Source organism: Ylistrum balloti, unplaced genomic scaffold, assembly GCF_031769215.1.
Source record: "Ylistrum balloti isolate Yb309-2 unplaced genomic scaffold, AGI_CSIRO_Ybal_v1 Utg369636, whole genome shotgun sequence".
Classification (NCBI taxonomy): Eukaryota; Metazoa; Mollusca; class Bivalvia; order Pectinida; family Pectinidae; genus Ylistrum; species Ylistrum balloti.
In genome coordinates, this window is record NW_026781899.1 from 913,673 (window position 1) to 1,057,851 (window position 144,179).

General features: G+C 34.1%; 5 protein-coding genes across 5 annotated transcripts in view; 4 read left to right on the forward strand and 1 right to left on the reverse strand.

The window, feature by feature from the left end:
- LOC132553376 (streptococcal hemagglutinin-like) overlaps positions 1 to 11,011 on the reverse strand; it is a 22,207-nt gene extending 11,196 nt beyond the window's left edge. The window contains exon 1 of the mRNA XM_060217619.1: positions 10,949 to 11,011. Within this exon, the coding sequence (XP_060073602.1) occupies positions 10,949 to 11,011 (63 nt within the window). The remainder of the gene's footprint in view (positions 1 to 10,948) is intronic.
- Positions 11,012 to 22,195: 11,184 nt separating this feature from the next.
- LOC132553385 (sex peptide receptor-like) lies at positions 22,196 to 23,317 on the forward strand. The gene has a single exon (XM_060217631.1). The coding sequence runs from the start codon at positions 22,196 to 22,198 to the stop codon at positions 23,315 to 23,317; it is 1,122 nt and encodes a 373-aa protein (XP_060073614.1).
- A 37,832-nt stretch (positions 23,318 to 61,149) lies between these two features.
- LOC132553393 (prolyl 4-hydroxylase subunit alpha-1-like) lies at positions 61,150 to 74,778 on the forward strand. Its single transcript, XM_060217643.1, has 13 exons — positions 61,150 to 61,328; positions 62,673 to 62,839; positions 64,053 to 64,357; positions 65,295 to 65,346; positions 65,533 to 65,675; positions 66,259 to 66,423; positions 67,195 to 67,262; positions 68,665 to 68,779; positions 68,913 to 68,966; positions 69,483 to 69,554; positions 71,014 to 71,082; positions 71,388 to 71,484; positions 74,699 to 74,778. Exons 1-13 carry the CDS (start codon positions 61,150 to 61,152, stop codon positions 74,776 to 74,778), a joined length of 1,566 nt encoding a protein of 521 aa, XP_060073626.1.
- An 8,382-nt stretch (positions 74,779 to 83,160) lies between these two features.
- On the forward strand, positions 83,161 to 96,379 carry LOC132553404 (prolyl 4-hydroxylase subunit alpha-1-like). Its single transcript, XM_060217654.1, has 13 exons — positions 83,161 to 83,339; positions 84,552 to 84,718; positions 86,580 to 86,884; positions 87,316 to 87,367; positions 88,033 to 88,175; positions 88,771 to 88,935; positions 89,778 to 89,848; positions 90,367 to 90,463; positions 91,344 to 91,397; positions 93,974 to 94,042; positions 94,955 to 95,023; positions 95,686 to 95,782; positions 96,300 to 96,379. The coding sequence occupies exons 1-13, from the start codon at positions 83,161 to 83,163 to the stop codon at positions 96,377 to 96,379; spliced, it is 1,548 nt and encodes a 515-aa protein (XP_060073637.1).
- Positions 96,380 to 103,312: 6,933 nt separating this feature from the next.
- On the forward strand, positions 103,313 to 113,970 carry LOC132553415 (prolyl 4-hydroxylase subunit alpha-1-like). The gene is made up of 11 exons (XM_060217665.1): positions 103,313 to 103,492; positions 104,433 to 104,484; positions 104,911 to 105,053; positions 108,666 to 108,730; positions 109,289 to 109,403; positions 110,885 to 110,929; positions 111,017 to 111,025; positions 111,824 to 111,895; positions 112,293 to 112,361; positions 113,437 to 113,533; positions 113,891 to 113,970. The coding sequence occupies exons 1-11, from the start codon at positions 103,313 to 103,315 to the stop codon at positions 113,968 to 113,970; spliced, it is 927 nt and encodes a 308-aa protein (XP_060073648.1).
- Positions 113,971 to 144,179: the final 30,209 nt, after the last annotated feature.

Below are 144,179 nucleotides of genomic sequence, written 5' to 3' on the forward strand. Positions count from 1 at the left end.
CGGTTGTGAACTGTGATTTCATTTTAAAAGAAATTAGGAACGTAATGAAAAGGTGTGTCAACGTATTTAAAGTTATGCATGTTTTAGAATAAATCCATTGGAGTAGATACGCACTTAACAGCCGTATGTACAGTATCTTACCAAATACAGCTATTAATAATAATAATAATATACAACATTTATATAGCGCACTATCTATTTTGACAAAATACTCTAATGCGCTTCACAATTACATAATAATCTTACTATAAAATTTACAGAACATGTATAACACAGTAATCAACATATGTAACACAGTAACCAAATCAAGTAAGTAGTGGTGAAAGTATGTACATACAGGACGTCTGCGTGAGAGTCTAAAATGCAGACGTAAACAGGTGGGTTTTAATATCCCTCTTGAATTTGGCCAGGGATTTTGACTTTCTAGTAGCAGATGGTAAGCTGTTCCACAAAGTGGCCGCTACCTTTCCAAAGCACCGGTTACCATAAGTCACAGTCCGAGAGTTTGGAATGCACAACAAGGATTCTGTCTCCGATCGTAGTGATCGTGACGGCCGATAAACAGTGACAAGTTCCTGCAAATATTCAGGAGCTGTTCCATTTATTGCCTAGTATGTATACATCAAAATCTTGTACTGTGACCGGAATCGCACGGGCAGCCAATGCAATAAGTAAAGGACTGGTGTAATGTGGTCCCTCTTTCGAGTACGGGTAACTAGGCGTGCTGCGGTGTTCTGTACCCTCTGCAGGCGGCTCATTAGTGTATCAGATACACCAACGAGTAACGCGTTACCATAGTCTAACCTAGAAGTAACAAGAGAATGTACCAATGTCTTGCATGCATCTGTGGTGATGAACTGACGGATGTTGCATCCTATTAATTTAACAAAAAAAAAACTTTTCCTTTATGAACTCGGGCATATACATTTAATTTAATACAATTTTTCGTGCAGTATTCAATACAAACAGACCAAATAGATATTTATACTATAATTTGAATGTAAGGTGTATGGAGGTCCATTATTCCTGACATTTATAATGGATACTTGGTTCCACCAACGCAATTTGCGTCAATCCTTGCTTTGTTTATTTATTTAAGATATCATAGAGTACTCACATCTGTTTGATGAGGAAAACAGAAACGACTTAACTGGTGCCCCCACCCCCACCCCCACCCACAAAAAAGTGATCTCAGCAGATACATCAATGTTACTGAATACCACAGTCGTCTGTTCTGTGAGTTAAGGAAAGCGATTTACATCCCACCAATCAATATCACTCACATGTCTATACACAAAAGAACATGGAAAATCATAAATGATTCTGATGGAACAATGGATGGCAATCTATCAAAGAAGCAAAACTGGAGACATAAATTTGACAGTCGTAACTATTCAAATGATTTATTACAAGAAAAATCACAAGCATAAACCAATTCAATCAACATTAATGTTTTTGTCCATTTTTCTTCCTGCTTTTCGCTCTGAATATAACCACTCACATGCTATAATGCGTCTCGGTAAACGAACTTGATTAAGCGAAATCAAATTTTAACGCTTAATAATCCCCTTTTTTTCAAACAAATTAGCATAAAGATGAAATGGCGTATCCGCAGTGTTTGCATTTACCGTTCAGTCTGAACGAAGAAAATTGGTATGAATTTGTGTTATAGTTAATTGTTTGGGGCTCCATGAATACAGATATTGAGTGGCAAAAAACTGATCATACTTCATGTAACATGATGTAATGAATGTAAATATTATGAAACAAACCAGAAGAATCTAATTTCGTATTGGAAACTTCAAACAATCAGTACAATAGATGTTCTACGAGAGAATTAAGGACATACAAGTAATCCGTGATTTCCAAGGCATCGGCTTCATTGAGCACACGGTGACAGTAGTCAACACACTACTCTATTTCCATAGATTAAACACACCCATTAGAATTAGCATCATGTATGATAAATGACCAGGAAGTGTGTTTAGTTCACGATGCTCACAATGAAAAAAAAATTACTTTTGTTTCCTACAGAGAAACTAAAACGAGATAAGCAAGGCATGAAAAGTTCTCATAACAAAAGGAAATGGTGGAAAATTGATGTGAAACATGTGTTTTATAGGTCCATGGACATTTGAGAATACATCGGGTCTTCTTTGATAAGCTATGTCTACAGCAAAAGGAGACGGGATTCTTCTGTGATGCTAGCAAAATGTCTTTCCCCAAAATTAAGCAAAATTGATTTGAAGCAATAATTTCTGAGAAGTATTTATTTATGCACTTAAAAAATCAATGTCATTGCGCAATCGATAAAACACATGGCACATGGTCGAACCAACAAGGCAATTCTGTTTTGTAAAAATAATGACTATTATTGACTGTATTCCTAAAACAAAACCATACCGCAAAATCAAACTGACAACAGTTTGGATGATTACCAAGACATATACTAAAATGACTATTTACGAAAATCCGCTTTGATAACAACTTCCGCCAATAATATCTGCTTGGCATTGCTCCGGGATCATTGCGTAGAATACACCTTCATTGACACCAAGAACATGTAAACGCTAATCTTCATTTGATGCTGTCCATCTATTTATTGCCTCCGGCTTCCAGTCAGTGATCCTAATAGGGACCGGTCAACGATTTGATGGCCTGATTGGCCAAAGACTGGACACTGATCTGTTGAGGCGCGCGGTGGTTGTGTCTCCTGGGTAACGTTACTTTCGCAGTTGATAAGGTTAGTTATGTATCTCGATAACAAACACCAATCTATAAAATACTGGAATGGGCTTTGGCATAAGTGAGTGAAAGATACTACTGTAAATTGGTATTGAATCATTCAAGAGCACTCGCGAGTTCCTTTACCCTTCTCACGTTTTGTGACAAAGGAACCAATTCTCAACATTTATAATACAATTGCTAAATATGGGAGTGCCGGTAACCTTCTGTATGTCTTTTCGAATGAATAATAAATAAATACAGGACAAGTTAGATATTCTTTTAAATTATCCATATATGAATATTTGTAAGTTCCAAATGGCTAAAATATATTTAAAAGAGTATATGTGTAAAACAAAAACAAATAAAAACAAAAAACAAAAAAAAAAAAACAAAAAAACAAAAAAAAACGAAAAAAAATCACCAAAAAACAAAAAACAAACAAACAAAAAAAAAAAAAAAAAAAGAAAAAAAAACCAAAAAAACAAAAACAAAACAAAACAAGAAAACCCAGAAAATACCATAAAAGGCAACAGAATCATAATCCAAACCCAATGTCAATAAAAGTAAGGCCAAATATGGAAGATTCACACGCAGGCCCCTGAAGGAAATAATGTATAAGGATAACAAGACCAGATGTACTTTGCGATAAGAATGAGGTATGTATGTATCGTTGACTCTAATTGTAAAGCCTTGCAACGTTTTTTTTTTCATTCCAATTCACATGTATGTGTATAATGGTGAGTATTGGAGATTAAACTCCCGGATTTTAAACAGAGATATTGAGACGAAAGCGTTCTAAACTGTGGCTCAGATGTTCCTGTAACCATTCTATACAACGGTAAAGAGGATGTCCATGTAAATCTCCGAGTGATTATTTTTAATTTAACAACAATTTAAATGACACAAAAGTCGACAAGTTTATAGGACGAGATAACAGAGAAGTTTGCTAAGTGTCTTTATCGATTGTGTCTCCATGTTAAATATACCTCGTGGTACCTTAATTTAAAAACATCATCACTGTTCCTTATGTGATACAACTGTTTAGCACTTTTTAACATTATAAGTAGACCGAAGCATATAGAGATTGGCGAAAATGAAATTTTGCAATATGCCATGGGCAAATTCATTCGCTGATAACGTCATTTTATGGCTAATTTGAAAGAAACAAACATCGTTAAAATACGAGGGACATTTGCTTTTATGTAATAATTACAGTTCCATAAACGAAACGTGACCGAGATATGCACTTTACTAGAGCGGCGATGGAGATACCTCTTATGCTTTTTAAGGTTGTTGAAATGTATGTGATTAGAATATCCAAAACGGCTATGATTTATTGATAACGGATATTCAAGTAACGATTTAAAGTTCTCATCCTGCACCAAATCCAACGGTAAGTGAAATTATACACTTTAAAACTTTGACTTACAATAAATCACTGTAGGGAAAAATTGTTTTTTAAACTTTAATCGACATTTTAGCAATTAAATGAATTAAAAGGTAAAAGATATTTAAAAAATGAAATATTTAAACGAAATGAACTGCTATAAAATGCTCAGTTGGATATTTTCATTTCGGCAATACCGGTGCTACCAATGCATACATTCTACTCTTTGTTGTGAATATGCTACTTTCTACATAAAACGTTGCATAACATAAGGAATGTGGTTAGTGTTGTGTAAGGTCTGACCATCTAAGAATGGTTACGTTTCTTTTACTGTTCAACTGTTCAATTTCGCGGAGCTGATATTCCCGCTGTTGTCCCTGTTTTGGCTAGTTCGCGAATATAAAATCCCATTGCAGTCCATGTAAAGAGGCATGAAATATATATTTTGAGATTTTCAGTCACTTAAGAAATATTCTTCGGATATCTTTTTGGTGCTATTTTTAGTGACCGTGAATAGAGCAAAAATTATCTCCTCGCGAATATTTCCAACTACACAGTATCAAAGTCAAATATTCAAACAGAAAATCACCCATTAGCAAATAGCAACTAATCTCTTATTTCGAAAACAAACATTTCAGAGTGCTTGTTGGTCCTTATACTATGGACCCGAAATGTGAGATGTGTTTTGTTCCGCATATTCAATCACAAAACCCATCAATGTCTGTTGTGTCGTTAGAAATGTCTGTATTTGATAAACATACGGAGACGTGGATTATACGTCCAAATCTTAACATCTGCTACATCTGTCAATATACTCCCAGGTTCAATATAATTTAAAGATAACTACTCTGTGTTGAGTCTCAAGTGTGTTTGTCCATGTGTTTTTAGATTTATCATTACAATGATATACCTCTACTGAGCTACTACTTTATTACAATCTGGTCCAATTATCTAACGTAAGAAATCGGACTAGCCTAGAATGGGTATCAGTTACAACACTTCATAGTAAGAAAGTGGTAAACAGCACCGACTACCCTTGTCATGTTTTGAACATCACGCTACTGTAAATACCCATGGATATTCAGATAGCTGTGGGAAGATCTTTGGAGGATTTTATCAATCAGATCAGAAAAACTATTTATCGCTGCCGTGTTGCTTTCATTTTGCAGCTGTATATAATTCAATTGCCATTTTTTTTCTGACGTCTTCCGTCATACCTGAATTCTTCTGAAGTTTTCGTTTGGCAATTATTTCAATTGTTTATGTTGAATAGTAAGCTACCATACGGACAATCTGTTTATCAATGCAACATTTTCTAAACCAGGACTAGAATTTTTAGGATAACGAGATCAACTTTCAGCTAATAAATTGTACCGTTACATCTAATAGATTGAAGCGTACTCGTCAAGCATTTAATTGAGATTTTTATTTCGGCACTTGAAATATTTCGCGACTAAATAAAATTAAAGCTAGTCTCAGTGACGCCTTGAAATACTTTCATTACACTATCCATCCGTTTTTCTGTGTTCTATCTCATTTGTTTGACTTGACAACATCTTTAATTGGCGTATATGTCTTAGTCATGTGACCGTCGAGCTCAGAATCGTGTCTTCAAATGAAACATGTATAGCGAGGAGCGTCTGTCATTATCTGTATTCCATGTACGAGAATACCTTAACACCGTCGTTGATCTTTCAATTAATGTTATGTTGCAGTTAATGTAGGTACTTTTTTGAAAATATACTGAGAAGAAAAGACAATGCCTACATTTTTATTACATATTGTAAAAATATGCAGGAGAACAGATCACCAAGAGATGTTGGATATGACACGATCCCAGAAGACTTCTTTGATAATAATACTGATAAAATTGCGGTTATATACATGCTTTTAAGGTATTGTCCAGTGCTTATTTGACCTACTGAAAACAGGAAAGGTCAAATTTTAACGTTATTATCTACTTTGCAGTAATCTAGGGATACTATATATGCTGTATACCATTAACATTACTTACTTAACAACCAACAAATTCTAAAAGAAGCAGATAAGACAAAGAGCGTAATCTAAAAGACAAGCAATACTTTACAGAAAGTTATCAATACTTTTTAATTCCATATCGCCATCTTCTTCCTATCTTTCAAGAAATAAATTCTTATCGTTGTCATTATCTGGTATCGTTTTTGTGCGTGAAGTCATGTTTATGATCTGTTATGTTTTTGGGAACAGGTCGATATTTCAAAGAAGCATGTCCGTCTCTAAGATAACGAGATCAATGCTCCTGGCGACAAGAACACAAAGGCTGAGATAGCCCAGTCTGCGGAACAGACCTACCTAAGATTATATTACTTTAAAACCAACACGAATGATTTTCCCACAGGCGTCCTGTTGTTTTATGTCACGTTGATGTATATGCATTTTGTAGAAAATATGTCATTACTTAGTGTAAGGCCATGGAAATTGTTCTCCACCATGGAGAAAAATCTTTACAGTTTTCTGAAATAAATTGATGGGGAGCAAGACAAAAAAATAGTCTTGTTTAAAAGTTCTCCGAGGCACACCGCAGTCTCTCAGAAAGATGTACGGACAGGGATGAAATTGAATTTTCCGATAAAGGGTGTGGAAGATAGCACCATGTAGGACATGGACACAATAACCATTTGCTTGTTTAGTGAAGAAAATGTTGTTTAAAGCAAAATAATTATGCAGTCCATTGTGCAATTTGTAAACTGTAACGATATAAGCAAATTTCGCTGAGCACAGACTAATTCAAAAGCTTGAGGAGTAGTCCACGTCTTGTCAACGGTATTGCATGCTTATTCCCCATGGAACCCTCTGATAGTTAGTCAATAGTCGTTGAACAACATCAAATGACACACAGTCTCAAGATCATGGCAATGAAAACGTATTAAAACGGTGTATTAGTCCGGAAACTTTTAGTATTTTGGTTAAAATATCCATGGTACAACCCAATGCAATTATCTTAATGAAAAGAGGACAAGCTAATACATAGGTTAGCATAAAACCAATATATTGAATATCGATTACACTAATTACTCTGTACATCTAACTAATTAAGTTCAACGTTAAAAGATGGTTATGATGTTTATTGCTTCTGAGAGCTTATTATTATTACAAATGATAAAGTTGATGAAAAAAATTCTCTCTACAAATAATAAAGTTGATAATAAGATTTCTCTACAAATGATCAAGTTGATAATAAGATTTCTCTACAAATGATGAAGTTGATGATAAGATACAAATGATAAAGTTGATAATAAGATTTCTCTACAAATGATGAAGTTGATGATAAGATTTCTCTACAAATGATAAATGATACAAGTTGATGATATAAGATTTCTCTACAAATGATCAAGTTGATAATAAGATTTCTCTACAAATGATGAAGTTGATGATAAGATTTCTCTACAAATGATAAAGTTTATGATAAGATTTCTCTACAAATGATGAAGTTGATAATAAGATTTCTCTACAAATGATAAAGTTGATAATAAGATTTCTCTACAAATGATAAAGTTGATGATAAGATTTCTCTACAAATGATAAAGTTGATAATAAGATTTCTCTACAAATGATGAAGTTGATAATAAGATTTCTCTACAAATGATAAAGTTGATAATAAGATTTCTCTACAAATGATGAAGTTGATGATAAGATTTCTCTACAAATGATGAAGTTGATGATAAGATTTCTCTACAAATGATAAAGTTGATAATAAGATTTCTCTACAAATGATGAAGTTGATGATAAGATTTCTCTACAAATGATAAAGTTGATAATGATTTCTCTACAAATGATAAAGATTTCTCTACAAATGATGAAGTTGATGATAAGATTTCTCTACAAATGATAAAGTTGATAATAAGATTTCTCTACAAATGATAAAGTTGATGATAAGATTTCTCTACAAATGATGAAGTTGATGATAAGATTTCTCTACAAATGATGAAGTTGATGATAAGATTTCTCTACAAATGATGAAGTTGATGATAAGATTTCTCTACAAATGATGAAGTTGATGATAAGATTTCTCTACAAATGATGAAGTTGATGATAAGATTTCTCTACAAATGATGAAGTTGATAATAAGATTTCTCTACAAATGATAAAGTTGATTACAAGATTTCTCTCGACAAATAACTCCTCGCAGTTGAGCTCCGAACAAAAATGTCTCCTTTCCGTTATACAAGGAAGCTTTTCCAGTGTTAAATGTCTAGCTCTAAGAAATCATTGAGAATTCACGTATCGTTTGATTTAAGGCAAATGAAAAGGGTTTCAGCGAAATAATAACGGAATATCTATTTGTAGATGTAAATGACACTGGTAAATATGAAATCATCCGGATCACGACTGCAATCAGACAGCCATGAAAAATCGTCTGCTGACGTCTCACCAGTAAAGTGATACAAATACATACACACTATGGCCGTCTTACTCATTGTAGCATTGAACACATTCTAATAAACAACAGCCATCGATATAGATGAAAATAGTATGGCTATCAGACCATTAATTCGTATGAAACAAGGTCGTTGTAGTTGCATAATTGGAAAAATCAGAACATATTACGTCTCCCCACCCCCATCCCAGTTATCCCTCTCTCTCTTGAGAGCATCCAATCTAATATCAACTTTCTCAGACACCTTGAAATGGAAAAATAACCCAATAATTATTTTATTACAATTGGGTTTTATTACTTTTTGGAAATCTTTCGGTTGTGACGTACCATGTACACACTAAGCTGTTTCACGTGTTTAAAATGGTTTCAGAAAATACCGCAAAGATATTTTTTACGTAACTTACGATGAATATCTAAAAAGTAAATCTAAATCTTCAGGTAAGTGGTGTCACGTTCTAAAATGAGAACAATGTATTCGATAACGGAGCCAACAGTCAAAGAAATGAGTATTAAACACGCCCATTTTCACATCACACAAAGAAATATATTTCTCAATAAAATCACTATGGCAACCTTAAAACATTTTCATTCACCTTTATATTTTCAACGCACCGTGGTACAAGTTTGTCGGTCAATTGACGACTTCTTGCACAAAAATCGTGGTAATGGGAACAGGCCGTTGAATATCGGATCAGTTGCGACATGTAAACACCACAGGTTGGGGATGCAGGAATGTTGCTATCCAGAAATGGAAAATTCACAACAGGGAAATTGAAATCATTATGCTTATCATACAGCTTCGTGGAAAACTGTCTATGTGGGTCTATAGTGTCATTGACTTCCAATTCTACTGGGTATATACGATGGACATAGTCCATGATTTCTTGTTATTTAATGACGTCATCAATATATTTGCAAGTGAAATCGAACGACTTTGCAAGGTCTTTATGATCTATATTGATAAACTCTTCCGTAAATTCATCCTCGTATGAAAAAATCAGCCATCTCAGGGGCACAGTTTAATAGCAAATATGTTGTAAACCATGTGTGGTCAGATCATCAAATTTAATCAAAATATACTCAGTTCGGTTGTGGTATAGTCATTAGCATAAAAATAGTATTATATTATATAAAAACTTAGTTAATTGTTCTTATATATCTATGAAAAGAGGGCAAAGAAGAACTAAGAAAATTCTGGCATGTTAGCAGAGTCTTAACTCGACCTCGAATTAGATGAAAATTGATATTAATAAAAAGAAAGATTAACATGGAGTCTCCTGAAAAAGTACAAGGCGGATTGGACCAGGTATTACGAAAGAGAAAGCGTCTTCTGCTTAATCGACAATACCGCCATGTAAATATTAGTCATTCCAACTACGTTCAAAGAAATGCCAACACCCCAGGTGAGACCAAGGTAACAAGGCGGAGCAACCAGGCAAACTTACAAGAAGCAAATATGTCCATTAAAAAAGCAAATAAATAGAACATTCTTCAAAAGGATCTTTAAGACGACCGATACTTTTCCTCTAAATCTTCATCAATCGGCATCTCTGAAAAAGGCGGAAGACTTGTAAAACGTTTACAAAAGCAAACAATCTATTAGGAATGCCGTGAGTTATAATTTCCCAAATCTAAGGAGGTTGAGAGGGTGAGTCGTAAACTATAATTTGATATCAGTGTAAAGTTCATACAAATTAATCTAACATGACAGTGTTGGAAATGTTGACGTCATTCAGAATATTTTTTTTTGTCAAAAATCTGCAATTTCCTGAAATGTCTTACGGTGTGTTTCGACATTTTAAACTTTGATACGATTGCGCGCATTCATGATGTTTCATTCTTTCGTCTCAGCATATAACTAAATGTCACATTCCTATCAAAGCTGATATTTAAAACCTGAGATACGCTTCAACAACAAAAACAAAAAGGATTTTTTTTTTCAACAAATTGCTGTGCATAGCAGTTTGTTTGGCGTGCCGTGACGTCATTGACAGCTAATTCGCGCCACTTCAGTCATTCAAATTTCAATAATGAGTGGGCGCCTCGCTTTCAAGACAGATGAAACAGATAAGGTATCGCTGATGTTGGCTTGATTCTCATCAAATTCGCCATCATTTTGGGCATCAAAGCCAAAGACAACACAAAGATTGAAATCCGTCTTGTGATTGTAAATCGGACACAAAATTTATACGACGTTTTGATCTGGTGGCGAGTAATATTACTTTTAGCTTGAAGAAAATGTGTGAAAATATAGAAAGACAGATTTTCCCTCTTACTTCCGGTATTTATTCGTCTTTTAATTGTTTGTGTACATCGTAAAATATTTGAATATTTTATGGTGTTGTGGTCTGTTTTTATTAACACAATGACAGCGATCTACACACCGTGTGAATCCGTGAGCAGATAAGCTATCTAACCACAAAAGCAGTTCCAATAGATTCTCCGCAAGGTGGCGTGTTGCCATTGATTCCTCCAATCATTTTCAAGTGGACGGAGCTAGAATTTTTTCATCGAGAAATGAAAAGAAAATATCGGCCAATGAGAAAATGCATTTTGCGTACAAACAAAGAAAAAGTCCATAACATCAGGAAACAAGAACGATACATATGTCATTAATTTTGTTTCAAAGCCAACCTCCTTCCCTGTATAGCTGAACGTGATACACAAAGTCAACCTTCTTCCCTGTACAGCTGTACATGGTACACAAAGCCAGCCTCCTTCCCTCTGTAGCTGTACGTGAAACACAAAGCCAACCTCCCTTCCTCTGTAGCTGTACGTGAAACACAAAGTCAACCTCCATCCCCCTACAACTGTACGTGAAACACAAAGCCAACCTCCCTCCTCCGCAGCTGTACGTGAATACAAAGCCAGCCTCCCCCCACCCCCCGCAGCTGTACGTGAAATACAAAGCCAGCCTAATTCCTTCTACAGCTGTACGTGACACATAAAGCCAATCTCCCTCCCTCTGCAGCAGTACGTGAAACACAAAGTCAACCTCCTTCCCACTACATCTGTTCGTGAAACACAAAGCCAACCTCCGTCCCCTACATTTGTCCGTGATACGCAAAGTCAACCTCCTTCTCACTACATCTGTTCGTGAAACACAAAGTCAACCTCCTTCCCACTACATCTGTTCGTGAAACACAGAGCCAACCTCCTTCCCCCTACATCTGTTCGTGATACACAAAGCCAACCTCCCTCCCTCTACAGCTTTACGTGGTACACAATGCCAACCACCCGCTTCAGCTGTACGCGATACACAAAGCCAACCTCCTTTCCACTACATCTGTTCGTGATACACAATGTCAACTTCCTTCCCTCTGCAGCTGTACGTGAAATACAAAGCCAACCTCCCTCCCTCTACAGCTGTACGTGATACACAAAGCCAACCTCCTTTCCTCTACAGCTGTACGTGAAATACAAAGCCAGCCTCCCTCCCTTTACAGCTGTGCGTGATACACAATGCCAACCTCCTGCTTCAGCTGTACGTGATACACAAAGCCAACTTCCTTCCCTCTGCCGCTTTACGTGAAATATAAGCCAACCTCCCGCCCTCTACAGCTGTACGTAATACACAAAGCCAACCTCCTTCCCTCTACAGCTGTACGTGAAATACAAAGCCAGCCTCCCTCCCTTTACAGCTGTACGTGATACACAATGCCAACTTCCTGCTTCAGCTGTATGTGATACACAAAGCCAACTCCCTTCCCTCTGCAGCTGTACGTGAAATACAAAGCCAACCTCCCTCCCTCTACAGCTGTACGTGATACACAAAGCCAACCTCCTTCCCTCTACAGCTGTACGTGATACACAAAGCCAACCTCCCTCCCTCTACAGCTTTACGTGGTACACAATGCCAACCTCCCGATTCAGCTGTACGCGATACACAAAGTCAACCTCCTTCCCTCTACAGCTGTACGTGAAACACAAAGCCAGCCTACCTCCACTACAGCTGTACGTGATACACAAAGCAAACCTCTCCACCCCCTGCAGGTGTACGTGATACACAATGCCAACCTCCCGCTTCAGCTGTACGTGATACACACAGCCAACATCCCTCCCCCTACATCTTCTCTCGTGATACACACAGCAAACAGACCTCCCACTACAGATCTACGTGATACGCAAAGCCAATCATCTTTATTACAACTCATCGGAAATGAATTAAGAATTCAAATTTAAATGAAGGGACGTACTTCTTCTAAAATAGATAACGTAAGCAATCAAATGGACAGCATGTCCTTTGGGTAGGATTTATACTCCATGCTTGGTATGTCTGGTTGACGAATTGGTTCCTATCGAAAATTTGACAGTAATTTGGAAAATTTTCTCTTCCGGTTGTATTTGAACGTCAAATCTGTCAAATCATGCAATAAAATCGATTGCAAATTACTGTTTACATATCCGTTCGTAAATGTAACAAGCACATTAAGTTATCGGTTCATTTTCGTTTAAGTCAATATGTGATTACGTGACCTGGGAAAGAGATTTTAACAGAGACAAAAGCATTGTTCTGCTACCTTTCCTTGATCTTTTGTCTTCGAAATCAAATAATTAATTGTGAACATGTAAACTCTTTATCATGCCCCCAGTTCTACAATAGTAATCCATTAACGTTGCTGATTTGTGAACGAAATTTAGATTTACTTTTTTAGAATATAAATGATAATAATTTTCTATAGTGCCTCGTCAAGTTCGTAACACAATATTATTTTCTAAACCAACTACTTTTTTCTTGGTGTTTCCCTTTGTATGATATATAAAGCGGTGTAAAACTGTAAATTGTTATTCTCAGACGCGCTTGGATGTTATGAAAAAAAAACTGATGTTGGTCTTTGTTTCATTTCTGATATTCTTCAAAGATGTATCTAATCAGATTTTCACCAAACAGATTTGCATCATCGATAAAGATCAATGGTCCTTTAAAAACACGTTTACATATGTCGCTGATTTGTGAAAGCGACTCGCTGTTATGTTACTTTCTTCAGAAACAGTTAAACAGTTTCGAATGACGTCAAACCACTTTCTCAAAGTATGAAGTATTTGATGTATTAACTTAAAAAAAGAAACCAGATGTTAATTTTAAATGAAATTGAAAATGAAACTGATTTCATATTCATTTTGGTTCTATAACTCGTCTGATATATATTAGTGATTTATGTAGATAGCTATATATAGATAGATATCATATATGTGTATGCAATATATGTCTTTACTGTTAATACTGATTGCTTATATTATAGCAAAAGGTGCTCAAATCGTGTCTCCGTTCTTTCATCAGCTTCGAAAATAAGGTCACCTCGAGGTTAACTCAGTGAATCTGGGATATAACTTCCTGAACTACCAACAATGTAATGCCACCTTCCGTGTAACCTTTACAACGGAACACGACATGTCTGGCTTTTACATTAGTAGCGGATTGTCCTGTCCTCAGTAATACAGATCATTACATACTGAATCAGGTTAGCATTGGGAAATTGGTCAACAGGCAGCGCTTATGTTATCGGATTTTTTTTTATGATAGTTCATTTGCGAACATATTCATCATCATTAGCTTATCAAAATATACGGAATATGCATATGTTGATGTCTTGTTGTCATTGTTACGAAAATAATGCGATAAAGCTGCAGTATAAAGGTGAGTGATTGTGAGACTACCGTACTGAATTTAAAGATGAACGATTTTATTAGCAAGTACTAACTTGCTGAAAAATGCGTCATCAGTTCCTACAGTACTGTCTTATATCACTGTACCTCTACAAAAAGTGTTATAATTTTGGATTTCTCAGTGTTGGAATGTAAGAAACAATAACCTCTACACGAAGTGTTAGAATGTAGGAATTCATAACCTCTAAACGAAGTGTTAGAATGTTAGAAATAATAACCTCTAAACGAAGTCTTAGAATGTAGGATTTCATAACCTCTAAATGAAGTGTTAGAATGAAGGATTTTATAACCTCTAAACGAAGTGTAAGAATGAAGGATTTTATAACCTCTAAACGAAATGTTAGAATGAAGAAATGTATAGCCTCTAAGCTAAGTGTTAGAATGTTAGAAATAATAACCTCGAAACGAAGTATTAGAATGTAGGAATTCATAACCTCAGAATGAAGGATTTTATAACCTCTAAACGAAGTCTTAGAATGTAGGATTTCATAACCTCTAAATGAAGTGTTAGAATGAAGGATTTTATAACCTCTAAACGAAGTGTAAGAATGAAGGATTTTATAACCTCTAAACGAAATGTTAGAATGAAGAAATGTATAGCCTCTAAGCTAAGTGTTAGAATGTTAGAAATAATAACCTCGAAACGAAGTATTAGAATGTAGGAATTCATAACCTCAGAATGAAGGATTTTATAACCTCTAAACGAAATGAAAAATGAAAAAATAGAAAATAACCTCTAAACAAAGTGTTAGAATGAAGGATTTTATAACCTCTAAATGAAGTGTAAGAATGAAGGATTTTATAACCTCTAAACGAAATGTTAGAATGTAGGAATTCATAACCTCTAAACAAAGTCTTAGAATGTTAGAAATAATAACCTCTAAACGAAGTCTTAGAATGTAGGATTTCATAACCTCAGAATGAAGGATTTTATAACCTCTAAACGAAATGAAAAATGAAAAAATAGAAAATAGCCTCTAAACGAAGTGTTAGAATGTAGGAATCCATAACCTCTAAATGAAGTGTAAGAATGTAAATTTTGATAACCTCTAAACGAAATTTTACAGTGTAGGATTTTATGATATCTAAACGTAGTGTTACAGTTTAGAATTTTATAACTTCTAAACGAAGTGTTAGAATGTAGGAACTGTAACATACATCTGTTTCGTCCTTCTAGGACTCGTCAGTGATACTGCACCATACAGCTGTTTCATTCTTCGAGGACTCGTCAGTGATACTGTATCATACAGCTGTTTCGTTCTTGTAGGACTCGTCAGTGATACTGCATCAAACAGCTGTTTCTTTCTTACAGCCAGTGATACTGCATCATACAGCTGTTTCGTTCTTCGAGGACTCTTCAGTGACACTGCATCATACAGCTGTTTCGTTCTTCTAGGACTCGTCAATGATGCTAAGGGCCTAAACGTTTTAAACCTTGGAGGCGACAGAGGAAAATCCAAATTGATCGAAACAAAATTCAAATTTCAAGATCTTTGATGTACATTTGACAACTAGATCACGGATTTTTATAATTTACAACCGAGTTTATGAGTTATACTGTTCTCTGACGGAAATCGATTCAAAAAGACAGTACGATATGAATTTTAAATAACCACAGTGTACACAGTAAAGATTGGGTGAAAATCCAATTGTATTAATCTTTACTTCATTTGCCACCGAACACAAAAATCAGCGAATTCCAAAACAATGAATAGAAATTGCAATTCCTGTTGGCCAATTTTACAAACGAACCTCGTTATCTCAAACTTAGCGAGACCATGAGAAAACTTCGGTATTCACCGAGTACCCGATTTAAGTGAATTCGAATGTTTTGTATAAAAATAGACAAGAACCGACGAAATGCTTTGAATTAAACGTGGTCTTAAAATCAAACGAGTTCGAGATAACCAGATTGGACTGTATTAGAAAAGTCGACCTCATCGCTGGTAAAGAAATTATCTGTAATTAGATGCAAGGGATGATAAAAAAACAATATACACTTCAAATATTCTAGACAAAGGAAGTCGGTTAGAGAAAAGATGTAATTTTTTTTTCAAAAAGCAACAACTCGAAATTCTGTTTTTATATGATTCCACGAAAAACAAATGTATAACATCTGCAATGGAAACACACACAATAAGACAAAAGTATAAAGCTGTTTAGTCAAGGGACCAACTACTCAGTAGATTTTACAAAGACTTCAGTGTTAATGGGGAATATATTAAAACTGTTTTGCCGCCATGATCTATTCCAAAAGTTTAGTGTCACAATTAATAGAAAAATGGAAATCATTCCGCTCAAACGTTTATAGGGGGTGAGGGTCATTTTGAAATTGGGCGAATTTTGCAGTATATTTGAATTTTTTGAATATTTGAAATATATATCTAAAATTTAACAAAAATAAATAAATAAAAAAAAAAACAAAAAAACAAACAAACAAACGAAACCCCCCCCCCAAAAAAACCAAACAAACAAAAAAAAAAAAAAAAAAAAAACCAAAAAAACAGAAAAAAAACCAGATTTACCAAATTCATATCTCTGAAGAATTGCCTAACAAGATGAATATCTGATTTTGAACTTAATAACTAACTAAGCAAGCAATGGCGGCCAAACTCTTTTCTGGAGCTCAATCTTTACAAAGGTGCCATTTCAAAAGTCTGTATTTTTCGGCTGGTTGGTAGGATGTTTCAATATTATATTAATTCAAGAGAACCTCATTTAAATGTGCTTAATTTGAATCGTACCTCCATTCATAATGAAGTTAAACGTAGTATGTGGGCTGTTTAATGGCACACACCTTAGCACTAACAATTAGCCTAAAACGGAATCAAATTGCATCATACAGCTGTTTTTTTCTGTGTATCATTACGGAGGCCAGGAGATTAGAATCCTGCAATCTAAAATGCAAAGGAAAATTGTCCTAGATGGTGAATTTGCTGACAGTGTTAATTATATAATATTATTCTAAGACAATTAACGACAATGAATGTTCGATAATCTACATTTCAAACTCCTCATATCTAAAGGAAGGTTGTCTCGCCCAAAAATAAATAAGCAGAATATTGAATCAGCTGCTTTCTTGTCAATGCTGAAGCGTATATTCGTGTCCGAATAACATGTTATGATATGTTTGTCTTCAAGGCCAGCTTGTTACCGTGCTTGAGAAATAATAACCTGCATTTGAAATAAAGTAATAAACACACACATGTCTATAGTAATATATATCAGAAACATCGTTGGCTTACAATCTGAATAAGTTGCACTCCGAAACCCTCCACAAATCTAAATATCCAAACACACGTACATTGTAAAGTCAAGGTCGTCTTACGCAGGAGCTCTCCCTCCTATCCCCCAACTCTCGCACAATTAAAATTACGGAGGATGTGTTTAAGCAATTATATAAGAAATGCTGCTGGTAAGTGTTCTTGCGTGTACTTTTTATTCTATTGCAGGCAGAATATTTTCTTTTCTCGTCGATCTTGTGCAAAATATATTAATGTTCTTTTAAAGATTTAATTTACTTCATTTCATTCCAGAATATAATTACGGTTATCATTTTCCATGCAATTATATAAAAACCTCGGTTTTTGCTAGATAAAATCTTGCTTATAAATTAACGGCTTTCATGTTCTTTACACGTTAATTTCCAAACAAAAATAATCGTTTTTGAAACATTCTGTGTTTACAGTATTAGTCAAATTTCAGATTTATTCACATTCTTTCAATATTCTGAACCTTGTATGCACTTTAAGATTCTTAATATCAAAGACATGCTTAACTAAATCACATTTTTAGCATGCATTGTGTTATATACATGATACCACATAAAGAAATGTTGATGCAATGACGATGCTAACTGGAATTTTTCAAATATTGATTAATCGACTTACCTCTGTAGTCTTCTTACACAAAATTGGAGAGCTTTGTAACATATCTAACTATTTCAAAACCGAGTTGATTAGCCGAATCAATAGAAATTTATAACATTCCATAGTAATCACAAGCTTTCTCCGGTTAATATTCAGATTTCTAAAAATTCCTGTTCCAATTGAAATTAATGTTGGATATAGCAAACTCCCTGGTTCACTGATAAAGTTTACCAATATCGGCATTTAGTGTCCTTAATTAAATACGCATTGAGAAAGATGTTCCATTATCAACTAAATTGGCCATGAAATGGAAGATCTTTCCAAAATTGTTTCCATTTCTATTATTGAATGTCGGAATATGCATTAAGACTATCCGTGTTGACAGAATTATTCGGGGAGCATGTACAACATTGCCACGCCGTTCACAATAAATTTCTAGGATACCGTTGTATCCAGATATCAATTTATTTTATTGGACAAGCACGCGATTAGTCTTTATTAGGGCAACGATTTGTCTCTTTTAATAAACGCAAACTGACCACAACGTCCACTGGTAGGAGATACGATGTAAGGCTTTGGTCAGTATAATGACCGATGCCGCAGTACCAATTACAACGTATTCAAGGAGACGGCTGTTTCCATCCAACAGCTCCCGTTCAAAACCCTACACGACCCCAGGACAATTTACCGTACGGGAAAACCGGGGTTTAGCCGAATTTGTCCGACAAATAGAACATTTTAGCTGACTAGTGTAGTCTGTTCTATGTATCCCATGATCGCTTATATCCTATATGCCAATTGGAGATCGTCTCAGTAACAATGTCTGAAAGGGCGATAAAGTTACCAATGATGTTTTTCCTGAATAGAGTAATTCAACGAAGAAATCAATATGAAAATAACGGGCTAAATTGTGAAAGATCAACTCTTTAAGCGATAATCATTGCATTCTTTCGTGAGTATACAGTATTATCTGTAACTCTGTTGTGATAGGTGTGGAAATTCATTACAGGAATCTGTTTCACATTGGCTCGAAAACACAGTATTCTACTCTCTCATATATATATATATATAATTTATAATTCAACTACACAAGATAAATCATCATGACTTTTCGTCAACGTTTAAATCATTTCTGTGTGAAGCTTATTATAAACAGATCTTTAGCTTAATTGGTTGTGATTTGTCTATCTAATATTTGTTTTCATATTATCAACAAAAACATTATTCCAGTTCAGCCGAACCTTGTTATCAAGAACTCGGATAACTCGTAAAACCCGTTTAATCCGAAGCATTTCGTCGATCGCTAACCAACTTTACAAAAAAAACACACACAAAAAAAAACAACTTTTCTATGGTCCAGCCTAGGTCGAGACAACGACTCTTTATTTTAAATAATGTTAAACTGGTTGTGTTTTTAAAAACCGACGATTCGACAGACTAATGGTGAATGAAAAACCCTGAGCATCATCAGTGTAGAGCTCACAAAATAAGGCTAGATGTTCATCTATACAATTATGGTTTGCCTGAGTAATTTAGCAAATATCTTGACAATTCTAAATATTACGATATTGATTTTTTCGCAAATGCGGTATTATCGAATTTAATCGGTAGAAATTAACAGATAGATAAAAAAAAAAAAAAAAAAAACTGGAAAAAATACCAGTTTAATATCTCTTGCTCTGAATAGCTGACTACATAAATGTATATATAAATTTATATAATGACGTTGTCAGGGTATCCTATTGACGATTTCATTAGCTTAACTGGTTTTATATATAGCAAACAATAAGAATTAACCATTAATGCGAGCCCATTATTGTTTAATCATCATGAAATTCACGTTCAAATACATTTTACGTTCCCTATCCCCTGAAATAGAATCGATGTTGTCATTTCTCTTAATTAAACAGCTGTTCTAAGAAATATCATTATTTTTTTTCATACTGATGATATTTCATGATATGTCGCTTTAGTTATCATCTCGTTAGGCCGAGTCCGTACGATATATCATCACGTAGCTTTAATACAGGAAGTAATCAAGAGAATAACAATTTTCGAAAATAAGATGTATATTCCTTTATTACGTGAATATCGTGTAATTTGGCGAATGAACCCATAAATATGACTTATTGTGACCCCAGGATTAGATCCCAAAATGGCGTAACACATTTGCAGACTTGATTTAGATGTCACAACAGATACATCGAACAGATGACTTTCAGTAATACTTTAAAAAATCAGAAATTTATATCTATTTCACATGGGATTTATGAAAAATTTTAACCGTTTAAGAAATTGACGCCATAGCCTTGTTTCTATATATATTTACGAACATATGAAATGTATGTGAATTTTATATAGTCTTATATATTAAGGTGAAGTTTGTATTAAGTCAATATGAAATGCCCTAACTACGGTTTAAAAGCTTAATTTGAACAAATGCGTCATTCGCAGGTTTTATTTCTTCATATCGGAATTGAAGAATCTTTATACATGCTAAATTACTGATCATGACAGCACGTACACCATCTGTACTATTTCACAAGCTAGAGTGCAGGTGTAAGACAAAACGAAACAATAAGGACTGACCAATGGGATAGGAGAGAAGACACACATCCATGTAGAAATATGTATCGGTCCTTGTTAGATTCCTGATTAGATGTGGTAGATCTCCCAAGCATGCTGTGATACTGACGTGGAGTGTAACATGTCTACGGCAGTAAAAGTACAAGTAGCTGACGAACACAATGATATTCCAGAAATCTTCATGTGTATCAAAGTGGACCCCTCAAAACATTCCTTATTACGTTTGAAATGTCTAAACTTGTCGTAAATATTGTTAAAATTTCATTGGTAGATATTTCACTCTAAAACCCTATTTAAAACCAATTAAGATATTTTACAGATGTATTCCGTATCCACTGGAAAGGCTTTAGAATCGATCACAATCGCCTTCATTACTTGTTCTACCATGTAGTAAATCGACGGCACTTTACTGAAAAAGGTTTTCGATCAATGTATTCTTGCTCTGCCGAAAAGCCATTGCGGGTAATATTGGGGAGACGGATCATCGAATTCGTAACACTATTAAATGCAGATCGATGAATAGTGCTAGACAAAAATGTGATTCCAAAAAAACACTTACTAGGAGATAAATACCCCTCACAATAAACAAAACGTTTGATAGCAATCTCCCAGCAAATGAAACACACGAAGTGTGTTACAGCTTGTGGTGAGCGAAGTAATGCAAGTAAAATATAAGCTTAGAACGGCTCCGCAACCACAGACACATCACCAGTCTGGTTATCACAGGTATCAAAGGGCGCGTGAAATAACTTTCCTAGAAAGAGAGGAGTCTTACATAAGAACGGACAGCTGAGTTTTACGATTTTATTTCATGTTGATATCAAATGTAACAAATCCAGCTGTGATATGGTATAATTACATGCACCGTGTGTGCCACTTTGTTAACAGGATGTGCGCAGGTCATACATTGTAACTTCATATACACATCCAATGCCTGAGGGGAGTTAGGAAGCCTGGCAGAGGTCACGAGGAGGAAGACAAAGGACAAATGTTTTATATGTAAATAGTTATTTGGTTTAATACCTCCGTAATTTCTCAATACTCCTGGACCACCGTTTTAACAGCTATTAAAATATCGTATATTGATTGCACGCACTGGATGTTCTATGAACGCTCCAACCGGCCTGTGATTCCGTTTCGTACGCTAGCGGTGGACTGCCTCACTCGGCGGGTGACCGGGCTACTATCAACAAGGCTTTTCAGCTTCCAGCCAAAATACGGCATCAGATGAAGACGATTTTCGGTTGGATTACATATTGATATAACTTTCAAAAGAAAACGGTTGTCACCTGCGAATAAATGAAAATTTTCTAGTGGATGGACTTTAATGGAAATTGTGGACTAACATAGAGAAGTGATTTTGCGGATTTTGCCAGTATCTTGACAGGTAAATACAGGTGTTCTGTTCTTCAGTATGTTAACAGGCGGCAGTTATAAGTAAACACGGTATTGTCTTTTTGAACAATATCGGAAAAAAAATTTCCCTTTAAATACACAAATTATTGTGAAACTTTGGAAGGAAAAACTTGCATATAATTCAATATGACTGTTGGTGACTATCAGAATTTTCGTACAGACTCTCGAAATATCAGTAGTAATATCACTGTTGATATGAATAGGAATTTCGAAAACGAAACATGTCTTCCCCATGCTTATCCTTTTGCATTTGGTGTGTATGGGGTTCTGTGTCCGATCATATTCGGTGTGACGCTTATCACAAACATCTTGGTCATTGCGGTGTTTGCCCGGAAGAAGATGCGTTCCCCAACGACTATACTTTTGATAGCCTTAGCAATGAGCGATACGCTTTCGGGAGGGGTGATAAGCTACATATATGTGTACATATATGGACTTGGTCACGCGGACACTCCAATGGACTACCCAATGTGCTATTTTTATGACTACCTGTCTCATTTAAGTTCCCTATTCCACACAGCATCTGTTTGGATTACAACATGTTTAGGGATTCAGCGCTATATTGTAATCGCTCATCCGTTCGTGGGGCCAAGACTATGTACGATTCGTGTTTCTCTGTTTAGTGTATTAGGTAGCCTTTTTCTCGCGGCTGCAATGTACACCCCGAGATTTCTCTACACTAACTACGACTTCATTCGGGTTGTTGATGAAAACGGTTTCACACAAGACCTGTGCCTTTGTCACGACAATCCCGACATCTCAGAAAAATACGAGAGACTTGTTAACATCTTTCGTTGTGCTCTTGGTCAACTTGTGCCTTGTACTCTGCTGATAGTGACCACATTTCTCCTGGTCCGGAAGTTGAAGACAGAATCAAAACGGATATTACTTCTTCACGCGCACGAAGAGAACGAACGTGAGCGCCGAGACTTCCGGCAAATCAAAAGGACCTCCCAAATGATAATTATTCTCGTGGTCATGTTTATATTGGTAGAACTTCCGAATGGAATGGTATTCGCCATTTTGTTTTACGATAATACATTGTTTAGTAGTCTAACCACGCTTTACCTTGCCGTTATCCTCAACGTTCTCGTGTACGTGAGTTTCCTAGTAAACTTTTGGATTTATGTATGTCTCAGCGCTCAATTTAGGAAATCTCTCAACGATTTACTGCAGATTCGGAAATGTTTCAAAAAGATTTCAATGAAACGAATGGATAAGACTATCACCTCTTTGGATTTCAACTAAATAATGTGAAAAAAAAAGAACGAAAAACGAAAAAAAAAAAAAAAAAAACCCACCCCAAAACAATAACAACCTTAAAGGTGTCAGCAATGAGACGCTACAAAACTTCATAAGCTTCATATCTCAAAATTTGTGTTGTTTCTCTTTGTTCTTTATGATTTCGGATTACACGGTGACAGAGAGGAGCACAAGTCCGGTGCAACAGGTTGGTAGAACACAATTGTAGAAGTTTGCCGTGAAAAGCGATGAATATGGACATAGAAAAAAAGTCATGTACAATGTACAAATGTTAGAATCATTTTGTCTCTACAGTTAAACTGTTATGCACAACATTTTAAACTATCAGTATTGGCGTTTTAGAATGATATATATATATATATACATAAATAATTCAAATAAAATGTATGTATGTGTGACTTATTTGATTGTCAATAGTATTTTTTCTCACCCGCCCCCTCCCACACCCCGCCCCTTTCCCCGTAAGTCTGCTGTTTGTTTTAAAGCAATTTTTGTATTGTATTACTATTGTGCATGTGTTGAGGGCGTCAGTATAGATTTATTCTCACTGTTGCTAATTAACAGAGTTTCGACTGGAATCTAACATGAACCAGATCGTTAGAGGCAAATAACTATGGAAACGTGTATGTACATACAGATAATTTCAATCTCATCGCTACATGCACAAAACTACCTATTCATTAATATGGCTAATTATTTTGCATAGTTTACTTTATAAAATATAACTACGAAAGATATTGAACTTTCTGACTATTACAGTTACATGTAGCGTTTGGATATTGTAACTTTTTTCTTAAATCAATATTGAAACAGTGTACAATAGTATACAATTCATACCGTCTCTTGTAGACGGTCTACTCTACATTAAACTCTTAAAACTCTTTAATACTTGTTCGATTATTCGAATTATGTAAAGGTTCAAATGAAAAGCTGAGAAAACCCAATAGCAAATAAGAATTCAGATAATGTTTTCTTGTATAACTATCGTGCTATCGTTAAAACACCTCCTGTGGTACCAATTGTATGATGACAATTATACATCTTTGTCATAACGATTAACATCTGGGATTGTCTGAAATCCCCTTCGTCCATTGTGACGTCATAACTTCACGCGTCACACGCGTATGTATTATGGCGTCCTGAAAACGTTTAGAGAGAATGTCGTCAAATTAGATTTTATATCGACGTGATAAATGCTGTTCAAACGAATCCTTGTAAGTTTGTAAGTTATAAGATAAACAGAATCTTGCATTCGTTACCATTTCACATTATGAGACTCGGTATCAATTATTTTCCTGGTGACGAATTTTCTTATGAACGGGATGTTTGTTTTAATTTCAATTTTTGTTCAAGGAAACACGCACAAATACGCCATTGCAAAATTCATTTATCACAAAGCCCCAGTTCATAGCATGCCCCGTGACGAGAAACTATTTCGTGCTCTGAGAGTTAATGTTTCTTACAATTCAACACCCGCTGACTATATTTTGCCAATAACCATGCAGTTCGCTGGAATTTGTTGTCTGGAACAATTGTCAACAAAATTAGGCTCTCAGGTCATCGTAATAGATCGAATCTCCAAACACAAAATCCATTAATACATAACGTGCAGGATATGTTGTGCTTTATCGTGGTAACGGAGACCAGAACTCTCAGTTGTTCTAATAAAACACAAAACTACTGATACATTTTAGCATATAATTGTTTTTACCTGTTATAATAATTGGAAAATAAGTTTTATCAAATTTTTTTTAAAAAAAAGGAAGAAAAAAATACGGCCTCGAAATAACGTTTTGCCTATTGCTTAAACACACCATTAAGCATTACGTAGAAACAGATAATAACTATTTCATTTCCGTAATAAGACAAAAATAGCTCCAACATATGTAAAACTGAAAATGCTACATACATGCAGTTCAAGATTTTCATTTTTATCAAACGAGGAAACGATTTTCTGTCTAACTTTAAATTTTGTAGTTGATTTTCAGCAAATTCACGATCCTGTTTCCAATACAATTTTAACTTTAACAAATATTCTGTACATTCTCAAATGTAACTGAATTTAATCGGTAAATCCTAATGTATATTCTAGCGACTGTCTCATTAATCTTCCTTGTTTCTTAGATGCTAAATATAGAAATGAAAAATCACGATGAGTATGAATGATAGATTTGATTTTTCAGGACGTAGCGGTGTCCGACAATTTGGAATAAATTGTGTCACCGTTCACAACCAGGTGTTACCATTTACCTGTGTATTTGAGCTGTATCTGTTTTAGTGTTTAAATCAAAGCAGGTTTACATACTGCTAATATATGTATGTCCTGTATTTGCCCACTCTAAATGTGTTTGATAAGGACTGATAAAATACAACAAAGGTCACACTCAAGGGAAATAAAAATAAAAAAAATAAAAAAGTAAATTGAATATTTTTACGCAGTTTAACACACTTTCATCGCTGAATATTTCTATGCCAGTTCAGAAAATATATATCAGTGTTGTAACATTATCTGTGCAATAGATCAGAGTGTGTATTGTACAGGTATAGATCAGAGAGTGTATTCTACATGTATAGTGTTTATTCTACATGTATAGATCAGAGTGGGTATTCTGCATGTATAGATCAGAGTGTGTATTCTGCATGTATAGATCAGAGTGTGTATTCTACATGTATAGATCAGAGTGTATATTCTACATGTATAGATCAGAGTGTGTTATTCATTTATCACAGTGTGTGTATGTATTCTACATAGGTTTAGATTAGAACGTGCATGCGATCTTCATGTATCATCCAGAATGTGTGTATTTTACAGTATAGATCAGAGTGTGTATTCTATCGAGTTATTTGTATAGCAAAATATACAGTGTGTGTATTCTACATGTATAGATCAGAATGGGTTATTTATTTATCACGGTGTGTGTATGAATTCTACATAGGTTTAGATTAGAACGTGCATGCGATCTTCATGTATTATCCAGAATGCACGTGTATTCTACAGTCCCAGATTGTATGAATATCGAGTTATTTTTATCACAAAGCAAAATATCAGACACATGTATTGCGTTCAAAGGTGTCTAATTTACACATAAATATTCGTCAACCCATCATTAACCTGATATAACAAAGCTTATAGTAAGGTAGACCACAAACTCCTTAACAGGTCATTTAAGTACACATCATATATATCCACCAGGACAGGACTGGGAAGATCAGAGTGTGTATTCTAAATGTATAGATCAGAGAGTGTATTATAGATGTATAGTGTGTAATCTACATGTATAGATTAGAGTGTGTATTCTACATGTATAGATCAGAGTGTGTATTCTACATGTATAGATCAGAGTGTGTATTCTACATGTATAGATCAGAGTGTGTATTCTACATGTACAGCGTGTATTCTACATGTACAGATCAGAGTGTGTATTCTACATGTATAGATCAGAGCGTGCATGTATAGGAGTGTGTATTCTACATGTATAGATCAGAGTGTGTATTCTACATGTATAGATCAGAGTGTGTATTCTACATGTACAGTGTGTATTCTACATGTACAGATCAGAGTGTGTATTCTACATGTACAGCGTGTATTCTACATGTATAGATCAGAGTATGTATTCTACATGTATAGATCAGTGTGTATTCTACATGTATAGATCAGAGTATATATTCTACATGTACAGATCAGAGTGTGTATTTTACATGTATAGCGTGTATTCTACATGTATAGATCAGAGTATGTATTCTACATGTATAGATCAGAGTATGTGTTCTACATGTATAGATCAGTGTATTCTACATGTATAGATCAAAGTGTGTATTCTACATGTAGAGCGTGTATTCTACATGTATACATCAGAGTGTGTATTCTACATGTATAGATCAGAGTGTGTATTCTACATGTATAGATCAGAGTGTGTATTCTACATGTATAGATCAGAGTGTGTATTCTGAAGGTATAGGTCAGAGTGTGTATTCTACATGTATAGATCAGAATGTGTATTCTATATCTATAGATCAGAGTGTGTATTCTACATGTATACATCAGAGTGTATTCTACATGTACAGATCAGAGTGTGTATTCTACATGTGTAGATCAGAGTGTGTATTCTACATGTATAGATCAGAGTGTGTATTCTACATGTATAGATCAGAGTATGTATTCTACATGTATAGATCAGAGTGTGTATTCTACATGTATAGATCAGAGTATGTATTCTACATGTATAGATCAGAGTGTGTATTCTACATGTATAGATCAGAATGTGTATTCTACATGTATAGATCAGAGTGTGTATTCTACATGTACAGATCAAAGTGTGTATTCTACATGTACAGCGTGTATTCTACATGTATAGATCAGATAGAGTATTCTACATATATAGATCAGTGTGTAAATTCTAAATGTATAGATTAGAGTGTGTATTCTACATGTATAGATCAGAGTGTGTATTCTACATGTATAGATCAGAGTGTGTATTCTACATGTATAGATCAGAGTATGTATTCTACATGTATAGATCAGAGTATGTATTCTACATGTATAGATCAGAGTGTGTATTCTACATGTATAGATCAGAGTATGTATTCTACATGTATAGATCAGAGTGTGTATTCTACATGTACAGCGTATATTCTACATGTATAGATCAGAGTATGTATTCTACATATATAGATCAGAGTATGTATTCTACATGTATAGATCAGAGTATGTATTCTACATGTATAGATCAGAGTGTGTATTCTCATGTATAGATCAGAGTGTGTATTCTACATGTATAGATCAGAGTGTGTATTCTACATGTATAGATCAAAGTGTGTATTCTACATATATAGGTCAGGGTGTGTATTCTATATCTATAGATCAGAGTGTGTATTCTACATGTATACATCAGAGTGTGTATTCTACATGTACAGCGTATATTCTACATGTATAGATCAGTGTATGTATTCTACATATATAGGTCAGGGTGTGTATTCTATATCTATAGATCAGAGTGTGTATTCTACATGTATACATCAGAGTGTGTATTCTCTACAGAATGTGTATTCTACATGTATAGATCAGAGTGTGTATTCTACATGTACAGATCAAAGTGTGTATTCTACATGTACAGCGTGTATTCTACATGTATAGATTAGAGTGTGTATTCTACATGTATACATCAGATGTACAGATCAGAGTGTGTATTCTACATGTACAGCGTATATTCTACATGTATAGATCAGAGTATGTATTCTACATGTATAGATCAGAGTATGTATTCTACATGTATAGATCAGAGTGTGTATTCTACATGTATAGATCAGAGTGTGTATTCTACATGTATAGATCAGAGTGTGTATTCTACATGTATAGATCAGAGTGTGTAATCTACATGTACAGATCAGAGTGTGTATTCATGTATAGATCAATGTATTCTAAATGTAGATTAGAGTGTGTATTCTACATGTATAGATCAGATTGTGTCTTCTACATGTAGAGATTAGAGAGTGTATTATACATGTATAGTGTGTAATCTACATGTATAGATTAGAGTGTGTATTCTACATGTATAGATCAGAGTGTGTATTCTACATGTATAGATTAGAGTGTGTATTCTACATGTATACATCAGAATGTGTATTCTACATGTATAGATCAGAGTGTATATTCTACATGTATACATCAGAATGTGTATTCTACATGTATAGATCAGAGTGTGTATTCTACATGTACAGCGTGTATTCTACATGTATAGTATTCTAAATGTACATATCAGAGTGTGTATTCTACATGTATAGATCAGAATGTGTATTCTACATGTATAGATCAGAGTGTTTATTCTACATGTATAGATCAGAGTGTATATTCTAGATGTATAGATCAGAGTGTGTATTCTACATGTATAGAACAGAGTGTGTATTCTACATGTATAGATCAGAGTGTGTATTCTACATGTATAGATCAGAGTGTGTGTTCTACATGTATAGATCAGAAAGTCTATTATAGATGTATAGTGTGTAATCTACATGTATAGATTAGAGTGTGTATTCTACATATATAGATCAGAGTGTGTATTCTACATGTATAGATCAGAGTGTGTATTCTACATGTATAGATCAGAGTATGTATTCTACATGTATAGATCAGAGTGTGTATTCAACATGTATAGAACAGAGTGTGTATTCTAAATGTATAGATTAGAGTGTGTATTCTAAATGTATACATCAGAGTGTGTATTCTACATGTATAGATCAGAGTGTGTATTCTACATGTATAGATCAGAGGGTGTATTCTAAATGTATAGATTAGAGTGTGTATTCTACATGTATAGATTAGAGTGTGTATTCTACATGTATACATCAGAATGTGTATTCTACATGTATAGATCAGAGTGTGTATTCTACATGTACAGATCAGAGTGTGTATTCTACATGTACAGATCAGACTGTGTATTTTACATGTTTTGATCAGAGCGTGTATTCCCAAGGTATAGATCACATTGTGTATTCTACATGTATAGATCACATTGTGTATTCTACATGTATAGATCATGTATAGAGTGTGTGTATTCTACATGTATAGATTAGAGTGTGTATTCTACATGTATAGATCAGAGTGTGTATTCTAAATGTATAGATTAGAGTGTGTATTCTAAATGTATACATCAAAGTGTGTATTCTACATGTATAGATCAGAATGTGTATTCTATATCTATAGATCAGAGTGTGTATTCTACATGTATACATCAGAGTTTGTATTCTAAATGTACAGATCAGAGTGTGTATTCTACATGTATAGATCAGAGTGTCAGAGTGTGTATTCTACATGTATAGGTCAGAGTGTGTATTCTACATGTATAGATCAGAGTGTGTATTCTACATGTACAGATCAGAGTGTGTATTCTACATGTATAGATCAGAGGGTGTATTCTAAATGTAGAGATTATAGTGTGTATTCTACATGTATAGATCAGAGTATGTATTCTACATGTATAGATCAGAGTATGTATTCTACATGTATAGATCAGAGTATGTATTCTACATGTATAGATCAGAGTATGTATTCTACATGTATAGATCAGAGTATGTATTCTACATGTATAGATTAGAGTGTGTATTCTACATGTATAGATCAGAGTGTGTATTCTACATGTACAGTGTGTATTCTACATGTATAGATCAGAATGTGTATTCTATATCTATAGATCAGAGTGTGTATTCTACATGTATACATCAGAGTTTGTATTCTAAATGTACAGATCAGAGTGTGTATTCTACATGTACAGCGTATATTCTACATGTATAGATCAGAGTATGTATTCTACATATATAGGTCAGGGTGTGTATTCTAAATGTATAGATCAGAGTGTGTATTCTACAGGTATAGATCAGAGAGAGTATTCTACATGTATAGATAGAGCGTGTATTCTAAATGTATAGATCAGAGTGTGTATTCTACATGTATAGATCAGAGTGTGTATTCTACATGTATAGAACAGAGTGTGTATTCTACATGTATAGATCAGAGTGTGTATTCTACATGTATAGATCAGAGTGTGTATTCTACATGTATAGATCAGAGTGTGTATTCTACATGTATAGATCAGAGTATGTATTCTACATGTATTCAGAGTGTGTATTCTACATGTAATGATCAGAGTGTGTATTCAACATGTATAGAACAGAGTGTGTATTCTACATGTATAGATCAGAGTGTGTATTTCTGTACAGCGTATTCTACATCAGAGTGTGTATTCTATATGTATAGATCAGAGTGTGTATTCTACATGTATAGATCAGAGTGTGTAATCTACATGTACAGATCAGAGTGTGTATTCTACATGTATAGATCAGAGGGTGTATTCTAAATGTAGAGATTATAGTGTGTATTCTACATGTATAGATCAGATTGTGTCTTCTACATGTAGAGATCAGAGAGTGTATTATACATGTATAGATCAGAGTGTTTATTCTACATGTACAGATCAGAGTGTTTATTCTACATGTATAGATCAGAGGGTGTATTTTACATGTGTAGATCAGAGTGTTTATTCTACATGTATAGATCAGAGTGTTTATTCTACATGTATAGATCAGAGGGTGTATTTTACATGTATAGATCAGAGTGTGTATTCTTTATGTATAGATCAGAGTGTGTATTTTACATGTATAGATCAGAGTGTTTATTCTACATTTATAGATCAGAGTGTGTATTCTACATTTATAGATCAGAGTGTGTATTCTACATGTATAGATCAGAGTGTGTATTCTACATGTATAGATCAGAGTGTGTATTCTACATGTATAGATCAGAGTGTGTATTCTACATGTACAGCGTATATTCTACATGTATAGATCAGAGTATGTATTCTACATATATAGGTCAGCGTTTGTATTCTAAATGTATAGATAAGATTGTGTCTTCTACAGGTATAGATCAGAGTGTGTATTCTACAGGTATAGATCAGAGTGTGTATTCTACATGTATAGATCAGAGTGTGTATTCTAAATGTATAGATCAGAGTGTGTATTCTACATGTATAGATCAGAGTGTGTATTCTACATGTATAGATCAGAGGGTGTATTCTAAATGTATAGATTAGAGTGTGTATTCTACATGTATAGATCAGTATAGATCAGTGTTGTATAGATCAGAGTGTGTATTCTACATGTATAGATCAGAGTTTGTATTCTAAATGTACAGATCAGAGTGTGTATTCTACATGTATAGATCAGCGTTTGTATTCTAAATGTACAGATCAGAGTGTGTATTCTACATGTATAGATCAGAGTGTGTATTCTACATGTATAGATCAGATTGTGTATTCTACATGTATAGATCAGAGTGTGTATTCTACATGTATAGATCAGAGTGTGTATTTTACATGTATAGCGTGTATTCTACATGTATAGATCAGAGTGTGTATTCTAAATGTATAGACATATATAGAGTGTGTGTGTATTCTACATGTATAGATCAGAGTGTGTATTCTACATTTATAGATCAGAGTGTGTATTCTACATGTATAGAACAGAGATCAGAGTGTATATTCTACATGTATACATCAGAGTATGTATTCTACATGTATAGATCAGAGTATGTATTCTGAAGGTATAGGTCAGAGTGTGTATTCTACATGTATAGATCAGAATGTGTATTCTACATGTACAGCGTGTATTCTACATGTATAGAACAGAGTGTGTATTCTAAATGTATAGATCAGATTGTGTCTTCTACAGGTATAGATCAGAGAGAGTATTCTACATGTATAGATAGAGCGTGTATTCTAAATGTATAGTTCAGAGTGTGTATTCTACATGTATAGATCAGAGTGTGTATTCTACATGTATAGATCAGAGTGTGTATTCTACATGTACAGCGTGTATTCTACATGTATAGATCAGAGTATGTATTCTACATGTATAGATCAGAGTGTGTATTCTACATGTAGATCAGAGTGTGTATTCTAAATGTATAGATCAGAGCGTGTATTCTACATGTATAGAACAGAGTGTGTATTCTAAATGTATAGATCAGAGCGTGTATTCTACATGTATGGAACAGAGTGTGTATTCTAAATGTATAGATCAGAGTGTGTATTCTAAATGTATAGATCAGAGAGTGTATTATAGATGTATAGTTTAGAGTGTGTAGTGTGTAGAGTGTATTCTACATGTATAGATCAGATTGTGTATTCTACATGTATAGATCAGAGGGTGTATTCTAAATGTATAGATTAGAGTGTGTATTCTACATGTATACATCAGAGTGTGTATTCTACATGTATAGGTCAGAGTGTGTATTCTACATGTATAGATCAGAGTGTGTATTCTACATGTATAGATCAGAGTGTGTATTCTACATGTATACATCAGAGTGTGTATTCTACATGTATAGATCAGAGTGTGTATTCTACATGTATAGATCAGAGTGTGTATTCTACATGTATAGATCAGAGTGTGTATTCTACATGTACAGCGTATATTCTACATGTATAGATCAGAGTATGTATTCTACATGTATAGATCAGAGTATGTATTCTACATGTATAGATCAGAGTGTGTATTCTACATGTATAGATCAGAGTATGTATTCTACATGTATAGAACAGAGTGTGTATTCTAAATGTATAGATCAGAGCGTGTATTCTACATGTATGGAACAGAGTGTGTATTCTACATGTATAGATAGAGCGTGTATTCTAAATGTATAGTTGAGAGTGTGTATTCTACATGTATAGATCAGAGTGTGTATTCTACATGTATAGATCAGAGTGTGTATTCTACAGGTATAGATCAGAGTGTGTATTCTACATGTATAGATCAGTGTGTGTATTCTAAATGTATAGATTAGAGTGTGTATTCTACATGTATACATCAGAGTGTGTATTCTACATGTGTAGGTCAGAGTGTGTATTCTACATGTATAGATCAGAGTGTGTATTCTACATGTATAGATCAGAGTGTGTATTCTAAATGTATAGATTAGAGTGTGTATTCTATATGTATAGATCAGAGCGTGTATTCTACATGTATAGATCAGAGTAGGTATTCTACATATATAGGTCAGGGTGTGTATTCTAAATGTATAGATCAGAGCGTGTATTCTACATGTATAGAACAGAGTGTGTATTCTAAATGTATAGATCAGAGCGTGTATTCTAAATGTATAGTTCAGAGTGTGTATTCTACATGTATAGATCAGAGTGTGTATTCTACATGTATAGATCAGAGTGTGTATTCTACATGTATAGATCATAGTGTGTATTCTACATGTATAGATCAGAATGTGTATTCTACATGTACAGCCTGTATTCTACATGTATAGATCAGAGTATGTATTCTACATGTATAGATCAGAGTGTGTATTCTACATGTATAGATCAGAGTGTGTATTCTACATGTATAGATCAGAGTGTGTATTCTACATGTATAGATCAGAGTGTGTATTCTACATGTATAGATCAGAGTGTGTATTCTACATGTATAGATCAGAGTGTGTATTCTACATGTATAGATCAGAGTGTGTATTCTACATGTATAGATCAGAGTGTGTATTCTAAATGTATAGATTAGAGTGTGTATTCTACATGTATAGATCAGAGTATGTATTCTACATGTATAGATCAGAGTGTGTATTCTACATGTATACATCAGAATGTGTATTCTATATCTATAGATTAGAGTGTGTATTCTACATGTATAGATCAAAGTGTGTATTCTACATGTAGAGCGTGTATTCTACATGTATACATCAGAGTGTGTATTCTACATGTATAGATCAGAGTGTGTATTCTACAAGTATAGATCATGATGTGTATTCTACATGTATAGATCAGTGTGTGTATTCTACATGTAGATAATTCTATATGTATAGATCAGAGTGTCTATTCTACATGTACAGATCAGAGTGTGTATTCTACATGTATAGATCAGAGTGTGTATTCTAAATGTATAGATCAGAGTGTGTATTCTACATGTATAGATAAGAGTGTGTATTCTACATGTACAGTGTGTATTCTACATGTACAGATTAGAGTGTGTATTCTACATGTATAGATCAGAGTGTGTATTTTACATGTATAGCGTGTATTCTACATGTATAGATCAGAGTGTGTATTCTAAATGTATAGATCAGAGTGTGTATTCTACATGTATAGATCAAAGTGTGTATTCTACATGTACAGCGTGTATTCTACATGTATAGATCAGAGTAGGTATTCTACATATATAGGTCAGGGTGTGTATTCTAAATGTATAGATCAGAATACCAACGAAACGAAGAAAATAATGAATATCCTAGGAGTCGTTTTGAATTGTGTATAACTGTTTGTTTTTGTTTCATTTTCTTTCCAACGTCACGTTTAAAATGATATGGAATTCAGAACAATTGTTCTTTTTTAGCTAAAATGTTCCCATAACGCCATTTTACATGAACTGGTTTAAAACAGCGGACGAGAATACCGAGATTATATCCTTAAATGGTTTAGCGGTAATCGTTAAAGAAATATTAACGAGGGTCATTACATGCTGACAGCGTTTTGTAGCTCTGATTGGAATATAAAAAAAGGGAAACGGTCTATAACATCTAACTGTACAGACGATAAAAGATAGAATAATAATGTTTACAGGCCTCATTTCTACGCAATACTTTCTTGCACGTGTCGACAATGTCACACAATATTGTGACCTACCCAATATTGTAACCTGCTGACAGATGTGGTTAACGATTAACCCGTTAATGTGGTTAATGAGTACAGCATCACCCGCCAGTGTCACCGGGTTACAATTTTAGATAGGTTAAAATAACGGTTACAATAGTACCCGCTAGTGTCACCGGGTTACATTATCGACAAGGTTACAATGATGGTACGTGACATCTGAACCCTGGTTACATTTTGGGGTAGGTTCCACTAATGTTTACAAATTACCCGCTAGTGTCAGAATCGGGTATATTTGAACCCACTGGTGTCACCGGGTAACAATATTGGGTATATCAAAATAATGGGTACGATTTCACCCACTAGTGTCACCGGGTTACATTATTGGGTATTTCAAAATAATGGGTACATTTGAGCCCACTAGTGTCACCGGGTTACAATATTAAGTCCATGTATTCAGTATGTTGTATGACCTGTTTTAATGAATAAGATTATAAATTTGTGTATTACAGCTGTTCACGACAGTCTGACATTTCAGGAGCAGGTGTGATGTTATAACCCTGCTTTTACGCACCTACATAGATGCAATTATTTAGCTGCAGGGAAAATCCGTGGTAACAGCTGTAGTCTGTGTCATCCTTTGTTCGGAAACCAAACATAACACCGTGCATCGATATCGTATTCCGTATAATACGATGAAAGTAAATGTAATGAAAGTGATGCATCTTATCACCAGGTGATTTCATAACGTTAATATTTTGATAAATATGTTTCACTGGAATTAAACTGCACTGCTTTTAATTACAAACACTTGTTAAAATTGCGTTTTACTCATAACCTGTCATCATCGCTGTACGCCTTTTCCTCTGAACGTACCGCCGGTAAAGTTAGAGAATATTTAGCAATAACAACAAAACCATAATAATAAATTAAAACTGGTATGTTGAGGTTGAAAAATGATTTTTGAATGCATTTTAAACAGTACAGGGAGTATATAAACAAGGTGTTATTGTGTGTGGGTATGTTGAAAGTATGCGTGTGGAACTCTCAACTCTCAATTATCTGTTTCCGACATCATGCTGTACAGTGTAGACTACAGTGTCGTCCGAGACACTTGGTCATGTTTTTATCTGGCCACAATGTCAGTTGTCGGTTGTCAGTGGTTAATGAAAACTGGAAATAAAATCCAAACAATTTGGGAACATTCTTTATCATTTCACAGCTATAGATTTGTAAGGACAAGTCAGATTTTTATATTTTGAATTAGAGTTTTGCTTTTAACATCTTTACTTCTACTGTTGAAACAATATAAAATTTCCGCTAACAATTGGTTAAGTTAAACTAACCTTTGAACAACCTGGGCCTACTGTTGAAACAATATAAAATTTCCGCTAACAATTGGTTAAGTTAAACTAACCTTTGGACAACCTGGACCTACTGTTGAAACAATATAAAATTTCCGCTAACAATTGGTTAAGTTAAACTAACCTTTGAACAACCTGGGCCTGGGCCTACTGTTGAAACAATATAAAATTTCCGCTAACAATTGGTTAAGTTAAACTAACCTTTGAACAACCTGGACCTGGTCCTTAGTTAGTTAGTTAATCAGTTAGTTTAGTTACTTAGTTTGTTGTTAGTTAGTTTAAAAAATTGTCAATTGAAACATTTTATTTATGGCAAAAAATAAATTCAAACCATTTGTAATTATTTTATCGATATCAGATGCAAATTGACATTATTGTGACTTCAATCAGAAATAAAAAGCTTCATAATTCATTTTCTTTGTAAATTGGAGTTTTTATCCGAATTTCAATTACAGCATTCATTCGTGATTGTAGTTACCAAAATGGTATCACAAGGGAGGGAGAGGTTTTCAATTATTGAAAATGAATATGCCAGCTTTTAAATGAAAAATCTAAAAAAAAAAAAATAAATAAATAAAAAAAAAAAGAAAACAAAAGGAATAGCCACAAAGTTGGTTTAACTCCAGATAGTGACATATATGTTTTAATTCGACAGAATTCAATAATTACGTCATTTTATTTTCCCCCCAGAATGAAAATACAATTGATATTGGTGTTCTTCTGCAGGACGTCGAACCGACAATTAAATCAATATCTTAATAGTCAAATCTTGTCAATGTTGACCGCCATTCAGGAGAACTAACATCAACTTATTACGAAAATTTCTTCCATATACACCTGGAGAAATATATCGTAATATCATGCGTTCCACCAATGTTCTTGTAAACATACACTGTAGAAATCCGTACATATTTCATGCCATGGTTTTCAATAGGTAGGACAAAAGACAATACTCTTACATTCACCTTTCAATTCAAAATTACAATTTAAGGTGTAGTTTCTTAATAACACAGTAATAGTATTTAAATTTCATTTACTTTTTTGTGATCCGGATCACAAACATGCAGCCCCCCCCACCCCCACCCCTCAGGAAGTATCAAGTAAGGATTTTTTTTGTAGTGATGTTGTCTACTATAGGCACAAAGCGGTATACATCTAAACTCGCGATGGACAAAATGAAACAACGATTGCCAAATATTTGTTCGATTGTACCACTGATGTGTGCAGTGAATAAATATATATATATAAACATATTTGTTATTACTGAAATCACTATTAAATATTTTATTTATGACATTTTCACGAGCAAAATAGCCGAATTACTGGCATGTTTAGAAGTGATGTAAAAGGAGAATTCTGACTAGGCTTTTCGCGGACACTACTCACTCATTATAACTTCGCAGTACGCGACAAAAGATAGTCCATGAAAAAATCATTAAAACGATGTTAACAAAAAAAAAATAAATAAAACAGAATTCAATGTTGATTATTTTTATATTTACATAGATATTTTCTTATTTATGTCACTAAAAGACAAAACTTGCTATAAAACATTCAGAAAGTTTAACCTGTGGCAAGTTACTACGCGGCTGAAAATATGACGACAACCTACAGCTGTCGCTGTTGATGACACAAATCCTCTTGAAATGTCTAACGTGTTAGCTCCACATTCAGGACGTTTGGTTAGGGATGGGGTTTGATGTCTAAGGTAATTTATGTTGCATTGTTTGCTGACTTCATGAAAATGGAAATTTACCTTGGAATTGAATGTCATGCTACTAGTAAACAACCCCTTCAGGTTTCTGGGGTTTTTTTGTTTGTTTTTTTTTGTACCGGGCTTTATAATTTGTCAATTTTATGAGATAATTTGGGTCCCTAGTGATAAATAAAACCTTTATCAATGAGACGTTTCTCTATATTTCACTGGCAAAAACGTAATCAAGACCTCTGATAATTGGAACCATACTTATGATATAATTTGGAACCAGCTATGTCGTAATATTTCCATTCTACCGCCAGTTTCCCGTTTAGCTCTATGTAAACCAGATGTGAGTATATCAGGCATTGAACGCCGATCTGGTCAAGCGTATACATACATATTCGCTGGTCAAGGCGAGACATCTCAATTTGAAAATTAGAGAAAGAATGTTGCCTTGCCTCTTCAGTTTCCGCTGTCATGAATCTCATTCTTTTCAAATACTTTTTCTTGTTGATGTGTTTTGGTTTAATCACTGTCTTGTTATGAGATTTATGGTCATTATCAAGCATCATATTGCCCTAACGATTGCTTGCAAAACGCTGTCATTTATAATGACTGTAAATGCCACGACAAGACAGTTCAATACATATGTTCTATCGAGATCATTGCTTTATTTCAACTAAGACGAAGAATTAAATACCGGAACTGCCAAATTAACAACTATTCTTTATTAACAACGGGGTCGTGTACTGGATGGCATTTACGGCACTGTACACACGGTTACCTCTTGTTCGCTGCGGAAATCAAGGTATATTTCACTATATAGATTTTATAATTAATAACAAATGTGAACTGCCACCAGATTATCTAGACAAAACTTTACACATGATCTAAGGTCGTTACATGTATCGATAGAAATTAATATACATTAAAATCATTATTAAGTCATATAAATGACATGATTTAACGAAAGCTCGGTTTAATTTGTCTCCAGTACTTGTTATAGCTGACAGCAGCTGTTGACAGCTGTAGGTCCAGGGACACTGCTAGTTAATACAGTGATGTAGAGGACGTCATTCAGGCACGACCGTTGTGTGAACAGTATATATAAACATACATGTGCCAAGCATCAGAACTTGTTCAATTTTCTATAGAGCTGGGACATCTTTACATTTAGTTATAAGGAAGTCCATCAAATAGTATCGTAGGAGACAAAAGTAAGCCAAGATAATTTTATATTTATTACAAATTTGATAAAAAATAAATAAATAAAAAAAACAAAAACAAAACAACATAGTATCGACATTGTTATTTGTAGTTCATTAAATAGAACTGTTTTAAATCTTGTTGGCATTCTATCTCGCTTCCTAAATATATTTCTATTATGTCTTTCACATTTCCCTTCACACATATTTTTTTTTGATAAACAACATTTCATTGGCATCAACACGCAAGAACAGCTCCAAAAAAAGTTTTTTTTCTCAAAATATGGCATATTCAAAATTATAAAAATATTTTTTTTTATAATATTGTCCTCGTATGTTGGCTCAAGTTTTGCCCTTAACTGTAAATTTAATGCGTGCACAACTACTTAACGTGATAGGACAACTTCCTCGTTTACTACACTCCATTACCGAAGATACGCGACATGAACTACAACACACTGCCGACATGAACCTGCGACGCCTGATTAAATTATCTTACGGTAACAAACATCGGTGATGAGACTGGTCTAGTAATATACAAAAAAATATCACGACTACAGTGTACTGTGTGCTGGTACAGACAAAGCATACAGGCATGTCAACTGAATCTTAAATTAAACTCAAATCCCAAGAAACAACATCCAAATGTGAACAACAGGAATATTTACATGGAGACTCCTGGAAATACAACAAAGAGACGAAGATTGGGTTTATACGAATTGCATGCATTTTTCCGATGTCATCCGCCAGACAATTCTTTATAAATAAATAATGTCACGCTTCCGAATAAGAACAACAACCACACACACAAAAGTTCAAGTTCAAGTTTATTCCGGGGGCCTTACAGCCCATAGGTTTACATGAATATTATACATACATACATAAACATGTTATAATTGACATATATTGAGAGTGACCTCCCTTGACGAGTATGCTTAATAATGTATAATAAACATGTACAACTTCACACAAATACATATCCAGAATGTAACCAAATTATAAAGTACATTCATACGCACATACACTCACATGAACGTTCACATACATTGTAAGCACACATGCTTTAGTGAAAACACTCCAGTACTCACTCGCTTACGTGCGAATCCGCGCATACCCTTATCTTTCAGAATTATCAACCAAGTCAATCAATGAAAGTAAGAAATGTTGTGTATGAAAAAGTTAATGTTTTACTAATCAAATCTAATTAATAATGTTTTGCTTATAATACTTCAGATCGCCGTTTAATTACATGATGAATTAATTTTTCCGAGGTTATGTATGTCCTTTACATTGTTTATACTCAGAAGCTGAATTAATTTGAACGCACTAGGTCTGCGAAAATAATATGATTTCAAATATTTAGATCGGAGATCAATATAAAGGGACATTTTGAAATAAGATTAAATTCGTCTTTAATATCTCTATTATTACATAATGTGCAGCCCCTAATTTCTCTGGCTACGTTCCTTTATCTACCACTTTCAATATTGAGCTGATGTGCTGACAAACTTATTTTTGATATACATTTATTGAATCGATAGTTAAATAATACTGCAGCCCAATATTGACTATCAAATGCTGATATAAATAACCTTTCGGAGAATTTCGAATATTGCCCAACAATTCTTGAATATGAATTTCTTGAAACTCACACTCAATTAACTTGTATACTAGTTTTCTGTTAAGACTGCTGTTCCATAAGTACCCTAATCCTAATTTATCTAGTTCTAACTTAATATTTACAATCCACTCATCGTTATCTAATAATCTTTGTTCAGAGCATGCTTTCAACACACAATTATCTGTATCTTTGATTTTAGTCCATTATTTCATTATTTTCAATTTTCTGACAATATACATTGGTAATCTACCTAATTCAAAATAAACTAAATCATGATATGTACTTTTCGCAACACCTTAAATATTTTTACAAAAAATGTGAATGTACTTTTTCAACATCAGTAGCTTTATGGAATCCCCACACTTCACTTGCACATGTTAATACACTACTAACATAAGTATCAAAAACTGAGCATAACGTTTCAACATTAAAGTTATGATTTTTCATTTTGTTTATCAGTCTAAAATACGATTTTCTCCCCTTTTCTGCGGCATGTTGCTGCGCATTGTTAAATTTACCATTAAAATTGAAAAGCATACCCAGATAGTTAAATTTGTTCACAACTTCAATTTCAACATTGTTGTAAAAACATTTTCCATCATCTTTAATGCGCCCACCATTTCGAAAAATTACTATTTTTGTTTTAAGTACATTAAGTTTAAGTTTCCATTTATCATTATAAATAAGCAGTGCATCTAGCGTTGATTGCAACCCGCTTGGTGATTCAGCTATGAGAACCGAGTCATCAGCGTACATCGATAAAAATATAGATATCATACCTAACTCAATAGATAGACAATTTTGGTTAATGAAATTGATTTCACAATCGTTTACATAAAGACTATACAAAATTGGCCATAAAATTTCCCCTTGAAAGAGACCGATTCTGTTAGGATGATATTCTGAAATATGACCTTTATATTTGACACAAGATTTGACATTATCGTACAATGATTTTATGATATTTAATAACTTCCCTTGAATTCCTTGTTTTATTAGCTTATTCCATAGACTACTTCTTTTGATGAGGTCAAAGGCTTTTTTACAGTCTACAAAACAGCCATATAGTCTTCGTTTATTTTTTAAAGTTTTATTGATCAAAAACTGGAGTGCAAATATTGCATCTACAGTTGAACAACCCTCCTTAAAACCAAACACACACACACACACACTCACGCACACACACACACACCATCACACACACACATACACACACACACGCATGTCCTATGATAGAGTATTCATTTCAATTGAGAAAAATATATTACATGACATATAACCGTGTGTTCATTAAATATTTTATTAATTATCAGTACAATGTATATATCTGTATATGGAATTTTATGTTTGTGTTATGTCGTATGCCGATGACAATGCGTATTATACTGTCATCAAATTTGAGAAAATTACATATTATCATCATATAAAATCCATGTACCAGAATTTCTGCAACATCTCAATTAAACACACTTATGATTAGTGAAGTATTGATGACGCAAGTACTTCTAACATGACCCTATAACATGTAAGGATAACGACTGAGTCTTCAGGTACATAAAACCGCTAGCCCTGATCCGTATCTAAACCCTAATTGACATTTTATATCAACCGCATTACTAACCAATGGGAGACACGATTAACATGAAGTCTGCACTGTTTACGTCAAATGACTCGAGGGTGATCCCAAATATACAGACGTAATTATAAAACGATTTTAAAATGCTTTTCCGGAAGACCAGCGTTAGATCCAACGTCATTACCTTGTGACATCACCTTTGCACGTGTTACACAATACAAAATACTGTAATTATATTGTACTCGTTGTCTAAATAAAGTCTTGATTTCTTCTTCATCAGGGAATATAATTTTTTTTTAAATGGACCTTTGTGGCATTTTTAAAAATTGCTTACTACATAGATAAGAGTTTGCAAGCAGATACAACTACGACTTTATATAATACCTGTGCAACATGCATCATTTTCGGTTAACGGACACAGTGTCATTTCCGGTTACGGGATACCGCTTGTGGCTTTTCCTTTGATAGATATTTTCAACAAATTCTCCAACACAATTTATTGTAAGTTTTGAACACAATTCAATCTTAAACATTGCCTTATTTAACCTATGTCACACAGTGTGATAATGATATTTTGTCATGACTCATCGGACTCGTGCATTTAATACGCCAAGCCAATAAAATATGACAAAATCATTAGCGTTGCTGACATAAAAATGATGTGACTTTACGTCTATTTGTTGAATCAGGAGGGATATTTTTTTTTCAAATATGAACATAGAAGAAACGCTATCCGAAGCATTGTGTTGATGTATTCTAAACACTGCCGTTACAATATCTCTTCTCGTTCTAACGAGATTTCAACGTGACTTCCGAGTTATCTGGTATTTTAAACGGTCCCGATCTTATGACTAACATGTATTCTGAGGTTTATAACTTTTAATCCGCGAGGACATCAACCTGTTGCACTTACATGGATTTTAAAATTAGATAGGAACAGATTGAACATATGATTTGAATTCGAAGTGGTCAAAATTAAGACAACCTCAAATTACAGACCCCCTCAAAATAATGTCCATTTCGTGACAGTTTTGAAATTGACGTCTATATATTGCTTGTTTCACTGTAAGAACACATAACCACTGAGACCTATTTTAAAGCGTCCCGTTGACCATTTTTGCACTGAATTTTTTGTCCCACTTTACAGACCACTGACAAACTGGCATGTATTCCACCGTGCACAACAGGCAGGTGTCTGGTGTAAAAATGGCAACTGATGTACAATTTCTATTTGTACAAAGCTTTAAAAACTAAATACCTTAATGACTGAGAAATTGAAGACAAACACGGCCATAAAGAAACTCAGCTATACTTACTATTCATACTACCCGCTCTTAACACTACTTTTGTTCAATCCAAAAGGCGATGCTATTAGACAGGTTTCACGTTCCATTGCATGTACATTTTCTTTAAAAATCTAATTTCCTATTTAAACATAATTTCTTAATTTGTGCTAATCCTCTGTATTGACGTTTCGGAACGTCATCAGTTCTATTTTTCTCCAGCTTTAGATATTCTTCACGAAATTTGTGATATTATGCACAAGCCCTTTACTGCCAATTCAGATGCGAAATGTAGAAGTAATGCGACTACCCAGAAAACTCAAAATGACAAACTAAACACATCTGACGTTTATAGCTTAGAGAAAAGTTGTCCCAGTTATTTGTGTTACAGATTAATTTCATGTCTAGAAAGCAATATCAATTTGATATTTAATCAAATTATGAAATATCTGATAAATATCGTGTCCAGATTTACATCGCAGTTCGAGGTTATCGGAGGCGAGTTACGTCTGCATCAATTACCGAAAATACTGTTTAAAGTTGATTTGCTTTTTATCGTTGTCATAATGGCAGATCATTTGGTCAGCACTTCCTGATTGGTAATACGTGGACTTAATACTTAATGTAAACCGTAAAAGGGAAACGCTTTTTGATTACATATTAAATTTGTTCCATTTTTTTCGCATAAGGTAAAAATTAATCAAATATAGGGTTAATCGTGCATACCGGATTATTGATTATGACGTTTATCGTGCTGTCGGATTATCGATTATGACGTTTATCGTGCTGGTCGGAGTATTGATTATGACGTTTATCGTGCTGTCGGATTATTGATTATGACGTTTATCGTGCTGTCGGATTATCGATTATGACGTTTATCGTGGTGGTCGGATTATCGATTATGACGTTTATCGTGGTGGTCGGATTATTGATTATGACGTTTATCGTGGTGGTCGGATTATTGATTATGACGTTTATCGTGCTGTCGGATTATCGATTATGACGTTTATCGTGGTGGTCGGATTATCGATTATGACGTTTATCGTGGTGGTCGGATTATCGATTATGACGTTTATCGTGGTGGTCGGATTATTGATTATGACGTTTATCGTGCTGTCGGATTATTAACTATGACGTTTATCGTGGTGGTCGGATTATCGATTATGACGTTTATCGTGCTGGTCGGAATATCGATTATGACGTTTATCGTGCTGTCGGATTATTAACTATGACGTTTATCGTGGTGGTCGGATTATCGATTATGACGTTTATCGTGCTGTGATTATTGATTATGACGTTTATCGTGCTGTGATTATTGATTATGACGTTTATCGTGGTGGTCGGATTATCGATTATGACGTTTATCGTGGTGGTCGGATTACCGATTATGACGTTTATCGTAGTGGTCGGATTATCGATTATGACGTTTATCGTGCTGTGATTATTGATTATGACGTTTATCGTAGTGGTCGGATTATCGATTATGACGTTTATCGTGCTGTGATTATTGATTATGACGTTTATCGTGCTGTGATTATCGATTATGACGTTGATCGTGTTTGTCGGAGTATTGATTATGACGTTTATCGTGCTGGTCGGAATATTGATTATGACGTTTATCGTGGTGGTCGGAATATTGATTATGACGTTGATCGTGCTGTGATTATTGATTATGACGTTTATCGTGGTGGTCGGAATATTGATTATGACGTTTATCGTGGTGGTCGGAATATTGATTATGACGTTTATCGTGCTGTGATTATTGATTATGACGTTTATCGTGGTGGTCGGATTATCGATTATGACGTTTATCGTGCTGGTCGGAATATCGATTATGACGTTGATCGTGGTGGTCGGATTATTGATTATGACGTTTATCGTGCTGTGATTATTGATTATGACGTTTATCGTGCTGTGATTATCGATTATGACGTTTATCGTGGTGGTCGGAATATTGATTATGACGTTGATCGTGTTGGTCGGAGTATTGATTATGACGTTTATCGTGCTGTGATTATTGATTATGACGTTTATCGTGGTGGTCGGATTATCGATTATGACGTTTATCGTGCTGTGATTATTGATTATGACGTTTATCGTGGTGGTCGGATTATCGATTATGACGTTGATCGTGCTGGTCGGAAAATTGATTATGACGTTTATCGTGCTGTGATTATTGATTATGACGTTTATCGTGGTGGTCGGATTATCGATTATGACGTTGATCGTGCTGGTCGGAATATTGATTATGACGTTGATCGTGCTGGTCGGAGTATTGATTATGACGTTTATCGTGCTGGTCGGAATATTGATTATGACGTTTATCGTGGTGGTCGGATTATCGATTATGACGTTTATCGTGCTGGTCGGAATATTGATTATGACGTTTATCGTGGTGGTCGGATTATCGATTATGACGTTTATCGTGGTGATCGGATTATCGATTATAGCAGAGAGTCCACAATGACGTTACTTATGAAAATTTTTAGAGACGTTAGTTATACAGCGTAAGATACGGTGATGACAAGTGTTTTAAGTTTAAAAGGTGTGGCATTGTTTATGTACAAAACATCACTCAGACGATTTAAATATGGAAGATGGCTAAAACCACCGCATCTCGGGAAATAAGACGGTAACAAATCATATTTTATTTAACTGTAATTGATGTCGATGTTTATAAAACCTTTGGATGATATTTTGAAATCAGGAAATCTTTTTGTAATACCAAACTGGATAAACAACCCAATAAAATATCACATGAATTTCCTTGTGACGGAAAACGGAAATTCATTGTCTCAATAAGAAAGCTATAAAAGCGATTATTAATAGCATTTGTCGTAATGACGATTGGAATCGTGAGTGTTACATATTATACTGCGTTGCCAACTGAAATAAGGTCGCCGACTTGATGAACAACAAAACCTTCAAGATTGTTGTTGAAAAGAAATAGGTTTTTAAATGCTGAGCTTGGAAAACGCCATATGAAGGGATGTCGTTGCCGGGTGTCTTTGGAGCTGAATATATCCCCAGTAGGAAGCGGAATGACAGATATAATTCAAATTTTAAATCAGTTATTTCATCGTCACCTTAATTAGCTTCATTTTTTCCCCGGCTTAGTCAAACGTGGCTTTTGCTTATTGTTTACATTTAAACATGTTTCCTTCCAATTATTAATAATTGTTTTGTGTTTTGATCAGAGTACATCTTTAGTTTGAAAGGTGACAATACAGCTCAAGCATCATTATGCAGAAAAGACGTCTGTCTATCTCTTACGTAGCGATGGTAATATTTCAATATCACCCACTAGGATACAGACAAAACGTATTCTTGTTGCATAAAACACCAGGTTGAATATGAACAACTACATTGAATTAGAATCAGCATGGAATATTAAAAGTTTCCGAGAGGCATATTTTCATATATGTGTCTTTACAGTTGGTACTGTTACTCAATATATGTCAATTAAATGGCAATGTCTTCCGTCATGTCTGCATTAGCCGTAGACTTATGATAAAATATGGGTGAATCACTACTTTTAACTTAAATTATAATGAAACTGGTTTCTATAAGATATTATACACTACAAATATACGGAGTGTTATTCAACCTTTCAAAATTAAAAGAAAAATATCCGAAACTTGACGAAATAATGTTTTATACGGAAGTCCTGAAGTAAAAAAAATAACTGAAACTTGACGAATTATTGTTTTTTACGGAAGCCCTGAAGAGTCATTCGTGGTACTGCTTATTTGATATCGTTTATTTGTTCCAACCATTTTCTTTTAACATATTTGTTATTTCTTTATTGTTTGTGTTTGTAGAGGTATAAATTTCATGATTTGAAATAATCCTAAATTTGAAACACCAGGAACAGACAGCCAGACAACACCTTCGGTAGATTAGGTCAAGTTTAATGGTTGACATGTTTCGACACACTAGGTGTGTCGTCCTCAGAAGAAGTCCTCGAAACATGTCAACCAAAAAACTTGACCTAATCTACCGAAGGTGTTGTCTGGCTGTCTGTTCCTGGTGTTTCACTACTTACGTTTTTGGAGCCGGACTCGGTATTCCGTGCGGAATCCGCCTTGGGTAGACTACTGAAATTACTGAACCATTATTCCGGATATTGGATCTCTTTTGTTTTGTTTTGTTTTGTTTTGTTTTGTAATCCTAAATTTGTTAATCTTTTTCCCCATCACCATCTTTTGCAGCAACAAATTCCATAGTCGGTTCGATTAAATTTGTTCCTTTTGCATCCTATTTTTGCATTTGGATTTTATCTATATGTTACAGTCGTCCTTGACGCGGACGTAAAATCTCTATATTACCGTTAAAAGTAGACCCTGCGCACGGCTGAAAAAAGTTTTTTTTTCCGACAACATTATCTATAGTTTGACTTACGTGAAGAAACCGTCCCGAAATATCTTTCAAGGACAACCAAGATCGCTTTATGGGAATGGCCAAGCAGGAAATGTCAAACTTCTTGAGAGGGATATTGCCTCAATCAGTATAAAGTGAGACTCATTTAAACTTTCTCGGTCGAAACCTTTCAGAGCAGCGAGACAAAGAGGGCCGTTAAAGCATTTTATTTCGTCACTAATCTAAGCGAACAACGTGAAAACGACATAACGTTAAACCATTCAGCGTGCTGTAAAAACCTCGTCTCTTTTTACAAAAGTGTTCAGGTTTCCTATATCAACATTAATTATGTTTATTACTTTCTAGAGTGGCGTCCATAAATAAATATATACATCGATTTTTATACATCAGCCTAAAAACACTTTAGAAATTACGGTTAAGATTTAGAATATACATATGTACTTGGGGTTCCCTTAGAATTGTCATATATATGTAAATTCATGTACTGTATTATGGGGCTAGTGCACAGCTCTGTGTCGATATGACATTTTTTTCGTACAATTTTGATTATTTTTTGGTCGCATCCAAGGTTTGAAAATCTTCGGCCCTGTGGCTCACGGACGAGACGTGGAAGAACGGAAGTGTTCTGATGCATTTTAATTCAATGTTTGATTCCACCGTATCTATTTATAAATTTTAGAAAAATGTACTATTAACTTTTTTTATATATATAATCTTCCACACTGCAGATTGTTAGACAATACTGATTGGTTTTCAGTCCCTGAGAAGGTATGCAGTAATCTACCTGCCACGGAAAATGTCATGGTCTATACACGTTTTCACGAAGTTCCTTTGAACTTATCAGCTATATGAAATAAATATATATTGAATTATGGGACAAGTGACCTGTTGACATGTTCAGTCTATTTTGAGTTTCCTAAGTCGTCTTCTACTTTTTCAATATTACGGCCCTATTCTGGCAAGTCCCAGAAGGTTGAAAATAGCTACATGGCACTGTTAAATTAATCCCCGGTTACTCCGGTTTCCTCCCACAGTTAGACCCCTCGCGCGCTTACATCCGGACCAACAAGAGTGATTAGTATAAGTTGACATAACATGTTTCGCAATTGTTGTAAAATAAATAAAGTTTATATTAATCTATTATCATTATAATGTGCCATTCAATTAATTTCTGTTAAATATTTGTAATTCGATTACGTATCTATATCGTTGAATATACATATTATTTAAATAAAGGTTCGCCAACAAATGACGATTGTTTATCGTGTTTATTTAACACGAGTCAACCAATTTTTAAAAAAAATGAATTGAAAATTTACTAACGAGTGTTAGATAAACAACCGTCACGTGTTGGCGAACTTGTTTATTCGAAACTTTTGAATATCAAAACGTATCGTATTTTAATTCTCCTGAAGTGGCCATTAAATTCTGTGAACCGTATCTCTACACGATAAAATAACGTTAGTATTAAGGATTGGATGTTAAACATTTTAGACGACATAATAATGTTTGTTGTAATATTTTTGTACATCAAATAACTTATTTATAACTTTATTTTCTAATAAGATATTGTATTAGTATGAAATACATGTTATTTGGGGGTTTTAATAATAGAATACCTACTTAAATCACCCCGCGCAATAGACGATATGAAACTCTGACGTCGAAAGTCGAATCTTTGACACATGAATATGAAACTAATTACTAATTATTAAGTTGTCGGTTAGAAGTAGTAGAGATATAGATAGTGTTGATGGTGATATCAAAAGTACTCTTGAAGATTTTTTCTTTGAAAACACCGATTTTCGAGAAACTGAGCTGGAGTGATGAGCTAAATTTACTGTTATGACGCTGTGCTCTTGACATGGAGATGTCGGGTTGAATTGAAGATAACCGTCGAGATGCATTGAAAGTGTGAACATTTTTACGTCCGGAAATTTACTGCACATAACATTACGAATTTGCCATCAACAGGTGTGCGTCCAACGTGTTATGTACTGTGTGTGGTGTTTACATGAAAACATTTTATCAGGTTATTGACACGAGACAAATGTTACAAAATGGAATGCTATAATTTTGTGCGTGGGATATAAATTTACTATGAAGATAGTACACAATACACTAAACTGAATAACACCATTTAATAATTTATAGTTTGATACGGTAGAGCCAAACAATACATAAGACAGCAGCATACAACTGTTTCGTCCTTCTAGGACTCATCAGTGATGCTAAGGGCCTAAATTTTGAAGCCTAGGAGGCAACTGAGGAAAATCCAAAGTGGTCAAAAGAAAAGTTGAAATTTAGACGGGGAAGTGCAGCAGTCCAGTAATTAAATAAATTTCGTAATTTTCAGATATAAGACAAATTTTAAACAGCGTCAGAATGAGATTTAAAACATGACAGGTTACGGCAAACTTCAGGGATTTGAAGTCCACCAGTAATGTCTACCACCTGCTAATAAAGGCAAGTTTAAATATTTGAAAGCGATTATTTCCATGTTCTGTGGGCGACAATATACTGGCTAATTACTGTCATGCCAGTTTAGGTACAGAAGTGGCGTCTGTATCGGTATCATACGGCATAGATTCTTCACTGGGCTATGATTTGACGCGGTGCCTCACCCAGGCAAGTTTGAAAGACTCTATCTTGGTGTTTGAGACAATACTGTCTTCTAGATCGTTCCAGCCAATGTCCTGAGGGAATGACTTCTGACTTACTATTGCTTCTTACTGATGATATCATAATGTTGGATGACTCACAGTTGCCTTCATTATTTTATTTTTTTAAAAGAAATAACTGTTCAGGTCTCGTCTTCAGCAATTTTGCAGCAAAGTATTAGACGATGGTGTAGTCCTCTTGTTTGGAGTGTTGAGAGGTTTAGTTCTTGTAACATTCTGGGCATGCGTCCTTCCTCTATGAAGTTGTAGTCTTTTGGTTTAAATTGTGCACCCCGTCTTTGTAGGCTTTCTAATTTTGTTGTCTCTTTGGTTTTGTCGGGTCCCAAATGATTGCACCATGTTCCATGATTGATCTAAAGAGAGCTATATATGCTGTTCTCTTGCATTCTTTTAAGCAGTGTTGAAAATTTCTGAGTAGGAATCCAAGTTTGGACCCGGCTTTGTTACAGGTGCTTCGTATAATGAGAATGTCGCATTTGTTTTTTGCGTCGAATTGCATACCCCGATTTCTTGCAAACGTTTCCAGACCCTCAAATCAATTTGAAGCGCTGTATTGCCTTGATTGATGTTTATCTCCTTGTAAAATAAAAATCGTCCGCAAAGAGTCTTACTGAGGCAGGTCATTTATGTGGCAGAGGAATAAGATGGGACCTAGCACTGTACGCTGTGATACTTCAGAGTCCACAGTTTCTTCATCAGGGCATTCCCATGCTAGAGCCACCCTCATTTTCCATTTGTCAGGAATGATGTTGGTCATGCGTTGGAAGGTCCTCTCATCCCGTATTGTTCTAATTTGTAGAGAAGTTTGTCGCGGGGGACAGTGTCAAATGCTTTCGCGAAATCTAGTGCTGCAATCAGTCTGCTTGCCATTATCGAATAACTGCATTACATTGCTAAAGGTGATTGCTTATTGTGTTTCACAAGAGAATCCAGATATGAAAACATGGTTTGATGTCGTCAAAATCATGTATATGATGTGTTCCAACAGCTTGCATGGTACTGATGTTAAGGATACCGGTTGAAAATTTTCTTCTGCATGTCTGTGTCCTTTCTTGAACATGCATGCTACATTTACTGAGCTAATCAACGGCTAGATTGCCATCGTCTATCTATAGAACGTCGGTATATAACTGTAAGATCCGATGCTAGATGGTCAGCACACTGTCTGAGTGCTCTTTTTGGGATGCTATCTGGTCATGTTGTGTTAACGGGTTTATTTTTCTGAATAGCTTGGCTACTCCATCTTCTGTGATTTTGATATGTGGAATTTTATATCAACCTTTAATTTTTGTTTTGTTCGAGCCATCATGCTGGTCTACCTTTGGTGAATACCGGCGAGAATTATTTGATGAAAATTTGTGTCTTTCCTTTATTGTTGATAAAAATGGTCATTTTCTTTAAGTTATACCGATATTGCCTTGTTTCGTGGACTTAATGTATGCTCGGTGTTGTTTTCCTCCATGCCGTCTAATATTGTTGTGTTTATGTGATTTTATCTAACTTTTCTTACTTTTTCTTTGATTCTGTCTTGGTAGTGTTTGAAGTATAAACATTTTTGTGTTCTTTTTACTTAATTGCTTGGGTATACAGGTATTTGTTGAACTATCGCAGTTTGGTGTTTGAGTTAATGTTGATACATGAATTTAGTTGTACATTCTCGACTAAGTACGATATTTTTCTCGCTGACAAGTTAGTCAATGGCTTACCAATTTACCATTTGTTTTTAGATTCGCGTTAAAACATTATCTGAACAATTAGCGTGAATATATTTTAAAAAAAATATCACATGTAAGCAAATCGCATGACTTCAAACAGATCAGGACACGGACAAATAGTAACGATTTCTTTGTACATTCCAACACTACATGAATCTACTTTGTTTGCCAGTGAAGGCGGAGACGCGGACAGTTGGTCAGATTTTGGGTGATTATATATGTTTTCAGGATAGTGAGGGTTTTTTGGGGTCGCTGACAGACGAGAACTAAAAGAACGCACATACCTAGTAGTCAGATGTCAAAGTTCAGTAGTTAACCAATCAGAATTGTTAGAGGTCAAAGACACACAACCGGAGGCTTGGAAAGTGTATACATATAGCGGTGTGTAATAACATACTGCTACGGATTTTATCACGTGGGGTGTTAATTGTGTAACAGACGAAGTTATGGTCATTAAATATATGGCATTTATGTTTTAAAGATCAATGACGAAAGAAACGTTCATTTCAATATGAGTTCATGATGTTCTACAGACTAAATAGCATCAAGGGGTATGGAGAAATCATGGACTGTGGCTTAAAACATAAGCTGTATTATGGCGAGGATGAAGACAGACACAAGTGGAGGGCCACTTTTTCTTTCCCAAGCTAAAACGCAGCTTCAAGACACTGATCGTGGCTGCAATCTTCTTGATGACGTATGTCAAAATAACACAGTTCCAAACTTCAACGAGAATAACAGCGATATTATGAGTTTTCGTTAATAAGCTTGTTAATCACAACATGTAAAATCACTTATTTCAGCCGTTATTTACATCATTAACGGAATCTTAAAGTAAATATAGAGAGTAATTCTGTCGAATTACCGCACGTACTAAAGATACAGCTATTTTCCGTGCAGGTATTAAACAACTGCTGATATCCTATTTCGTTTGCACTGCTTTCCTCCATTTCATATTATCCTTCATAAACAGGAGTTGTTTTTTATGGAATTTGAGTTTGAATTGTGTTTATGTTGCTATGTCTATATTTTTGTATTTTTTTTTTTAATTTCTACATCTTCGGTTCTGTCTAACAAACTCCCAATGTCTTGTAAGAATCTAAAAGATCTTATTCTCCAAAATATTTTTCCACTGGTAGCGATCGGTGTTACCAATAAAAAGTCATAAACAATTTCATATTTACATTCGGACTCAATGTAACTAGCTAACTCCAAACACTTAATTTTTTCTGCAGTCACGTGATTTTATTCGTGTTTAAAAATGTTACATTTGTGCATCGTTGTGTAGAACTGCTTACTGCTGTCCACTATTCATGTGTTAATAGGTAAATTAAGTGATTTATAACAGTATGAACCCAATGCAGTTAGTTTAAGAGCACATGATATGACCAAACACTGACAATTCTGAAAACATCATCACGACAACATGTATCCTGTTGTATTTATTTGCTCGTAAACTTGATGTAGGTTAAACCAGATTCCGCGTGAAATTCTCTGTCAGATAATTTTGTTATTACGATATCGAATATCGCGTGGGAGTGGTCAGATAAAGATGGCATCTCAAAGCTACACGGGTTATTATTTGACAATTTAAACACCAGTCATTCGTGACGTATCGTCGAGAGCTGAGCCTTGCCTAGACTGCATGGCCTTACAATAATATACATGTATATTATATATGTGTGCCTTTTAGGTTGGAGTCCGATTTTGAAATCCTTGTCAAGACTGCATCGGACAGATCTGCACCTCGTGTCACTGTATTCAAATTCTAGAGATGAAAACACTGACCCGGTAAGCCTTTTTATGTACCTAATATCATCATCACCTGCGTGCCTTTACAACCGGATAAAGGAAAGCGTCCCTCGAGTGACAACAATACTGTATATAAAATGGTAATTTTAGGGTTTTTACATACAGATATCAATGTAGAATTGCTACTTATCTGTTTTGCTGGATGAAATAGGTCACTCTGAGGCAAATTTCCCCTGTATGAACTGGATATTACGCGTCAACTCTGTCTCACGCTACCCAGAGAAATCAGAGTGAATTTGTTCTTCCAAAACGCAAAACTACGACAGTACATCGGAGTCCATGATCTCAGCTTCCTCTGAGAGAAAGATGGTGTTTGCACATATTTTACCTAACGATAATGATAGCTGGAAGCAGATTTTAATAATTGCTTTGCAGTTGATAGAGTTTTAATGCTAATATAAAATTGATATTGTACTGTGAATATATTCTAGTGAAAGCGAATTATAAATACTGCCTTATAAATAGTTTATTTCTCAAAGCGCACTGGTAGCAATGTATTTCTAATTGTGTAGTATTGGTACTTTGTTCTTTGGTAATTTGGTCCGAACATTGATATTTTGTAAATAAAAGTTTTCTACAACTTTGTAACAGTGTTGCATCACTGATATTTTGTGAATTAATTTCTTTAAGAAAATTGTGACCCTTCCGTAACCCCTCCACCCCCCCCCCCTTTTTTTTTCTTTTTTTTTTCTTGTTTTTCCAGAAGCCTTGAAACACCACCATCGTTGAATACATGGTTTGGTTTAGTAGTAAAATATCTTATTTTTTTTTTTTTTTGAAGTTTTCATCGTTAAATACATTGCATTCTGGTACCATTGTGATATTTAACAGTATAACATTGAGAATTTTGAAAATTATCAACTTTTTACCTATTGAAAGAAAACGTAAACTTCGAAACGTTCATAAACTTGCGAAATACAGTTTCAGTGTAATATCATTTTGATGACATATTAGCGTAAAGCTATGTCTGCGCATGCGTGGTAATCATCATTTACACAAGAAAAAAAAACTTCAATAAATGTAATCATGATTTAGCACGCACAAAAGGTCAGCGCGGAAAAAAACTGAAATAAAATTACCACTTATAATTCTAGTTTTACAGTATAGCTGATGTTGGATTCGATATATGAAAGAGCGATGACAAATGGGAAGGAAACACATCAGCCTGAAAGATGTAGGTTTCACCTACCACAGCCATCCCTTGAGGATTTACTTCCAAAACAAAATAATCCTAGCGAAATTTGTCACAAGCACGCCATCCCTATTGAAACCTGAGAGCGTGTCCATGATTATAATCCTTTTGGTAATTTAGAAAGTTACACAAGGGATCAAAATGGCCACGGAATTAGCCTGACCGCACCAATCAAGCAGGGATTTGGTACACAACAACATTATATGGGACGTTTGACGACCCTGGAAAACGAAATCAAACATCGGGAAAGAACCGTTTGCTCTCCATCCCTTTAAAGAAATCACGATTCACAACTTTCCTTACCGATGAACGATCTAAAGTCTCGCTATCTGGGAACAAAACACAGAACTCTTACCTGGATGGATGGTTCAAACTTCATACATATAATTGCACAATCCAATAAACGACCCCTCCCCCGCCACCCCCACTCACTTTACTTTCCCCCTATAGATTGGAATGGTCTCCGACTTTAACTTAATTTCATGTAATATCATGATTGCCCAAAGGCACACTTTATTCATACAACAATTAAAACTTATCGATGATATTCAGTAGAAGACCCCAGTCGGCACCCATTCTTTATTTGACTCTTCTGATTCCAGCAAATCTTGCGACAAATAAACAACAAATGTAATTCTTTCGGCCTAACTGCAGGGATTTTTCATATCTGAACGTTGTTGTCTATTTAAACAGGGTGTGTATAGACTGTGTTATTAGTTTTTATCATACGTTTATGTACGGGTGATGTTTTGGGTACAACATACACACGTTCGAATCTACAATGAAATTGACATACAATATACATGACGTACGGCGAGACAGATGGTCTAGTATCACACAGAGTCCGTTTTATGGGCTGGCGTAAGGTAAGCATATCTAATTTATTAAATTATAAAATGTTTTCATGTTAGACCAATTCCGAACACAGATCCGGTAGACATCGCCCTGAGCGTATGGTTATAGGAAAACTGCTGGTGTTAGCAATGGAGACGGAGACCTAATAGGGGCAGGATAGCAAGCCGCCGAACACCTATAGAAGCTAATTACAGTGTGCACGCACAGGCATCACATGGAAATTAGACTGCGTCGTAATAATAAAGAACCCCAGCGTGGACGCGCTTGTGCGTCCGCCTCTGTAATAAAAACAGGCCAATATCACGGGGTGTTTTGGCTACAAAAGTTTCCGCCATTGAATTAAAACTGTTATAGGAAGATACTAGAAATTCAGTGTGTTTTTTATATTGATCTTGTAAAATTTCCTTTCCATGCCATCATTGGGATATGTGCACAAAATACGTTATCAGCGGGTGAACGTGATACAATAGTTTTTTGTTCACTCCTTTAATGTAGAGAGCAATTTTAATAGCTGTTCGTCTTGAACAACTTCTGATGCTATCATAGCTGTTCTACATGAACTATACTTTGCTCTCGGAAATCACACTCACATCGGTGACACCTTGTTTCTTGTGATGTGTCTATATATCTTCGAGATAGAGTTAGTTGTGTGGTTAAGGCGTTTTCACTATCTTCATCACTAGCCCTCCACCTCTAGGTCGTGGGTTGGAGGACTTTGTGGGGCAGTCACCAAGTACTGGCCTGATGTAGGTGGTTTTTTCCTGCACGACCTTAAATGACCCTGGCCGTTAATATAACGTATAGCATAAACAATAGCGTCAGAAGCGTCTAATTAGTTCTGACCAACTACTTCTCATGTACCGTCTCCTTAAGCGTCTTCTTTGATCCGCGACATGTTTTATCTTCTATAGCATGCCGCTTGCTCACTGACACCTTGGCGTCTGAAGCGTCTCCTTTGATCCGTGAAATATAGTACCTTCTATAGCGTCTCGCTTGCTCACTGGCACATTGATTCCTGAAGTGTCTCCTTTAATCCGTGAAATATAGTACCTTCTATAGCGTCTCGCTTGTTCACTGGCACATTGATTCCTGAAGTGTCTCCTTTAATCCGTGAAATATAGTACCTTCTATAGCGTCTCGCTTGTTCACCGGCACATTGATTCCTGAAGTGTCTCCTTTAATCCGTGAAATTTAGTACCTTCTATAGCGTCTCGTTTGCTCCCTGACACCTTGGCGTCTGAAGCGTCTCCTTTTATCCGTGACATATAGTATCTTCTATAGCGTCCCGCTTGCTCACTGACGCATTGGTGTCTGTGGCGTCTCCGTAACTATGACCATGTTTTAAGACACGAATCATTTCTGGAAAGTGAGACAATAAAGTTCCATTTTTCAAAGCCATTGAAAGGCCACAATGGTTGTTTGATCGATGTGATATTGACATTAAATGTTAACAAGCAATTTTAGATTTGCCGAATTTGAAAGAAGCGTTATGACCACGTGTTCATCATTGTGACAAAATGCACTCAAGAGCTGTTGGTTTCAACACAGTGCAGATCCCAAAACAGAGGAGAAAAAAGAAAATGGAAATATTTAAGATTAATTGCTTCGCAACAAGCTCTCGAAGGTCTACGGGAGTGTTAATTCATGCATATAACAAATTGGTCACGCTCTTTCTGTATCGATTGATGAATTCGCCTTTTTTCCTGCGACTAGCCTGGAATGCATTGTTATGCAAAAATTGCAAAGAAACAACAACGAGAAAAAAAATTATGGGTCAACTTTTATGTTTTGAAATCATTTTATACGATAGGTCATATCCATTGTGACAATATGTGATAATGGTAGGTCAGATTTTCCTTCATGAATGAGAGACGTTAAAAATAAACATCCGGTCAAACAATAGGAAATGTTTACGATGTGTAGAGTAGGCGGGATAACTCTTACTGGAATGGAGACAAACACTGATAATAACTTATTTCGTTCATTTTACACAGCATTTCAGAATCATTCTCTGATTGATAAAGGTCTTTGGACGTAAGAGCTCATATTTTTTGTGTCATTGTGTATTTCAAATGTTTGGATGTAGCTGATGTTGCTGAAAACATTCGCGAAATATAATATATACTGTTTAAAACGGGCAAGAAATTACATCCTATAAGTGACGCAAGCAGTGTTTCGTGTCATAAATGGGGATCGCGATGGTGGCGTGTATTAAGGCGTCTGACCGTCTTTTCCACTAACCCTCCACCTGTGGGTCGTGGGTTCGAGACGTACGTGTCGCAGTCGCGAGGGAATAGCCGCAGGTTGGTGGCTTTTCTTCGGGAACTCCAGCTTTCCTGCACCTGGCACCTCCTTAAATGGCTGTTGATAGGTCGTTAGGCTATAAAAGACTAAACTTAACGCAATCATATCCTTCAAACGAATCTCAGTTTTCGAAGAACACTAAAATATACCGACATATCAAACGAGTTTTAGTTTTACTATTAAATCCAGAAGTCTTATGCTTCATCGGTGGTTACAATCCGAGAAAGCGTGATACGCAGTCGTTTAAAAGACTTCTTCTTATGATAAATGAAACCAGACCTAAAATGATAAGTAATAAAAAGGAAACTTTTGATGTAGGAGAAAGTAGACGCTGAAGGTGTTTGATAGTGCAAATTATAGTTTGTGAATTAGATATAGTTTATGTGTAATTAGAAGCAAAGAACTATTTGGCGTATGATCAATTTTGTATGTCAATTAAAAATTAATCAAAAGTAAAATAGAATATTACGAACAAAAATTAGTCCACAAACAAAACTGTAAAAACCAGGCATGGTTTATGATAGTTCGCAATTAGACCTACATGTAAAGCTCAAGATTTCGAGGGATACATGCTGATGCCGACAATGAGGAAATTTAAAGGTTGTCGCAATGAACTCCTTGGGAAATATTCTAAATTTCTGTGTGAGATATGACGTTAAATATGTTTAATGTTCTAGTGTATGCCTTGTAGTTTCGTTGACATTATGTCCATTTTAGAACGTGATACCATTTCCCGGTATTAACCACTATTTATATGGCGGTTATCATCGATGAAGCGGAAGACGTTTCATATTTCCGGAACAAAAAGTCTTACAACCCCTGCACTTTTTCATAGGTCCCTTTGTAAATTTTCGTTTTTTTTTATACTTTACATGTTATCTACTGATTTCTAATGTTGAAGTATCATTATGATAACATTTCGGTAATTTCTTGTTTGTTTTTTTAAACGAAAGTGCCTCTAATTACAATGGTATTTCTAAAATAACGGAGATGCTTTTTATCATTTAGACACCAGTAGCTTGGCTATCACAGTGTCAGCCTGGGGCCAGCTAGAACGGTAGGCAAATCCAACAGTCAGCTTTAAACTCTATAATGTATTTAGAATATTCAAGGGGATGGTTTAGGGACAGATTCCTTACAATCTACAAATTTTTATAGAAATCCTTTTTTTATTTTTTTTTTCATTTTCAGATATAACATATGTCACGGAAACAAACAACAGCACCGACATGTCCTCAAGCTCATAATTTACACGACACATCAGTAATCAAAGGCACCCGAGTTACACATGAGTTAATTTATGCAGCTGAAATTAATTCTGTACCAATATGATGCTCACTGAAGCAGCCACAGCTACTACAATTGTACAAAGGAATCCTACTTCAATTACCCTTGACATTGAACGGGAGACAAATGCAGTATATCTTTAAATCATTTTCAAATCTGTTCTTAAAAAAGCTTTTTTTACTGGATACCTGTTTTGTAGTACGATTTATTAGTTTTGCTTACTGTTGGATTTCCATATATCTGTTTAGATTGTATCTGTATGTCATGCATCGGTATAAAAACATAATACTATGTAGCGCTTATGTCATTAATAATTTCATAATATTAAGGTATTATGACAATATGAAAACATAATTTCTTTAGTTTAAACTCTCTATTGTTCATTTCAACTGATAATACGCTTGAATTAAAGATTTGAAAACAATTATAAAGGGTTTACGTCAACATCGCTTTATTCGTCACCTGGCGGTATGACGTCACTGTCACATACATATATGTAGGCTTAGAATTATATTTTATGTTGATAGAACTCATAACTCTACCTGCCTGTTACGAACATTAACGGCATTTCAAAATAATGATTGATCATCGGAGCGCATTACCATAAATGTTGAAATTGCCCAGGGTGAACATAGATAATGATGTACGACATTCACGTGACCATCTTTGACTGGAAACGCGACTTTGCAAAAATCCAGATATGGGATATACGTGGTGGATTGTAATATTATTTTTGGCACTTGCAGAAGCACAGGTGTCCAAATCTGTGTACAAACTAAGTATTGTTTGTGAAAAGGAAGGGCGTTTAGTGGAGGCCCTGGATAGGTATATCAGGAGTTCCCTGGCGAATAAGTCGCACGTTGATGAACAGATACAAAGGTAAAGCTTTTGGGTGACATTCCACCTTAATGCATTATAAGCTATTTGCTTAGTTACTAACCGTCTCAGGAAAAGTAGAATACAAGTATTAATTATAAGAGTTGAGGCAAATAAGACATTCACATATAAAAGTATATCAATCTGCCTTTGACTGTAGTAGTTTTTCGTATGTAAAATAGTTTCTAGTTGGTTTGTTGTGTGTCAAAGGTCAATAATCAGTTTCTTTGTAAATAAACATGCACTAGATATGATAGAATCATGTGTTTCGTTCAAATTCTAAAAAAGCAAAACAATGCTAAACGTGAATGTAGCCACCACTATATTTAAGTGTGATATACAACGAGATAGTGTTGGTGTGCAAAATAAACCAATACACCCTAAAACATTTTGTTTCAGTTTACAATATATATACAAAACAGTCAAACAGGTATTTTGATCGTGTACAAAATGTCAAGGTAGCCAAAATGCTATTTTGTTCGTGTGCAGGATATCTAGGTAGTAAAAATGCTATTCTGTTCCTATACAAGATATCAAGATAGACACAATGCTATTCTGTTCCTGTACAAGATATCAAGATAGCCAAAAAGCTATTTTGTTCGTGTACAGGATATCAAGGTAGTAAAAATGCTATTCTGTTCATGTTCATTCTGTTCATGTACAAGCTATCAAGATATCCAGACAGTCAAAATGCGATTTTATTCCTGTGCAAGAAAATTTTTTTTGTAATGGTACAAGGTACCAAGGTGATCAAAATAGCAAATAATTTTATTTTCGATATTATACAAAATCGTTTTAATCATAATAAGGTACGAAAGTATGTTGTAACAGACTAAGATAACCACATAGATTACCATTGTGGTAGATAAAAGTAAGGACATAAAAAAATAACCAAGATATTTTATTGGTGTACAAAATGTACTTATGCAATGTATACGCTTACCATGTATCTATATAAATATAATTATTCATTTGTGTCAGATGTGAGTGTTGATTTGTCTGATGCACAACGGATACACAAACACAGATATTTCGTATTGTTTTTATCATTTCAGGTAGAAAAAGTATTATACATATACAAAAAATATACGTAACATTTGTTGTTGACAAACTCCTTTTGGTGGCATTCATGAATTGTTCTCGTTGTAGGGTTGTACATAATACTACGATAATAGTAATGGTATCCACTACAGGTACCCTTTCTATGAACAGATTTCACAACGTGTAAGCCTATGTGTTAGTTGCAAAATACAACAGTATTGTTGACGCATTTACTTGTCTTTCTTGTGAAAAAATAATTTATATCATAATTGTCATTCATATATCGTTTTATTTCTAATTTTCAAGTTTTCATGAAAATACTAAAGAAAAAAGGCCCAGAAATAATGACACAACTGAATGGGTCGGCCATCCAATAAACGCATTCCACTTGGTCGAGCGGGCAGCTAACGGCTGGCAGAAGGTCAAGAAAAGAATCAATTGTAGTGATTGTGATCTGACCACGGCGAATCAGGGTAAGCCAAGAAAAGGTGTCTTAGAAGCAGCAATCAGAATTATACAAATTATTTAACTTTGTTGTCAATATGGATTCCTATAGAGGTGGAATTAAGCAGTATCAAAAACATGTTTTTAATGTGTAAACCTAAACTCACCTGACCAATGCTCGAACACAACATACAAATGTAGTTTTTCTTTGTTGATTTTTGTTTTCGTTTGTTTGGTTTTCGCTGTTTTAATCTGAATACTTGTCAATGATTTTAAATTATTGTTGGCTAAACATAGGTGAGACACAACATGTTCAAGTTTAGCTATGTTAAAATCACATACAGTTGTTAGATTATCAGCAGTTGGTCTAACGACACCAGTGTAATAGTTGGTACCGGCAGAAGTCGGAGCCTATGCTCGAACGTCCCGTTAAAACATTAATTATGTTCAATGTTGTTGTAATGTCGTTATATGGATGATAATATTCAAGCCTCTCTTTCACAAAAAACATAATAGACTATTTTCTAGCATGGGTTTTATGGGAGAGATGTGAATTAATATTTTGGTTTTTACTGAAGTTAAATCCACATTCAAAGCAATTAATTTTCTTTTGAAAAATATTTTTATTACGATTATTTCAGAGAAGACGAAAAATAAAGTACGCAAACTTTAAAGGAACTGCCTTTTGTTTTGACAGTTGTCACGCGCATCAGGATCAGCTGTACAGTCGTTTGCTGCATTCAGATTTCCATCATAGTTCGAGAACTTTTCCTTATTGATGTTTAGAGATCGAAACGTGTCATTGCATCCCATAATTACCATTCATAATATGTGGGAAAACTCGGATGTTTTCTGGAATGAAAACAGAAAATAAAAGTTTTCGTACGCTGTTCGCGTTCGTGCAATGGTCATGTCAGTATTTAAAAATTAATACTGTATGGCAAATGGAAATTAAACACAATCGATAAAAACATTTATTTTACTTACATTTTAAAGCAGTTTTAAAAAGAAAAAAATATATTCTTGTTAAACGTTTTAATTGAGGAAAGTATTTTGAACGAAAGTTACTGAGCTCACTCATGTTAGGAGTAAAAACAAGTAATACATTTGCTCAAGTATTCTTAGACCACAACGGTGTGGAAATGAAATGCTATACATATGTGTATAATTCGTCAAATTTAATCATACGCTGATGACAGAAGAACACATTTTCAGATAGATATTAATTTTCCTTTTTAACAGACTTTCTTTCGATCTGGAATGAAGTTGTCGAGGTAGATGGAATCTGGGCACGTGGTCAAGACGTCAACATATCTGCGTATGCACTATGGAGACTTCATGTAACATACAATCTGGATATAAAAGTTCTCATGTCTGGAACAATTTTGAATAGAACCACATTTCCCCTGTCGGTCACAGATGTCATCAGTATAGGTAATTATCTGGACACTGAAGATCAAATTGAATGGTTTGAAGAATTCCTGGAGCTGGCTGACGTAACTGAGAAGGATTCTATTTCATACAAGCTGGCTATGGCATATTACATGGTAGAGTGCGGATTTATTGAGTTTTAACTTACAAAATAATTTCATTGAATATTCAACAATAACACATATATATATGATGCTTATGGGATGGGAAAACAAGCTTACAGATAACGTTAATTCATTTTCCAAATTGAAGATTTTATACCTTAATATGTCTGTTACATGTTTTGAATTCGATACACAACCAACAAAAAAATATATATGCAAATATCGCCATTCCACAAACTGCACGTTATCAGAACAATATGTATGTATTATACCCATAGATACATAATAAACTTTATTAGATCATATCTTTTGTTACAATGGTACAAAAATCATTCAAGTGAATAGCGCCTTTCAGTGTAAATTTATAATTAGATACATCAAAGAGGCAAACGATGTATTAAACTCGTCATGTCTATTGTTTCTTTGTCCTCCTGGTATTCGTCAATGAAGCAGAGGGGTCCGAATTGTTTGAAGCTAGAAGGCAACTGCGAAAATCCAAAGTGATCGAAATAAATGTCAAAAATCCTGATGTACACCAACCCAAAAACGCAATAAATGTCATACATATAATTGTAACTTTTGAAATATTTTAAAAACATGTAAAGTCAATTTGTAAATTCCGAACTGCACAACCATTCAAATGAATAAAAACTTTGTATACAGATAACGGTAAACCTCGGAGACGGGCACTTTATAATTTGTATAATCTTGGAGACCGACACACTTATCAAATAGAACGAAACAACATATACATTAATTCAATGTTTTAGGGGATGAACATTTGGTATGTTTCTAGTCATTCCGTGAAAAATAAAGATATGTATTCTTTTGAACCAGGAAGGCGTTGTATTAACGATTTAATCGTATAAAGCGCATTATATAAATATATGTATAATTTTGATATAATGTTTTATTTTTCATCATCACTGTGCTACGTCAATGGATACAGGCTGACTTTTCCTGGAAATCATTAGCAATTCTGACAGAATTGCAGAAGACAGGTAAGGACGACTGCATCACTGACAACATTTTCATAAAGTCCGTCAATGTTCTTTTTTGAATAGTCAAGTGCAGTCTCGGGCAAATATACATTTTTCATTAATACTAAAAAAGACTAAAAATAAGAGTTCCAGCATTCACTAACTATTGATAAATAATTATTCCGAGATTGAAATTTATTCACCTAGGTTCCATGCCAGTAGAACGCATGATTAAAGTTGTACGGCAGAAAGCGGAGAAATTTGGGAAAGACAGACCAATGAAGAGGATGAAGAGTCCAAAACTCTACATAGCAAAAGTCGATGAAAAATTGTGTCAGGGGAACATACAGGTACCACGTTTTGAATACTTACTCGCGTTCATGGTGGCAAGTCAGAGAGCGAAAATTATGAAATACATATACCAGGAACTATATATCATAGTTTAAGAGATATAATGCTGACGGTAGTTACATTTATTTCAATCTTAATAACAAATCAAATATGGATTGTGAGTCCCTAATTTGAACTGTTTGAAACGATAAAATAATGTTTTTCAATACATTATAAATTAATTTAAAAAGTATCACTACATTAAAGTATATCTCTATAAATATGTTTTATTTAATGTAAATTATCACCAATATTGAATTTAATTATTTTTGAATATCACTCGTGGTTTTGCTTGTCCAGTAAGAAAAGGTCGTGACGTCATAACTTTCCAACTTTCAAACATACCTCAATCAACGCTTGTTGCTAAAACAGGTCAGTGAGTAGCCAAAGTTTTTGATAAGCGCTTTTTTTCGTATTCCCTCACGATAACAGGATATATTTTCGATAACAATTATGTAAATACCGTTTGTTCCTATAAATCTATTTTTCTTATTTCATATTGTTCTAAATTTGGATATCACTTACCTTATAAAATATTTTCAGTCCGATCCAGCGACCCCTGACCTCCATTGTTACAATAAGAAGACACGGATACCCTACTACACAGTTAAAGAGGAAGTACTGAGTAACGTGCCACGGATATCCAGATTCCATGACGTCATATCAGACACAGAAATTTCGCTCCTTCAGGACATTTCCAAACATAAAGTATAGCTTATTAGTTTATAAGATACCAAGTTATATTTGTTACTCAATTTATGAAGATGTTTCATAGATGTATCAAATTCATTGTGCCATGATCAAGTAGCGTAAAGACATTCCAACTAAACAATTAAATTGATTAGGCGAGTTTTATCATATAAATAGTCAACACCTGAACGACTAGAAACATCGATTGATGAAATGTTAATGCTGTCTTGACAAAATTGATGTAATTTCACGTTATTCAATTACTAAGATACGGATTAATAATTACAAACATTTGTAACACACTTAGAGTAAACCGTGAACGTGTTTTGATTGGCTGACAAGATAATCTAGCAAAACTGAGTTACATTTTTTTATATCGATCCGAATATTTGAAGACAATCAACTTGTTAATTACAAGTTAGGATTTGTACAACAATACAACCTAATGTCTTTTATGGCCTGTTTTACTTGTTAGTTAGAAGTATTTCACTACATGTCCTATTGTTACACACTAACAGATATCGTGAATAATACAAACCTTGCCACAGTCAATAATAGTAGTAACTCATCCTTGTAAGTAGAATTAGGTCCAACTAACTGTCGTATATACAGTGTATTTCAGCTCTTGTTGATTTTCTTAGTTATAAACAAAATTCTCTACAGTTCATGTTTTTGTACCGTTTGAAAAATAACGAACATGGGTTAACAAAAACTGAGCTCAAATGTTTGAAATCCCATTGTGTAACCTACATTCTTTCGTTAATATTTGACGATATTTTTGTTTTTCAGCTAGTACCATCTACTACTATTAGAAAGGATAACAGTAGAGCCCAGCATGATGGGAGAATAAGTGAAAGGTAAGCTTTGTAGATAGCGGGAGAATTATATCTATACTAATCTACTGTAATATTGATGCCACGTCGACAACGACTGTCAGCCATCGTATAATTATCATAATGACGCCAGTATTGTAGAAATAGAAATGGTCACGGTTCATAGTTTCAGTGGTTGTTACGCTTGGATGAATGCGTTTTTGACAAAGAAAAAAAATCATATTCGATTTATTCGTGATATAATTGGCATTAGACATTATCATAGGCAAGAAAAATTTAACATAAGCTTTGAACAAACCTGCCTTGTCATTTATGATTGTGAGAAATGATCTGTAAATAAACGATGATGAATACCGAATAAAGACTTAGGTTGCTGGTTGTTTCTGTAATTGTATACCTTTTTTGAGAACGTGACATTACTAACTTGGATTTAATAGCGGGAGTTTTCTATGAAGCAAAAGACATTTACTCTTCCGGAATACCTGGTCTTATTCTCGTTGTACACTTCCATGAATCTCTATTTAAATCGTTCTTTTGTTCATATTTTGCCCTAGTTTTATGGAAATTGAGTTTGGATTATGATTATGTTGACATGTTGTTATTTTCTTGATATTTTTGTTGCATAAACGTTCTAATATATATATGTAAATGAAGGTTATCACTGAACTGATAATGTGCAAATCACGTTTGAAATATTGACATTGTTCAGAAGGTATCAGAAATGAAAAAAATCAGCGTATTAAATTATGGGATCGCAAAATTTAGATTTTGACATTTTTCCTATCACATTGGATAATCCTTTGCCTGCTAGGTTCTCAAAACTAATGACATTAGAATTACTGAAGAGTCATAGAAAGACGAAATAGCTGTTTAATGCAGCTTAACTCATAACTGGACAATACTGTTTCTAATTCTAAATTGATAAAACATGATGCTACTCAGTTGGGTGTCCTTTGAAAATCATTTCCCAAATTTGTATTTTTGCTTTTCTACAAATATATATCCTGCTCCTCATGTTTTCTCAAAACTCCAGTTTCACGGTAAATTGTGCCTTAATTATTTTATGAACTACATCAAGGAATCGGTTGTTTACAAACGATAATGGCTTCATGATTGAAATGTTGGTTCTAGAACAAATTTTGCTAATGTTTCCCATGACTTTGTCAATATCCAAAAATATTTTTAAACAGTGTGTGTGATATATCACTTGATGACTAATTGTTTTGTGAGAAATTAATCAAATGAATCAATACGATGCAAGCTGTAAGTAAATTTACGTCTCGCAACACATACGATACCACAGGAAGGCAGTAGAGGCACATGTGACATTTTGCAATATTTGGCACCAGCAAAATATGTATCAATTTAACTTACCTTGAGATGAACCCAAGTTTGATTTATATGACTCACTTTACAATGACTGCAGTGCATGGATAAGCCCATCAAAGAACGTTTCAAAAAAGCTTGAGCAGAGAATTGAACTTTTGACAGGACTGGACACAATTTTTCGAGTGACAACTGTAACATCTGAGGATATGCAGGTAAACTTTTACTTTTTTCAAGTTTCACTATTAGACGTAGAGAAGCAATCGGTTATTTTTCTCTCTCTCATTTATGACTAGTAATTGTTAATATTTAGAAGTCATAGTACATTGAACTACTTTATCTTTCCAGGTGGTGAACTATGGACTTGGGGGATTTTATGTTCGTCACTTCGACGCAATTTATGTGAGTACCATTTAAATTTGACAGTCACCTTAAATATCCTATATTTAACAAATCATTTTTAATACAAAGGGTATATAATGCTTATAGCAAATGGCTATAGGAAAATGTCTTGGTAGTAAAGAGACCCGAATAGGTTACAACAGTAAAAATTGCAATTTTCCACTTCAATCGATTTAAGTATAATTTTTAAGGTTAATTCATTTGAAAATGATTTATATCGAATTCGACATCAAAATTGGAATATAGTAAAATTTTGGTGTTCTTTTTATAATATAAAATTACGAAAATGTGGCCAGAAAGCCTTTAAGTCGACTCTTTTTGTTTAGTACGTTTCCGGAATTATCATATTAGGAAACTAATGAGGAACTAGTACTATTTAACGCCTGCCAGCCTTTAAAGAATCAATTTAAATGAGATATGATATTTATATATTTAAAGGTTTCTAAACTATCAGAACTTAATTTGAGTTCATTTTTAAATGATTTATTAGTTTTGTACTCATATTATAACAAAAAGATAGGGAAGCAGGGTAGCAGAGACTCCATGAAAAAAGCTTATGGAGACAGAATAGCCACCTGGATGTTTTATGTAAGTACTGACATAAAGGTATTTAACACCTAGACATTATATAAATGTAGAGGCAGTGGTGTGAGAATATTTAGATATTATCTTGTTCTATGAACGCTTTTTATATAACATATGGTAAAATATCAGAATATTGATCGCCGATTTATCAGATAAGTTTTTACTTCTCCTTGCAGAAACTGATAAAAAATAAAACAATATATTTTTTCCTGTTACATATATTTTTTTATTAAAAAAAGACACAAACATGGATGTCACCTTTCAATACAATTAATTTTGAAGTAGATACAGTGGAGCCAATCAGGAAATAATTTGCTGAAAATAAACTATAACTTTTTTATATTTGTGTTACCACAAAGTGCTCAGTGAATAAAATTTGAAGAGGTAAAGGTATAATAGGAAACCAAATCCTTGTTAAATCTCATAATAGACTTGGTGAAGACATGGTAGTTACCTATTGTGAATCATAAGGTTGAGGAAAACCGATGGTTGTTCCTCGAGCAGGATAAGGTAGGATTCTGCGATGATTTGGGTAAAATGATAGGATATTCATCTGTCTTTTAACATAAATATTAAATTGATCGATGTCTGTATCGTGAAAATCGCAAACATTAGTTTTGAAGCTCTCATGGCCTTAGGACAAAGTGAATTATGCGGAATCCGTTGTCAGTCGTCCGTCTGTAAACTTTCCTAGAAAGTGCTACTAATTATGAACGACTGAACAGCTTAGACTAAAGGTCATAATCATAGGGAAATAAAACTCGATTTTTAATAAATGGTGAGCTTTAACACCTGTGGTGCGAGGTACGGGACCAAAAGGGGAAATTTAGGCTATCCTTTAAAATCATTCATCTCGATTTTTGTCCAAATCTGGTCAGATTCATCCTAGTTTAAAACGAAATAATTTTCATGAACATTGGATCTCAACTCCATGGAAGGAGGGACGGGGCAAGTTAGGCCAATAGAGCAATTCTTAAAAATCAATCTTCTTCTGCAGAAATGAATGTAGTCTGTCCCAATTTGTTCTGAAACATCATTGGGTAAATGAAAATAAATTGTGTCCCAATGGCAGGTCTCGGCCCCAGGTCGGGGCCAAATTGTTGAAATAGAACTAATTCTTCTTCTGTACTTATGATCAATTTTGTATAAACTGTAGGTCTCAACCCCCTGGTACATAAGGGTGGAATTTAAAATTGGAGAAATGGAGCATGATTTAAAAAAATGCTACTTTGTCTGTAGGAATGGTAGGATATTGTCTCAATTTGGTCTGCAGCATAATTGGGTGAAGGAGACTTCTGTTTGACAAAGATACAGTAGGGTTGGGATACCAATGAGGAAAAATTTATATAAACCTTTAAATTCCCCTTTCATTTAGTTAGGATGAATCAATTTCAGCCAAAGCATATGAGCGATACTAGCCCAATGGACATCTTAGTTATGCATTTTGTTTTAATGTTATTAGCTCAGCACGGTAGAGGAAGGAGGCGCAACAATCTTCCCAAAACTCAATCTTAGAGTTGTCCCCCTTAAAGTGAGTATAGAAACCACTCTGCTGACATATCACGTTCAAAGACGGTTGATGTAGATTGTCGTGATAAAAATATTAATCTGACTATTTAAGCCTGTCATTTCAAAGTAGCAATCATTAAGTTATCTATACCAAAGACAGATATACAAAGAAATAAACGGACGGAAACTGTTAAAAGATGAAGTAAATAAATATGTTTCCTTTTGTCAGGAGACGTTTGGATAGTTCAACTTTCATGCATATTCTTTTCAATCTGTGTTTTCTGTTGCGCTTTATCGAAATATGTAGTTTTATGGTCAACATTTTAGGGTTCTGCTATCTTTTGGTACAACCTACTGCCGAATGGTGATCTGGACATCCGATCACAACACGCTTCTTGTCCAGTTTTACTGGGGTCAAAATGGAGTAAGTATAAGGATTTATTACACAAGTACCCGGCTATCAGTTTCTTATCACACATAACATGATATTTTGTTATTGCATACGACAAAAAAGCAGCTTCCATTGTTTGCATTGTTACACCATGGATATAAGAGGTCATATGCATTGTGACGTTCTCAAAAAGAGAGGCAGTGGTGTGAGAATAGTGGTGTTTCACAAGTGTTTTAAATTACCAAAACTTTGTGATAACGATATCTTACGTATGTTTCTAATGAAGATTTTACAGAGAAGTAATGTAGCACCATTCAATAAAATGTAAAATTACATAAGATAGATCCATATCATGGATTAAATTTTGTCATACAGCTGTTACGTCTTTTTTGGATTTGTGTGTAATGCTTCTCGCCCTTTTTAGACCTGTCTATGTTGGTAAAGGCCGAAATTGTTCATTCCTAGGAGGCCTCGGAGGACGTTTTTATTTATTGTTCGACAGAAATGTACTAACCTAAAAAAGTCAATAGGTTTCATAATTTTCAATATTTAATATTTCAAAAGTTCGTCAAGTACATTGTGATATTCGGAAAACATTACATTATCAAAATGAATAAGAACATTGTATACAGCTTAGGCCTCGAAAGCTTAAAGCCCAAATATACGTAAAAATCACTATAAAAAAACAAACTTTATTTTATTTTCCCCGTAATATATGTAACAAAACAGATACTTTCCTTTAATTAAAGAAAATAAAACTGACTGTTTTCAATTTAAATAAAAATTGAAAACATCGGAAAATAAAAAAATGTGGGACCCACTATAATTCATACATTACCGATCGTAGCGATGACATTGCGCATGCGCCAATTCCGCGTGTGTAAACATGGCAGACACAGTACATACGTTCACCAATCGCTTCCTTTTTTTTCCAATCATACATCAGGCCAATTCTAAATTTTTACGTTATAATTGTGCGTCGTATCGTTTCTAAACTAATTATTCCTTCTAATAATTTCCCAAAAACTAAATGTTTATCACAGGAATATCTCAAGTCTTCGCAAACAATGTTTGTAAACAAAAACTTACCGTAGACATATCTGCATGTGCTTCCTCTATAAGTAGAAACCTCAACTCTCGCGAGATCAGGTCATGAACTTTCCGACGTGGTTCGGCAACAATCGTAATTTCGATGGCGGCTTGTTTAAAATTGGGATGTGTTTACAAATAGCGAGTTTCAACTGCTCATATATCAATACTTTATGCACAAAGTCATGGTAACTATTGTTTGAATAACTTAATTTTAACTACATCTTAGAGAATATCTCAATAATTATGTGTGATTCTACACTAAATTTTTGGTGAATGTTACGTATATTGGGGCTTTAAAGTCAACATGAGTTATGTATCACCTATAAATACATTTAGTGAATAACACTTTTCAACACAAATCCAGAATTAGGTGGAGTAAAACTAAATTGCTTATGCTTAGGAGACAAACGAAGAATATAGGAATTCCTCGAATGTAAATGAAATCACTTGGTCCAAAAATCAATAGATTTCGTAACTTTTAAATGTTAGACTCATAATTTAGAAAACCTTGGGTACTATAATATCCATCAAACAGTAAAATATTTCTTCTAAATTAACCAAAGTATTGACGTTCACTGATAAGCATTGTTTAACAAAACAAAAGCCAGTACTTTATGGTATACGATACTTGATCAAAACACAGATAACATCCTGTTTTGATGGAACAAATACATTTTAGTTATAGAGTTGGTGATTCTGGCAATTTATGCATAGTCATTATATGAATAATAATTAATGTCTTGTGGATGATCAAACAATAATGATGTTGCTTAAATGAAATAAACATTGTGTCCATTTATCAATGTTTAGGAGCGGATGCTATTATCTTGATTTTTTTTAAATAAAAATAATATGTATTTAGTATGCTTAGTAATCCTGTTTAGACACTTCATCATTGCAAGATTCATATCACTGAACTGTTATGACTCTATAGAGACTGATAGGTATTGTTATAGCTTCGAAAGACCGGAAACCCCTATCAAATAGTCTGGACAGCGCGAGATGCATTCTCAATAAAGAGTGTATAAAATTGCTTAATTTTCGAAATGCACAATCGCAATAAGTATATAGGGGCTGTTTGTGTTTGCAACTGAAATGTCCATAAGTCGATACCGCTGCGAATAATGAGTGTACGGTATATTGATTTCTTTGAGAACAAATTTTTATATAGTTATTGAATATTGATCTGTCCAAGTCCAAGTGGTTAAGCGCTTTGACCGTCTTTATCACTTGCCCTCCGCTTCTGGGTTGCGCTTTCGAGGTTTTTGGTCAGTTTATATATACGGTATTTTGTTTAAGAACACATCCTTTTTGTACAGGTAGTAAATATTGATATGTCTTCAAATATACATCAAACACCTATATCGCTCTGTTGAAATTATCATTTTTTTTCTTTCTACCCATTCAAAAATTTCATAAACAGAACGATATATTTTACAAACAAGATTTTAATGTATAAAAGACGATCACCAATTATTAACAATACATGTACAATGTTATCATGTTGTCACATATACAAATTACCGTTTGCAATGTTCTACAAGCATTTATTCAAATTTGTAGATTTTAATTTAATCATCATACAAATGAAAACTGTACATAGTTTAGATAGCGTTGAGGTACGACCGCTGTTCACCAACAGATAGCACGTACGTTGTATGTACAACTAATATAGAGCAGATGGGCTACGCAGTTGATAGGTTTCACCTGATAGGGTGCCTGTGTTCTGAATGCCGGGGAGAAAGGGAAATTACCGACTCTATGCAAAAATGGTGTCTAACAGACAGTTATATAATTGCGTATAGGGACATGGCAAATAGCACGATATATGCTTCCTTGTTATGTTCCCGGGGTTCTATAATATAAATCATTTATATATAATACTGTTTAGTGTACTGATTTAGCTAAATTTTTTTTTCATTTAGTGTCGATGACTACTTATCAAGTGCGCCACACGTTTTGTTAACATGCCTGGGGCGGATAAGATAGGTGGCGACCATTATGTACTATCCGTTACCTGTGTAATGATCTCATTGAAAAAGTAATTTTCCCGTCTTAAAATGTAATAATGTATACATTTATATATGTGCTCAGTGTTTTAATTTCACTTTAATATAAGCACTCGATTTATTTAGTTTTTTTTCCATCTTTTTAGTTGCAACGAAGTGGATACTAGAACATAGCCAAGTCTTCCGGAAGCCTTGTAAAATACACTCAATGGAGGAGCATTACTGACTTTCTATGAAGTAATGGCGGAACAAGTTTTGTAGAGAAAATAGCAAGAACAACAATGCCCTTCCGACAAAATAATATCTGGATATCTTTGAAGTTATATAGGCTAGCAAAGTAATGTTAATGAAATTATACATATATATTTTTTTTTGCTTGAAAGTTAAGATATAAGAGGATAAGAGGACACTATTTACAACACAAGCTCAACCAAAAAAACATAAGAAGTTATATTAATCTCCGTAATATGTTCACTTGACTAATACAAATGCTAAATGTTTAAAAAAAATTCACGTGAAAAAAGATCTTTTTTTTAAAAAAAAAAGGTACATATTCTTTGAACACATGGATATAGCATTCAAAATTAAACGCCAGTGAAGACTAGCCTCCCTCCTGTCTGGCCTCCTCTCTTCTCAACTGGCAGACTAAGACAGGTCTATTCATACCAAATGTTTGACACATAAGTAAAACGTGGTATCTAAGGATGTGGTCATTTCTATGTGTATTGCTTAATGAAATTGGTATGTCTGTGTGTAAAATAACCATGCAAAATTGAAGTGGTTCTTTATATGAAAATGAATAATAAAGAAAAAAAACCCTGTTCAAATGGTACACGAATCCAACCTGTATGAATATCAACTTTTTTTTCATAACATAAAATGTGAAATTTCAGTATGCATATAATACTAACTAAATATGGAAATGGCATAAATCGACATTAATCATTACAAGTGTTTTAAGTTTAATTGTATTTTTTAAAGTGTAAGTCAAATACCACTTGTTCATAAGAAAATAAGACCATTTTAAATACTAATAATTTCTTACGAACAAATTAAGATAAGATAAGATAAGAAAATGATAATCAAGTTTGAAGGAAAGCATGAGCATATTAAATTTTATATCGATATTTCAAAATGGTGAAACAAGAGTAAATAGATCACAAACTATATTATTCAATATACACTTAAATTTCAATTTTCTGGAAATGTTCATCATGTGCTTGATCATAACGGGAGTTAAATAATGTGCTTCTTTTTTATGCAAAATCATCTTTTTCACAAGCGATGACGTTTCGTCCAATGAATGGCTGATACTAAGGTGTGAATTACTGAAAAGTCCCAGAAACGTCCCTCTTGTGTTTGTTGATGCGATGTCCAGATGTGGAATAGAAAAGATAATTTTCTTCCCTTCATGAAACTACTTCGGGTATTTCCTAAACTTTGTTTTTCTAACTGATGCAATTATTTCATTGATCGAGACATACATAATATAAATCTGTCAAAACACAGGAGAGCTCTCATACTTAAACACATCCTTCACACTTCTCGCACACAATTCAAGTCTTGCATGTTCCTATTTCTAACCAAATAGTGGATTTCAAGCATTTTCTTGACTAAGACGCAATTACAATATCAGTCATTAGTAATTATAAAATATCCTAGCATAACATAACACTCACCCCTGTAGAATTTCCCATATCCTAATATTAATTACCATAAGTTTATTATCCCTATTCAAATGGCATTCCCTTTGTTATTTTACAAGCAGCTTTATACCTTGCACATACGATACATTACTATTTTTTACACATAGATACACAAAAAACATAGGATCTAAATCTAGCCATTTTTCTATTTCTATTGTCTTACTTTTGTTTACATATATCAATCAAAGTTTGGTATACACTCTTTCATTCGGTAATAGTGAATGTAATGTTTTAACAATAGAATATAATAATTTAAGCAAGGCCCAAACATTGGATTTTCAAACAAAATGTCTACATCTTTAAAGGATATAAAATTGAATTGATTTTTGTATAGTGCATACCAAGCAGTAAATTCTTCAATAAGTAGGACTATGAAATGACACTCAGTGAAAAAGTGTTCCACTGTTTCTGGTTCTCTTTCATAAAAGGTATAAAGCTCACTAGATCTTATGTTCATGTTTTACTAAAATAGAGTTAGTGGAAAGAATTCTGTGACAGATTTTATATTGGAATACTTGAAGTTTGGTTTCATGCTTCCATACAAATATCTTTTTGTTTTCCATTTTTCCTGACACTTTAATTACTTTTTGTAGTTTTCCTTCTTTATACCGTCTTGAGCCATCTTTTAAACTTCTGTCATCTCATTTGAAAAGAGAAGTGCTTTCTTTGTGTACCTTATTCTGTCTCTATGCTTTGTCGCTTCAGCTCATCTATCTCCCACTGTTTCCCTTGTAGATATTCCTCTTATCTATCGTTATTTGATGAACAGTATCCAATTTCTGTCTCATTCTAGTATTCTCTTAGAAATCCTCTGTTCTAAATCTCTCTCTGTAGGTCTTTCCTGAGAGCCGCCACTGTGGTACTCACTATCTCCTGACTTTCCATGGATTTCACCAATCCTACAGCTTATGCTATTAAGTCTGCTTTCTATACCATATTATCTCCTGTGTCTTTATTTCTGCTATATCATCGCTGATATCTTCATCTACTACAACACTCTGCCTTGTTGAAGGACCCACTCCTGGTCTACCAGTTTTGTGTTAGTAGACATGGCTTTATAACACAGACAAATCCATGTAAGAAAGTTAAGTATCTATGCAAGTGTATAGTCATGGTTGGTAATCAAGGTGTACATGTGGCAGAATTGCAGGTGCATACAGTTCACAGTCACCACAGTTCTAAACATTTTTTCCTCCAAAATCATCAAATCCAAAGTTCAGTTTTAGAATCCAATACTATCAGTGTTTTCTAAAAGCTTTTATACACCTGTGTGACAAAACTGTAAATGAAACTCCGCGTGACAAAACTGTAAATGAAACTCCGCGTGACAAAACTGTAAATGAAACTCCGCAAAGAAACATAGATGAATCCTCAAAACATCAGAGCAATCTAAGTGTGTGTTGCCTACTCGGTGGCCATTTTTCTTCCGTTCTTCCGTTTTGTATGTGGTGATCAAGATGTCGTATGAGGAACTGAGATATTCTTTTACTTATATGTAACACACTTAATCTGCCTCTAACAGATAATGGTATAAGTTTTTAATATTTATATCACCGTGTTATATCACGTTGGCAAAACTCTCTATAAGTTATAGATAAACTAATGTATAAATTTGAAAACAAAAAACGTTAAGTATGTCCAGGAACTTTCAAAGTATGATGACAGGTCACATCGCAATTCATGAACAGTTCACAATGAACAATGTTCGAATTGTCATGTCACTGATGATTTAAAGCTAAGATTTTGTAGATTCCTTTTTTTCTTTTATTTATTGCAAAACATATGGGAAAATAGGCAACAAATGAACACAATATTTTTCAGAAGCAATTTTATATATTGAAAGTATTAAACATTCTCTTTTCTTACCAGTTTAAAGTGAATTTATTATCATGTTAAAGAAAGTAAGAGAAATAGAAAACCCAACAAAACAACAAGAAAAAGAAATAAATAAAATCGGGGGAAATGAAATAAACGACAAATTGAAATACAGGAACATGAAGTAGGATATAAAAATTATTATGATATACATATATTTATCAGCATGATATTTAATGTAAAGTGTAAAAAAAATCCACACTTCAGGTATATATGTGTTAGGAGAATACAGATGATAAAATAACGGTATCAATTATATGTGATAGGTAAATATATTTTGTATCTATTCATATATTTGAAATATTGTATACCTTATATCATATTAAATTGAATAGGATCACAAATGTAAAACCATTTCTGGACATATGATTTTACGTTAGTATTTGGTAACTTATTTATAATGATATTAAGTAGTGATCTGTAACATAAGCAAAGCTACGTACACGTAACTACAAGTTATATAAGAACATAGCCATTATATGACATCTACATGGTTCTCTCGATTCTCTGTGAAGAACATGAGTAATTATCTACTCTGCAGGTATGACGTCTTGGAAACATAGCAGCAGGAAGTGCTATAAGTAAAGCTTTTAAAGCTGGACTAAATGAAAAATGCTGTTTATAATAGCTATATTTGTATTGACAACATTTAATGAGAATGTAAAATAAAGTTTAATATTATATACGCATAATTAATAGTTGCTTTTGAAATGAAAAACATATCTTTCCTAATTTTCATATATCTAATATGTATATACTAAACCGTGCCGTTATTCGATGGACTTGAAAGAATTGAAACGTGGCGTGCAGGTTACGGAAAATACATCTAAATCACACAAGCCAATTAAAAGTCTGTGGAGTAAGAATGTTCCAGAAAAGAGCGACGACCAAGAGGAAACTCGAACGAGATCAACAAAAGAAAGAGGAGGGGTGCAAACAGAAAACATGGAGACACAACTCTTTAAAGAATTTCTGATTCATGAGATGAAATGTGTACTAAACAGGAGGAAAAGTCTAACCATACTGGTGGTGCAGCCGATAGTTTTTTTCTTTGTTTCGTTGCACATTTAGCGTATGTTCTCTGTTCATAACTGAACACCGACAAAATAGGGCTTATATACCATTTCAAATAGGTTTGGTGAATCATAACGTCGAACGTGGCCAGGCAGAACGTGCCTAGTTTGTCAAGACCATAAGATAAAATGATTAACATAGGTTACATTTTAGTATAATGGACAAAATTCCCGGAACTACTAGTCTATCTGTTAAATTATCTTATCGAGCCTTTTGGAATGAGAAATTATGGTTCCAGATCCTTTAAATGGGGCATATGCACAGCCAGAGCTTCGTGAAAAACCGGAGGCATAGCTTGATAGAATAGAAGTTATGACGTAGGATTAGAGCGTGACGATGACTACACGGTCACCTTCATCATGACTGATGTCTTATCACTGACATACATGTACGTAGTTTGCGAGTTGGTATGGTATCACTAGCTGTACTATAATTCTGTGAACACTTAGGTCGAAGATAGTGTTACGAAATGGTAAACAGATTACAGACCATGAAATACACAAGATGGTAACAATGTACTGTAGTCAATTCGGCAACGCATTGACACTTGACAATAAATGTGCGAAAGTCTATGGCCCCCATCGTCCCTGTTTAATACTGGTCTGCTGCGGCTTGAGTTTCATTTTTAAAAACAATCGCCAAAAAATACTGCCTGAAGAAAGTGATCAGTGTATTGTATGATGTACAGGTAGCACTTTATTTACTTGTAAAAGAGTTAAAATATCTAGAGTTATTTCCCTTCTCAAAAACCAAGGATTTTCACTTAGGCATTCAGTTTTTTGTAACTGAAAAATTACGAAACTCGTTAGATATTTTATTGCGAGTTTTTTTATCACTAAATGTGATATTGGCGACCGTAACTATGAACCCTGCTAATTTTGTTTATACTTTGCATCATTGTGCTATGTTTCGGTTTTTCTATGCTTACTAACCAATTCCGTGTTATATGCTATATAGCTATTCAGCTTACAATTTGCTTGTAGTCATGCATGATTCGATAAAATTACAATACGTTTATAGCTGCTGACAAATATAACTGTGATTTGTTCTGCTTCTACTAGTTACTATTCTGATATTCCGTTTGTACTCTGGTTAAAACCAATTAATTACATTTACTCGTAAACAAACGACTGTTCAAAATCAACCTTCTTGTATCGTGTACTTCCAATGCCTATTTCTTGTCGTTCCGCTCGGGAAGCACAGAAGAATAGTGTGATGGTCTTTGGCAAATACATACCGGCACAACATGAAAAACATATGTGTTTACAAACGCTTAATAGATATTACAATACATATGTATGGTCAACTTCGTAAAACATTTATATCGGTGATGCTCGTAAATATATCCTTATGGTATTTCTCAAACATTCTATTGGTTAACTATTGAGTCGGAGATGTATGTCACACACGTGTCGAACAACGTTATCTCGACGGGACAATGGAAAAACTTTGAGGTAACTGATTTCGATTTAAAAGAGTTCGAATGTCCTGTGTAAAGTTAGGTAGGGACCCACGAAATGTTTCGAATTAAAAAGGGTCTTTGAGTTATAAGAGTTTGAGATAAAGAGATTCAACTGTATATCTGTGTAGAAGATAATTCATATGTTTTCAACCGCCGTCTACAAATAAGTATTAATATGATATTGCATTTATGCACTTACCAATGCGTAGTTAATGTACCGAGCCTAAATTGAGAGCCCTATTGGCATCATTGATGATCGATGTCTACATAAAACGTGTGCGGTGGTACTCGGGACAATAACGTGTAAGTCATTGGTATCGTTGCATGATAATATATATATATATATATTCTACTTTCCTTCTAGTAAACAAATCAGATCTCTGGCAGATATCTGTAGGATGAAAACCACATATATAAATAAAACTATAAATATAATTTTTTTCTTGATCATGTTTTTATATGACCGTAATGTAACCGTTTCACCCACGAACTTGTAATTTGTGTGTCCCACATATACTCCATGTAATTAAAAGGATAAAAATTTTGAAGGGGACAGTCTCTCCATCGGTTGAACAGGTTAAACCTTTTCAAATTAATAAAGCATCTTATTTATTACTTCAAACATTTTTCTTAGAAGTAAATTCTAATGAGTAAAAGAAGAGGAAGATGGCTTCCTGTCCAATAAGGACCAATAGGACTCCCGCACATTAAATAAGGACCAATAGGACTCCCGCACATTCTACATCCTTTGACCACATTAAGGTATAGGACCAATAGGACCCCCGCACATTGAATAAGGACCAATAGGACTCCCGCACATTGAATAAGGACCAATAGGACTCCCGCACATTCTACATCCTTTGACCTCATTAAGGTATAGGACCAATAGGACCCCCGCACATTGAATAAGGACCAATAGGAATCCCGCACATTGAATAAGGACCATTAGGACCCCCGCACGTTGAATAAGGACCAATAGGACTCCCACACATTGAATAAGGACCAATAGGACTCTCGCACATTCTACATTATTTGACCTCTTATGGAATATGACCAATAGGACTCCCGCACATTAAATTACCGAATATCTGGTAATGTTCAGGGTCAAAATGTTCGCATTGTTTGTTTTTGATCAAATAACATTAACCAATAACAATTTTGCAATCTGATTATTAAAGGAAATATATATATACACGTTTCTTGTACATTAATGTACCGCGAAACAAAAAAGATATAAAAACAAAAACAACAAAAAACCAACAAAAATCTCAATAACAGCTCGAGTTAACATGTTAACATTTTACAATTTGCCTTATTGGTAACATTAGATTTTGTTAGTATGTTTTACAGGTGGTTTGTGCTAATTGGTTGTTTATATAGATAAACTTTCCGTACATAAGTAATTTTTTAGAATTATATTTAAACAACTTTTTCTGACATCGTTTTTTTATTATTTAGATCTGATCTTTTGATTGTGTCTAGAAAAATGAATCGCACTGAGTGTTTGCATTTAAGTAATAAAAAATGAAAGCTAAGACAATCATATACCTGTTTCTTATTGTTTTGTTTTTCTCACAATGTTTACCATTGATTCGTATAAATGATAAAGAACTGTAGCTGGTGTCATACCAAATTATGCCGATAATATGACAAAATTGCTTGGAAATACGATATTAGCACTGCAAACAAGCAAGCACAACATTGTTAATAAGAATCAGTTATCTATGCTGAAGTCTTAAATTAATCCTCAAAAAATGACCTAGAGTTATCCTGATATATTTCGCATTATTCACGTATCTTATAACTTCAAAAGAAAGAAAATTCGGTTTGTTTATCCTGAACCGTGTCCCTACCTGTGTCAACTTTTAAAACCTAAGTAGTTTCTTTCTTATATAAAATATGTCAACTTATGGCCTTAGAATGAACTGAAATCTAACTCAAGTCACTTAAAGATACAACTTAAGATGAATGAAAAGCGTCTGCAAAAGGCTCTATCCGTGTCAAGTATCACAACCTAAGAAGTTTCTTTCTTATATAAAATAAGTCAACGTTTGGCCTTAGAACGAACTGAAATCTAACTCAAGTCACTTAAAGATACAACTTAATATGAATGAAAAGCGTCTGCAAAAGGCTCTATCCGTGTCAAGTATCACAACCTAAGAAGTTTCTTTCTTATATAAAATATATCAACTTTTGGCCTTAGAACGAACTGAAATCTGACCCAAAGTCACTTAAAGATACAACTTAATATGAATGAAAAGCCTCAGCATAAGAAGTTCAAATAAAAACAACGTCTCCACCATTTCCTTTGGTTCATTAGTATACCATCGGTAAATATCGGTAAATATATACCATACAATGTTCTAAGTATCTTTCAGAAGGTGAGTTGAACATATAACCGCAAAATCACAACTTGCTTGGGGTGACAGTTGACAGATGTATCATACACACGTCAACGAATAAAGAACGACGAGTTTACTTAAAACCAGACATGGGACTTCTCTGGTGCAGCGTGATTTTCCTTTGGACAATTGTAGGAGCTGAGGTGTCCACTTCAGGGTACAAGCTAGCAGTTGTTTGTGAAAAAGAAGGACATCTTGTGGAGGTACTTGATCGATACGTCACGATTAGTCTCAATAATGAATCTCACGTTGATGAAACAGTACAAAGGTATGGTTGAAACTTCAACTCTGTTTCTTACATTTGATAAGTGTAGTTACGGTAATCGTCAGAGTCACAGTAGAACGGACAGGATATTTCAAACCACATTTCATTACTGGGGTTATTAGGTTTAATCGATGCAATCATCTGACTAAAATCACGCATTCCTATTGGTTTTGGTTCTGACATGCGCTTTCATTTGAACTCTTGCCATGAGCACTGATACAACCAATGCTTTTTCATGTTTGGAGGGTTGCGGGTGGATGGGGTGGGCATGGTCCGTTAGGGGGATGGTGGTGGAGGTTAAAGTTTTCAGATGCGTCAGAATCAATCATATCTGTCGCAGTTCAAGCAACGAAATTATACAGATTTTTTTTTTGTCCGCAGCTAACTTTGATAATGTAGAACAAAACTGTATTTCTCTACTGATAACTGGTGTTATAAATCGTAATTAACAGTGTTGATCAACAGTTGCTTATGCATGTAAATAATAAATGATTATATCATACCCATATTTTGCTAGAATTATCCATATGTCATGCAAATGCTAGAAAGCAGATGAAACTTCCATCCGTTCTCGATGTTAGCCTTCCACATCGTTCTGTGTAAGTGTGATCCGTCAACCACGAACTTTTTTGCAAGCTTTTTGAACACTTTTCCTCTTTTAAACCCAAAGCTAATCAACGTTTAAGTAGGCCGTTGATTTTTTAGAAAACGTTTAAATGATTGAGAAATGGACAGGGACTTTAAAATGCTGCAAACTGTCTAGTCTCTACATAAGCTTGTCACAAACATTAAGATGACCTTAAGACCTTAAGACAAGAGGCCATTTAACGAATGAACTGGCCATATCTCATTCGGTTCAAGCGCTCACGTTGCACAGCTGCAGTTGGTGTTCACGGGCACCATATTTCATAATTTGTTTATTTGTGTGCAGAAATTATGAAAAACAAAACTGATTCTTAGCAAATTATGAGTAGTATTTATCATAACGTATGGATAGATATGCACTAATACATGAGAAGTAAAACAAATTCAAAATGGTTTACATACAACATGTTATTTATTACAAATATATTTGCAACAGACTACATGTAGTTAATATACATATGAATATCACAAATACGTCACATGTCAAATATTTTTGTGCATTTCAACTTCTTCACCTATTATATAATACTTGTACCCACACTAATGATACTCTTTTTATTTGTTGTTAAGCTTCCTTATACATGTTCGTGAAGAGAGATCTAACGCTAAAAACATAGCTGAATGGATTGGTCATCCAATCAATGCCTACCACCTGGTCAAGAGGACAGCAAAAGACTGGTTAAAGGTCCAGCAGAAAATCAACTGCAATACGTGTTTACCTACCATTGCAGCACAGGGTGAGTTCTTCTAAAACGGCTTTACATGCAAAAGACAATTTTAAGTATGGTAATAAAGTCTTATAATATATTACATACACACACATATTTATATATATTAGAATAACTTAAAGCAACACGTCGAATTAAGCATTAGCACTTTCATTCCTTAATCTTCATGATGCTTATTAATAAATTACCTATATACAATGTCAATCATTTTTCTCCAATTTCATGTAGTATTGATATTTGTACCAAGCTAAAATAGCAAGGATCTTAAGTCTTAAGTGTATGGTATCAGTTATTATCGAATAATTTTGCGCAACTTAAGAAAGTCTGATAGCAGCACTGTTATGTTATTGTTGTTCATTCCTGACACAACTGGTGATACATCTCGTTCGAAGAATCAATTAATCAATCGGATTTTCTAGGAACTGTTTGGGGTTTCTTTTCTAATGCACATTTTTTTCACGTGCTCTGTTACTATTTTTACCAATTTGCTATATTTTTTCTCTCTCATTTCCTTTTCTGAACCATTTTCAATTATGATCGACTCTTGTTTCTCTGTTCTTCTGTTGACGGTATTTATTTTTTTTAACCGTTTGATTGCTGTTGTATTTGTTATTATCATTTATTGAGTTGAATCTGACCTTGCACGAGTTGTACGCCCATTTGATGTCATAACACTGTTAATGTATTGATAATTATTATTGCTAATGCATGAATGTGTAGATAGAACTCGTTTTATATATTTTGGATCATCTTTGTTGTAACACGTACATATGCTATATGGAGTTATTTTCTAGAAAATCTAGAGGCCAAAAGTATAGACGTTGAAGCCTTCTTAAACGCTGTTTTGACATGTAAAGTGGTAATTTTTTCATGGAGCTAATATTTATAAGTATTTCACTTTGTTTGATGAATTCCTGCTATCAAGTCTTTGCCAGTAATTATGAACTTATACTGTGTTTCGCGTAAACTTTGGCAATGAGGATGTTACCTTTTTCAGTACCTGATCAGTCTACTATGTTTAACACGACTCGACTCCTTCCATCTCGGGTCGGTTCAGCCTTCCAAGCTATATAGAGAATGATTTTTTTGTTGTTTGCACATTGTTAAAAGTGTTGATGTATAATACTGTTCAGTTATTGACACTTGCTGTCGACCACATAACACACATCGGATATATATGGATAAGGATGAAATATCCACGTTTATTGCATGCCACCATTTTCATTTTCGAATAAGGAAGGATTTTTTTCAAGATCAAATGATTCTCTGAAATTCCGAAGGGTTTTGAATTGAAAGATTTTAACCATATTTCAACATGTACTTGACGCTATTCTAAAACAAGCTGATATATGAAAATTACGACGAAAGTTAATCACTTATGGGGCTGCTACACCTCCACGTCTAGATGTTTTACTTCAATCACTCTGGATTTTCCTCAGTTGCTCTTAGGCTTCAAACTTTAGGCCCTTTGTATTACTGACGAGACCTAGAAGGATGAAACACCTGTATGATGCAGTTTAATACATTATTTTGGTCAACTTTATCGAACTCTAAATTATTAAAACGCACAATTCACTTGAGTGACTTTATACCATATTCTTACATTCGTAATTATGGCAGCATTCACTGGTAACGGAATAATTAATACCTACAATATATTTCACAAATGCTAAGCACTTATGTAAAGAAAGTCATGTCAAAAACACCATTCAGTGTTTTAGCAGATGTATATAACCAGCAGCAAACTTTATCAAAAAGACATATTATTAAACGTAAATAAAACAAATCCCCCCTTTTCTTTTTTCTTTCTTTCTTTCTTTTGTTTTTGTTTTTATGTTTTTTTGCCAATGGTTTACTCTTCATCTTTCAGAATTCTATTCATCCTGGAATCAGATAATAGATCGACAAGGCATTTGGACGAGTAGCAATGATATCATGATTGCTGAGAAAGGCTTAGCAAGACTTTATGAAACCTACGCCATTGACTATAAAACTCTGATATCAGGGACCATTTTAAACGTTAGCACAACCCCGTTAACGCCTGCAGATGCCATCAGTATAGCATTACATCTGGAGAAAGAGCCAAAAATCACGTGGATCGAAAAGTTACTGGAGACGGAGGAGATTTCCGATAAAGAGTCTCTACTTTACGATCTAGCTATGGCCTACCATATGGTAAGCAGATAGTTGTACTCAAATTCCTGAAAACCTACTCATTAGAGTCCTGCGAAAAATAGACTGAAATAAAAAAAATAATTACGATATTTTAATGTCTGTTGATGATGATCATGGGGAAAATGTACAGTCTTAACATTGATCATACCTTGGCAAATTTGATTTCCTTCAGAATATGAATTTGGTCATGTTTACGTGTTGTTTCTGTTGTTGTTTACATTGATTTTATTTGAAAGAGGACATAACTTACCTTACTTGGAATGATCAATATGTAGGTACATGTCAGATGCCAGACACTTACCCTTCCGGGGCCCCTTGCCTTATTCTCTTATTTTCAATACTTTAATATTTATATGTTTCCATAATTTTCTATTTCTCAGTGACTATATGTTTATATTAGTATGTTTACATGTCAGTATTTAATAAAACAGGTGAAAAAGTCCCAGAAAGCACTGGATATATTGAAAAACCTACAGCAGACAAGTAAGTACCTTAATAACTAATGCTCCCTTAAATTCATATCTTAATTTTCAACTCGAACGCGGCCATATTTTTTTCATAGAATGTGAAATATTCCTATGAAATGAAGAAACCACGACTGAAAGATATGTCATATGACAAGTGAAGCTGCGTTCTTCGACCTTTCAGTTATTCCAAGATATTTGATTTGTGCTAACTTAATAGATTTACATTTATTCTTCATACCGCCGAGTTGATTACGCTATACGTAGTATTATTTGGCTGCTGCACCTTGCAGTCTAGGTTATGACCTTTCTTTCGATCACTTTGGATTTCCTTAGTCGCCTCCTTGGCTTAAAAAAATTGGCCTTTCGCGTCATTGACTAGTTCCAGGAGAACGAAACACCAGTATGAGGCAGTTAAATTCTTTGTTTTGCTCTATTTTATCTAACTTTAAATTTGTACTAAAAGATGAAATTCATTTGTTTCTTATTTTTTTGTATAATGTTATCGTTTACTATAACATACTAAAAGCAACCCTTCCGTTAAATCAAACCAGTGAAAAATTGAAATCTGTTTCTAATTGCCATGTAATACATATGTTTATCCATTTATTTAAGAAAAATGATTTTGAGAAGATTTAAGGAATTTTGCAAGCTAGGAATTCCTTGGTAAACTTTTTGACACAGGTACCCGACCAATGAAAGGCATTATAAGGATTGTCAGACAGGCGGCCAAGAAATCTGTTGATACCGAACCGTATGAGAGTCCTTTCTTCCATCAGGAAAAATTAGCGAAAGCCTACAGAAATCTTTGTCAGGAAAACTCACAGGTATGACATGTAATTTAGTTATTGTAGCTTTTGTGGTCTCTGCTTTCTATGTAACCTGTACACCATACGGATAATTATTGCAATGTTTGTTTGGATCTACTCCATGTTCCTTCTATATAAATCATGGTTTTTTCTCGGTATTTCACGCCCTTACCATCATCACGTGACATATCACTCTGCCATTACACATATCTCATATTGCAATTTTATCTCAAGATGTCATTAGTAAATATCACCTACGCATATTGTAGTTATTTGCCTTCCTGTCTATGAACATTCTAAACCTACTATGTCATGGGTAATATACTATAATACAAAAATACATCAGTATCATGTGTGGGATACTTTGAAAAATTTACTATGTAAATACTTTTTAGAGGTTAACTTGTAATAATGATAACAACGATAATGATGAATTCTTCCTCTTTAGTCAATCTGTAATCGTTGAAATATATGCCAACATCTATGCCATATGCATGTATTTAAACACATTCTTTTTTGCATATAAATTTATTCCTTATTGAAGCGGCATAATAATACTAAGTTCTACTTACTCATTTACATGTTGTCTGACGACAAATCACCTCTCTTGCAGGAAGTGAAGTCTGCACCGGTCCTTCACTGTTACAACAAAGTAACACAGATTCCCTACTACACAGCAAAGGAGGAAGTCATAAACTACGTGCCACGTGTGTCACGGTTTCATGACGTTATATCAGATCAAGAAATTTCACAGCTTATGAATGCAAGCAAGTATCAAGTTAGTACTACAGCAGAGACCAATTCATGTCAGGATTTAAGCTTTGGAGTTGTAATGATAACCTTTATGTTTGAGGATGATTAATCTGCGAACCAGTTATGATAAAACTGTATATTTGCTTTTTTGCTTGCTGGGTGTATCAACCCGTGAACTGCATACGGGAGGTCCGTAGCATGGTGTCCAGAGCATTTAGGGTAAAAAGGACATAACCACGTCAGTAAAACCAAGGCCGTGAAAACCGCACCTTAGATATTTTCTTCAGATTACCTAGACCAACGCTCTCACCGATTGAATTATCTTACCGCAGCTACGATATTACCGATATTTACGTTCAATTACACGTGATTCCAAATACCCCTATATGTGAAATTTTACAGCCTTCATCGATCATTTTTCAACATTTAACAAATCAAATTAGATTAATATTTTTGGGACAAGTGGCCAAAGAAAATTCAGTATTGAAAGGTAGATTATGCCTTCCATTGCCTTTGCCTCCAATATGACAATAAAGACAAAATCAGAAATAAATTGCTTCTCAAAAACAATCTTGACTCTGTTGACAAGCATTTCTTGAAGGAATGGACATGAAATTGTTTTGGTTACGAACTCAAAACAATCATATGTGAGATAATGAATCAAATCGCAGAAAAGCCTTTCAACCTTGTAATAAAATACTTATATGCAAAGATATACTGAAGTAGATATCGTCCAATCATAGTGCTCATTGGAGGCTATTTGCAAATTAGAAATACTTAACAGAGGAGATTGCAACATGACCACTGTATTATCTAGAAGGCAAAGAATCTAGATTATATAGTCTTGTTATGTTTTCATATCTGCAGTTGAAGCCAGCCAGTGTTGTCGGAAAGGATGGTAAATACACTTCTGTTTTTAAAACCAGGACTGGTGAAACGTAAGTATGCTCTCAATCTAGAAAAAAAACCTTGTAAATGAACTGCAAGATCGATATACAAATTCATCTTTATTACATACATTGATTAAGAAATATTTTACTTTGGTTATTGAGAATAAAAACTGCATGCTTTCAGTGGATATTGTATCACATCACCAATGGACAAACTAGAATAAAGCTTGTCACTCTTACAATTTTTAACGCTATTAACAGTGTAGAAAGGTGTTACTCCACAACATTTTTATCTATATAAGGTTTTTACTGACAAGGTAAGCCTTTGTAGCGTCTGCAAGGTAGTAATACTGGCAGGACATTTACACAAGGCTGATTAATCAAACGATGCTTTAACACTTCTTTATACGTTGCAGTGGACAAACTTGAATGGAAAATGATACGATTAATCGTGAAAGAGATCTCGTGTCAACATTGACATTAATATCGTGGTTATATGACGTTTCATTATGTAACAAATACGACAGATTGAAGTATTGCAATGACCATTTAACCTTTTGAAACAGAGCTTGGATACATCCTTCAGAAGAAATCGCAATAAGACTAGACAGAAGAGTCACACTACTGACGGGACTAGATTCATTTTCGGCAGAATATTTCGAGGTATATTTGCTTTTATCATATTGTTCACGTCAAATCAGAAGATCGACAACTTAAGTTGTAAAACCTCATGATATAGGAAAATCTTGAAGAAGTACTAAGCCCAATTTTTGTGTTTTGATTTGGTTTTTTTTTTTTTTTTTTTTGAGGGGGGTGGGGTATGCAATTTATGAACCCAACTAATTAATTTAAGTATTTAAAGAGTGACCTTGGATGTCATTTGTTCATATTGTGTAATCAAAGCCATTTATGTTATTCAGAATGTGGAATGTTTACGTCAATTTTTACAGACAATATCATAACTTGCTTGTAAGGTATTTTCGTTAACTCTCTACCTAACGAGAATAATGTTTAAACAACAAACATCAAACGAAGGAACCCCGCCCCCTCCCATACGTTATTTCTGTAATCTGACAATGATTTAAACATCTCTTTCATATAAGTCTTAGTTTCAGGAAAGTTTGCTATCTTAATATCAATGACCTTCATAATTATAGACATTATTGCAGTTCGGTTATATTTTGTGGCAGTCATGGTAAAAGAAATATACGATGATTGCTGATGTGCAAGATTTTAACGGATTAGTGTTTGGCTTTCCGATAATCATCAACTTTTCATTTACTTTTGTATCCAAGTCTATGACCATGTAACATACGATAGTTTCTTGAATCTGCAAGACATCTTACTAACGGAATTCTTGTCATAATCTAAATGAATGAATTTAAAAATTGATTGAAATTGATATTCAGAGTTTAATCATGAGAATGACTTCATTATATAATGCTTTACCCCTGATATTTATATATATGTATATGTATCAACCTGAAAATGTCTTGTTTATGTTAACAATGGTGATAGCGTAGATTTGTATGTATTTCACCAGGTAGTGAACTACGGACTTGGCGGACATTATCTATGGCATTATGATGCACTAGATGTGAGTATGTATTTATACCATACAAGATTAAATAAAGTCTTCATATCTAGACATATATTTTAAAATCATTAGATAAAAATGGATGCTGAGACATTTAAATATCATCATTAATTATTAACATTACTATTTGAATGAATTAAAACGTGACACACATATTACCGCAAACTTATAAGACTAAATATCCACTAGCAGCCTCTACCACATTAGTGTAATTCAATAGATTGCAGAATTAAAAACAGTAGAACTAAGCAACTAAACTGAAACTGAATTCAAAGTTTGTGAAAGATATATTTTAATTGCACTTTTTCAAGGTCAATACTCAAAATTCGTATACCGGAAGAAAATAAAAACAGGAAAAAATAACAAATTTACAACGATAGAATGGGGAAGTGACAAATCAACAACAGTAAATATATATCTTTCTCTTAATTCGCATTTTATATACCTTATATATTTAGTACGTCATCTGTCTCTTATGTAGAGCAGCCTATGTTTGTCCGTGTTTAATACATAACAAAGTAAGTGTTTTAGCTCTTCTTGCCTTAATGACCAAATGAACCCAGGCTGTGGTTCAGCATCAAGTGTCTATTCGTCGTCCCTTTATCCTTGCTGCTTCAACGTGTTCTTTCAAATAGTTTTTCTAGTGATGTAATTGGCAATATTCTACAAAATGGCAGATAAATACCCGAGATAAGGTATCTCTAACTCTGCGAAAAATGAATTTGACGTATATCGAATGTCAGAAGGGTCAAATTTCTTACACCATTCAAACATAAATTTCTTCATTGAAGGAAACACTTAGAATTCAGTAGTAATGGTGGTTTTCATTATGTTACCTTGGAAAAAAAACCCATTTAATGCCCTAGTATCGTCATGTCCTACCCGTTACAAGCCTAATGCACATTGATATACATGTAGATGGTACATATCGCCCAGCCATCATAGGGACGTTTGCAGTTCTCTTATACATTTTTTTCGAGGTCACATGACAAGGAAACGAAGCAACATTAACATCAATATCGTTGTTTCGCAAACTGCAATCTAAATCACATAAATACGATACCATATCTAAAACAATTTAAAAAGAATAACCATCAAAATAGTTTTCATCCTTTTATCTAAACAGATGTCAATATTGTCCAGCATGAATATAACTCTTATGTGTTATTTAAACATGCATGCATCTATGATAATAAAAATCTTCCGAAATTTGTTTCAAAAGGCATGAAATAGCTGTATTTATCTTAGAAATATGTCATTAATCAATCAAATAAATTCAACTATTCAAAGAAATAACGCCAAACTGCTGTTATCTCAGGATAGCCACTCTCAAAACAGAGCAAACCTGCATCAACAGAGATGAGTCACCGGACTCTCTGAGAAATAATCGTAGTATTGCTCCTGTTAAAAATTAGGTAAATAACAAATGTATGCACTGATGATAAAAGCATTATATTTTTTTCTATTATGTATTGATGACCATAATAACGAAATGATAAGGATTGAGATATGATCATGTAACTCTAGTCAGTCTGTTCATGAAAACTGCCGCATCGTAAACATGGTGGCGACATTGATAAAGGATTTGTTACAAGGCACACTTTACTTGAATATTTACTACGACCATCGTATATCAATGGTTGATATTGGAAATCAAAGACACCAGCTCTTCGACACCAGCAGCTTATCCCGATCTTTCCAGCAACGAAACTGACAGTTTTCCATATGTTGTATGATAAGGGTGATGATTTCATTTTCCTCAATTCTGAATAGAAACCTAGGGTGCTTACATATGGCAGTTGATTCGATATTCAAGGATATACAAGAAGTAGTCAACTGACAGCCAGTGACGTTTCCGGTCATCTGAAATCTATTCCTTGATTGAGAAATGACACTCTATTACACGTTGAAGTGTGCAGTCAAAGTTCGTTAAGACTATTCTGCTTGTTTAACCCTGTAGTACATCAAACGTAATTAATTTCAATGCAGAAAAATATGTTTATGATATTTTGTGTCCAGTATATTTTGTTCTAGTTTTATTGAATATGAGTATAGATTTAAATCATGTTGGTGTTTTCTTAATTGTGTAATGGGTAACGTTTTCGTGATGGTATTTGACTGCTCGATTCCTTGGATGAAGACACACATAGTGTTCCAAAAGGTATATCCCTGACCTATGTTTCTTGTCGAGTGCGCATGTCTAATTGTTATCTCGTTCAGCCATTGATTGTGAGTTTTATATTGAATAAACGTATATGTGTCCGTTTTGTAATGATACAGCTCGTTAGTTTGCCTGTTGGTTCAGTTGTTGATAATTTCTCGCTTTTATCTGAGAACGTGACATCGCTTGCGTGGATTGACCAAGGTTTTCAAGGCTGGTGTCGTCGATAAAGCAGAAGACGCTTACTCTTCAAGAACACATGGTCTTATTATCCTTGTATTTTTTCTGGAGTCTCTTTTTTAATATATTTTGTCCTAGTTTTATGGAATTTGGGTTTGAAGTGTGTTTATGTTGCCATGTTGGTATTTTCTTGATGTTTCTCGTATATTCAGTTTTTAATTGTCATATCTTACAGTTACTAAACAAGAAAAATATTGATCGTGATTACGAACTTGGAGACAGAATAGCTACCTGGATGTTTTACGTAAGTATTATGGATTGATTAATTGATAATTTTTTTTTCGGGTATTCTAATCAATTCCTAAATTGTGTATTGGGCCCTACAATAACGTTTGGGGAAAAAACTCCGTTGGAGCTTGATTGAATGCAAGACCATGTACATTTTTTCTTCACCAGAAATTAAATTCTACCTTATGTAATCACTCTGATTTTAAGGTGAATTAACTACACTCTGTAAGGTCAAAGGAATTATGCCGGCAAACCGACTGAGACTGTTAGAATTATATGTACCATATATAAATATATTTCCTGTCCATAAATGTTGGTGTTGATGTAAATGCAAAAATGCCATGTTCACTAGTATCTGAGTCAGGTGCAATCTTTTGGCAGGGGAGATTTTACAATAGCACTGGACTAGCAACAGAGACGAAAGTTTGTTTTCATAGAGTATTTTCATTACGTTTTCATTGATAATAAAATATAGCAGTTCATTCCACATAGAGGGCCCTGTGATAAACCTAACCAGATGAAGCAGACAATTTTAATGCCACTATCTTTTTGATGATACAGATTTGTTGGATTTGCTCGATAATTTCTACGTATAACGTTCAATATTTCAAAAAGAAAAATACGATTTTGTATCTGTTCGATATTGTTTAGCATCCTAAAATCACATTTAAGACTTTCATTGTATATATTTAAAAGTTTCTTTCACTAAGGCATTATATATTACAATCACATTCTCCAGCTATTTTTCTTCATGAGTGAAAAAAAATCGTCAAGGGATGCAAAGCTGAGTTTTACATTAAACTAAAAAAATATTAAATATAAACAGATCTGTGTTATGAATATCTATATAATATTGCATTCAACTTATTTAACTATGAAAAACATATTGTTCTGACAAACATTTATATGTGATTTGTTTACAATTTAGCTAAGCGATGTACAGGCAGGTGGCGCCACAGTCTTTCCTAGACTGAGTCTAAGGATACCCCCAATAAAAGTGAGTACTCTTACCCAGCCTGAATCTGATGATACTCCCAATAAAATTGAGTACAACCAATAGCGTCAAACGTTTAAAAAAAGCATAGTATTAAAACAGAAAACATGTCAAGCCATAGAAAGTTTAAGAAATATTATTTCATACTAGAAAGTTCATATTCATGTTTTATTTGCTATAATCCCTGGCAGTATTATACAGAATACTAAACTAACTTTGCATCGATCGAACGAACGGAAAATCAAATTACGGGGTAGTATGCTTGCTATATGCATATAAACATGAATGTTGGAATTAGTGTTAAAACGACAAAATTCATGATCTAATCTCTAGTATATGTATAAAAAAAACAACAGAATATCATGAGCCAAAACGTTATATAATTAAGTTTATAATTATAAACCAACAGATATATTATTGGTCGAATCAACAGGATTTCTGACAGCCGGAAAACATCGTTTGTAGAATATCTTTATGAACACATCAATTTTGAAACTGAAAAGTAATTGATTCAAGTATTGTATTTACTTCAACATTTTTAAAAACACATCCAGCATAAGGTTAAACAACAAAGTCATAGAATTATTTGATCTTACCGATCGGAACCGATGAATTCGAGATTCTCTGTATCACATAATTAAGCATCATATCTACTGTAATTTCAGGGGACTGCTGTTTTTTGGTATAACCTTCTACCAAGTGGAGAGCGTGATGATCGGTCACAGCATGGATCCTGTCCTGTCCTTCTCGGTTCCAAATGGAGTAAGTTATCGAAAATGAATAAATAAATAAAATAAAATGAAAAAAAAAAAAACAACAAAAAACAAATAGTAATGTTGTGAACGAACAGCTGATTCTTTACCTAAGTGAAACCCAATGCAGGACTCTGTTTTGTCTAGTTTGATATTAAATAAGGTTATCTTGTTTTTTTATTAGGCTTGCAAACATGGAAACATTATTTGTATGTTAGAAAGAACCTCAAACGACAAAATTATAATATCCTGTGTTGGAATAGACACATGCCTTTCTTAATCAGACTTTTTACGATATCATTCAAGATGATATTATTCAATATCTATAGAGTTAGTCAATGTTCAGTAACCACGTTGGAAATTCTGATTATTTTGATCGTGGTCGTACAACCATTGAAAGTGAAATAACTGCTGACCGTCAAATCTAAATGACAGATCAGTTTGATTTAAGTGTTCTAAGCTGTAAAGCTGTAAAGCAGTAAGATAGATATCCTATGTATACATACTTTCACGTTTTGTTTTTCAAGTTACTACCAAGTGGATACTAGAACACCGCCAGGAATTCCGGAAACCTTGTAGAATAAATCCTATGGATGAACATTTATGATTTTCGTGAGATACAGCGATGACTTGTATTCATACAATAGGATGAAAGTGAATTTTCAATAAATTAATATCCTAACTACCTACTAATTCATGGGTTGTTTTTTAATCTTCCAAAAAAATCGTATATTTGTTTTCATTTTCTAAAATGAATTTTATAGATCATTCTTTACATACTTAATCGTACAATATTGTGAAATATGGTAATTAAACTTGAATTAAATATATCGAAGGATTTTTATGTGTCAAAATGTGTAATGGCTTGTTTGTAGAATGCTTCACATTCTTTTTACAATTGTAACATTTATAACAATTTCTTTAATCCTTCTAGTTGTTGTTAAGGAAGAGTATACAATAGAAACATAGAAAATAACAAATATAGTAAATGACATATCTCAAAACAAATTTGGAATTAAATGAATGAAAGACAATTTTAACGTTGATGAACAAATAAGGATTATGCTTACGCTCCATCATTGTGCATTACTCCCAAAAGTATTTGTAAGAGTGTGCAAAAGATACAGTAGAAATTTCAAACTCTAGATGTGGAGGCGCTCTGCACTCATGTAAGTTAGTTCTTTTAATATATCTGATAATTTCAAGTTAACGTCAACTGCATGTGCATGTGCATGTCCTGAGCCATGTCGCCAATCAAGTTAACGTCAACTGCATGTGCATGTGCATGTCCTGAGCCATGTCGCCATTTAAATGAAGCAAAACGTGACATGCAGTATGTGGTAAACATTTGGAACTAAAAGTCCACCAACAGTGTTGCCACCTGCTACCTCGAAAATTGTACAAAAGACGTACAAGTGAATAACACAATTTAACACCGATCAAACTTTATTCAGATCGAACGACGACCGATAAATATCGTTTGAAATTTTGGTAGCAACACACACATGTACTTAATGTTGTTCCGAAATTATTAGATATCTGAAACGTATTGATCTACGGGGCTAGTGCACCTCCCCATCTGAAGTTTGTGATTTTTTGTAATATTCCTAAATCGTCTCCAAGGGTTAACAATTTACACCTTTCGCATAACTGACCAGTCCTAGATGCACGAAAGAGCCATATGACGAAGTTTATTTCATTTTATTGCTCTACTGAATCTAACTCACGTGACAACACGCAAAACTAGACGAAATATAGGATGACCGGAATTCTGTTTTTTGACGATATCTGCTAAGTAAATGTTTGTCAGTTGAATTGTTACCTTCTGCAAAGAAAATCAGGTTTATTTCAACGAAACCACCATGAATAATTCACGAGTATTTAACTAGAAAACCACACAAGCAAAAGAACCACTTCCTAACACGACTATAATGGTGCAGGCGTTCACCTGTCAACATGTTACAGCTTGGAAAACAGGTTGTGTAACTATTTAGAAAGTGAACCATAATGTTCATTACCTAGCTTTGTTAATTAAGATTCCTGATGGTTACGTTGTATGTAAAGATTGAGGTAGGAGACTGATCATGAAGAATTTGAAATACCCCTGAATTTCAATTCTGGTTGGTATCTGGATATTGTTAATGAAAGTCTTCTTATCTAAATACAAAGGAAAAAATGATCCAGTACATCTCAAAGTAATACTGAAATGCTATAGGCAAGGTATCCATAGATTCAGAGTTGTGTGTAAACAAAAGCTTGCTAACAAAGAAAAGGGTACGTTAGTTAACTAAACTTACCTTATTGACAATTATTCTATAATATCAACCAGTCAATAATGAAATAAAGAATATACACCGAAGTAATAACAAAAAAGGGAGGTAAATCATTGAATGAAATAACAAAAATAAAGGGAGGTAAATCATTGAATGAAATAACAAAAATAAAGGGAGGTAAATCATTGAATGAAATTACAAAAATAAAGGGAGGTAAATCACGGAATAAAAAAAACAAATATAAAGGGAGGAGGTAAATCATATAATGAAATAAAAAAATAAATGGAGATTAATCACGGAATGAAGAAATAAATATAAAGGAAGGTAAATAACGGAATAGAATAACAAAAGTAAAGGAAGGTAAATCATAAAATGAAATAACAAAGTAAAGGGAGGTAAATCATGGAATAAAATAACAAAAATAAAGGCAGGTAAATCACGGAATGAAAAAACAAATGTAAAGGGAGGAGGTAAATCTTGGAATGAAAAAATAAATATAAAGGGAGGTAAACCATGGAATGAATTAACAAAATCAAGGGAGGTAAATCATGGAATGAAATAATAATGGTAAAGGGAGGTAAACCATGAAATGAAATAACAAAAATAAAGGCAGGTAAACCACGGAATGAAATAACAAAAGTAAAGGGAGGTAAATCATGGAATGAAATAACAAAATAAAGGGAGGTAAATCATGGAATGAAATAACAAAATCAAGGGAGGTAAATCATGAAATGAAATAATAATGGTAAAGGGAGGTAAATCATGGAATGAAATAACAAAATCAAGGGAGGTGAATCATGGAATGAAATAATAATGGTAAAGGGAGGTAAACCATGGAATGAAATAACAAAAATAAAGGGAGGTAAACCATGGAATGAAATAACAAAAGTGAAAGGAGGTAAATTATGGAATGACTCCTATACCTCTTACATATATATATATACATACATTCTATAGCATTAAGGACATTCACATAATCGTGATCTGTTATTGACAAAAACGTTGGGATATTATTGCACAGGCAAATAGTACCAACAAGGGATTTTCACTGATTTAGACGTTAGTTTTTTTTTTAATTTAAAGCATGTACATGCATATTTATATTGCACAGGCAAATATTGTGAGAACGAATTGATATTGATGTACATGAATTAGACTTTAGTCATGTTTAAGTAGTATCTCCTATTTGTATGTTTATCATAACGGTAAGAGTAAATGTATAAGGTATGATAAATAAATAAATAAATAAATAAATAAATAAATAAATAAATAAATAAATAAATACTATAAATATGTAAAATGATAGTTTGATAGTTATATCCTTGCATTGTAAGTTAAAAACAAATTAAAATTTTACAAATAAAAGTCATTTTTCACAATAATAATTGTATTTTTTAATGTTTGCTGTGAGCCAATCATAAGCAAGAAGATACTAGAGAAAATGTGTATATCTGTATGATGATCATCATCACTGCGATTAAGAGATAAAGAGAAGATTACACTTGTAATCGTATTAAGGACAAAGTAAAGAGACACTGTTTCGTATTCAGGAGACAATCCATAAATTGAAGATACACTGTTTCGTATTCAGGAGATATTCCATAAAGTGAAGATACACTGTTTCGTATTCAGGAGATATTCCATCAAGTGAAGATACACTGTTTCGTATTCAGGAGATATTCCATAAAGTGAAGATACACTGTTTCGTATTCAGCAGACATTCCGTTACCACTACCAGCATTATATCTGAGAATTACACTATATTTACCATCGTTTTTGTCATTTTATATTTTAGTGGTACAGGAGAGGAAGATTTCTTTAAACAGGCTGCATTAGTATAACCGATTGTGAAGAACATGTTAGGGATGAAGATGTGAATGTAATTATCAGTTGTAAATGGTGTTTTTAAAGCGCCAAGCTTGGCATACTACAAAGGAACAGTTATATAGATATAAGTATTAAAAATATTTAACAGTTAGTTTGATAAAACATGATATAATTGGAACGGTTAGATAATTAAACCCATTCGTATATATATCATGTCCTTGAAAGATAGCTTTAAATTTGAAATGTTTTGAGCTTAAATGAGTTATTTCAACCTGTTGTGTTTTTTTATATATGAGGAAATAAGAGTATTCTATTGACAAAGGTTGGGAGTTTTTTAACCATTAAGATCGGTGGTTTTCTTAGCGATGTGAATTCCATAGATTAACATCACCAAAATTACCGTATTCCATTACTTTTTTCAAAATCGCATCCATTCCATAGCACCCGGAGCTAAGACTTACCACGTCAAGGTAGGGTAATTTCTATTGCATATCTGTTTTGAAATTAACTGTCCCCCATCCATTTTGCATATCTGTTTTGAAATTTACTGCTCTCCCCCCACCCCGCCCCCATTTTGCATATCTGTTTTAAGATCAACTACTCCCCTCCCAATCTGCATATTTGTTTTGAAATTTACTACCCCTGCCCCTCCCCCGCCCCCACCCCCACCCCCGCCCCCATTTGGCATATCTGTTTTAAAATTAACTACACCCCTCCCATTTTGCATATCTCTTTTGAAATAAACTGTCCCCCAATTTTACATATCTCTTTTGAAATTAAATGCCCCCTACCCCTCCTTTTATCTTATAGAAACAGGACGATAGATCATAGTTATGCTACCAAGCTTCCAACAGTCGACTTACAGGAAGTTCATACAACCCCACATCCCCACCAGCAAAACGATCAATCTAATCTTACCACATCCTAATATTGATTTATACATAGTGTACGTCGAACGCGGAAATGATCTATGACACATGCCAAAACTTATTTTGCCATTCATAGCGCTATCCATTTAACATCGCAATATATCATATGAACAAAATCAGGATTATTTGAATTTGAATAGAAGAAATGTCTCTAAATGTCTCTAAGGAAATCTATTCATACAACCGAATGTTATTTATGATCGTGTTTGCCAGTGATACATAAACCATGCAAGCCTCTTTTCTGGAAGGTGACCGAATCCAAGATTCTGTTGACTTCTTACTTAATAAAAATCACTATCTGCCATTCCGCATACCGGTTGTCCAATGAAAAAGATATCATTATTATTTACAAAAATCACGTATTTGATTTTATCAAGGAAATGTAACATACTTTAGTCACAAGGAAACAAAGAATATATGCATTATAAGTGTAGATATATATGTATGAAGACAAACAATGAACCATAATGAAAAAAAAAAAAACTTTCATGTATCATTTTCAAGATTCATTTTTCAAATGTATACCATTAAGTTCGAAAATGAAAAATCATGGTATGGAGATATTTTGATAATTGTTTTTCTACCCAATCTCACCTAATCAATCGCTTCTGCTAGATATATGAAAGTTACTAGTTTAAATAATCAACTATATATACATATTTTACATATATTACAATTGACATTAAATGTAAAGCTGTTTTACTGTCAGCTGCATGCAATAAAAATAGGTTATAAAGTTTACCCTGTGTGGTTATATAAAAACCTCGATATCGTTGAGGTAAACAGGTTTAGTCATATGTAACTCGCTTGCGGACAAACTCGTACTACTCACTGAGACTTGTTTGAACGATACACCAATGTACCGCTAGACATGAATTTAGTATGGCTAAGCTTACTTCTGGTGTTTACAACTGTAAAGGCGGAAGTAGCCACATCCGGGTACAAACTGACCGTCATGTGTGAAAAGGAAGGAAAACTTGTGGAAAAACTGGACCGTTACGTCACAATCTCCCTTGACAACAAATCACACGTTGATGAAACTGTACAAAGGTAATCAAAACAAACTGCATTCTGGGATACTAGATGAAATTTGTAGAAAAGTGTTCATAATTACACATATAACAATGAATATTTTAGTTTACATTATATATACTTTAGTTGGTCAAAAAGGTATAGGGAACAGCAGGTGAAATGAGTGGCAGATATTCAGCGACATGGATCACACGGAGTAGAGCACCTAAACGCGAATTTCTGCAACCGTTTGTCATATTTTCTGGATATTATAGCAAACTCAGTCATTTCTGAAGCAATAAATTTTATTTCAATATGATACTCATTGTTAAATAGCAATAATACATTTATGTGGATAAGCCATCAGGAAAAAATATTTAGGTTAGAAATATATTTCTATTTCCCAGTATTCGATAGAACGCGATTTTCATGCTTTTCAAACTGAAATGTTTATTTTATGTGAACCGCTACTATTCACAAAATCAAGATGATCTGCTTGATACGTTTTGTTCTCTTCTTTTCAATGAAAGGTTTCTCAATCACGTTCATGAAGAGAGATCGATGATTAATAACATTGAGCAGTGGATGGGCCACCCTATCAACGCATTTCACTTGATAGACAGGGCAGTTAATAGCTGGGGTAAAGTCGTTCATAATATCAACTGTAGTACATGTGTACCTACAATGGCAGCACAGGGTAGGTAGAATGATTTCCTCGTAGGAAATACTTTTTTTAATCTATTTATCCTAAGTACGATAACATTCATTATCGATTTAAAGCGACATCACGTTAAAATGACATTTTAATGACATTTTTTATCATTGAATGTATATATGAAATGTTTTTTCTCATGAACAATGAAATATGCAAATAAAGAAGTTAATTAATAATCATAAATAGGAAATCTTTATCTGTTGATAAATAGTCTGGATATGTAAATTTCATATATGATAACGCCTGCGCATAGAACACCTCACCTGTAAGTGAAAATGGCTTCCCGGCTGAATGGGTTGGTGGTTCTTGTTACTTATTTTGTTATTCTGAGTTGACTTTGAGTTATCAAATAAAATTTGTCACACACATAACAAAATCGGGTGCTGAAAAACGGGATTTTACTTACTGTGTCACTACCGTCCGTGTCATTTCTGCCTACCATCATGTGTTCGTGTTTACAAATTGAACCGCCTCGTTTTCAAAACTATCGCGTGACGTTATCACGGCTAAATTTGAAAGGGTTTTCCCCAAACCAAAGAAGTGGTCAAGCTGGATTTTGGAAATAACTGTAAATATCGGGATGGCGTAGAAAGGTAACTGACACAATCAACTTCGTGATTACTGATATCTTGTCCTTTTACATTAACAATTTCATTACAGAATTCCTGTCAGCCTGGAAAAGCATCACTGATGAAGATGGTATATGGACAAGTAATAATGACTTTACTAATGCCGCTTTTGGTTTGACAAGACTTTATGAAACTTACGATTTTGATCTGAAAACTATGGTATCCGGGACCATTTTAAACATTCGTGCCTCGCCACTTACTAGTTCAAATATTGTAAATATAGCACAAGCTCTGGAGACAGAAAAACAAATTGCATGGTATGAAGCTTTCCAGGAAATTGCTGACGTCACGGAGAGAGATTCAATATTGTACAAAACGGCCATTGCTTACCACTTGGTATGTAAACCAGTAGAAACAAATAGATGTTGATATATCAAACAGTCACATAAACCAGTGAAGAAAATGAGTTTTGCTATGGCATATAACATTGTACAGAAGACAAGCAAATGAATAGAGCATTGCCATACAAACTTAATAGTTAGAGACAGCAAAGCCGACAAAAATGAATAAAACTGCATTAGCAGCGAATGATGTTTCTGGTACTTTAAAGGAAAATAACCGAACGGAATGATAATGTTGTCGATTATAAGGCTTCAAACAACATATTTTGATGATTTTCAAAATTTATAATCGACATCTCTAAGACATCGGTCCAACTTTATTCATTACAAAATATACTGTGAATTGAGAACGTTTATCAGAAATGCCTTAGAAAATATATAACGTTATATTATTATTTTTCCAATGTCTGTTTTTACTTTTAACGGTTTTCTTTATTAAACAGTTATACCATATAACCGGTTAGTTTTGCGCGGATAATATTTTCGCTGTTTCGCGGTACATTAAAGTGATCTCAAAAATTAAATCCGTGAAATATTGAGACACGTTTATATAGATGTTCTTTTACATTCGATTTTCTTCGTTAAAATATTATTCGATAGTTTGAAAAGACAATCGCGAAAATTTTGACCCATGAAAATTTCCAGCAATACAGTACATTCCTAATAAAAGAACTGAAAAGACACCTGATATCTATTAGAGTAGCTTAAAAGAAATTGGATAATGAAAGACAAAGTCTTGAAAATAACAAATGAAAGAATAATTATTGCCATGAACAAACGAAAGAACGAACAAGTGACATCATTAATGCTAATAATCATAATGATGTTTTTAACTCCATTGATGCAGTTATTCAATTATGTCTATGAAAGATGATGTATAATATTAGGAATTCATATATCAATGTATTAAAAAGCAATAGTTCTTTTAATCACAGACGGGATTGTCGGTGAAAGCCCTGGATATACTTACCAATCTACAGCAGACAAGTAAGTAGTATATTGTTTTAGATTAGTTGATTTCACTTTCTGTCTTATTAGGATTTTGTATGCATGCAACACCATGAAAAAAGGAAACAAAAACAAAAACAAAAACAAAAGAAAACAAAAAAACAAAAAACAAAAAACAAAAAAAAAAAAAAAAAACAAAAAACAAAAAAAAAACAAAAAACAAAAAACAAAAACAAAAAAAAGAAAAAAAAAAATAGAAAAGAAAACAAACAAAAAACAAAACAAAAACAAAAGAAAAAAAAAATAAAAAAGAAAACAAAATAATAAAAAAACAAAGAAACTAGAAGGCTGCAAGACGAGAAAGGAAATAAACTCCTCAAATATTATTGTAAATCATAAATCCTGTTATTCTAAATGGCTCAATTTGTCTGATGTCCTACCACTGACATAAACCTTTTAATTTAGGTACTCGATCTCTGGAGACCATGACTAAGATAGTAAGATTGAAGGCCGAATCCCAAGAGGAAAACCAACAGGAAGACAAAGAAGTAGGTTCACAAAATCCTTTGGACATCGTTTACAAACAGCTGTGTAAAACACAAACGTCGGTAAGTGTACTAGAAGCAGTGTACGGGAGTTGTTTCAAACATAGTTAGGCAATTACACAAATTACGTCACTGTCACGTGAACAATAGCGTTATTTGTTACCTTCTTTTCGAGATTTTGTATAATATATCATACCAACCTTCTACGAACATCCTTGTCTAAGTTTTGTGTCAGGGCCATAAAGTTCATTATACATATATGCCACTGATAATATAAAAACTGACTGCACAAGACTCTACAAATGACACAAATGCGAATAATGATACAAATTTAGAATAGTATATTAGGAAAACTATACAACCTAATCCAAACTAAGAAAAAAACACACTCAAAACAATTGTAAAAGCATCAAAGAAAAAAGATACTATGTGAAAAGTATTCTCAAATGAGGTCAGGGTTGATAAAAACGTTCCTATGAGACCAGGGTGATGACCATTAAGTTATCCCATAACGTCCATCAATATTCATCTCTCGGATCCAGGAGGTCAGATCGTCGGCCAGCTATCGAAATTATTTGCGAAATTCAAAATATTGGAAACAAGCCGTTGAATAAAGAGTAATTGCGACAAAGATTTATAGAGAGCATCTCAATATGGAATTGGGAAATTCATAAGAGATTTACCGTTTATTGGGAAGGTGGCACTGTTTCATCCTGCTATGGCACCTAATGCTAGGGTTGAAAACGTTGTTGGCTCTCCACTATGTGAGAAAAATAATTGCTAAATTTACCTTGGATATATACAGACACAGTGTACTAATACATATCGTTTTAACAATCAGCAATGTAAGGAAAAAAGCAGCTACTCATAAACACTGTTTACACTATCAGTTATAACAGCAACAGACATTCCTGGACAAACATAGGTACTTACACTGTTTAAACTGTCAGCTTTACCTAGGTCATATACAGGTACTCACAATGTTTTAACTGTCAGCTTTACCTAGGTCATATACAGGTACTCACACTGTTTTAACTGTCAGCTTTACCTAGGTTACATACAGGTACTTACTCACACTGTTTTAACTGTAAGCTTTACCTAGGTCACATACAGGCACTCACTGTTTTAACTGTTAGCTTTACCTAGGTCACATACATGTACTCATACTGTTTTAACTGTCAGCTTTACCTAGGTCACATACAGGTACTTACTCACACTGTTTTAACCGTCAGCTTTACCTAAGTCACATACAGGTACTTACTTACACTTTTTTAACTGTCAGCTTTACCTAGGTCACATACAGGCACTCACTGTTTTAACTGTCAGCTTTACCTAGGTCACATACAGGTACTTACTTACACTTTTTTAACTGTCAGCTTTAACTAGGTCACATACAGGCACTCACTGTTTTAACTGTCAGATTTACCTAGGTCACATACAGGCACTCACTGTTTTAACTGTCAGCTTTACCCAGGTCATATACAGGTACTTACAATGTTTTAACTGTCAGCTTTACCTAGGTCACATACAGGTACTTACTTACACTGTTTTAACTGTCAGCTTTAATTAGGTCACATACAGGCACTCACTGTTTTAACTGTCAGCTTTACCTAAGTCACATACAGGCACTCACTGTTTTAACTGTCAGCTTTACCTAGGTCACATACAGGTACTTACTTACACTGTTTTAACTGTCAGCTTTAATTAGGTCACATACAGGCACTCACTGTTTTAACTGTCAGCTTTACCTAAGTCACATACAGGCACTCACTGTTTTAACTGTCAGCTTTACCCAGGTCACATACAGGTACTCATGCTGTTTTAACTATCAGCTTTACCTAGGTCATATACAGGTACTTACACTGTTTTAACTGTTAGCTTTACCTAGGTCACATACAGGCACTCACACTGTTTTAACTGTTAGCTTTACCTAGGTCATATACAGGTACTCACACTGTTTTAACTGTCAGCTTTACCTAGGTCATATACAGGTACTTACTCACACTGTTTTAACTGTCAGCTTTACCTAGGTCATATACAGGCGGTCACACTGTTTTAACTGTCAGGTATTTGTACCAGAAACGTCATCAGGTACTTGTACCCGGAACATATACAGGTACTTGTATCCGGAACATGTACAGGTACTTGTACCCGTAACATATACATGTGCTTGTAGCCGGAACATATACAGGTACTTGTACCGGGAACATATACAGGTAATTGTACCCGGAACATATACATGCACTTGTACCAGAAACTTATGCAGATATTTGTACCCGGATCATATAAAGGAACTTTTACCGGGAATGTTTACAGGAACTTGTACCCGGAACATATACAGGTACTTGTACCCGGAACATAAACAGGAACTTGTACCGGGAACGCATACAGATTTTTGTACCCGGATCATATACAGGAACTTGTACCAGGAACGTTTACAGGTACTTGTACCCCGAACATATACAGTTACTTGTACCCGGAACGTATATAGGTACTTGTACGGGGAACATATATAGGTACTAGCACCGGGAACATATACAGAAACTTGTACCGGGAGCATATATACAGGTTCTTGTACCCGGAACGTATACGTGGACTTGTACACGGAACATATACATGTACTTGTACACGGAACCTATACAGGAACTTATTACCTTCCGGAATATTTTTTCCAGGAATCTCCGTGTAAATCTTACTATTGTTCATAGTATTCCTTAGTCTTATCAAATTTAAATATCTATACACACTTTATCATTCACAGCTTATTACATCTGACCTCCATTGTTACAATAAGAAAACACGGATCCCCTACTACACAGCTAAAGAGGAAGTACTGAGTAATGTACCACGGATATCCAGATTCCATGACGTCATATCCGACAAAGAAATTTTACATCTACAGGATATAGCGAAACAAAACGTAACTTTCTTTTCTGTGCTATTTATATAAGGAGATAATTTCTGGTATATAGGTTTTGTCAGAACTGTTGAGTATCTGTTTCACGTTACTAAAACTAGTGTCAAAGTTACGAGTTTGCTCAATGCATTATTGAGTACCTTTATCAGTCTGAATACTGTTTTATGGATTATTTTCATCTGTTTTACGTCAATTCTATTCATGTGATATTCCAAAAACATGTCTTTTCATTTGACCAAACCTCTAGCAATGTAGCGTTGTAAAATAAAAAATATTTATGAAAAGCTTCATATGAAAGAGAAAATAGTGCACATATAAACTATTTTTGCAAACAATCTGTGTAAAATACAGTTTAACTGATACAGTATTCAAATTTGTAAAAACTTGAAAAACACTATAACTGTCGTTGGTGACGTCACAATGCATATTATGTCATCAAGCTGTGGCGTCACAATTAACTCTACAGCAAATAAACAAGTGGACTTGGTAACATAACATGTGTGGCATAAAGAATCATTCAATAAGTGTTATTATACTGGCAGCAGGGAATTTATGTGAAAATATATTCATATATATATATATATATATATATATATATATATATATATAAGCATTTGTGTTGCCGAAACGAAATTTCATAATAGGCCGCCTGTTATCACGAAATTACAACAGAAGTGTTTACACGAAAAAGGAAATGTAACTAACTGGGAACCATGCAAGATACAATGTTGATTACATTTAACATATTTTGTTTTTAGTTAACGCGAGCCCGTGTATTCAAAGGCGATGATCAAGAAGTAGATGGATCAAGGACAGGTGACAGGTAAGGAAATTTATCATATGACAGCAATGACAGCAATTTCCAATTATTTTTGTGAATGATGTTATGCATTTTGGTTTCATGGTAATGACTTGATGAGAAAGTTTACAAATGGACAATGTTCATGATATATATAACAATCACAGATGCAGTAGACCAGGGTGTTTGAGAGTTGTTTTAGTGTAACAAATGACACTCACTTAACTGGTATTTTTCTAGGTTAGATATAAAAGGCAATACACCAATACGACATTGACATTGCAAATCTCAGAGGTAAATTTGTGTGGGCCATAGTTTGCTTCGTTTGGCTCTCTGTTGGTAGAGCTGCAATCGGTCTCTCCAAAGCAGTACAGTAGGTTAACATATCTTGCTGTTTGCAGGGTAAATTGGATACTTTGTGTCGCCTAATTCTTCGTAATCGGACGTAACATGCGTTTATATCTGAATTAAAATGAAAAAAATAATCGCGGGGGAGGGGGGATGTGTTTCCTTCGCTATTCATATGTTAGACACTTTATTTCTTTTATTTTCCTCTCCACGGCTTTTCGTCTGGCGTGACAGTGCAAGCCTGAAAATACGGACGAGTACAACTGTAAAACTGGAGAAAAGAATAGAACTACTTACTGGTTTGGATGCTTCCGTTGGCAGAGACATTAAAACGTCTGATAAATTACAGGTAATATGAATCATATTATTGAACGTTATTGATTATTCATATGCGAAATAATCTACGTTACAGTCACGTGGTCCTGTATGGAATATTGCATTATTATATTGTGCGACGAAGTCTTCCAGGAAAATACGAAACGGGAAAATATTGTGCACAGCAGTGTTGTAACATTGAGTTACATTGCTCGTCATACCATTAGGTAGTCTTCATAGAGACACGCCTTTTTCCGATATTTTGATTAATTTCTGATAACATTAAACAATGGCACCGCTGACGGAAGTTCAGAGCGGTCAACCATTGCGATGATTATGCAAGTCCAAAGATAAATACATGCTGCCAAACATTCGGTATCCATATTTGCACTAAAGAACGTCTTGTTAGGAGTATAAGGGAAACTGGGCGGCTTGCTGACAGACCTATGTCTGAGCGACCGCGCGTGACGTCACAACGTCAGGACAGGTTTATTCGTCTCGCGCATTTCGCAATCGGCACCTTACTGCCACTGAATCTGCCCTTCATGCCATAGGTACTCATAACCGTCCTATCCATTACCGCGACTCGTCGCCAGCTTCGTATTGCATTCCCATTGAGGCAGTGGAGACGGGTCATGGAGAAAATTTTTCTGACTGCTGCGTAGTAGGTTTGGGGGTGGATCGGTTACGGTTTTGGGAGGAATCTCACATGGAGTTAAATAACCACTGGTTGGGGTAGCTTATAATTAAACTGCTGCTAAGTCTATAGATGGGATCCTCCTACACCGTGCTGTCAAATTATTGCAGTAAAACATCCTCAAATTCCAGCAGGATAATGCGCGGCCCAATGAAGCGAGGATGTGTCGCGCCTTTTTTCACTAACAACAATATCCACCCACTTGACTGGCCGCCCTACAGCCCCAACCTATCCCTTATTGAGCACATGTAAGACCAACTGAATAGACAGGTTCGACGACACCAGCCTCCTCATGTTACTCTGGCCCATCTGAGAGCAGCCCCTTGAAAAAAAATGGGCCAACGTCCCAATGAGGAGGATAAAAACACTCATGACCTCCATGTGAATCAGGGCTATGGAGAGAGCGAATGGGTGACATACCCGGTATCGACTAGCCAGCTTCCAACAATCAGTCCATTTCGGTTTCAGATTTCTCTTTCAACTCCCTTCAACTACTCCTCAATCATTTTGTTTTGTTTTGATTAATCTTCACTCTTACTGAAAATGTTTAACATTATATTCGACGTCTAGTCCCATCTTCAAAGTTTACCCTGCCTTTCATTATCCTTTGAGTAAAGATATTAGAAAATAGAAAACACGCCGTCGTTTCGTACTTGATAGAAGGATTATATATCACATTGGATAATATTCCAAAACTCAGATTTATGAGAATAATTCTTAATGTTGACATCTTATGTTGTAGACGTATGACACGACTGGACTTTTTACGTTGTATGCACTGTTAACAAATATAAACATTCATTGTTGTGTCTTGCTAGGTGGTGAACTATGGTCTCGGTGGGCATTATAGTCGACACTATGACGTAAGTATTTTATGATTTACGTCACATCAGGCAATGGTATATTTCATAATTATCTATAACTGGTTTTTCTCTGTCTTTTGTGACAAGGATATATACGCTTATTTCCTGCGCTCTCATTAATCTCACGTTAAATATGTATCTATGTGAGCATTTGTTTCAAACTACATTACTATCATACTTCATTAAAGGAAGGAACCAATTTTTAGATAAAAAAGTCTTGTTGCAGATGGAATTCTCATTTTAGGACGTGCAGTTATGTTTTCTTAATAAAGCAGTTGTCGTCGTAGAAGCAGAAAACGGGTTACTCTTGATGAGACAAATATTTCTGAAACCTTAGAAAACCTCCCTTTAGTTGTGGTTGTCTTACTAATAATTAAATATTCTTTACATGCTCTGTATTATCTATTCCCTCGGGGAAAGACAAATACTTCTTGGGCAACACTATCGAAAAACAGGACAGATTAGACAATCTGTGTTTGTAGAACGTCCTACACGAAGAATGAACATAATTCGTCCAATATATCATCGTGGAGGGAGACAGCGATAAATAAACTGACCTCGAGACAGGATTTAACTAGAAAAAAATTATTAGTAAAAGACTTTTGGAGTGGTACTCCCCCTAAGTGCACTTGAAAAGCACAACAGTGAATAATGGTTGGTCGGGTGGCACAGTAGTAACGCACTCGGCTTCCACCTAGCCGTCCGAGGTTCGATTTCCAGAGTGTTGGTGAAAAGGTATGGGGTCACGTGCCCGACCACGTGAGTTAACTCTGGCTTCCTCCAACAATATACCTCTTCCCAAACCCCGTACCAAAAATAAATAAAGTTTATATTTTTATATCTAACAGTGAATAGCATTGATACTGATGTGATACATTGTTCTGTCTTTCACAGTGTAGAACCGAGACCGCAATGCACCATGGGAATTATACTCGTAACGAAAGAATTGCGACATGGATTTTTTATGTAGGTAGATAAACACGACCTGAATCGTGTCTCGACTCTTGTCCTTATGCAATATTTAAGCAGTAAATTTAGTTTTCATTGAAGATATAGGTTATAACACAACGATGTTCAATGACCAACTGTGAGAGACGTGTTACGCAATTGTGTATTATCTTAGATTTTAAAACTATTTTGATAAAAAGTTTCATCTGGCTTCACACGAACATTTGCGTTTGGCATTATATTTATTATGCTTGAGAAAGAAAGTGATGTTTGCGTTTTTGTTTTTATTTTGTTATGTTAACACGCATAACAGTTCTGCTCCGTGAAATCTACTGGTAAACGTACTTCTTTTGATTCCTTCAGTGAGTGGTTAGCTTGTGGTTTAGTATGAAATCTTACCTTTTTCTTAATTCAGCTCAACGATGTAGAGGCAGGTGGTGCCACGGTTTTTCCCTTACTCAAAATCAGGATAGTTCCCATCAAAGTGAGTACTATAAATAGATAATTGGATCTCTCCCAAGGATAGTTCTGTCCGTTAGTTTAAACCTGCAATAAATAAAACTTTATTGTATGTCAGCCTTACCCTGGTCAGGGACTGCAGATTACTCGGCTGTCGGTCGTCAGTATATCTAAATTCAATAAAGAGCAGTATAGCATATACGTGTTGTTTAAATATTCATTTATTACAGATAGGATTTAAATGTAGATACATTTGTATTTGTGACGTAAGATGTTTAAATGACTTTTCAACCAAATAAATCTTCATTATTGAAAAACAGCAAGCATAAGCATAACAAGAGTTAAGAAATGAAAAGAAAATCCTTGAAAACTTCTTGCGTTCATTTACCTAAAGAAAACAGAAAAGGGGAAACAGTCAATGTTCGATATAAGTATCTTCAATGCATCAAATTGATATACTTTAAGATGAAATATGCATGACTTCGTTAAGAGACATTCAAAAATAATTCCTTTCAACATTTTCATCGAAACTGAAAATGCCCGCGTCACGTGCTGAACAGGAATGATATTTGATAGGTCTTGTTAAACATTAAAGGTTGTTAGACGTTGAAAGTTAAGCAAACATAGTAAATGTAGCGTAATGAATCAGAGAAAGTGCTGACGTCCTTTTTATATATAACATTAAAAGTACATCTTACATAAAAATATTTATAATAAAAAATAAATTCAGTTATATAAATAGAGCTTCGTTGTTGTATTTATCTATATATTGGTCCTTGTCTTTAGAATAATGAAATTTGCAATTAGCATTCGCCTTATGTGTATCTTATCCTAGAAACTAGGAGGTGATAGGCAAGTGTGAGAATTTAGCTGGAAATTTGTTTACAAAATATTTGGCGCTGCCTTAACTATAACATACTGCCAAATAAACATACGGTGTTATAATGACTTTCACTTATGCATGAAAAAAAACCCAGATGGTTTTCACATATATCGGAACAATCCTAGTTTTGTCGTGCCATTTTCCTCAAAAGAAATGTTTTGGTACGTGAAAGGAATTTATCAAATGAGTTTTATTATGCAATCACTAAACCTTTTAGGGTTCTGCCGTTTTTTGGTACAACCTAATGCCGAGTGGGGAAACTGATTTTCGATCACAACACGCCGCATGCCCAGTGATATTGGGGACAAAATGGAGTAAGTAATTATATATATATATATATACTGTTCGACATAACTTTCTGTACCTTGTAGGATCGCAAATATATATTTGTTTTATTTATAAATTTATTCAATTTATTTGTTTATCTATTCCTGACATTATGGTTTCGTAAAATGTCGTTGGTAAACATCATGAAATCAAAAATACAGAGGAAACTTAATGGATCCGGAAGCTCCACAGATTTTTTTTAAGTGTCGTCAAAAAAGGAAAAAAAACTTATTAGGTTTTACAGAATTGTATATACTGGCCGGTAAGCAGTATTATTCAGCACCAGTACATTCTTCCATAAATATGAAGATTTAAACCTTTTCTACATTGCTTTATTGTTTTAGTTACCACGAAGTGGATACGAGAACTTGGCCAGGAATTACGGAAACCGTGTAAAACACAATATTCGGCGGAGCATTTTTGATGTATTGAACCTTTCTCTTCATTAAAGTATGTTTCAAAAAGAATGATAATGATTTTGTTGTTCTGTTAATCTTGTGTATGAATTGATATATCGGGGTAAAACGGTGTGGATTTCCTATCATGTTGCTATCCTGCCAGGCGCATTGAAAATTATGTTGAGTTCATTGCTCATGATTATTTTGTGCACTAATGAAATGCACTTTTCAACATCCTGGCGCGTGTCACTATTCTGATAACGTAAAACATGGCATACAGGTAACTTACATTCCTTTGGGTTTTATAAATGTACATTGAGGTATATTAAGAAAATATAATTTTTAATGTTCAGGACAGGAGGAAAAATGAAGGGATGAAATTTCTTTAAGAATAAAACGACGCACTTGCTTAAAATTGTTTTGTAATATCTGTCCTCATTCCATACAACTATATCTCGCTCAGTTTTCATCATACAAGAGTAAGGTGTGAGCCTAGAAAAAGATTTCAATATAAAATGTAATACTGTTTTGAACTTTTGAGAAGTTACAGCATTATCTGAAAAATCAGTTGTCGGCCATTTTTTTTTATCTATAACATCATTTATTATTGTATAAAGACACAAAGATGGATGTCATCTTTGGATACAAACATAGAACTAGATGCAGTAGAGCCAAACAAGGAATTAAACTACATCATATATCGTCTAAAATATTTCCAAACCTTGGAGCTGGAGAAAATCGAAATTAATAAATAATAAAACATTATCATTGATAACATTTGTCGGCCATTTTCATGTTGCACCCATCCAAGGGACAAGGTTGTGAAACGTTTCAGTTGTATGATAAATGCAAATTTCAAAAATGGTTGTTTCAACCATCAAGCGGACATCCCTAGAGCTTAAGCAGTTGAATGTAAAACAGATACAGAGTTGTGAAAGAGATTTGACCTGTCTGGAGAAGTTGGAGATAAACATCACCAAAATTCTGGACGTGACAAGTCTGCACGAACTCCTCAAGACAGTTATTATTAGCGATCTGTGAAACCTTACAAATCAGAGTGGAAATTTAGGGAGACATAATTTTCTCATGAACTATAAGTACATAGAAGTAAGGAAAGATATATTTCTCAGCGAACTAATTACATATGCAGTTCCTAACATGTAACACTTTAGGTCAACTGATATTGTGAGAAGAAAGATGTTGCACATTGGATGAGTGACAACATGGACATCGTGGATAAAATCTTGTTTTCCAATGAGGCCCACTTCAATACTAAGACGCAGGAAACTTTAATTTACATCAGAAGCCGTTATATGACCAGAAAAAAAATATGTGTCTTTTTTCCTTTGGCCTGACAGTGATTAATCGTAAAGAAAGGATGACAAACACAACACCCGTCAAGCACATACCAGATGCTTTAACATGATTGCCAAAAATGTTTGAACTCTCGCACATCCATGACCAAGGGTTAAACAAAGCGTAGCCGACACGACTAAAGTACATGGTTACCCACCTAGAATATATTTTTGGTCAATAATCTGTTTACCATCTCGTCACACTCTTTTCTACCTAAGAGTACATAGGATTATAGTGCAGCCGAAAACGTTGGTCTATTCCTTACCATCTCGCACACTACGTACGTCAGTGCTAGTACGCTCCACACTGGTCATTTGTCTGATGAAAGTGACTGTGTAGTCATCGAAACGTCACACTATAATCTTCTAATGGTTGTGTCATAAGATCTTCTATTCTATAGGTTAATGAATATTTGAACGTGATTTAAATTAGGAAAAACTGCTGCTCATACTCACCCTGTTGTATATTTTGCTATGTAGTTATTGCATATAATCTTCACATTGTTTGTATAACAGGTTTCATGTTGCCTAAATTCAATCGAGATGCCAGTTGCTTTACAGTACAGATTATCAGATGTCTAATGTATTTATTGTTATTTTCACTTTCATTCACTGAACTCGTGACCATGATTATGTTGGACATTAAAATAATCTCACCTTTTTTATTCAGAAAGTATAAAGATAAAGTAAATCTAAATAATGTTGAGGCATTAAAAATATTTCATATTCATAAAAAACAATATGAATAATTGAAAAAATCAAGTTTTTATATATGATAAAAAATAGAAGTTTTTCATCTGTAATTTGTTCAGATAAAAACCTTTAATACAATATGTACCAGAAAACATTTTTTAAAATTAAAAACAAAATGGCGCATCTATGCCAACATACTTGGTTGCGGGATAAGAGTCAAGTCATGGAAAGGCTGATTACCGGTAGGTCAGTGCTGTCAGCAACATCTGTGGGAGTTTTTATTGAGCGCACTGGTCATGTACTTCAGAAAACCTGCAGGGGTTCAAATCTGTTTATAAAGAGGAATAAAGTGGAAAATAATATATCTGTGTTTAGTTGTCAAGCATTGAATCAAAATAAACCTTTTAGATTTAATGCACTTAAGAAAGAATTTTTTGTTTATATATTTTATTTTTTTTAATTGCTTATTTTTGTTAATATGAGGTATCAAAAGTAATCAATCTATGTTCTAAATTTTACAAAGTATACTTTGACATTTAGTGTAACTAATTAAACGGAATAGCTACTTACTATGTCGTTTTCGCGTTAAACAATTTTCGAATTAAATTCGCTTCGCATCTACGAAGTCGGACATCGTAAGGTTTATGTTAAAATTTAAATATTTGTTATAACATTTGCTTATCATCATATGTAATCGATAAATTTATAAAGCGCAGAAATACAACTATGATAATGATATTTCAAACAATCTATACGGATTACCTCCCTTCGCCCAATTTTCAAATAGAATATACTCCTGACAGCCAACACACAATGCGGTTTTTACACAAAGCAATCCCCATTTCGTCTCTTTCAAACCATTGCAAAGTAAGATTTACTTAGAAATAGAGGTTAATTGCAGACGAAAATCTGTGGATACAGAACAGATGAACGGATTAAGAAAATACAAAATATCCTTACAAGAACTAATTTTGGACTGGCTCGGTGAACGAAAATTGACACAAGTCTTAAAGAGTGGTCCAACGCTAAGAATGATTCTTAATTATAAATTTATATGGCATTATATTTTTATCATTAATATTTTGATGTGTAAATGGATGTTTTCCCGTCATGGTGACTCAACACACTTTGTTGAGACTTAGAAATTGACTGACATATAATAAAGATTGCCACCTTTGGTAAATGTAACGACAAACAATGCAGATCCAAGTTTCCAATAAGAAAAGGCAGCCCGCCTGCAAAATATAATTTTTTTTCTACAAGAATATCAGAAAAACTGATGCATGCTCTTCGCAAATGACATTACTGGACACAAAATTTCACCAAAAGGGCAATAGTTCTGTAATTAGGAAGTTGCAGGCCCTGAATTAGGTATACTGTACGTTCTCTTAGTATGATTAATGTATTCACCAAGTTTCAATAACTCCTAAATTATTAAAAAGAGAGTTATGGTTCTTGTCTATTTAACTTCTCCCTATCGAGATCTATCTATTTGTGAAGTTTCATGTTGATACCTCTTATAGTTATAGTGATATGCTCCGGACAAAACCATGACTGACGGACTGACGGACAAAGCGGGGACTATATGCTCTCCGCGAGTAATCTAGCTATGGTGTACATATCTCGTATGCAATAGTTAGTAAAATAAACTTGGTGATTCAGTTTGATTCACATGTTATGATTTTTGATACTGTACTAGCTGCAAAACGCGACCATCACCCATACTTATCTATGCGATGACAGATATTGCGATAAAAAATGCGTCTTCCGTTTTCAAGGGTCAGATATTATATGCCACAAATAATATTTCGAATGTTAGTTGGAAATAAAAAACGAATTTGAAATGTGTAAGGTATATATTCCCATTTTTTAAAAGATACTTCTTTGATATAAGGGAATTAACTTATACCTTAATATTCCAGTGATTACAATTAATTTCGCTCTCTGCAACCCCTGGAAGATGTCATGGCAAAATTGAAGCAATCTGATTGGTTCCTGTAGGAATAATAAAAAAAAAAAACCCTGACCAATCACAGACTGATACGCTCCTTTTGATGATTACAAAGAAGTCATCTGGAGATTCGTTCGATGTAAATCAAAGGAACAAATCAGTCTATCGTCTTGTCAACAAGGTCTCGAACATGAAACCTCCAATTTTTGCCATGATATGTGCCAGAGGTTCAGAGAGCGAAGGTGTCCTGGGGTATTGAGGATGCCAGGAAAAAATGTTGTTTTTTTTTTTTTTTTTTTTTGATTTTGTTTTTGTTTTTTTTTGTTTTAGTAGATACCTGGTCATCAGGTAGAGTAGATTTCTATGTCCAATTTTACTCCTAGAATAACGAGTGAATATAAACAGAGAAATATGTAACACTCGCGGACAGTCAACGACTTTAAGAATCAATATGACATATGTAACACTCGCGGACAGTCAACGACTTTAAGAATCAATATGACATATGTAACACTCGCGGACAGTCAACGACTTTAAGAATCAATATGACATATGTAACACTCGCGGACAGTCAACGACTTTAAGAATCAATATGACATATGCGACCATTCAAGGAAAGCCATGAACGCCATTTTGATATTTAATTTACAGATATATACATAGAGAACAACACTGGTCCCAGGATTGTAATGGGTAACAAATAACACTGTTTATTATCAACAATGTGGTTTACATTATATTGCGTATCCAGAGATCCCGACATTAAAATTAACGTAAAAATGATTTATCCATATAACACATTTTAAGCGAAAATTTGACCAGTCTACAAACCAAATTTGGTTCATCACAATAAAAAAATGCAAATATTTTACAGCAATAAACTACATTACATGTCTTAAAAAGAAAGAAAAAATAACATTGTCTGTTACTAACAATTCAAAAACATTTCTATAATTTTTTTTTAAAGTTTTGAAACATATTTTGTTACATAGAACGTTCTTAAAACTAGAAAAACATAGCGATAATGATTTTCCGTGTTACGGATTTGTTTTGATTTCTTAGCATCGTCTTCACATGCTGGAATGGTTTCTGTGCAAAATCTCATCGACATTTCTTCACAAAAAGATGTTGTGATTCAAATATCTATATCATCAAAGAAGACAGTATTCTTTCAGTAAAATGTGCTGCAAATATCAAAATAATTAGAAAAAATAACAGTCTAAAGTTACGCATGTGAAAAATGAAGGACAATTAGACAATAAATAGCATTTAAAATGACTAATGCCTGTAGGAACTGAATTTCACATCAAAGAAAGATAACTCCTCTCAATCAGTAAACACTCACCACGACGTCCAGATCTACTTACATGTTGATTTTGCTACTTTTTAAACAGCTTGCGTTGGAAGTTTTCACATTTTTTCGATTGACTTCTGTAAACTGGCAAATGTTTAAATGTTGAGGTTCCTGCAGTGGACCTAAAAAACATATACTAAATTGTATGCGTATTACATATAAATTGCTTACATGAAATGATACAGAAACTGCTTTTTAATTCACTAATCGTTTTAGGGATAATAACTGAAATGTAAAATAAAGAAAATTGAATCAATATTTATGTATTGTTGTGATTTTGAGAAGGTTCTTGTAATCCTCCAAACCATATACGTAGAGAATACATGACAAGTGTCTCAAAATATTAGCAGTATTTTGTTCGGGACAGAAGGACAACACTACCGCTCACCAGAGGCTCGCCACTTTTGCCTTTCTTCATCCTTGCCAATACACTGCTTATATTTTAATACACTGACCATGTATTCCATCCTGTAACATTGATTGAAAATCAGACCATTGAAACTTGAACAGTTTTGTTGTCCAATCTGTGTTTACCTGACTTGACGTTATGGAAAGGATAAGTGATGCGTAGCCGAATTGACTTCAGTACATTGTTACCATCATGTGTTTTTGGCTTATTATCTGTTTACAATCTCATCACAGTTTTTCAACCTTGGCGTACAAAATATTATAGTACAGCCGAAAACGTTGGTCGGTTTCTTACCATTTCGTACACTACGTACGATAGTGCTTATACGCTCCGCAGCGGTCATTTGTCTGAGGAAGGTGACCATGTAGTCATTGAAACGTTACTCTCTAATCTTCTCTACTGGTTGTGATATAAGATAAGGGTGATCATGTAGTCATTGAAACGTCACACTCTAATCTTCTCTACTGGGTGTGTTATAAAAAATACTATTCTATTGACATTTCCAATCTGAAGAAAACACTTAAAATAATATATCTAGTATTGTCAGATATACGTGCATGCAACATGTAAAATTTATATGTGTTATCTTTAAATTTATCATTAAAATTGATATTTATTTTTATGTTTTTTAGTCCATATTCCATTGTAACTGATGTTTGGAGCGATATGACTTAATTATCATAGTGTATAACAAACTCCAACTTGGCAATTTAACCGAAATCATCACCGATATCCACAAAATAGGTGTGTTGAGTCACTGTGATCATTAAGTCCACGAACAGCATTAAATCCGATAGAAAAAACTATCAAATTGGAAACCACATTTTATCAAATATTACCATAACACAACATGGCTCTAAAACATGCAGAGCAACTGTTTTTCTCGTTTTATTTAGTCTAATTTTATACAAATGCTTGGACATAAGTAGGTAGTTAACATGATATACTTAATGGTTAAAACCACCCGTGAATAAATGTTTACAATGTACAGATTTTCTTTTAAATAAGCTAAACACATCTTGCCGTCGTTGAATTGATCAATGCATGTGGAAAAAGATAAATCTGATAAGGGAGGGATGTCATATTAACGAAGATGAGGTATTGTACTTCAATGAAATTAGAATTCAGTATATGTATCAGATGATCGGCATATATTACTCTGTGAGTGGACATGCTTGGCCTCGTGACCCTCCCTAACGGCACAATACATGTGTATTTGTGCTGTTGTTACTTAGATAATTTAATTTACATAATGTTCAGCAAACGTAGCGGCGTGTTTTATCTTCATTCATACATGACTTTACACGTCTTAAGATTGAAAAACACGCCGGGAGTTTAATCATAAAATAAAATAAACATATTTTGCTTTGAAAAGTACATTGTATGTTGAGATTTTAAAGCGGACCTATTTAAAATTCATTTAAAAGATAATTAGCAATACATCTGATAATAGGGGCGCGAGCCAGGTGTGTGTGTTTGTGTCCACTGTATTGTGACAGAGGTAAGTAATTCGCTACAGGGACAATACATGTATAACTTAGTGTATAACACAGGGGACGTATCAGTGGCCTGTTAATTAATCCCCACTACAATGTCCCTTACTCTACAGCCACGGGTGGCCAGTCTAATTGTATTTTGAATCATTTTCTAATTTTAATGTAATTATCCACAACATCTGTTACAAACAAAATCAGTTATTTTGCAGTGTCTTCAATAGAGAACTATATATATATCCAATGACACTCTCACACTATCAAGAACCAAATTTAGTAATTGTATCCGGATAAAACCATGTAATGATATTTGCCTCTCTAGATGTGTGGAAATATTTACCTCTCCAGATTTTTTTTTATTATGGTAAATAGATGTCGCGTTGTAAAACGTTAAAATAACAAAATCTGCTTTAAAATGTAACGAGAACGTAATTATTTTCTAGAAATTGAATCTATGAACAAATCAATGATCTTTTTATCAAAGTTGAGTTTCTAAACACGTAAGTCCATACTTTGAAAAATACGGCTTATGAAGTTTACTCCTACAATACTGAATGATAAAGTTTTTTTTTTTAAATTGATATCTTTTAAATGGAACACAATACAAATGGTACAAGCATTTGTGACATTTACTAAAATAATTTTATAAAATTGACTTTTGAGGTAAAATCATTTTGTTTGTAATCCGGTAAAAGCACGATTTACTAATTTCATCAAAATTATTTTTTTTTATTTAGTTGTGTTTGCAGTTTAATTGGCTAGGACATCACAATATCAGTAGAATACACATGTATATAGTTATGTGGATACGTGGATCATTTCTGCATAAATCAATCCTGTAGATTGTAATGCTAAATTCAATGAATTATGAAGTAAACATTTTAATTAACAACATATAATATCACGACACACCTGGCCTTGCTACAAGGATTAAAGAAAATTGATATTCTGAATTCAACCGATGTTGACTGTCCGATTTATTTATAAAGTGTTAGATTTCAACGTAGTGTCGAACATTTGATTGAATTAACATAGATGTGACAAATGGTTTAATATGATTACATAATAGTACAAAATTTATCTCGATAAACGATCTCTATTTTGGTGCCATGTTTTATTGATTATATAAACACACTTTTGTTATAACAATTTTTCGCTTTTTTTCCCCAGATTATTCTACTATTCGGTTTTTTACACTTATAAAATAATTCAAAGATATTTTTAAATACCTGTATGATTTCGTAACACCCGCCAATTTGTGATAAGAAAGAAATGAATGTCAAAATATCTAAAATATCCTAAGTGAATCTTTATCGTTAAGGTAAACTGTAATTACATGAAAGACTTTGAAAGCAGACATTAAGTAATATTCACATGTTGTATGTGAACATTTTCTAATTATCATTCTCGCATGTATGAAATTTTATTTTATATAACAGAACAAAAAAGTCACATTGACACCAACGGTCAAGGTGTATTCCTTCAGCCAAATCGAAATTTGAAAATTAGGATTTGATTGGGAACAGGCTAATGTGTAAACACATGACCAAAATCGGTTTGCATGTGTTGTTTGAGTTCCACCTGTAGATTTCGCCGTTGATGCCTTTGTTTGCCAACACAATATATATTCATGAGGGTTATATATGACATGTGAATGATCAAGTTATTGTGTGTAGCATAATCATCCCCCAATTCGCAGTAAAGAATGAAAGGGATGTGCAAAACCAGATAATATGCAGCAGTAGATCGGATTATGTGATCTTGTGACCTCTCCTGAACGATGGGGCACCCCCTTGCCATACGTTGTTATCATGTTGTTGTATAGGTAGGCAGGCTGTGAAACTGGATCATCAAGTTGGCGCCAGCATTTTAAAGTGATGCGCAAGGTTAACGTGTCATGTTGAAAGAGACAAAAAACGAAAATAAACAGACATTACATTACAAGGTTTAAGATAAATGCTAAAATATATTATAAATATATATGTAATAAATAAACAGTTAACATATAATATTTGATAGATAAAACTACTGCAAATAGTTTATGATAAAAACACACATTCTCCAATTTAAGGCCAAATGCGAGAGAGTGGGTGTGGATGTGGGTGGGTGTATATATATATATATATATGTGTGTGTGTGTGTGTGTGTGAGAGAGAGAGAGAGTGAGAGAGAGAGAGAGAGAGAGAGAGAGAGAGAGAGAGAGAGAGAGAGAGGGTGTGTATGTGGGTAGTGTGGATGTGTGTGTGTGTGTGTGTGTGTGTGTGTGTGATAGACATGTCTATATATGGATGCAAGTATTATATACTCATGACGATATCACATTTTATAAAAAAAACACTATGTTTCATGATATTGTACACTTTAGCATTAAAATAAAAAAGAGTATTCATTACTGATTCGAGAAAATGAAATCTTCCAATCGAACCTTATGCACACTGTAAAGATTGGCTTTTTAATGTGGTGAATAATCGTCACTGATACGCTGTTGTGTGGTTTTGTTTTCCTTTAACAGATGATTCATAGCTTAATGTTGAAGTACAGTCCTAGATATGATAGAAGATCTCATGTACTTTGTACCTTATGTAATAAAGAGATAGGGTAGTCTATTTTGGGTGACTTCTTTTATGTGTTGTGGTATTAAAGCATTACTTTCTTTCTGTTGGTATTTTGATCTTCCTCTTTGTCTGCAGAAGACCGCAGCATCATAAAGGTTACCATTTTCGTAGTTAACGGACATTCACACTACTTAAATTCTGAACCTATAAGAAACAAATTTTTCAAATTAAAAACTCCCATATCAATAACATCTCTAATGTTTTCAGGAATGTAACGTAACAACGCAACAATAGATGTGCTTGTGCGGCTGTTCAAAACAGGATTTTTAGGAGGTGCTAAATGTACTTTATGATGTTTTTGTACAAGGCGAGAGTCTGGCCAGAGCTATATATGACACTCCGCTATCACTGCGGCGTTCCAGACATTACATGATACTGCTTCTGTTGCTACGCCTACCAAATTAAACGCAAAATAAAACAGATATCATAAAAGTTGAATCATTTGTATAATGATACAGTTTGGTACAGCTGATGACCTCCCCTTTGTTCGCTCTCCAGACACCTGAGGCGCGTAACGCCCATATATCACGGAGGGACGCGAGAAAACTTGCGGACGGTAAACGAATACCTGCAATTTTGTGGTGTCCCGGTGGACGGTGACAAAGGCGATGCCCGCCTCTCGAGTGGTAGGCATGTAACACGTATGCTTGTTGTCGTGTAGTTCCGACATTTGCCTGCTGCTTTTACACGGCGTAACACTCAGACAACACAGACAGCCCTAGACTTTTTATCTAATTTACCGTTCTGTAGTTATCCTGTCTCAATTTCACAAGTCAGAATGTGATTTTTCGCAATGATTTTAAATATAAGTCTGATGTACTAAATTTTTCAAACGTGTTAGGTTCGGTCTGACTGACATCAGATTAAGGTATACTGGGACGAAATGATTGAAAACAGAGAAATTTAGGCTGTTTCAACTCTTTTGATAAAGTGTTTGAAATTTAGACACAGAACGCGATGCATTAACAAATTAAGTAAGGATACAGTTTGGTTAAACTAATATGAAATCAAATCAGATTATTATTGTATTTGCAATTATCTTTTCTGTCAATCTGCAAAGAGAAATATGTTATTCTTCATAAAACAACCATTTAGATGTTCCTGTACATGACACGATCATTTATCGTCAATATAAAAATTTAGAAATTACCGTAACATTATTCATGAAATAGAACCAAATTAATAATCGATAATGGTGTTTCACATTTATTCCCAGGACATCTGATTACAAACACGTCATTAAATGTCAATCACATTAACACGATTTGTAACGTGAGAGTGGATATTATTTAACCTGGGGGTGGATATTTTGTGTATATTATCTGAGAATGAATATTGTGTATATTATCTGAGAGTAAATATTGTGTATATTACCTGAGAGTGAATATTGGGTATATTACCTGAGAGTGAATATTGTGTATATAACATGAGAGTGAATATTGTATAAATTACCTGAGGGTGAATATTGTGTATGTAACCTGAGAGTGAATATTGTATATATTACCTGAGAGTGAATATTGTGTATATTACCTGAGAGTGAAAAGTGTGTATATTACCTGAGAGTGAATATTGTGTATATTACCTGAGAGTGAATATTGTATATATTACCTGAGAGTGAATATTGTGTATGTAACCTGAGAGAGAATATTGTATATATTACCTGAGAGTGAATATTGTGTATATTATCTGAGAGTGAATATTAGGTATATATAACTGCGAGTGAGTATTGTGTATATTACCTGAGAGTGAATATTGTGTATATTACCTGAGAGTGAATATTGTGTATATTACCTGAGAGTGAATATGTTGTATATTAACTGCGAGTGAATATTGTGTATATAACTTGAGAATGAATATTGTGTATATTACCTGGGAGTGAATATTGTGTATATTACCTGAGAGTGAATATTGTGTATATTACCTGAGAGTGAATATTGTGTATATTACCTGACAGTGAAAAGTGTATATATTACCTGAGAGTGAATATTGTGTATATTATCTGAGAGTGAATATTGTATATATTACCTGAGAGTGAATATTATGTATATTATCTGAGAGTGAATATTGTGTATATTACCTGAGAGTGAATATTGTGTATATCACCTGAGAGTGAATATTGTGTATATTACCTGAGTGTGAATATTGTGTATATCACTTGAGATAGAATATTGTGTATATTACCTGAGAGTGAATATTGGGTATATTACTTGAGAATGTAATACCTTTGAGAGAATGTTTAATGTGTATCATATGAGAATTAATATTGGAGTGTATACACTGGGTGTAAACATTTCTGTGTATAATATATGAGAGTGAATATCGTATTTTCATATTATATGAGAGTGAATATAACCTAGTGCATATTATATGAGAGTATAATAGTGTGTATATTATTGAGAGTGAATGTTTTTTTATTTTATCTGTGAAATGACATTGTTTTGTAAATTATCCTAATATGAATAATTTTATTTTATCTGTGAAATGACATTGTTTTGTAAATTATCCTAATATGAATAATGCAGTAACCATCCTCCTCTAGATATTGTATATATAGTACCTGCGTGTGAATATTGATGTACGGAGTGTGAGTATGAGTTTATTATCGTAGAGAAAATCTGGATACATTATGGGTTTGTATATCATCAGAGTTCGAATGTTTTAGTAACTTTTAGCTTAGAATTAGTTTATATTCTTTTGTCTGTGATAATGTGCATTTTCCCATTTGATATATTACTATAATCTAATTGCGATATATCTTATATTGGTTCTGTTGATATCTATATCCAACCTTCTTTAAATCAACCTTTCTACAGGGTGGTTTTTCATTACATAACACCAGTCCATATTTACTCTCTATCTTTTGGTTGACTGGTCCATGTTTAAATTAGAAATTAGAAACTAGCATGTTAGATAGGTAATACACTAATGCGGTTGAGTAATTCCTAACACAATCTGAAGATCTGTTAGCCAATTTTGTCAATTGATAAAAGGTCAAGTAGTTGCCCCACTATATATCTTTGGTTTACATGGCGGGTGTTATCGATGAAACAGAAGACACTTACCATTCCGGAACATCTGGTCTTATTATCTCTGTACTTTATTCAGGACTTTTCATTAAAGTTTTTCTTGTGCTCAGATTCGTTATAGCTTCATCGAATTTGGGTTTGACTTATATTTGGTAGACAGAACGATATTTTCTTTATTATTCTAATACAACACTGTCTTCTTCGTCGGTTGTTTATCGAGATGATACAAAAATCTTTTTTTAAGAAATTGTTTTGGATGAATTCTAGCAGAATATAGAAATTAGGTTTTTTTAAAGATGATAATATACAGCAGTAACATGCACATATAATAATTATATTAATCAAAATTATAATAACAGTTAACAATGGCATTATGTCGCACCCAGGAATTACCTTGAGGGTTTTGAGAACACCATTATTACCATGCATTGTAACACGGTCTAGTCTCTGGTTGGTATTAAATTTAGTGACATAAAGCACATGAATGAATATAATTTACATGTATAATTACCATTTGTAGCAGTAAACAAATATGCAGAGGCTTGTCTACATTATAAATAACGTATTAGAGAATAACTTATGGATGTTTTGTAAATGATATTCATGTGAGTAACACATTTTCCTTTCAGAAGGATAAACATATCCATTATAAATACATATGTATTTTACATATATATTCAGAGTTAACGTGTAAAGAAACACGTTCTTTCCTTCTTCATTGGTGTTTAATCGGGTTAATGTCCAGGACACCAGCTGTCACATTATCTAAGATCTGCTTGGGTTCATTTGTAACTTAACATAGCTGCATTGTATCATTTGGCTTTTAATTAATTATCATATTCATGTGCAAAATGGATAAACAGCTTTTAAAACGAATATATAAAACGAATTGGGACAAAGGGAAGTTAAAAGATGGACACTTAACAACTTAGTTTCATCTATATAACATATATAAATTGGCCTTCAGTCATTAGATGTACAGTGCGATGATTTCTTTCATTCAAAGTTACGTTTTTTTTCAAGTTCTCAAATGTTGTATCGCTTAAGAAATTACAGGAGAAAAAAAATGAAATGTCCATGCTTATTTTGGTAAAGTAGAAATGTCATGTTCTCAAAGCAGGAAGAAGGGTAACGATACTGAGATAAGAAGACACAGTGTTATTAAAATGACTACATCAACACCAAAAGAATGATCTGAATGTTTAGCCATGGCGATCTCAAGAAACCCTCTACAGTAAATGCCTCAGTTTTCGACATGTGTTAATGTGATATTAGGAGAACGCAATCGAATATTGTTTAAACTATGACTAAAGAGAGAGACCAGGCTTATCACCACCAAAAAAGGAACAGTGGGACTAGACAAAAAGTCGTTTGAGAAAAATTGATTATGTACACTTTATGTAACATATCATATGAATCAAAGAATGTATCATGACTTTGAAACCAGGAATGGGAAGACATTTGCACGAGAACACTTTATTTAGGAAAAAATACAAGCAAAGTGGCCATGTTATTTGCATTATCGTTACTTTGTCGTAGTGTTACATTAAGTTGCACGTGCACCTTTTCAACATAACGATATGCAAACTGTCACTAAAGGTTCAGTCATAGGGACCGTCTTGAATCTGTCTGTCTTTATCGTAGAGAACAAAGAAACACTGGTATTATGTATGACACGATATTGCCTTGTTGTGGAGAACAGACAACGGGTTGTGGACAGTGGTATTGTCTAACAACGGGATCAACTGACCCCACGAGGGTAAACAGGCCTGTCTGTCAAACTTAACTATTATTGCGTCTGATATTCTTGGCACTTCAGTAGTTCATCCATCACAAATATACGTGTTAAAGATTACGACCGTATCAGATCCTTCTACCGGTATTAACCTATTAGACTTTTCTACAAATATTGGCATTAGTCATTTAATGTAGTTGTTGTGAAGTCGCTGATAGATGACATTTATGGTAAAATGTCTAAAGAAAACTAATATTTATTAAAGAGTTTGTCACCACAAACGTGTTGCGACTTTTTGAGTGTTTCCAAGTGTGTGTTTTTTTTTTAATTTTATATACAACTTTGATACTGTGACTATCCTGATTTGACAAATTTTTCATGTATGGTTATCGGAAAATTTCATTTTGTCACTTATCATAGGATCTATAGATCTAGTTTTCTGGTATACCGTCCAAGCAAAAGGCGCCTTGTGCACATCAGTAATACAGCTTGTCTATTAAATGGTACAGCATTTAAATTTGAAGCGCACTATCTAATGTACAATATTAATGACTGACCTTGGTGAGAACATAGGTAGATGACATATGTACAGGTTGTCTGCATATGGGTCTAAAGTCCACACATCATGTGAGATTTTACTTCTTGAATTCGTTGTTTGTTCTGCTCTACAAGGATGCTTACAGACGTCTTGCACACACGGGGAGGCTTTCTACAAGTAAACAAATTATAATGGCAACATTAGGGATTCCTTTATCTACTTAGCGAATACCAAACTGTCATGAATACGTTTACACTTGAAAACGCTTCAAGTTATTTAGCGCGTTACTATAAACATACGGGATATTTCTTATAACTATTTCATAAGTAAATTTTGGCATTCAAAGCACAAGTGTGGTACATTATGCAATGCTTAAAACGTATTGATATTTTTTTAAAACTAGAATTTAATCATGAAGTATTTTTTCTTTATCTGAGGGCGATATGGATTGAAAGACGACTTCAGCTTAGAAACACTATGGTTATTTACCAGTCAACATTGTGGTGTATTATTCGGTGGCTTTATCTCACGTGACTGGTAATTGTTGTTTCTGATAGGTTAAAGGAATTAAAACATTTTAAACAGTTTGTAGGGATGGTACCTCCCTCCTTTATCTAAAATGTTTTCCTGTTATAATCTTTACTACCTCAAATATCAAACGCGTGTCATGAGACCTTGTAAGGATCAGTAAAGCTTTTGTTATGCTGTCAGTATAACTTTGTGTTATGCTGTCAGTACAGCTTTGTGTTATGTTGTCAGTATAACTGTGTTATGTTGTCAGTACACCTTTTGTTATGCTGTCAGTACACCTTTTGTTATGCTGTCAGTACACCTTTGTGTTATGCTGTCTGTACAGCTTTGTGTTATGATGTCAGTAAAGCTTTGTGTTATGCTGTCAGTATAACTTGTTATGCTGTCAGTACACCTTTGTGTTATGCTGTCAGTACACCTTTTGTTATGCTGTCAGTACACTTTTTGTTATGCTGTCAGTACACCTTTGTGTTATGCTGTCAGTACACCTTTGTGTTATGCTGTCTGTACAGCTTTGTGTTATGCTGTCAGTATAACTTTTGTTATGCTGTCAGTACGCCTTTTGTTATGCTGTCAGTACACCTTTGTGTTATGCTGTCTGAACAGCTTTGTGTTATGATGTCAGTAAAGCTTTGTGTTATGCTGTCAGTATAACTTTTGTTATGCTGTCAGTACACCTTTGTGTTATGCTGTCAGTACACCTTTTGTTATGCTGTCAGTACACCTTTTGTTATGCTGTCAGTACACTTTTTGTTATGCTGTCAGTACACCTTTGTGTTATGCTGTCAGTACAGCTTTGTGTTATGTTGTCAGTAAAGCTTTGTGTTATGCTGTCAGTATAACTTTATGTTATGCTGTCAGTACACCTTTTGTTATGCTGTCAGTAAAGCTTTGTGTTATGCTGTCAGTACACCTTTTGATATGCTGTCAGTAAAGCTTTGTGTTATGCTGTCAGTACAGCTTTGTGTTATGCTGTCTGTACAGCTTTGTGTTATGCTGTCAGTACACCTTTTGTTATGCTGTCAGTACAGCTTTTGCTGTCAGTAAAGCTTTGTGTTATGCTGTCAGTACATATTTTGATATGCTGTCAGTAAAGCTTTGTGTTATGCTGTCAGTATAACTTTGTGTTATGCTGTCAGTACACCTTTTGTTATGCTGTCAGTACACCTTTTGTTATGCTGTCAGTACACTTTTTGTTATGCTGTCAGTACACCTTTGTGTTATGCTGTCACTACAGCTTTGTGTTATGTTGTCAGTAAAGCTTTGTGTTATGCTGTCAGTATAACTTTGTGTTATGCTGTCAGTACAGCTTTGTGTTATGCTGTCAGTACACCTTTTGTTATGCTGTCAGTACACCTTTTGTGATGCTGTCAGTATAGTTTTGTGTTATGCTGTCAGTATAGCTTTGTGTTATGCTGTCAGTACAGCTTTGTGTTATGTTGTCAGCACAGCTTTGTGTTATGCTGTCAGTATAAATTTGTGTTATGCTGTAAGTACACCTTTTGTTATGCTGTCAGTACACCTTTTGTTATGCTGTCAGTACACCTTTTGTTATGCTGTCAGTACAGCTTTTGTTATGCTGTCAGTATAGCTTTTGTTATGCTGTCAGTACACCTTTTGTTATGCTGTCAGTACACCTTTTGTTATGCTGTCAGTATAGCTTTGTGTTATGCTGTCAGTACACCTTTTGTTATGCTGTCAGTATAGCTTTTGTTATGCTGTCAGTACACCTTTTGTTATGCTGTCAGTATAGCTTTGTGTTATGCTGTCAGTACACCTTTTGTTATGCTGTCAGTATAACTTTGTGTTATGCTGTCAGTACACCTTTTGATATGCTGTCAGTATAACTTTGTGTTATGCTGTCAGTATAGCTTTTGTTATGCTGTCAGTACAGCTTTTGTTATGCTGTCAGTATAGCTTTGTGTTATGCTGTCAGTACACCTTTTGTTATGCTGTCAGTACACCTTTTGTTATGCTGTCAGTACAGCTTTGTGTTATGCTGTCAGTATAGCTTTGTGTTATGCTGTCAGTACACCTTTTGTTATGCTGTCCTTTTGTTATGCCCTCAGTATCTTCCTGTCATAAAAAGACATTTCTGCTGCTGGAAAAACTTAACCTCCAATCTTAAACAATAGAACCATGTGAATAATCAACAATGAAAATTGTCTTTTGCTAAATTTTCAATGAAACTGTTTTAACAAGTTTTCCTTGTAAAAGGAATTAACCCCAAACACAACTTGTATACATGTTAATTAAATTTGGTTACCAAATGTTAATAATAAATTTAACCAAAGATTATATAGAATGCATAACTAAGTAATGATGTAACTGAAAAGCTAGATATAGCCAAGACGTTTGATTAATAATGTCTTGGTTGTAACGACAAACTGCTCAATTTATCTGTTTGTGTGACAGACAATCGCTAACATGGCCACCAGAAAGACCTTGGTGACCTGTCGTGATGATTGGTATGGTGTCTGAGGTGATAAATGGGCGCACTCATGCCCATGGTATGTCAAGTTCTACATCCTAAACAACATATGTCAGACGGGTACGCTGCACTTCAGCAGATACATCTTATACCTTTCTCTGGCACAATCTCAAGTGGTTGTTATCTAATTCCTGGTATCCCTCTCGCATCTCACAATACTGACCTTTACCCTACACTTTATAGGAAACTAGATTTACTTTAGATGTCTTTCTCATGGAGAAAAAAAAACATTAAAAAAAATAAAATTACGCGACCAGACTACACGAAGTATATTTGGCAATGTTATAAAAAAGCAAGAGATTTCTATGATAAATACAATTTCTTCATCTGGTAAATAGTGTTTAGCTTAATATAGATTTATTTCATTCCTTAATTATTTTTATTGTAAGGTGTAAAATCGTCCCAAATTGGCATCATTCAAGCTGAAACTTGATTTGTTGATAAGATTCCTGAATACCTACAATTCGTTATATGTATATAGTTTATGCATAACAAAATCTACTTGGACTAGTCAGACAGAATTGGAATGTACAAAATGCAATAGATGTACCGTATGCACTTTCAGCAAAAAAAAATAAGCAACATTTTATCATCTTAAATCATTCTCGTCCTGCTATGATGAGAGCTTTTAAGTCTTGTTTTTGTGTTAGTCATATTGTTTTAACACCAAAACAAACAATAATGTTTTGCTTTGACATTTATTCCCTGGCGATAATTCGTTTATCCTCTCCGTCTCCACCCCAGCAGGGGCTGGGTCTCTTGTCCACTTCACCTTTTCATGGTTTGATCTCTTACGACTGGCTTGACACCCAGCGCGTTAACGCTGAGCGCCACTCGAACACGCATTCGGGGCCGCAATACGTGGGTTGCTGGCGAGCGCAACACGATCTTCTCTCTGAAGGAGAGCCGAGTGGTCGTCATTTACATAGTCCTTACACGGGACCGGTAACAGATCGCGTATAAGTGGCGTTGGGACACAGATCAAAGTCGGACACAGTCGGAGAGCTATCCCTACTAAAACATAGGAATTCTACAGATCATAATCGCTCTGTTGAATAAATATATTTTTTTTAAATTTCATTATTTTTGCTACATCGCAGCTCTCACCATACTGGCTGATATGCATATTACCTGTTGGTTTTACAAGACATTCAATACAGCCAACTAAAATTTGTTTATATCGGGCCTAGAATACATTTCACCTTAATGTGGTGACACTATTATTATTGTAACAAAGCGATAACGCATTGATAACGGGGTACTGATCAAAGTCAATGTTTTAATCATGAATTTGCTATACCTGACAACATATACAATCTGGTTTATAAACCTGCTTTTCCACTTTTGCAGCGTATTTGTTACCCTATATCTGTCTCGCTGATTACTATCATCAAATATAATCTAGAAAGCATCCATAGAGGTTGTTGCAACATCTTTTGTTCATGAGCCATCAAGGTACCTAGTAATAATACCTACTGTGACCTACCGCACGCAATCGTGTGAGGCGACTAATGTGTGAGCCCCTTATATAATCGATATTTTTTTGTCTTTGATTCTGGGGCTTTTAATCATTATAGAAAGATCAAACTTGATCCTCAGTTTCCATGACAACAATTATGTTTCCTTTCTTCTTTCTTGTTTCTGTATTTGTTCCTTCCTGTGTTTTTGTGGCGTCACTATAGATACCGGTTCCCGTATTAAACCTGTCTGTAACGATTCTTCATTGTTATTTTTTAGGTTTGATGTTGGTACATTTTTTTTCTTCTTTTGTTTGGTGTATCAAGTTCTACCTAGTATCATGCAGTCAGAGTTGATGTCTATTTTTAGGTCTTATGAGGGTCTTGTCCTTTTGGTATCTTAACGCAAAAATCTATAATTCATATCTTATATTTTACTGTATATATAACCAACTGATTTAAGATATCGCACATTAATAATTGAAATTGAAATGGCGTCATTGTTCACTACCGTATGTATATGACCTATTCCTGATCTCAAAACGAGGTTGAATTTCCAAGGCGTGACGTGCGTTCTACTTATACCAGAGTAATACATTCAAAATACCATAGAATTAAAAGGAGATCGAGCAGTGTTTCTTTTCTTATTTATTCTGTCACGTGACTAGCATTTTATTGGAAGTAAATAGTATGAACAGTGAAAATAATATACTTGTGATGTAAAAGGTGAAATAGAGTAACCTATTATGTCGAGATGTTTGTTCAAATTACAGCGAACGATTTGCAACATGACACTGTTTCTTGGGCTATTAACCTTATCGGAAATCTACCCGACATTTTGGCAATGGTGACACTCTCATAACATTTTTTTTTTATTTTTCTAATTTCTCATTACATATTTAGTCTCACAATGCCACAACATGAACGTTGTTTATTTACAAACTAGGAAAACTTAAAAAGTTCAGATAAACACAAATGTGATATCACGAATTCTCAGAGTACCGAAAGGCTAAGATACTTGTTGGCGCAATAACCGACATGAAACATCGTTAAAATACACGTACGTATGTACCATTTAAAAACTGTTTAAAATATCATTCTGATATACATAGATATGGTTGCTAAGTTAAAAATATATATAATCTGCTTACTTGTTAGTAAAATGATATACACATGTAAAGTCAGTTTACTTTAGTGTCCTCCATTGTTGTGGTAAATAGACTTTGTGTTGGCGACATTTCGGTGGCATGATGGCGTATGTATGTTTGACATGTGGTAGTAATGACTACCTATGAGAATCGTCTGGGACACAAGTGTTAAGTTTAATGATAGCGCGTCGTTGATAGTTCTTATTATATTCTTTCAAACACGAGGATTTTTATGATGTGCTAATACGGGTTTTTTTATATACTGATCCTCCGATAAGCATCGCTCGGAGGGACGAATAATGCAAAAAGAAATCGTAGACCTGATTATGGAGTAACTCTATATTAGTATATTAAATTGTTGATATGCGCCGTGTCTTTCCTTCAGACCACCAAGCGATGTCGTTGAATAGCTTTGTTTCGTTCTTGTAATACAACTCATATTTACTCCAAGCGTGAACACATGATTAAAATGATGAGATGCTCGTAAAATGAAATACCGACAGCCCGGGTATCAGGTTTGGGGGATTTGGCCACGTCTAGGCCAGGCCATCTCACTCTGTTGACAGCCAGTAATTATACGGGATAAAATTCGCCATTGACAATTCATGGTAGATTACGGTCGGTACCGCAAATCAAACGGATATGCTAAAATAACAAATTTGAGACAAGTAATATATCTGCTGTTGCATGTATACGTCAACAAAAATCCGGTCTAAGGACAGAATATGAGTGCCTGTTTGGGAGCAAGTTACATTTTACAGACCTTTAATTTCATCGAGACATGACAAGCAAATTGTATACAAAAACGCTTTCGCGAAACCTACTGACAGTGTTATAATGTGGAGCACGTAGTACAAAAACAGAGTTAATTATATATCTATACCCACACAGTATCACTGTTTCCCTAAATAATACCTTACATCTCACAACACGTATCTGCTATGTCCCAAACAGTCTCTACACTTGTCAATTTTTTTCCCTTTTTGACTGAATTATTCACAGACGCCATGTAGCGACACTGTTTCCATATGACACAACATGTTTTCCAGTAGAGGGTAGATCAAATTGCCATTACACAGTACGTATTTTTGTTTTCAAATTGCTACTACGATCAAAAATACGGGAACCGTTTTAAACCACCTCCCTCCTTCCAACGATCGCGATGTAAATATACATGTACTTTATTTTTACTAAAAGATGTTTTTCTTGTTGGTTGGGCAGCGAAGAAACTATACTGCATCTAATTACAAGTTTACCGAACAAAGGAAAAATATGTAGGAATGCTTTGTTGTCACCGACAAAAATATTTATTTGTTTATCGTTTGTCATCGGTATAAATTGTTTTCATACCCGAAGGGGATATTACGACACATCTTTTTCAACGTAGCTTCGATTTAGTTGCCAAGACTCAAACATGTCCAGAAACGCCGTCCTCCTGCCAAATATCTTGATGTAATGAAAAACAAAAGTTATATAGAATTTTTAACGTTATAAACCGAGTATTGATATATATTTAAAGAGCCATTACATTACAATGTTTACGTTTTTATTATGTTTATTAATTTATTAATGTTTGCATTACATTTTAATGAATATTCATTAAGTTTAATTGTCACTAAAATGACTTAATATGTAATTAGGCGTTTGTGTAGGTATAAATATAATATATGGTAATTTGAAAAAAAATGCTCTTTTGGATTGGCAAATGTACTATGTACGAAGTTTGATCATATATGTGACGTTTCTAACTAATTGTACAATACGAAATTCTATTGAAATATATTTAAGATGTTTATATCAATATTTACATTTACATATAGGTATAAAGATACCTACATGTATATACTATGAATGCCTTTGATATATTAGTAGGTTATTTTGAATATTATGTTTTCGAAAACGAGAGAATGTAAAAAATGTAAGACTCATTATCATTTCACATAGTGGTCTTTGTTTTAAAGTGTTACATCACTGATTTTTACACGTGCGTTACACATGTGCCTGACACGTTGAGAATTGAACCAGTGACAGGGAATAAACTTTATTACAGAGATGTACAGATAAGACATATCGATCCAGAGTGAATTTCTACAATTGTTTATGTCATATTGAAAATCCGATATACCTAAAATTCCTTTAAAATTTCATTTTAATTATTGACATTTTTTTTTTACTTTTTATTTATATGGTTCTTACATATTTTTGTAGCTACGCGCGTAACCAATACATCATAAAAAAAACTACATTCATAATTGATGAAAACATCACAGCAGGTAATCACAATTAATAAAGCATTAACTTTATCAGTGCAATGAATTTATCGAATTGTTGGCAGTTTATCCAATATTTATACGGCATAGAAAAGATAGCACGATTATCGTGAACGAATATATGCAGACTGAAAAACAAGCAAAAACTGGGTCCATTGTATCCATGTATAGAAAGCGATCATGTTAATTTTACGATCCCTTAAAAATTTATGTAACTCTGCAAAATTTATTGATTTTGATACTAGATCTAATTTCTTTGAAATCTGATGAAAAACAGAAATCCGCTAGTGGAAAATTTAAAATGTCGTCTCATATTGACAGTTTATAAACATTTTAAGGCATCTGTATTAAAAGAAATATGAATGTTCATATGATTATGAAATACTGTTTTCTGTGAGCAATATTTAAGTACTTTTTCAAGTTTCCCATTTCATTTATCTTCTTTTACAACTTTTTTTACAATGATTACGAACACAGCTGCTTAAATATTACAGATCACTACTTCTAATAGCAAGTTTCCTCCGTATATTTCAAATTTACAAAAGAAATAAAAAAAAATGTTGTTCAAATGTTCTTTTTTTTTCTTATTTTATTGCCTCAGTTCAACATTGTAACATTTGAAAAATACATAAATGTAAAATTTCACATGGAAAATTTGTTAAATAATTATTTTTAAAAATATGTTTTCCACATTTATATGACCAATGAAATAGCAGACGTTTATTTTATCAAAATATGACATCATCCCCTATTAGACTTCCGCATTGAAAATATTCTCACTTTTATGATATAAATTGGATATTTTGCAGTTAAATGATAACAATACCTTTGTTGGCAATATTGGACAGAGATTAAATTGAAAAGGGAAAAAATCAAAAATATTTTTGAGGTACAAAATCTTAAATATACATTGTACGTGTTATTGTTTTTCCAAGGCTTGACTATTTTTACAATTAGTATGATACTTGTTTTACCCTCTGATTGACTGCTGAATGAATTGACCTGTCAGTAAAATAAATGTCTCATGGATTTGGCAACTTGAAGTAGAATGGAAACAAAACTGAATCAAATGTTTACCGGTTTGTAATATATAAAATTTAAATGTTAAATTAGAAATTGATAACGACACTATCTAGCCAAAAGTTTACGTTTACGTAACAGAACGCAGACAACACTCACTGCAGCTCGGGCATTGTGTTGTTAAGACCATATATTTTAAAGACCTTTGAATCTTCTCTAGTAACATTAGGTAAAAAATTCAATGTATTTTTTCAACTTTAAGTAATTTCAAAGACGAACTATCAATACTAATATAATTTATATAAATATATATTTCATATTTTTTTCAAATATACAAAAAGTCGAAAATGATGTTTAACCAATTGTAGATACTTGATTGTATGCTGACATTTAAAAGACATATGCATTATGATGCCATGTTTAAGCATTATATAAATTATATAAACTTATATATTCGTAGTATAAATATAGCAGTACAAAATCATTCAGTGGACATGTTGGTCGTAATTTCCTTCCCTAGACATAAAAACTGGGTTTAAGTAGTTTTAATAGACTTTCAGTAAACTTACTCAATTTCTAGATATTGTATAGACTGCATAAGTAAATACCCGATTTGCCTGATTTTTAATAATTTTTGCAAAATCTTTTTCTTCAGTTGTGTCAGAAAAATGTGTTTACCTTTAAACTGGCTACACATCAAAACATTTTAAAATGCAGACACCAGAAAGTACTGATTTCAAAGACTATTTTTCTGAATAGGGGCTGATAATCTGTCAGACCGGAAGTTGATTAATATGGAAAAAAATAAAACTAATCCTCAATGCAGATGTTGACGAAGCTGTTTATTCCTACTTTTTATTTATGTGTCCCAATAGGAACATTACTAATATTCTGTTGAAATTCTCCATTCAGTCTCCTGTCTATCAGGTTCACGTTAGAGATAAACAGTTCATTACGTTACGTAATATTACATAAGTATTTTATAATAACTACGGAAAACAGCTGTTTATATAAGAATTGTTTATCAGAAAAAAACCGAATTACATAGTGTATATTAACAAGTTTCTGTTTTTTTTAATCTGTGTTCAATATTTTGTCTACATTGGGATAACTTGGAAGTTGACGAATATGATAGTATTCAACTATATTGTTTTCTATGAACAGATAGGACACATAAAATAAATATTTGAACTTTATTTATTTTGAAATAATTGCGAAAAAGTTTTTCCAACTGATATTAATCACTTTTTTTGGCCCACATGGAAGCGTGCGATAGGTCTTACTGTGGAAGGAAAACGGAGTACCTGGGGAAAACCCGCGTGGTCCGGAAAATGACCCCCATACTTTTCCACGTCCTTTCCGGGGATCGAACCCCTGACGTCAAGGTTGAAGACAAATGTGTAACCATTGTGTCACCCAACCATCCAATAGGGATATCCTGTTTATGGTGTCCGTTGGCGCAGTGTTAACGCAACTGCCATCCAGCTTGCCGTGAGGGGTCCGATTCTCCGAACAGATGTGAAAAAGTTGTGGTCATCAGCCCGACTACTTGGTCTTTCTCCGGACAATTCGGATTCTTCCCATAGTCAGACCATTCGCTAGCTTACATCCGGGCCATCAAGATTGATAAATCTAAGTAGGAAAAACTTGTTGTGTAATAAACAAAGTTTATAGTATATATTTCATTGTATATCCTGCTTGTAATAGTGTTATTGTAAATGTTTTAGGTAATATGTCCTAGATGTATTTTATTTTGGACCAACAAGTAACACCCGTGGCCAATTCCACACTATTATGATAAAGCTCACACAAACACATCGCGGCCTCACACAAAACGCGCACTCTCCTGGCAGTCATGGGCTGACCATTCTGAAATGACCAAAGCTGATGAGAGTACATTAATCAACATGTAACCAAATTAAATCGTGGCCAATGATCAATGTTCCTTCGGTCAAATCTTCGATTATAGATTTAGCTGAATGTTCAATATAAAAAAGCAGGATTTAAGACGGAGGCTGTGGCCATTTTAGACACAGCATACCTTGCGATAGAAACATTTGTTGACAAAACAAACACTTGCCAAACAGATGGTTTACTCTGCCCAGTAGTAATTATACAAATAAATATAGTTTTTGTTTTAGATAATTATCACAATGAAAAATGTACTTTATATTTTTTTTTTGTGAATTACAAACGTGTGAAGGAAAACACAAAAATTACCGGCATATCACAATAATTGTAATTCAAACTAATATTCGATTGAAGTAGATATGAAAGAAAAAAAAGAAGATTTTTTGGGAAACTCTAGAAAAATACAAGAAGAATAAGCCCAATTGTTCCGTTATGTATGTCTTGGTCAATCTGGGTAACTGATTTAACGTTCCGAATTGAGAACAAGATTAAAAACCACGGAACAACCAGGCCAACCAGGCATATTAACGAGCATCAAACATGTCCAGTTTCATATCGCGCAAGATATCTGAATATTTTCCAATGAAATGATTATGAAGACCATAAAACTTCCCATAGGGTCAACCTTCTAATGTCTGATGACAATTTCAATACAAATATGGAAAAAACTTCCATTATAAAATCCTGTTTAGATCATATAGTTACAATTTGCATTAATTATTTGCGAATCTAAATGTTGTTTAAATAGGTTAATTCCCTGATATGATAACACCAAACTGTAAAAAATCCATTCAAGGGAGACAACTTTAAACTATTTCAAAGAATTATTTGATTATCATTTGATACGTACCAATTCATAGAAAAAAACATGTATATAAAAAGAATTTAAACATATATTTCCAGCAACATTTGGAAGAAATTGTATCTGTATTATAATGTTTGTTAGCGTTTTAGCTTTCACAAGATCACAGACACTGTTTATATAACATTCTACAACGATTGCGAAACAAGTTATTTTAACTTATACTAATAAGTCTTGTTGGTCTTGGTGTAAGCGCTAGTAGAGCCTTACTGTGTGTGGAAACCGAAGTACCCACGGGAATCCCACGTGGTCAGACAGGTGACCCCATACCTTTTCACGTCCGATCCGGGAATCGAACCTAGGACGACGATGTGAAAGGTGAGTGCGTTACTACTGCACTGACCGACCACCCAGATACCCTATGATGTCATAAATCAAAATTAGATTTATACTCTTAATTACATTATTAACGATCCAAGGATAAGTCGATAAGTCGTTTATTTGTACGAGGAAAGCCTCGTTTCTGTACGATGACGTCAGGTTGCAACTAAATAACTGTAACCACGGTTACGTCTGGCAGGAGCATACCTACGACATCCAAAGTATATTTTTTTTCAAATTAACTTACCATCCACTGCTTTTAGATTAAAAAAACCGAACAACATCGGAAACGAAATATACATTGACGCTGAATTTTGCCTTTAAATCTCTTCATATCTTTCAGTAATATTTATGGGAATTCTCCGTCATTTTCTGTACAAAGGGTTTGACTTAATTAAACTAATAGGTATATATACTTTTCTGAAATATGTTATAGATATGTTTTGTATGTAATGAGAAAAACAACAACAAAGTGAGTTGTACAAGATGGAGTACAGAAAATTTTAGAACTAGTTATTGTTAGAACACTCCAGCGTCTGTCAGGAATAAGTATGGAGTTCATATCACAATATTATCTATTATTCATTCACAAAAATACAGTTTGATATTTGGTTTTGAAATTGTGTGTCATTTAATTAGCTAAGTAATGAGAAATCGGAGTTTCAAACATTCAGTGTTCGCCATGTCCCCAAATCGCACACATGCACGTGTAGAGACATCTGACAAGATAAAAAAATAATTTCTCGACATGTGCTCATCAAATGGTACATTGAAGGTATAATGGCTTTGGCTAAATATTACACGAATGCCATGCTTTGTTTTTGTTTTTGTTTTATTTTTTTGCACATTCTGTGATTGCACCAAGAGCAGTTTGATAAAATTCAATAAAATGTTACTGAACAAAAATATGTTCTCGAGATAATTCATTTTTAATACGTAAATTTCTTTCAAAATATTATCTGTTTACTGTCAAAGTAGATACTTAGGGGTTGAAGTGGAATTTGAGCAAATGTATGTCTGAACAATACGGCCGCCTTCATGCCTCTCGATACCAGACAAGTGCACTTAGTTACTGGAAAAGGGATTTCTGATCGCAGTTAACCTGTTAATTGAGAAGTGAGGTACATTCTTATAAATTCATGTTCCAGACGATTGTAAGGCTTCAATAGTAACTAATTATAATAAAAGTTTGTTTGTGACAAGTACAAGTATTCTGGTTGGTACAGGAGTTGAGTACTCCATAGCTTTAGCTGCACCGGAAGTAACACGTTAACTTATCGCTGTGACAGCTATTTTTGAGTCAGTTAGGTTTAAAGAGATTAGCTATTAATTTGCAGGGTGTTGGACAAGTAGTTAAGCTGTTTGGTTGGGTTAAGGACAGGTTTAACTTGGCTATAAGAAAGACACTTTGAACAAGTTGTGCGGAAAAATTACGGGGTTAGTGTATTAGATATGACTTAGGAAATTGTGCTTGGACAAGTAGTTTTAGGACGTTACAGGGTTATGTACAAGCAGTTTGTTGGTGGTAGGAGTTATATACTGAATTATATGTAATCTAAAGGATATCAAATTATATATGATTAAGATGGTTATCTATTATACAAGAACACTTAATCGAGAATTAAAGTTAAGTGTTGTTAAGTTCCTCAGAAAGCGAGGGGTTTGTTATGGTCAGGAGAACTGTGTATTAGACTAACAGTTAATCGGGAACTAAGGGTTTGTTATGGTTACGAGAACTGTGTATTAGACTAACAGTTAATCGGGAACCAAGGGGTTTGTTATGGTCACGTGAACTGTGTATTAGACTAACAGTTAATCGGGAACCAAGGGGTTTGTTATGGTCACGAGAACTGTGTATTAGACTAACAGTTAATCGGGAACTAAGGGGTTTGTTATGGTCACGAGAACTGTGTATTAGACTAACAGTTAATCGGGAACTAAGGGGTTTGTTATGGTCACGAGAACTGTGTATTAGACTAACAGTTCCTCAGAAACTAAGGGTTTGTTATGGTAACGAGAACTGTGTATTAGACTAACAGTTACTCAGAAACTAAGGGTTTGTTATGGTTACGAGAACTGTGTATTAGACTAACAGTTCCTCAGAAACTAAGGGGTTTGTTATGGTCACGAGAACTGTGTATTAGACTAACAGTTCCTCAGAAACTAAGGGTTTGTTATGGTAACGAGAACTTTATATTAGACTAACAGTTACTCAGAAACTATGGGGTTTGTTATGGTCACGAGAACTGTGTATTAGACTAACAGTTACTCACGAACTAAGGGGTTTGTTATGGTCACGAGAACTGTGTATTAGACTAACAGTTAATCGGGAACTAAGGAGTTTGTTATGGTCACGAGAACTGTGTATTAGACTAACAGTTACTCACGAACTAAGGGGTTTGTTATGGTCACGAGAACTGTGTATTAGACTAACAGTTACTCAGAAACTAAGGGGTTTGTTATGGTAACGAGAACTGTGTATTAGACTAACAGTTACTCAGAAACTAAGGGTTTGTTATGGTAACGAGAACTGTGTATTAGACTAACAGTTAATCGGGAACTAAGGAGTTTGTTATAGTTACGAGAACTTTATATTAGACTAACAGTTACTCAGAAACTAAGGGGTTTGTTATGGTAACGAGAACTGTGTATTAGACTAACAGTTAATCGGGAACCAAGGGGTTTGCTATGGTAACGAAATATAAGTATTGTATGGGCAACTGTGTGTCATGGAAGCCATTCACATGAAACCAATGTTTTAATTCACTCCGTCAGAAATGTGTATTGGATCAGAAGACGATTAAAATGTTGGTATTTCTAATGTTTTATTGAATATACGATACATTGTTACATTAGAGAGAGTCTGTGATGGTTCTGCCGAACCCTAAATTACCCTAAAAAGAACATAACTACTTACTGAAGAATAATGAAGTATGTACTGGCATAGAGGTAACCTCGGGAAGAACAAAGCCAGTGATTATTGTGGGAACCATTCACCTCGCCAAAAGTCATCACACGTCAGCCTAATCCTATAACTAACATTATGGGAAAAATA

Coding starts and splice junctions, on each gene's coding strand:
- LOC132553393 (XM_060217643.1), top strand. CDS start 61,150: ATGGGATATACGTGGTGGATTGTAATATTATTTTTGGCACTTGCAGAA. Junction 61,329..62,672: donor GTTGATGAACAGATACAAAG/GTAAAGCTTTTG, acceptor CTAATTTTCAAG/TTTTCATGAAAATACTAAAG. Junction 68,967..69,482: donor GTCACTTCGACGCAATTTAT/GTGAGTACCATT, acceptor TATAACAAAAAG/ATAGGGAAGCAGGGTAGCAG.
- LOC132553415 (XM_060217665.1), top strand. CDS start 103,313: ATGGTATCCGGGACCATTTTAAACATTCGTGCCTCGCCACTTACTAGT. Junction 105,054..108,665: donor TGTGTAAAACACAAACGTCG/GTAAGTGTACTA, acceptor TTTTGTTTTTAG/TTAACGCGAGCCCGTGTATT. Junction 112,362..113,436: donor TCAGGATAGTTCCCATCAAA/GTGAGTACTATA, acceptor TAAACCTTTTAG/GGTTCTGCCGTTTTTTGGTA.
- LOC132553385 (XM_060217631.1), top strand. CDS start 22,196: ATGACTGTTGGTGACTATCAGAATTTTCGTACAGACTCTCGAAATATC.
- LOC132553404 (XM_060217654.1), top strand. CDS start 83,161: ATGGGACTTCTCTGGTGCAGCGTGATTTTCCTTTGGACAATTGTAGGA. Junction 89,849..90,366: donor AAAACCAGGACTGGTGAAAC/GTAAGTATGCTC, acceptor CTTTTGAAACAG/AGCTTGGATACATCCTTCAG. Junction 91,398..93,973: donor GGCATTATGATGCACTAGAT/GTGAGTATGTAT, acceptor CATATCTTACAG/TTACTAAACAAGAAAAATAT.